This window comes from Canis lupus, chromosome 34, assembly GCF_011100685.1.
Source record: "Canis lupus familiaris isolate Mischka breed German Shepherd chromosome 34, alternate assembly UU_Cfam_GSD_1.0, whole genome shotgun sequence".
NCBI classification, from domain to species: Eukaryota; Metazoa; Chordata; class Mammalia; order Carnivora; family Canidae; genus Canis; species Canis lupus.
Window position 1 is genome coordinate 33,042,343 of NC_049255.1, and position 114,304 is coordinate 33,156,646.

Genomic DNA, 114,304 nt, shown 5'->3' on the forward strand with positions numbered 1-114,304 from the left:
GATTTCTCCACCCAGTTGTACCTTAATGAACACACTGGGTGGATTACAGCTGCAATCTATAGATTTTGCATGTCCCTATCTTAAGCACCTAAATTCACTTCCTCCCACTATTTCCTACCCGTAAATGCCCTTGAGTATGGCTGGTCAATGAATGAATGAATGAATGAATAAATAAATAAATAAATAAATAAATAAATAAATAAATAAATAAATAAATAAATAAATGGCACTGCCTAATAGTCAATGATACAACTGCACTCATACAAGCTTTGTGGGGTCACCCAGGCTCCATTCAATTTCACTACTAGCCTTAGCTGGGCTAGGGGGAAGAAAACATCAGAATCAGGGTAATTTAACTACTCTAGGGTGGTATGTTTCTGTCTATGTCAATACACATCCCAGGAAGTAGTTGGTCTGAGAGGTAAACAGTGGCAGAAGAGATTCTTCTTTGGGGACAGAAACCCATGACAAGGGTCTGCTCAAGGTGACGATTCTATTTTGCTTGGGCCAATGTTTCTTTTTATGGGGTGAAAGAAGACAAGTACAGACTTCTGTCGCAACCATTGTCCCAGGACATGTCAGCAGGAAACATTCAAACCCAAATATACCAAAAACACACCAGTAGAATTCAAATTCTTCGAGTGTTTTAAGTTTTCCACCTGATTCGCTTTTAACAGCAAGCTCAACTCCAGAATAAATCATTACATTATCCAAGGAAAAAGTATCCACTCATTACTTAAAACAGACAAATGATTCCTGCCAATAATGAATTGGTGTCTCAAATAAATAATTTATAACCATCAGGTTACCCAATGTTTTCTGGAAACCACTTTATGGAGAATATTTGGGTCCCAAAAAGATTTTACACAATACTCTCATATCATCCTTAAATGTTGGTAATGCACCAGCTTTTTTTTTCTTTTGTAATAGTAACTAACACCTATAAACAGCTTCCTCATTCGTGCATGGCTCTGAACACTTCTCATGCATATACTCATTCAATCCTCCCAACAATCTTCTGAGATAGATACACATCTCACCATCCCTATTTACAGATAAAGTGTGATACAGAAATGTTTATTAACCTGCCCATGACTACCTGCCCAATAGGTAGCAACCTGTCATACCCTCACTTACCAAACCTTTACAATAGAGTAAGTAGGCCTTTATTTGAAAGCTTTTGAGGAAAAGTGCTAGGTCTTTCTTGTTTTCCTTTTTCCAACAATTCATGCCCTACTTTATGTATTACAAGCAATCAAGAGTGGATATAATGAATATTTTAATCAATAGTAATGTTCAGATAAATGAAAGACCAATATTCTACAAAGATGTGCCTGGGGCATAGGAAATGTTCAATAAATATTTATTGATTCTTTCCGATAATGTGTATGGAGACTATGCCAACATTTTCTGCATATAGTATTAATAGTTATTTCCTAATTCTTTAGTCTGATAAAATTTAATAACATACTTCCCAAATACACTTGTTTGTTGGTTTAAGCACATGAATACCAAAAATATATTCTGAGCCACTTTCTTAAACTCTTCATTTTTTCTTTCCAATGGTTAAGACATTCTACTGGACTGTCCCTCAAAATCCCTGTCTATCCAGATCCTCAGAACGTGACCTTATTTGGAAATAGGGTCTTTGCAGAAGTGACAAATCGTACTAGACTAGACTGGGCCTCCAATCCAACAGCACATGCCTTTATAAGAAGCTGATGTGACAACATAGAGACTTACAGGGAAAACACCATGTGATGCCAGAGACACATAGGAAAGTGCTACAGCTGCAAGCTAAGGAGCACCAAGGATTTCTGGCAAGCACCAGAGGCCAGGAGGGAGGCCTGGAACAAACTCTCCCTCCAAACCTCCCTCAGAACGGAAGGAATGAACCTTGCAGACACGTTGACTTTGGACTTCTAGCCTCTAAAACTGTGAGAAAATACATTTCCATGGTTCTAAGGCACCCAGCGTGTGCTAATTTGTTATGGCAGCTCCAGAAGCTAATGGAGACACTAATGCCAAGTTTTGGGATGCGTTCATTGTTAGGTAGAAATATGCTGACACCTTCCTTGGGCAGCCCCGGTGGCCCAGCGGTTTACCGCCAGCTTCAGCCCAGGGCGTGATCCTGGAGACCCGGAATCGAGTCCCCATCAGGCTCCCTGCATGGAGCCTGCTTCTCCCTCTGCCTGTGTCTCTGCCAATCTCTCTCTCTCTGTCTCTCATGAATAAATAAATAAAATCTTAAAAAAAAAAGAAGAAATTTGCTGACACCTCAATTATGTTGACATTAACCAGAAAAACTATTTTTTATAGTATCACTCTTTTCTATTGTAAACATATACGATCTTCATTTATCTAATAATCACTTTTCAAAGCAGTGTAAATCGCTTATTTAAGCTTCTGAATAAACTTAATCTCTGCCGGTTAATTATTTGATGCTATATGGTGATGTGAAACTAATACCATAGTTTCTCCATTAACAATAGACCATTTCTTTCCTGCCTGAAAGATAATGCTTTAGGTTTCTCATATTGTACAATTAATTGGATAGAACTTTTAGTGAAAGACAAGTCAGGCCTCCTCCCGTTATCTTTACGAAATGATGACCTTTCCTTCTTGGTTGTTCATAAAAATATACAATGGCTTTGGAAATAATCTCAAAAGCTCCAGTTAATCCATTCATTAAATAAATGTTAAATTGTTGAATAATGGATTTGGCAATTATTTGACTAAGTTCACAAAAGAAAAAATTGCTAAAGTCAGTTCTAACTGCACAAAGCCATTTGTGATTATACAAAAGCACTTGAACCATTTGTTTTATTTGCTCATCCATGTCCTCCCTTTTTACTCCAGGAATATTTTCAGTTTGGACTAAGAAGGACAAAGAAAAATGATTCATTTAGACTTTGCTTCTGATATCACTTGATAAGTACATTAAATACTGAAAACACAACTCAAATATACTTAAAAATAATGACACTATTAATAGGAACCTAGAACTACTACTTTTTGTTATTTTAGCTATTTCTTCACTTTCTAAGAAATACTACTGAAGAGGCTAAGTACATTTCCAAGCAACATGGAAAAATGTATGATTTTCAGTTGGCACAAAAGTAATATTTACAGTTGGAATTTTTTTCAAATTTTACATTTGGGACTTAAGTGTGTTTGAATCACCAGAAAAGCTTACTTGCTGTTGGCATCACCTATAAAGATAGACTGGAGCTCTATCTCTAGGGAAATAACAGAAAGACACAAGAGAAGACTATGAGATGAAGTTGGTAACTAGATCTTTATCCTAGCCATTGAAACGTAAAAGTTCATTAATTTTTCATATGTAAGGTAAAGGCATAATTATAATTTCTAAGTGGAAGAAAAGTATTAGGGAGGCAGTTTAATAATTGAGTGATTTCCCCTCAAATTGTGGGTTAGGGAATATACACAATACTGTATTACCTCTTTTTTTTTTTTTTTTTTTTAATTTTTTTTTTTAATTTTTATTTATTTGTGATAGTCACAGAGAGAGAGAGAGAATGAGGCAGAGACACAGGCAGAGGGAGAAGCAGGCTCCATGCACCGGGAGCCCGACGTGGGATTCGATCCCGGGTCTCCAGGATCGCGCCCTGGGCCAAAGGCAGGCGCCAAACCGCTGCGCCACCCAGGGTTCCCCTGTATTACCTCTTAATTCATCAATTCTCCATACAGATGAGGTTGCTGAGCCACCTCCTCATTAAACCAGATCATATGCTTATATCAGGTTCTCAGATACACGTAAAATTAATGCCGTCTCTTGAAGTCATCATAGAAGAGATTTACCAGCTAATGGCTAGGCCTATCCTAAAGGGTCTGCATTTCACAGTCAATGAGGACGCTGTCTAGGACCCAGACGGTTAAGCGGTTAAGCGTCTGCCCCTGCCCCACCCTGCCCCTCCCTGCCCCTGCCCCTCCCTGCTCCTGCCCTGTCTCTGCCTCTCCCCTCCCTGCCCCTCCCCGCCCCTCCCTGCCCCTGCCCTGTCCCTGCCCTGTCCCTGCCCCTCCCTGTCCCTGCCCTGTCCCTGACCCTCCCCTCCCTGCCCCTCCCTGCCCCTGCCCTGTCCCTGCCCCTCCCCTCCCTGCCCCTCCCTGTCCCTGCCCTGTCCCTGCCCCTCCCCTCCCTGCCCCTCCCTGCTCCTGCCCTGTCTCTGCCCCACCCCTCCCTGTCCCTGCCCTGTCCCTGCCCCTCCCTGTCCCTGCCCTACCCCTGTCCCTCCCTACCCCTGTCCCTCCCTGCCCCTGCCCTGCCTCTGCCCCAAATACCAGAAACAGAAGCTGAGCCCTGAAGGCAGCTGCCTTGGCTCGTCCCGTGGTACTAGTTTGCATCCTGCATGATTTCTATTTCCGTCTGTGGAGCAGATGTTTCCAGCCGCTGAGGTTTGGGGAAGGCCTCTGAGTCCGTGAGGACACCCCCCGGGCGGGCTAGGTCCCCCAGCTCCCCCAGCTCCCCCAGGTTCCCCAGGTCCCCCAGGTCCCCCAGGGCCTCCAGATCCCCCAGGGCCTCCAGCTCCCCCAGGTCCCCCAGGGCCTCCAGCTCCCCCAGGGCCTCCAGCTCCCCCAGGGCCTCCAGATCCCCCAGATCCCCCAGGTCCCCCAGGGCCGGGAGGGAGCCGAGGGCTCAGTGGGGCTGGTGCGGCCTCCCCTTCTCCGGGCTGCTCGGCACACGCTCCTCAGCCGGGATGACCCTGCCCCTCGGACACTACCTGCTGCCACCAGCAAATCCACAGCAGAGAGACTTCTCTGGTTCTTTAAAGGGAGGGTGTGCTGGGGCTGATCCGTCTGTCTCAAAACGACTCGGTCCTCTGTGGCCACAACAGTTGCCTGACCCCTTTCCCGCCTCCAGCCTAGACTGTCCTGAATCACTGGGCATTAAACTACATATACTGTTTTTAAGATACTTGAATATTTCATATAAGACCTAGTTAGCACGCACACCATTAAAGGAAAACAGTCGGGGGGACCTGGGTGTCTCGGTTAAGCGTCAAGCGTCGGCCTCTTGGTTTCTTCTCAGGTCATGATCTCAGGGTCGTGGGATGGAGCCCAGTGTTGGGCCCTGGGCTGGGGGGGGGGGGAGTCTGCTTGATATTCTCTCTCTCCCTCTGCTCCTCCCTGCCCCCTGCTTTCTCTCTCTCTCTCTCTCTCTCTTTTCCCCTCTCTCTCTAATCTTAAAAAGAAAGAAAACCACACTACAATCCAAGAAAGACAAATACCGTATGATTTGACTTGTGTGTAGAAGTTAAACAAAACAAAGGAAAAAAGAGACAAACCATAAAACTCTTATAGACTCTTATAGTCTCATATGGACTCTTAACTGTAGAGAACTCACTGATGGTTGGGGGGGGCGGGGGTGTTGAAATAGGGGATTAAGAGTACATTTATCACCATGAGGGGCGAGTCACGTGCAGAATTGTTGAATCACTATGTTGTGCACCTGAAACTAATACAGCACCTTATGTTAACGCCACTGGAATTAAAATAAACGTGATAAATAATATAAAAGACCAAACAAACAAAACTTGACTTTCAACATTAAAAAAAAAAAAAATGACCATAAGGTTAGGTTTAGTCTTGTGGCCTCTAAGCTAAGAAACAGTTTAGGGCTTGCATGGGGCTCTCTCTGAGTGAGTCTTAACTATAAGGGAGGGAAGAGGAACTTGGGAATTGAGTGCTTCAGATAAGGATTCAGTGGTTCCCAACCACAGCCCACAGGCTGTTGCAGTTGTTCCCATTTAATGAGTAAGCAGGTGGAGGCACACAAAAGTGGAGAAACTTGCCCAACTTGAGAAAGCTTGAGAATGATACAGCCAGGGACCAAATGCCTGTGTCTCCTGGCCGCGTGGCAGGAAGATGCACAGACACATGGCTATAGTGGCCCAGACTATTTTCACTGTGATTTTTCTCACCATTCGTGCCTCCTGATATCGAGATAACGAGTCATGACTAACCCTGCCATGAAATAGAATAAAACGGAAAAGGCATGAGCTGTTTCTTGAAACTTTTATGTCATTGATATAAACACATATTCTCTGCACCCTGTTTTGTGATACGAGATGTGTTTATTTCTTCCTATGATTTTACTCAGAAACTAATTAAACTGCCAAACTCCTCTCCTTTTGGGATTCTTTGTTATTCTATTAAAAAAACAAAACAAAACCACAGTTTATGGGTTTGAGAAACAGTGTTTTTTGAGGCAAAGCAATTGCATTATGAATGTTTTCTCCACGAGCAGAGATTAATAGAACTAGTGACTCATGCAATTCTCCACTGCGATGTTGTGACATTCCCCAGTGTGAATGGGGAAAAGGCAGCTATATCTCACTGTTAGAGTATTTTTGATTTACTTTATTTTTTTAATTTATTTTATTTAATTAATTTATTTTTTGATTTACTTTAGACTACTTCAGCATAGATAGTAGGGTGTGCTCATATACATGGATACGTGACGTGGGGGGCAGGGGCGGCTTGTTAACGTAGGCAGTTCCTGCTGCTGGTGCCCCAACTATGGAAACTTTTCCATATGGAAACATGTTCCGAAGATGGTTCTGAGATGGCTCATCTCTTGAAGGAATCCAACCCAGTGGCCTCCCAGTGCTGGCTGTACGTTAGAATCAGTGGAGGCTTTTAAAAAGAATTTAATAGTTACATTTTATTTTTAAAATTATGTAATAAGATCGACCTTCTCTTTTGTTGTACAGTTCTTTCTTTCTTTATTCATGAGAGACAGAGAGAGAGAAAGAGAGAGGCAGAGAGACAAGCAGGCTCCATGCAGGGAGCCCCATGCAGGACTCTATCCTGGGACTCCAGGATCATGCCCTGGGCCTAAGGCAGGAGCTAAACCGCTGAGCCACCCAGGTGTCCCCCTTGTGGTACAGTTCTGAGAGTGCTCATACGTCTGTAGATTTGTGTAACACTCTCACAGAATCCAGAAGAGTTTCTCCACCCAAAACTGCTCCACTGAGTGTCCAACCCCTTAGGATCACGCCTCCCTGCCACCCTACTCCCTGGTGATCATGACTCGTTGAGAGTTTTTTTTAAAAAAACAATGTTGGGCACCTGGGTGGCTCAGTTAGTTAAGCATCTGTCTTCAGTTCAGGTCATAATCCCAGGGTCCTGGGATCCAGCCTCCAATAGGGCTCCCTGCTTAGTGGGTAGCCTGCTTCTCCCTTTCCCTCTGCTCCTCCCTGCCTTATGTTCTCTCTCTGCCTCTCTCTCTCCCTCACTCTCTCTCAAATAAATAAATGAAATTAAAAATTAAAAATTAAAAAATTTTATTTAAAAAAAATTTTATTTTTAAAAAATCAAAATAAAAAAAATAAAATAAAGGGCGGCCTGAGTGGCTCAGCCGTTTAGCACCTGCCTTCAGCCCAAGGCATGATCCTGGAGACCCGGGATCGAGTCTCACATCAGGCTCCCTGCATGGAGCCTGCTCCTCCCTCTGCCTGTTTCTCTGCCTCTCTCTCTCTGCCTCTCATGAATAAATAAATAAAATCTTAAAAAAATAAAATAAAACAAAATAAAATAAAAAGACCAATGTCCAGGCTCTGCCGTCAGAATTTCTTGTTTGATTAGACCAGGGTCAGGACAGGGCTCTTTTAAAAAAGTTTCTCTGGTGGCTCTAATATGCATCCAGGGCTGGGAAACTGGTGGTCTCATACTCCAGAGACCACTACCACAAGATCTTTTACTCTCTTCACTTAAAGCAGCATTGTTTTGTTAGTACCATGGGTATTAAAGATGCTTTTTTTTTTTTCATTCTAGAAATGAATGAATTGTATTCAAAATAGGTGGGTGAGCTGTACAGGTACTGACCCCTCCCCCCAGCCCAAGAGAGGTCCGTGCACCTGGTAAACCTAGCGCCCATTGCAGGAAGACATGGGCCTCGTAAGCTTATCAGGCACAGGATCTGGCCAGAAATTTAGCTCCATCCTGTGCCTGGGATATTATAGGATTGGTCCTGAGCAACTCTTTCACACCTTTTGCCTGTCTAGAAGGCCTAAAGGATGGGGATCTGGGCCTTGATAAAGACTTCAGGGAAGCTTAATGTCTGTTCTGGTTACCTATAAATATTTGCTTTGCTGAGTTGGTCTGAGACTTGTTTTAATCATCAGAGGAGCCAGGGAGCATTTCTCTTGCCAAGCCTTATCTAGAAATCCCAGAATTTAAATTGTAATTTACCATCTGGTAGGGAGATGTTGGGGCAGGAACATTACTCTTTCCTTCTTTTAACTTAATCTAAATCTTAGCTGCACTTTAGAAACACCTGAGGATTTAAAATAAATCCTGAAGCCCAGACTACCCCCCAGTGCTGGTCATCCAGAGTGCCTGGAAGCGGAGCCCAGGTATTCCTCGTTCAGAAATTCTTCAGGTGTGAATCCAAGTTGAGTAACACTGTGTCAGAGGCTACTAATATCTGCCCCCAAATAATCTAATACTTTGAACAAATAAACCGGGTTCAATTTATTTAACTCAGTAAGTTGAACTTCACCTTCTGTCACCATTGCATCTAGATGTGGCTTCCAGCAAAGCAACTGGCTCGACACCCAGGTTTACCAGGCAGCTGTGTATCCTCTTCACCACTGGCATCTCTACTTTGAGTTATAAACACTCCTTAGAAGATGTATTGGTTATCTACTGCTGTGTAACCAATTACTCCGCAACCTAAAAGAATAAACATTTATTATCTCAGTTTGTGTGGTCCAGGAATCTGGGAACGACTTGTCTGGGTCGTTCTGGTTCAGGGTTTCCAATGAGGTTGCATTCAACTCGTAGTCTGATGGCTAGACTAGTGCTGGAAGCTCTGCTCCAAACTCACTCAGGCGGCTGTGGACAGGAGGCCTCAGTTTCTCACTGGTTGTTGGCTAGCCAGAGGCCTCAATTTCTTGCCACACAAATGTAAGTCTCAACATAAGGCTGGTACCTGGCTTCCAAGAGAGAACATAGAAGACGCTGCATTGTCTTTGTGACCTAATCTCTGAGTCACACACCATCACTTCCCTTCAATTTTATTTGTTAAAAGCCAGTGACTAAGTCTAACCCATACTCAAGGGAATGGAAACTAGATTCTACTTATTAAAGGGATGGCTGTTAAAGATTTTGTGGAAAAACCTTAAAACCACCACAGGAGGTAATTGGCCAGGGCTAAGGGAATGTAAAGATGTTCAAGTTGCCTTTATGGGGAAAAAAAAAAAGTCTAATTCCACCAGGATGCATAAACTTAACAGGAATCAGAACCCCTACAGAACCTGAAAAAGCATTTGGAGTGCAGATCACAAATCGGATTATCATTAATGTATTAATGGGCAGTTTTGGTAATTGCTTCCCATTTTTTAAGTCTTAAAAGGAGAAAGAACACACAGACCAAAAGAAGTCATCTCATCTTGCTCAAACCCATGTTTTCCAATGGATCAGTTCTTTAAAAGGCATGTACCTTATACAGAATTCCGTGTATGTGTTAACAGACAAACAGAAATGACATTTAATTTCAAGCTCCATTAGTAACATATAGGGAATGGTAAGAACAAGGTCGGCCAAGATGGTGAAGGACAAAAGTATTTCATTTCCAATTACTTAAAATAGTGTACAAATGCAGCAGCTGAGATAATGTTGAGTGCTTGCCAACTTAAAATAGAAGGGATTATAGGAAAGAAACAGAAGGGCTTGTGATATCTGAAGATCTCAAAATGCTCTATTTTCTATTGAAATAATCATTTTTGCAGCAAGCATTCAGATCATATATAACAGGTGTCTACAACCTGCAGGCCAAATCTAGCATGCTTTCTGTTTATGGAAAATTTTAGTGGAATACAGCCATACCAATTCCTTTATGCATTGTCTTTGGCTATCTTTACAGTACAGTGGCAGGGGCTCTATGCTCCACAAGGACTAAAAGATTCACTATCTGGCCCTTTAGAGAAAAAGTTTGCCAATCTTTGGTGTAGACTAAAGAAGGAGGATATATGAGTATTCTTGACTTCATTAAAATAATCCCAAAGCTTTCAACACAGATTCTCTGGGCCTTAAAGACAGATCCAAGCAAAAACAAGAAGATCAAGGGATTGGCAAAAAAACATGTCATTATTTATTAAAACTTGCTACCTTTAGGGCAATATGATGAAAAGTTAATGCCAAGTATTTCCTCTCATCCTAATCTTGTTCTTCTCTGTATCTATCTATCTATCTATCTATCTATCTATCTATCTATCTATCATCTATCTATCATCATCATCTATCATCTATCTTCTATCTATATAATGTACATCTGGAGTTTCCAGAAGTCATACTTCTTGTGACATGGAGAATATCCAGTTACAGCAGGAAGAAATGAAACTAATACAGAATACTATTTTAAAAAAGCATATATATATATATATGTGTGTGTGTGTGTGTGTGTGTATACATATATGTGTGTATATATATACATATATGTGTGTATATATACATATATATATATATATATATATATATATATATATGAAGTAATCAGTGTTCTTTAGGTTGTATGTGTTTGAAAAGAACCTCCAATTTGCCTAAGGGAATAAAGACGGAGGGAAATCAAAAGAAGTCAGAACCTGGGAATCTGAATACCATCCTCTTGATCATTCTGTCTCTCACCCTTTCCCACTTTCCTTCTTCCTCCCTTATATCCCAAGCCCCTCATTCTGTATTAGCTTCATTTCTTCCTGCTGCAACTGGGTGTTCCCCCTGTCATGAGGAGTATGACTCCTGGAAGCTCCAGATGTACGTTTCCTGCCATCATCAGAGCAGCCAGAGAGCATTTCTTTTATCAAGCCTCATAGAAATCCCAGATGGAGCACAACGATTGGTTTGGGGACCAAGTCTGTGGTTATAGGATTAGGCCTTTCTTCAAATGAAGAGCAGAAGGGGAATGGTATGCAGATGAAAGGCCAATCAGTGGATGAAACATGGCCTACTCCACCATAAAAACTGGCCCTCCCACAGCAGTCAGTCACAAGACCCAGGGACATTCTAAGAGAATATTTCATCTATTCCTTGGCTTGAGGGCGGTCGGGGGGGGGGGGGGCTCTTGTAAGTCTTAATTGATTAATGGATTCTAATTTGAAAACCTCTCTAGATTTCATAACTCCACCAATGTGTTTCTCAAGAAATTCTTTATTCTTCATGCTACAGTTGATGCTTCTAAGAAGAGAGACATACAATGTTACATCTTCTTTTGACCATATACCTTTCTCTGGTCAAATAATTCCAATTTCTTGGTTCCTCTTTAAGAGCCTATGGCTGAGGTTTTGCTCCTTTATCAAATTTTTGACTCCCACTAGATTTGTTTTTGCAGAATTTAAAGCACACCTTCTTAATATATGAAACTCAGAACGTGACACTGGATAGTGATCCATTCAACCCTGGCTTCATTTGGAATTAACATTGGAATCAGATTCTCTTGGGAAGGAACCCTAGCTCTGCCATTTATTCGTTGTATGATCTTGAAATACTTGATATTCTTAGATGAGAACTCTAAAATATTCATCTCATAAATATTTATTGAAGGTATCAGTATTTGGGTTGCAACAGTAAGTGAGAAAGTCTCCATCCTAACAGAACATATGTCAAGAGGACTATAGGTAAATTTATAGGCTGTTTTTATATACTGTGGTGAGTACTGCAATATGAAATATAGGATGTTCTAGAAGGACATAGAAAGGGTATGCAACCTAGACTGGGGTAGGGGTTGAGTGGGAGGTATACCCTTCCCAAAGGAAATGGTATCTAAGGGGAGACCTAACTCAATGAGTTAGGCAAAGAAGAGAGAGAAAAAGGATTAAACAGTCTTTCTGCAGAGAGTACATAGTACATTTACCATGATACAGGAAAGCATGATTTAAAGGAACTGAATATTAAGTATTAGTCAGGAATATTCAGATGGCAAGTGACAAATCCATTTCCAACTAGCTCAAATGAAAAAGTAGGATTTGCTTATTTATCAACCCATGGGTAGACTCGGCTGGCATCAAGGATGGTTAAGATATAAGGACCAAAAAAATGCCACAGGTCTTACCTCTGCCGGTGATTTTTGCTTGTCTTTGCGGGTTAAGTTTGTTCTCTACTTCTGTAGATTATTTTCTCCACACGACTGAGAACATGGACACCAGCTATCCTGCATTAACAAGCTTTGGCATTAGTTAAGGTGGCTTACAAGACATTAAGAGAGGAATGTATTTCACAAAGACGAGCCAGACTTATTATAATTCAGTATTAGAATGAAAATAACAAGGTTGAAGAGCTAAGATGGGGCCAGATCATGATTATGTAAGTTATATTTAAGAGTTCGTAATTTTTCTTATGTGGAATAGCAACTTATTAAATAACTTTATAATGGGGGAGTGTTAATGTTATCTTTAGAAAAATCACACTGGCACAGATTTTAGGGATTGGTGGGAAAGAGCAAATGAGAGAGGTTAAGGGACTGTTGTAATAGTCCAAGTAAAAAAAGGTAACAACAGCCAGAACCAGGATAGTAAAGATGGAAAAAAAAAAAAAAGGGTCAAATTTAAAGAAATCTTGGTAGCATCAGTAGGGAGTGAAGACAGAATCGAGGACAAGCTTTGTGTCTGTTTTGGGAAACTTAGTGAACTGAGATGCTGAACCTAGAAGTAGGTTTTAGGCAGGGAAAAAAGACAAATTCAGCTTTAAAAATTATAAATCTGAAGTGGAACAGGTCTTCAAAAGCCGGACTAAAGAAATGGATCAGGAAACATGGGTCTTAGACATGGATGGGGAGAGGGTTGTAGAGGAAAGACCTCCAGGACAAAAGCTGAAGGACACTAATATTTAAGGGCAGATAGAAGCAGAAAATCCTGGGGGGGGGGGGGGGGGGGGGAGGGGGCGGGGAAGAAAAGCTTGAGAAAAAGTAGCCAGGATGGTAAGCAGAAAACTAGGAAGAGACAGTCCAATAGAAGACAGAAGAGAATTCAAGAATATAAATTGACCTATTTTTTGGTTAACGGCTGTGCAACATGCCATAGCGTGGATGCACCACAGTGTAGGAATAAAAACAAAACAAAGAACTCAAGGCAGCTAAGCAATGTCAAATGCTCCAGGAGGGCAAAATTCTTCAGCTGTAAGATGGGGGATTCCATCAACCTTAAAGGATCGCCATAGGTATACAGTGGATCCTGTTTGCACAGTTTGCACACCTCCTGCATCATGAAGGCATTTGATGTCAATAATTTTCCTTTATGAAGTGAGTTGCTGTGAATTACCCGTGGCTCAGAAGATACTCTTACTCCAGGATCTTTTAAAATCACTCTTAGAAATATCTTGTCATTACATTGTACTAACATAGCTTTTTTGTGTTCTATTGTACTCATCCCTAATAAATGTGACCTTTCCTCCCCCTTCTGATTATGTCACTGGGACCAAATCCTTTGATTTATCAGCTGCACCAAAAGTCACAGATTAATTGGCAAGATAAATACAAGTGACATTTTGTTTCTGCTCATCTCATTAATGTAGCTCAACTTTGATTAGTTTTCTTCCAAACACTAGCTAGAATGGGACTATAACTTGGTGTCATACAGAGTACAATGGCTCGTGATGGTTGCTTTCCAAGGGAGGATTTAATAGTTTTTTTGTTTTGTGTGTGCTCACATGATAGTCTCTTACATTTTTGTACCTGGTTATCATTTCTTCCCCAAGAACTAGCACAAATAACAATTCTTAGCTCTTTCTTTAGGAAAAGGGGGAAAATAAAGTACCACTCCAATTAAAGAGAGAAGGAAAGTAGGAAAAGGTTGGGGAGGGCATTTTATAATTCATTCATATAGGCTGGTGCCTCCTAAAATGTTTCTCCTTATGAAAAACAACTGAAGAATAAGATCAGAAATAAGAAATCAAGGACTTTAAAAGATTTACCACTTGCTTTTTATAGCTTTATTGATGATTACCAAGTTTCAAGGTGGTTCAAATAATTAAATACTGCAACTGGGACATTAAAAATACAAACTAATTTACCAAAATAATTGTATTCTGAATATTATGTACAATATTATACATTTTACATTACATAAAGGGTTTTTATACATAAAGGTAAAATTTGATTCATGATTATTGAAAATCCAAAATACATTTGAACAAAACATTCCTATGCATACATACACAATCACTCCACCGGGATAATCAAAACCATACATGAGTGTGGTTATTAAAAACTAACATTACATTCATACAATGGTAGAAATTAAATTTGTCTTTACTAATTTGAGTGTATTACTATAAAAACCACACACATATGAATTATATAACCTAATTCTAGATATTTAAAAATCTTTATGTAAAAAGACAAATATGTCTTGATCTCAAAAGAAATTTTTTATTTTATTTTTTTTTTTAATTTTAGGGGACTTTTGTAGTCATTAAAATGCCATCCATGGGCATCACACAGGCCCGGGTCCCTGAAAATAGAAAAATCATGAGGGTCTATCATATATATCATCATGGGTACTTCATTGTATAGTTTTCAAAAAATAATCCTATTCAATTGTATCATCTGAAATGCCTTCATATTCATACTTGTCATCAAAGAGATTACATAATGAGGAACAGAGCTGATGGGGAAATACATATATTACTGTAGAGAACTAGATATTGAAACAAGGATATCACTAGATGATTTCAGTAGAACTGAATGGGTGTGCTCCCGAAGACCATACCACCCACACACACACACTAAATTAGTTACTAAACAAGGTGTCAGTCCTTCAAGAAGGTTAATACACTGCTGTGTCCCATCTTGTTTGAATACCGGAATATCAAAGTCCAGAACACTGTGGCGCGAGTTTAGGTACCATCTCCTTTTAAAATCCAATTCCTTTCCAGAACGGCTGTGATTTGAGGTAAAGCCAAACATTTTTCTAACTGATATGAAGAGTCTGAAAAACAACGTCTGTATAATCAAAATGCCCTTCCAGTTGTACGTCAGTCTGCAGTGGATCTTATTCCAGAGACAGAGGGACGAAGATTCCATCAGAACTATACGCAAGAACCTCAGAAAGGCAGCAGTTAATAAACTGACCATTCTCCTCAAAGGCTACACAGCGCTTTGCAATATTCCCTATTTGAAATCCTGTATTTTCTTCAAGGCTAACAACCGAACACCTGGAAACTAGAAGATAGAAAAGGAACAAGCTGAAATATACAAAATCGGTGCCCTTTCCAACATCACATGATCTATGAAAATGAGATTCAAAGGCTAAGGTTTGCTTTATTGTTTTTCTTCTCCTTTGTGTTTAGCTTAAATATAAAAGAAGCTCTAAACCTAGGTTATCAAAATATATTCATATAAATGTATGAGCATTTCTAATACAAAAGTTAAAAAAAAGTCTAAATTTTTAATTTTTGTAATTAAATATCCTAGAGTTTCAGTAGGCAGATTTGTTTCTGAGCAGCTTGAAAATAATCCGTTGGCTGAGCACCGTCCGTGAGGTGGGGCACTGCTACATTTCCGCTCTTCGCTGTGATTTCTCTGCAGCCCCAACCCCATCTTCTTCTTCCTCCTCCTCCTCCTCATAGGGTTCCTCTCGGCCTTTGGGGCGGTTGTCATCTCGAACTTCTTGTTCTTCGCCATCGTTGTTTTTTTCATCAGCCTTAAAGATAAAAGGAAAAACAAAGAGATAGGGGATAGAGTGGGTGATATAAATAATTCCTTTTTTTAAAAAAATGTGAAGTTATTCATTTGTAGAGAAAGGAAATGAGTGCAGAAAAATGTTCAGATACGCAGCAGTGCTAGTCTTTCCTAATCCTCATACTGTCACAGTTTTCCTAATTCTAGGTTGGCCTGTTAAACCGCTAGCACGTGAAACGTACCCACTGGTATCTACCCAACTGGCCATACGTATCTCCTACACATGCACAAGCACGCAGTGGACATCTCTGTCCTGTACGTACGTTTTCCTCATTTTCCCCATAGGTCTCTTCAGCATTATGCTCCAATTCCCTTTTTTTCTCTTCAGTCAAATCTTCCTGAGCCTGAAAGAAACCAGAGATACTAGGTGACCCTTTTTATCATTTAATATATTATGATATGAACATATGATAATACGTTCTTATGCAAGAACATATTTTGATTTCTAAAATGTTCGTTAAAAGTAGCAGAAATGAGGAGTCTGGGTGGCTCAGCTGTTTGAGTGTCAGTCTGCCTTCAGCTGAGGTCATTATCCCAGGGTCCCGGGATCCAGCCCCATGTGGGTTCCCTGCTCAGCCAGGAGTCTGCTTCTCCCTCCCTCTGCCCCTCCTTTCCGCTTGTGCATGCACTCTCTTTCTCACTCTCTCAAATAAACAAACAGAATCCTAAAAAAATAAGTAGCAGAAACTAAAAATAAGCTTGAAAAAAAGACAAGTCTTTTTGAATCAGAGACCTGATTTGTCTATTAGCTATGGAGAGATGTGTAATACACCCCCTACAAAAAATCATTGCCACTGATTTAGAGCCTAGGACTTACGTGTCTGAATTTCTCATTTCTTTGAATAAGTGTTAATCCTGCAAGTATAGCACCTGAAGAAATTCAGCTTATAAAATTAAAAACTCCCCTTTTCCAAATGGAGGAACTCTAGAAGTCTCAAGGCTCTGATAGAAGTGAGTTCTAGGAAGGAAAGAACCGTCTCTCTTACACTCAATTGTCTTCCATGCCTAGATGCATACCTGGCACACTGCAGCTGCTTAATAAATATTGATGAATGTATGAGGCAATGAATGCATAAGTGAATGAACACAAAAAACATCTGCTCTGTTAAAGACACAGAAAACAGACACCCTTATTACATGCACATGATGTAGTAAAAAAAAAAAAAAAAAGGTGTACATCTAATCCTATAATTAAGAATATAAAGTTCTCTGGCTAACATATCTAGAACCCAGAACACAAGCATTTCAATTTCTTCTTGAAATAGTTACTAAACTGCCCCAAATCCCTACATCTCTTCATTGTTCTAAGTAGTTTTCTACTTAAGTAGAAATAGTTCTTTTAAAAAATATTTTATTTATTTATTCATGACAGAGAGAGAGAGAGGCAGAGACACAGGCAGAGGGAGAAGCAGGTTCCATGCAGGGAGCCCAACGTGGGACTCGATCCCAGGTCTCCAGGATCATGCCCTGGGCTGAAGAGTGCCCTAAACCACTGAGCCACCCGGGCTGCCCAAGTAGAAGTAGTTTTAAGTAGTTTTCCTTTATGTGTGCTATTACTGTTTTAAGTAGTTTTAAGTGCACTATTTCTATTTTAGCCATTACTATTATGTATCTGTCATGGGTCCCAACTATTTTTTTCAAAACACAGGTCAAAGAAAGCGTCCGAATATTTTTGCAGACTAGTCTCTATTTAATGGTTACATTCCACAAAAATACAAGGTAAAATATTTTCTAGCTTAACCATTCTGAAAACCATATGTATGCCAAAAGACTGGAGTCACTTGAATTTCAAAAAATTGCTGCCCATCCATTAAGCGTCATGTGGAGTCCTGGGACTACAAGAAAATCTAACCTGTCCTACGACAGGGGTGTAAGAGTAGGTCTTCCTGAACAACACAGAGAATTACCAAATTTGGTTGGTGGGGGAGGAGTGTTAAAAATCCCAGAAATGGGCAGGGGAAGGAAAGCACGCAGGTGTTACAATGCAAGAGGAACAAATCAGGGGCTGCCTCAAGGTGTCCAGCCCAGGTGTGACAGGAATGAAGCACAACCCACCGCACAAGCTTTGGCAGGAACCTGGCTTCTTATGAGCTGACAACGATGACCCTTCAAAGACGCCCTAGACAGAGCCCAGCTTTTACGAACTTCTTCTAATCAGCCCAGTGTCGGCCAGACTCACAGCCACTGAACTACAATGGCATCCAATAAATACATTCTGGGGACAGAGGCACAGGGCATTCTTTGTATTTACATGTCCCGGTGGCGGAGCTTAAGAGACAGACAGACCTGGATTAAAACCTTGGCTCCCAAATGCTGGCTGTATAAAAATAAGGTCACTTGTTTCTATTAGGAAAATTTGCAAGCAAGCACAAGCAAGGCAAGTAATTCACTGAACTCCTTACAGCCATCCACAAGGCTCAAAAGTTAGCTCAACGTTGCCACTCCCGCATGACCTATCAATCAGTATTCTTTATGTTTTTGATGACCTATTATTTAAAAATTTGGCATTGCCAAAAAGAGTTATGGGTGCTTAAAAGTGACTGAAATGCTCAAATATATATATATATATATATATTAAGTGACTGCTTGAAAGCCCTGAGTGCTCATTTTCTCCAACTATAATTGGAAATAGCTCAATCTGAACACTCATGGGAGAGCGCGTACAAGGTTATTTGGCTACGTTCAGTGGCACTGGCAGCCTGTGGATGTCTGCCTACAGCATGGACATCTGGACGTCCTGTAATTTCACCCCTACCCACCTCACCATGTCTCTCTAAAAACAAGGTCGTTTTCTTATATAATCGTAATGCCATTGTCACCTGATAAATAATCCCATGGTACCATCTAAAGTCTAGCTCCTACTTAGCATTTTCCTGATTATCTTCAAAATGTCTATTGACAGCTGGTTTAGCCTAATCATTATCCAAACAAAGGCCATGCCTAACATCAGTTCCGCCCTGGCAAGATGCACTCCCTCCCTAGGAGAAAATGCTGATGGAAGGCATTTTTGCCTTAATGCTATTGACTTGTTTTGCTATAGAATGACCCACACTCTGGACTCACCAGCTTCTTTAAAGTTATGACTTAACTCATTCCTCTAGACCTCACATTTCTTACAAAAGGAAGTTAAAGACTTACATGAATTCAATTTGCAAAGCAAGAATTTTTCAAAGGTGATGCTGCAGATTTATTTTTTCATCACACCAAAAGGCACGTAACACTCGTCCCACTTTTCTTGAGACTGAAGTCGGACAGCGCACTCAGAAGGCAACTGCCTCATCCGGATGCTCCATGATAAAATTCCCTGACCTCCATTCACCTAGTGATATCATCCATTGATGACTGGCTCCTAAGTCACTTGTTTTAATTAGGGGTTACAGAAATGGTGACTCTCTAATTTCACCATTCCTTCTGCATTCACTAACTTCTACAAAGAACTTGCCCGTATCCATTACTTAGTTACTGTGCTTGTTATACTAAAGTACAGTAGCCTCTAAAATCAGACGTGGGGGGCGGGGGGGGGGGGCTCCAATCATGGTTCCAACAATAACAAGCTGGTGAGTTCCAAAAACTTAGCCAACCTCTCCGAGGCTCAAATTCCTCATCTGTAAAATAAAAAGGTTTGATAAAACCAGTGATTTTTAAGTTTCTGTCAGGGGGAGGGAGGGCGGGGGGTCATGGGCCCTTTTAAGACTTTGGGAAGAAATGCAAATGTATGTACATAGGCACAAATACACATCATTTTACACAGTAGTTTCAGGAGATTCAGACTCCCCTGAGTCTACCTGTGGCCACCTGTCCGAGGAATGCTTCTCCAAACAGTGTGTTCCTGGAATAATTCCTAGGTTCCTCCACAGGTAAGATCAAAATCTTCAAGGGTAAGGTCTGAGCCAGGAATTTGTGCCTTTCACACACACTCTCCAAGGTGACTCTTAGCCACAGCTAATAGTGAGAGCTACTAGCTTGAGTGACAATGACTAGGGGATTAAGAACATTTCTGGCTAGAGATGAACACCCTTGCATAAATTCCTTCTTTTATTCCCTGGAGATCTATTTATAGAAAATTTGGGTTGTTTACCAGCTGTCAATAGAATCTGAGGTAAGAAGCCCTCTGTAAGTTACTCTTTAGAGAGAACCACAAATAAAGATTTTGTGATTTTCAAATTTATTGATAAATACAAGATATATTCTTCATGTTTGGGACAAAAGTAATGCAAATTCATCTCACAAGGCACTACTGAAAAGGAACAAAATGATACGGCATTTCTAATTTTCAAAGATACTTAGACTTAAAAAGAGAAGCCAAAGGTTACTCCTTTCTAATGGAGACACACCAATTAGGTCTTCCACATTCGACCCTCCTTAGCATCTTGATAAAGCTGATGCAAACATCTTGTCAGAGATTTACATCACTACTCCTCATTACTCATTTTGAATTCACTGAAATCTAGTGTCTGGGGCATTTTAGAAATGGTCCCTATATGATGCAGCAAAGTTTAACTGTCAAAATAAGACAGATCTACTGAGGCCAAAATGGGCTTTGGTGTTACACATCAAAGATGCCATAGGATGAGACACCACGGACCAGAAGGCTGAACTTGAAGCAGTCCAGAATTCTGGGGTCCAAACACGGGGATGGAATGTGACAAAGGAAAGGCCTTCAGCACCAGTGGCTCTCGTGAGGGACACCACTGCTGGCTGAGTCAGGGGTCACGGGTCACGTGTGCGCTGCCTGGCCGGCTCTGTGCCATGGGCACCCACAGGCTCCCAGTCCCACTGAATGTACCAAATAACCTAGTGCGCGCTCTCCCACGAGTGTTCAGATGGACCTATTTCCAATTATATTTGGAGAAAATGAGCACTCAGGGTTTTCAAGTGGTCATGTAGCGTATATATATTTTTGAGCATTTCAATCACTTTTAAGCACCCATAACTCTTTTTGGAAATGCCATAATTTGTCTTGTTTACTCATGAGCAGATAAAAAGTCTAGAAAGTAAGCAACATAGGGATGGGATCCCCACATGAATGTCCCAAACAAGAAGCCACGAACGCTTGTTCATAACCATCATTTTTCTGTCTTAGAAGGGTAATGCTATGGCACCAAGATTAAAAAAAAAAAAAATGTGGGGATAGTGCAAATTTCCAAATGGCACACTCGTCTTGGGTCCTATTCTCTGAGCTCAAGTCACAAGTGTGATGGGCTATACCTCTGAGCAGGGAGGGCCCTGGCAAGACGCACTCCCTCCCTAGGAGCAAATGCTGATGGAAGGCAGGTGACACGGGATGGACGGGAGGGGGACCGTACCTCCCTGTGGTCTGCTGGGGCAGCTAGAAGACTCTGAGGCTCAGTGAAGATAAGGACGCATATGACATGGTGGTGCATGGTCTTCAGAGCATCCCACAAATGTCTCACGTGCATCACTTACAAACAACATGAAATGGGTTTGCACATATTGCCTTCCTCTCTTTCTCATTTTGCTGCAGTCTGGTGAGAACTGCATCTCTATTGTTAGTCCTTAAATGGTATTTGGGAACCACTCTTCTCCCTTTTCCAGGGAAGAACTGGGAATAATGGGAAAAGGTGGGAAGATCCAACAGCTGACCATCTCAGGAACTGCCTGAGGAAGGCAACACAGCCTGTGCAAGGGCCTCTGGGGATGGGGAGGGGAAAGGCAGGCTGAGAGCACCCCTACATGGGAGGGTGCACAAACTTGAGCCTATATAAGAGCAAGAGAGGGTCAGAAAGTGGGGCCGAGACACCAAACAGGAATTCAGAGCAGGGAACCAGAGAAGGAGAAGCAGGATCTGGGGCCCAGTGCAGGGAGAGTAAAGGGCTCTGGTGGGTTCAGCCCACATGAGGGACAAAGAGCAGTGGTCCTCACGTCGACCTGTCACCACTCTCCACCCCTCATGTCTCTTTCTTTTTTCCCCTATCCTTGATCCCTCTCGGATACAGGAGTGCTCTCTTCACCTTAATTGACATCATATGAAGGTAAAAAAGTAACCAGTAAATACTGATTAAAATTTTATGTTTACCCTTCTGCATTTTTAAAAAGAAGCCAAGGTGAACCTCCTCTCTTTTAATCCCTCCCAGATTCCTGGCATCTGACCCAATGAAACAGAATAATATTTGTCCAGACATCCTGTTACAAGAGAAGTCCAGACAAATACCTTTTTCTTGCCAAATGCCTTAATATTCAAGACTGCTAATTTTTCTAACTCTCTCTTGTGACAACATAGCTCAGGCTCTTGATAGGGATGAACAGTAGGATGAGAACAGAGAAAGAACAGAAAGTCCAAACCAGTTAGAGTGCGTGTGACTAGAGCTATGTGTCGCCAATGGCTGTAAAGAGCACCATCCTTTTCTATTTTTCCAGGATAAGTGCAAATTTTAGCATTAGGTCTGCGAAGTGGACAACAAATACGGCAAAAATAAAAAAGCAGGGCTGGTTGGGGGAACTGTGCACACGAGTGTAGTGGCGCATGTATTCTGAGCGGGATCCCCAGGGGTGGTGGGGGGATTGGTCTAGGCTGCCACTTGTCCATCTATTCATGCAGTTCCCCTTCGGGCCAAAGCCCCACAAAGGCAAGAAGCCTGGCTGAGAAACCCCTCTGAACTAGAGTTTGAATTTAGTGGACCATTTACTGGGCCGGAGAGAGACGAAACATGGGGCGTTGGCCTCTTTCATAGCAGGTCCCCAGGTACGGAGCTTCGGTGATCCATAGAGTAGAGCACTGTGACTCACCAGCCACAACCAACTGCACCCATCCATCACTTGCACAGATGTGCCACCCCGATAGGTGCTCTATAAAACTAACAATAATCTGCCAGAAGTTTCCAATGAAAAGGAAACCAAAATGAAATTTAAGAAATTCCATCCATGGGGCGCCTAGGTGGCACAGTCAATTAAAGCAGCTGACTCTGGATTGCGGCTCAGGTCCTGATCTCAGGGTGGTGAGACTGAGGCCTGTGTCAGGCTCTGTGCTCAGCATGGAGTCTGCTTGAGATTCTCGCTCCTTCTCCCTCTGCTCCTTCTCCCCACTTCCATGCACGTGTGCTGTCTCTAATAACATGAACTAAATAACATCTTAAAAAAAAAAAAGAAAGAAAGAAATTCCACCCAAATGCATTTTATTCAACTGAGCTCCTTACATATTTTTCCCTTTCTGTATTGTTAAATTTCATCATGACATGAAATTCTTAGGAGGGAAGCAGCAAAATGTAGAGACTCTAACAATTTTTTTGGAGGCTGCCAAGTGTACCCTGATGGACACTGTAGGGCACCCCTGTGAGACGGAATTATGGCAATGTCTACAGAGCAAGTTACAGGAGTTACACCAGACCCCCCCACAATAGGCAAAGCTTTGCTCTTCTCTCTCTTTTTTTTTTTTTTGCTCTTTTTTTTTTGCTCTTCTCTCTTTTATAAGGAACAGAAACAGGAGAAAATATTCTTACAAAGATCACACAGACCTAAGTCTACCGTTCCTAGAAGGCCGAATGTCTCTCTTAGTTCAAAATTTCTAGTGAGCACCAGAAGGAAGGAGTCTATGGCCCTGTTTTTGTTACCTCCTAACCAAATGTCTCTACTTCCACGGTCCATTTCCTCTTGAAAGCACCCTTTTCTCATCCTGCCTATGTTTTTCTGCAGGTGTCTACAGAGGCGTGTCAAAGCCGATGCCGCCGCTTAAGGTGAGTGCGATGCACCAAGCAGCCTGATCAGGGGCCTGCGTTTGGCCTCCCTACCTCCTCTTCTCCCTCTTCCTGGTACTGCTCATCAACATTATCCTCCTGCTGGTCTGGGTTTCCTGCCATCTGTTGAAACAAAAAGGGGAAGCTCAGGTTACTGAACACTGGAGATGAGTTTTACAATACGCTCAAAGGGAGGGCAGGCTTGCTGCCATAAAAAATGTACTTTTGATGCATCGGTGGCCAGGAAATGATGACTAATCCTTCCCAACACAAAACCTAGGAGGTGTGTCACCCTCTCTCTCTCTCAGTGTGGGCCTAACATTTCACACAATGGCTCAAAAACCAACCAAAGAGGCAAACCTTCCGTCAGTGTGTGTTCGGACTAACCCTGCATCCACCAAGCAGTTACTACTAAGATGCCCGGATTTAAACCCTCTGTAGTAGCATCTGCTTACCACTAAATGCTCCTCCATTTCTCCGTTCTCTTGCTTTTGACTGCTTTGCTTTGGTTCTTCATTTTCATCTGGCAAATTTTCTTCTCTCACTTGCTCAGCTTCCTCAAATTCATCTTCGCCTTGATTATTGGGGTCATCTGCTGGGTTTATATCCTCTACAGCTGCCCTCTGCAAAATTTTAATAAAAAGCAACCACTACTTCGACATCCAGGATCAAATTTAATGTCACTGGAAAGACCACACACTGGCGGAAAATGAAATCGTCCTTCACCAGACTGTTCAGATCTATCCCTGCCAAGACTGGCAAGTACACATCCCACTGTCAGAAGAGAAAACCTTGGCTTTGTTTGTCAGAGGCTGACGGAATCAGAACAAACAGCGCCTGCTGTCTGCAAGCGATTCTAAAACGGTCCCCCAAATTCGATCACGAGAAATGTGAGCATGACAAACGGACAGCGAGAGAAGTAGTTAATAAAAGCTAAGGGGATCCCTGGGTGGCGCAGCGGTTTAGCGCCTGCCTTTGGCCCAGGGTGCGATCCTGGAGACCCGGGATCGAATCCCACGTTGGGCTCCCGGTGCATGGAGCCTGCTTCTCCCTCTGCCTATGTGCTCTCCCTCTGCCTATGTCTCTCTCTCTCTCTCTGTGACTATCATTAAAAAAAAAAAAAAAAGCTAAAAGACCAAGTAGGAGAAATCATTAAGATGAGGGATGGAGATGGGCAAACTGTAACTCCTTTCGTGAGTATGTTGATTTTGATACAGACACAAGCAATGTTTCACGTGTTAAGTGGGTGGACAGTAGGCAAAGAGCGAGGAGGCCCCACCACAGAGGACCCAAGAAAGCGGCTGTGGAGGAGACAAGGGGCTAAGCCAAATGCAAGCACTCAGTTTCTAGCATGGAACAAATTTCTGTACGACACACACCACCATGAAAGAGAGACACTGCAGCAGCCAGAGACAGGAGGAAACACACAAACACACACACACACACACACACAAACGAGCTAACCCAGTCTTCAGCAACGTATCTTGAAAAACCTCTCCCCCGCCCGCCGTCCCGCACAGCAGCTCTCGGGTTTGCTGTTCCACAAATGCCCTTCACGATATCAACCTGAGAATCATCTCTATTTTCCTCCACTCAAACTCCCAGAGCACCTCTCAAAATAATGCATGTCCTCATAAAGATTCAGATTTTAAAGCCCGAGCTGGGCAGAAACGGTAATGCTTGCGGGAGCTTCTTGATCACTCCAGGGTCACCAACAGGACACTTAACCGAAGTGGCAAATGCTGCCCAGAGAGGAGGCCTCAGAGTGAGATTTGGTCTCTGTCGGTGTTCTCCGGACAACACGATTCTACTCCAATCCAATTCACCTCGGAGCCTTGAACGTGGTCAAGAGCTCAGCGCGCGGTCTCGCTGACTTATTGTGCGCACACCCCCGGTTGTACACTTCTTGCAAGTGCAGATGACACTCTTCTTGGGAATATAGAGTGACAAAGCATCACCTTCACACGACGCCAATCACTCCACAATCTCTTGTTGTAAAGATTTCTTTTTGTGCATTATCGATAGTGCGTGTGAAAGCATGGGGAAAACGTAACACATTCTCTTCAGGAAAAAAAGTACCCAAAGCTTTTGCAAGGGCCCACAAAACGTACACACCAAGTACGTTTGGGTCCAACCCTAACCAAGTAATAAATAAAGTTGAATAGGCAAGGTTGTTCCATCCAAATCAAACGGACGACCAGTTATAACTCAGTGAAGCCAGACAAAATTTTTTTAATTATATAAAAAAATTGAAAATAGATGAGACAGAGAGACAATTAGACTAACACTTTCTAATTAAAAGAAGGAATGGGAGGAAGGCCACCAGTGTGTTCTCCAGAGCCTGTCAACCGCTGACGGGAGAGTCAAGGGTTATAGTCAAGTAGCCAAAGGTACACGGCAGGCCCCAGAGGCCAGGTGCCTGGAACAGGCGTCCTTTTGCTGCCCCTCCATCCCTCTCAGACAGGCACACCTGCTCCCCTGCCGCTGTGACTACAGACTCTCGTCCTGTCACAGTCTCTAGCTGTGTCCTGCTCTCTGGAGCACCTGCTCTTTCCTGAGCGAACTGTCACAAGCGCGGCTCCAGTGACCACAGAAGGACTGTGCTTTGCCACAGCCTCGCACACGTAGAAAAGTCACCCGGGGACTTGAGGTGGCTATCAGGAAGCTTTCCCAATGACTGTCACAGAGCCATATGGATCCCTCTTTCCATACAAGCAAGACCCATATGACAGCATCGACTGAATTTCACAAGCACAGTAGTTGACTTACTAGCACAAGAGGACAGTAAGTTGTAAAACGCATCTACACACATGCACGAGAACACACTCACTGGACACTTGCTTGCCTGGTCGGGGTCCTCTCCCAGGAAACACAAAGAACATTCCCCGTTAGTAGGTCTCTACCAATTTATATTCTAATTCTGCTACAGCCCCATGGTACTTGAGCAGTTTTGTCTTTTTTTTTTTTTTTTTCATTTCTCAAGCTACACGTCCTTACCGATGTTATTAATTAAAATGGTCCCTGCCTGCTGGGAGATGACAGTCACACGACACACACAGTGCTCCAGCGCGCTGGTCAATGGGCCCCTAATGGTCAGCTTCCTTCCTCCAGTTCTCTAACTCCCACACTTGCTCTTTTTTTTTTTTTAAATCTTTCAGAATGACTGCATATTTCGAGCCTCTCAATATTGCTTTTCTCAGTCTTACTTTTACTAATATAGAAGTTGGCAGAGGGAAACTCCTCCTACGTTTTCCCGGAACAACTTCTGGGCCGGTCTCCTCACACAAGCACCCTCGGTTTACAGTTAGCGACACTGCTTATGCCATCACACAAGCCACCTTCCTTCTGCGCCGACATAACAGACACATCTGCAGCCGGAGCTGGAGCCAGAGGCTTGGTGTCGGGCAAACCTTTGAGTTTCCTTCCCGCCTTGGGGGCTTCCAAGTGTGGTGACCAAGAGAGGGGACACTTACATCTGCCTCAGACTCCGGATCGGCTTCGTGGGGCCCGTGATCTTGAGGCTCACGTCCATTCTCTGGGTCGTCCTCTGCTTCATCTTGGTGATGGTTGTCCCTCTCATAGGCTAGCAAATCGAAGGGATGACATCAGTGCAGGTGAACCGGACGGGACTGTGCCCCTTCAGTCCCAGAAAAGCCCCCAGTGGGCTTTCCTCCAGACCACTTCACCCAATCTCTCCTCCAGAGAGGCTAGTTCACTGCAAAGCATACATCTCAGCTTTTCTGAATAAAACTATGTTCCCTTCCCCAGACTGTGTGTCTCAGGAGATAGCGTGGGTAAGCGATGCCATGCTTACCTTCTAAAACAAATATTTATGAGGGCAGCTGCATCCCCCCCTCCTTGTGATGCAAACGATAACCAGAACTTCCTCACTACAGGAAAGCCCAGTCCACTGGATGCTGCTGCTATTATCAGCTGATTTGGGGTACCATGAGAGGAAACAGCAGGGAACCAGAAGAAGATGGTAACGTCTCAGGAGACGGAAGAAAGAACAACCCCATCTGTGGAGCTCAAAGCCAATCTAGCCCATCCTGTGTGGTCCGATATGGCAACGATGAGGGCGGCCACCACAAAGATGCATCTCGCACACACATTTACTTGCTGCTTAAAGCAAAACGTAATTTTTTTTTCCGGGGGAAAAAAAAATTTCCATAAAGGGAATTTAGATAAGAGCGTACAAAGCGAAGAACAAACAACTTTTTAAGTAAGTTGTGAGAGGAAAGGTTAAGTATATAGAGAGTATTTAGCTTACAGAAAATAGGGATGCAAGGTAACTTACCATCAGGTTTCAAGTGCACCAAGGGATTCATTAAATAAATAAGAGAGCAAACTGTTCTCCCGTCTTACTGATAATGGAACAAAAAAGCTTAAAGTGCCGTACAGGGGGACATAAGGAAAACGATTCCTTGACTATAAGGGCTATAAAATATCAGAAGAGGCTATGCAGAGAGTTTGGGTAATCACCTTCTTTTAGGCTCTTTTAAAAAAAGGATACCTGTCTGAGTGTTAGAGTTGCCAGAGAGGCTACTTTCTAGTTGTTACACAGCAAGTGATATTTGATAAATTACACAGGAGCCGCTCACCACCAGTGAAAGCTACTATTGCCTTAATTTGAAAAACTTTTAAAGGCAATGATCCAAAGGCTTTCAAGGTAAGGTGAAAATGGAGCCATTTCCCAGAGTACAGCAGCCCGGGGATAATGTGTCAGAAATAACAGTTCCGTATACAAAAAGCCTAAACGACAGGAAAAACATCAGAAAGGAAATACATGATCTCGAATAGTCTGGGCCACCAACGAGCACCGTTCCGGAGGACTGGCAAACACCTAACACCGACAACAAAAAAAGACACGCAGCACACAGACCTCCCTTGTGTGTACTCACACGTGCCCACTGCACTGGGTTGATAATCTGTATTACCAAGTAATCCAATTAACATATGCATCATCTAAGAAGTCTCACCACCTCCTTCCTCTTCTTGGATGCCCTGGTCCTCCGCGCCCTGGACGATATCATGATCCATAGCATCGTAGCGAGCTTGCTGCCTGTAACGGCACAAACATGATCAGTCCAGTGACAAATTAAGGAGCACAACTGGCCATAAGTCAGTTATATTTAACGGTAGTAATAAATGCATTTTTCCCCGTTTTCTTAAAGAGTCAGATTTTTTTTTTTTTTACACCTTTTGCTATCAGGCTTCGTAAGGATTCCAGATACGATTTCAAAGGATGCCTTGAAAGAGTGAAGACACCTTTGAAGTGATGAAGTAAAACACAGTCATCACCAAACCTGCTAGGTTATTTTGAGAGCTACACTAAGCTTAGAGACCTAACATTTTTAATCGGGGGGGGGGGGGGGGGGGGGAGGGACATTTATTTTAAAATGTTTAAAAAAACATTTGTTTTAAAAATGAAACATCTGGACGTTTAACTTTCAAGTCGTCGTCCTGCCCCAGCCAGGGGAGCCCCTCAGGCTCACAGGTAACACACACACAAAGCTACTGCCATCTGCTGATGGGATCAAGGGGGGGGGGGTGTGCCCAGGTCATGATCCCAGGGTCCCGGGTTCGAGTCCCCCGTGTTGGGCTCCCAGCTCAGGGCGGAGTCTGCGTGCAGAGTCTGCTTCTCCCCCTCCCCTGTCCCTCCTGTGTCCCCTCTCTCGCTCACTCTGTCTCTCTATTAATAAGATCTTCAGAAATTAAAAATAAGTAAGGAGGACACGGGGCGGGGCCAGGAGGCTACCGGAGCTGCTCGGGGGGCCGCGGCCGCCCGTCCTCGGGGCCCGCCTGCCTCTGCCGGGCCGCCCCGGCCAGGAGCTGCTGCTGCCGCTGCCTCCACGCGTGGCCCTGCAGCCTCTGCTGGCGCCCGGCCTCCTGCTGCTCCCTCGGCCGCTGCTCCAGCTGCTCCTCGGACGCCGGTCGGAGTCTGGTGGCCGGCCCGGCCGAAGGACGCACCTGGGGGACAACGAGCTGCAGCTGAGCAAGGCATCGGGACCTCTGGGGCGCCTCCGCCTCGTTTCTCACGACAGGCTCAGGAGGCAGGGCCGGCGGAGCGAACCCCTGGAGTCAGGTGAGTAGATGCAAAGGCCCCGGGCGCCTGCCTCCCACCCTCGATCGCCCGGAGTGGCCGGCGTCCCGGCAGGTGTTCAGTGTGCTCCCTCTCACGAGGAAGGGGACACAACAGAAGAACGCCGTTTTGGACCGTAATTAAGTGTTATGTTCGCAAGGCTCTGCCGTAAGCGGGCGCTTGGGGACCTTCACGTTAACTGGGGCAGTGCTTCCAGGAAGAGTTGAAGATGCAAGGATGCCAATTAATACTAGGAGTGCATAACCAATCTCAGGCTACCCTGAGCCAGAAAGAAAAAAGAGAAAAGAGAAAAGAAAAATAAATAAATGAAAGAAGAAAAGATAAAAGGAAAAGGAAAAGGAAAGAAAAAAGAAAGCCAATTTCAGATATTTGTGGAGAGACAAAGACCAAATTCTTCAGGACGCCAGGGTGGTGGGTGGCTTAGCACTTGAGCATCTGCCTTCAGCTCAAGGCGTGATCCTGAGGTCCTGGGATCGAGTCCCACATCGGGCTCCCTGCATGGAGCCTGCTTCGCCCTCTGCCTGTGTCTGTCTCTCTGTGTGTCTCATGAATAAATAAAATCTTAAAAAAAAAAAAGTCTTCAAAGAAAAAGAGAATGCATGAGAACAAAGTACCTTCCAATGAAAGGAAGAACTGATGCAGGAATCCTTAAACTCTGCTCCCCACTGGGCTACCCACCACTCTCTCCTGCCCACCCTCTCTCCCAACCAACACAAGCACAAGCAATTTTCACCAAAGGAAAGAAGGTGCAGGGGTGAGGGAAATCAAACCGACGGGGGAATTACTTTTGAAGAAAGCTATGAGGGACACAAGGCTGGGAGAGGCTTCTCCATGCGAAGTGCGCAACAATGTGGAAGTACAACAGAGGCCTTTGCATCTACTCAGCCCAGAGCCTCAACCAGCTTGAAGTCTTAGAGTCTGAGGCCACACAAAGCTTCAGAGTCATAAATAAAAGGTGATCAGCATCTATGGAAAGGCCAAGTAGCCCACGGCTAGGTATCGGCTTAGAGACAGCAGAAGAGAGACAGCCCTCTGCGTTCAGTGTTGCTTCCAGTTCTTTTAAAGTATGATGTCTCATAAAAATGGATTTTCTAAAGGGAAAAAGCCTTACTTCTGTGAGAAGGCAGGCTCTGTAGGGGGAGCCAGAGCAGGGACTGGTTAAACATACTCACCCAGTGGGGCATTCTTAAGTGCTAAGATCAGCCTTTTGACAACCTAATAACCACCTTGAAGATGAATGTGCAAAAGCCAACCTACCATTTGATAGTAAATGAACAGGGAGAGGGAGGCTTTTGAGTCTAGAAAATGAGACCCTTCTCGGCCTCAAGATGCTGGTGGGACTTGAGCACGTTCTGGGAAGTGCCCAGTCAGGCGCTCATGCCTCCTCCTACTGCTCAAGGAAGGGAGCGTGATGCTCCCTTGTGATGTGCTGCTCGCAAAGAAAATACACACACCGACAATAGCCTTCTCCTCCCACCGGGCATCTTCCTGAGCCACGTGAGCAGCTAAGCCACGAACATTACAATAGAAAGCTTAAGCATGTGCATTCAACGTTTAGTGAAGTCCCTCAATTTTTATTTGAGAGACTGTCAGATATGGGGAGGCTTTTTCAGTGTTTACAAGCAAAGCCACGTTCCCTATCCCAGCTGACAAAACATCATCCTGGTGGACAGGAAGTGGATGACCTCTTACCTCAGCCGGAGCGTGACCCCCTAGAAGGTTGGCTTCTTCTCTGGCTTCATGCTGTTCCTTCCATTCCCGATGCTGTTCCTTCCATTCCCGATCCTGCTCCTCTGGAGATGGATCGTGTTCCTCCTCCAGATGCTCAGCCTGCCCGACCTGCTCCATCGCTTCCTCTTCCAGGGCCTTTCTGTGCTCCTCTTCCACCTGCCGCTCCTCGGGTTCTCGGGGTTCCGCGTCGTGCTGGTTCAGATCTGCTGGAGCCTGAAAGTCTGCCTCCTTCTGGGTGGGAGGGTAAAGTTTTGATTCTTCTGTTCTCCTGGGAACTGCTTCATGTGTCTGCCACGCATCACTATTTCGAGACACCTAGGCCAAGCACATCACTGGAAATGACACTCTTCCATTTTGAAAACAGTGACATAATCTCTATGGGGTTACAACATAAGCAAAACCCTGGCGTCTAGAAGTAGAGAGTCCTCACTGAAAAGTATGGCTGCAGTGGAGTCACTTAACGCTTCTCACTATGTAATCTCACTTATAAAAGAGAGAGAACATAAGCAAAATTTCATCTCAGAAACAATACGGTTAAGTAGTTCAAAAGTAAAGCCTGCACGTGACCACATCTCAGCAGACCCTTCCCTCAAAAGCAATCTAACTCCTGTTTCTCCTTTAAAACAAAAGGGAAAAAATCCCTCAGCCTTCAAGTAATGCAGTGTCTATGTCACCTGCTTCAATGTAAATTCTGTTTTCAATAAGGATTTGAAAGAGTGGGACACCTGGCTGGCTCAGTTGGAAGAAGGTGTGACTCCTGACCTCAGGGTTGTGAGTTCGAGCCCCATGGAGGTGTGTAAAGATCACTTAAATGAATAAAACTTTAAAAAAATATATAATTTGAAAAGAGAAGGACAAGATCAAGTTGAAGATGAATTGGGTTTATTTTTTATTAACTAATAAAAAAAATTGCCATTACTAATAGATGCCCATGGTAGCTGCAAATAGTGCTCATTAAACCAAATATAAGAAAATATTTTTTTTATGTACTAAATAGCATTTCCTCGTAGATCAGAGGAAATATTTTGTATTTTGTATCGCTAATACAGAAAAGTCAACATAAAAAAAGGCATATCTTTTTACAGAGGACTCCTCTTCTAAAATTGGTTGATTTAAATGGATTTTCCTGGATTTAAAGTTTCAGAGATTTCCATGTGATCTTCATTACTTAGAAAAGAGGGGCAAAGAAGAGATGATACAATATCATAAGAAAATATATCACTCCTCCCCTCGTCCAATCTTCTTTGGTCAGACTGTTCTTCCAAATTGAAATAAACGTGAAGCCCTCTTCTTAAATTAGCAAAACTATAACTGAGAAACTGGATTGATTAATTGAATGAATGAATGAATGAGTGAAATGAATGGAGGAAGAAAGTCCTCTCTCAGACATCTGAGGACAACTTCTGGAGATATGTCTTACCAATGTCCTCACATACCTGGCACGTTTGACCTAATACTGCCCTGGCTTTATACGAAATATTTCTCTAAGGGGCCCTAAGTGCTTTCAGATACGTGCCAATTATCTCCACAGCCATTCCCATGAGAAAGGTGACAGCAGAGAACTACCAACCCCACCTCCCAGATGAAAAAACTGAAGGTCTAAGGCATTAAAAGATAAATTAATCCAGTAAACTGGTAGTGAGACCAGGAGAGAGAACAGAACCAATTCCCAGGCCAGGGATCTGGTCATGTCTTCTTAATAGTAGCAGACAAGGGTCCAGAAGGACACAGAAGGTCCCGTCTGTAAAGGAATGAAGGCTTCCATGAGGTCCTCTCACAGCAACTGAATGATTCCCATAAGATGGTAACTCAGGACACAGCTCTCAAACATTCACTGTTAAAAACAACTTCCTTGGGGAGACACATAGACATATTTGCCATTTTTTATGCATGTGATTAAAACAACAATATGTGAGAATTAAAGATAAGGATGACCCTACTTTGGATGTCCCTCTTATAAGATAGTCTTCGGCAAAACCTCAATTTTTATGAAAAGCAGAAATTAAAAAAAAAAAAAGGGTGGATTAAGAGACTAGCACTCATACCTTTGATGGCTTTATAAAGACCTCTTAAATACAACGTTTGGCTTGTTCTGTGTGGACCTAGCAGTGCATCAAGTTCGACTGTATCAGCAACTTCAACACGAGTGGGCTGTCAACACCCTCATGATCATTCAGTCTTCTCACTCCACCCCCCCAAAAAGCCAAACGACAAGAACAACAAAAAGAGGTTAAAAAAAAGCTTCAGACACAACAGCTTCTTCAAACCAATAAACCCACCTGAATAAACAAAGCCAGTATTTCCTTCCCAGAAAACACTATAGCAGGAGTTCTCAAAGCATCCTCCCCAGACCAGCTGAATCAGTTACAAATGCAAATCGTCAGGCCTCATCCCAAAATAACTGAACTGGAAATTCTGGGCTAGGGCCCAACTATCTGCGTTAAAACAGCTCTGCCGGGGGCTCCGATATACGTGCAAATTTGAGAACCACTGTTGCACAGGAAGAGGTGGCAATATATAGAGCCGTTCACCTGGTGACAGCATGACGGGGAAGTGACCCGACCGTGGAAGAGCAGTTGGCGCCTCTTACCTCCCGTGGCTCTCCGGCTGTGTTCTCCCTGGCTGTGTTGTCGCCTCGTGGAGAATGTGTCACCTGGGTCACATTCGGCTGCTCTGCTGGTTCTGGCTTTCGAAGGCTTGGAATCCGATTCAGAGTATCTTTCAACTGTTTATACTCTGCAACTTGCGTCTGTGTATACATTGCACAACCGGATGCCAATTGTACAATGTGAGGAGGGAAAGAGACATGATCGTTCATGGATGGACATTAGGGTTCACTGGAAGCCTAGGCTAAGATATTTTACGTACGTACAAATTAGGAAAAATATGCAGATTATTTCCATGCATTAGCTATTCTTACTTGGACATGCTTACCCATTTTTAAGCACATGCAAATGAGAATTAGACATCAAGGGAACAGAGAAAAAATATCTAAGACAGATGTTAGTTTCTCATGCTATGTTAAACAGTCAGAATTCTTATAAATAACTTTGTGGTATAAATACCATTATTCACAAGGCAGTTTGCAACCAGTGTTATAGCATTAAAAAAAATCTGTTTAAAAATTCACACAATTATATAAATACAAGCGCAGATATCTTTTACCAAATTGGTCTGAGTAATGTTTTCCAGTGAAAAGGAATCCGAAGTTTAAAATAAGTAAATATATATATAAATCGCTCAGGCCACCCCCTTACTCCCCACCCCCTCCATCAACCTGTACTCAAATAGGGTCCCTCACTCTCCAGAAGGCTTCTGGTATTGTGCTCTGCAGATTTAGGAAGGCAACAGCGTAGGCATGAAATGAGCCTAGATTTTTATTCCTCGTTGTGAACCTTCCCTCTTCTAAGGTGATAAAGGTACTCATGTAAGTATTAAATACAATATACTCATATGGGCGTATCTGTGTATATGTGGTGCAGTGTGTATGTGTGTGTGTGTGTGCACAATATTTTTCATACCAGGAGCTAGAAAGGCAGGGAAAAAAAATCAAATACCTTAACTAAGAAAATCAATAGACACTGCTCATACTTAGCTCATCATATGCACCAACACTGTTGTCCTAAAACAGAGATTCTATGTGTGTAAACACACACCTACATAGACACACACACAAAAACCACAGAACTCTTTTCTGGACAAGTTTCCCAGACAGTGCGCACAACAGAGCAGCTGAGTGGAGGCTGGAATCCAGCTGGCGCTCCCGCTGCCCCAGCCGTGCACCCTGGCATAGCGAGTGCTCTTCCACCCTGACGAAGAGGGGCCTTTTTAAATTCTTTTTCCAACTCACACAAAGGTGAAGAAGTTTTCTTATGAAATCTGTCTCAGGGGAGCGCTTCCTTATAATTCGTACAAAGGTATGCCACATGGCTAACAGTGAGTGGCCCTTATCCCAGAGATCTATCAAAACACTTGCATACCAATTTTAGAGGGTCAAAGGCAATCTTTAAAAAAAGACATCTGTCCACATAGTGACACTTTTCGTAAATATTTCTTCTTTCTCCTCCTCCGAGATACATATTTGAAAGCAGTTATGCTGCAGCTCTCAAACATTAGTGTGCATTGAGAATCATGAAGGATCGTGTTAAAAATGCAATCTCCGGGGCCCCCATCCTAGGAACTATGACTCGGTAGGTCTGGGACAAGGCCCAGCTAACTTGATGCAGGGAAGTCTCCAAAAACACCAGCTTATGAGTTACCCGTGACCGTGATGTCAAGAGGACCTAAGCTCTAACCTCAGTTCTGGTCGCTGATCTTAGGCCAGCTATTTTCCCTTTGACTTCCTTGCATTTGGTTATAAAAAAGGGCACAATGTTATAAAGTAGACTGTGAACATTAAATAAAATCCTGTATGAAAAGTTCTTATGATGATCCCAGACACACTGTAAACTCAAATTCTATTTTGTTCTTGCTTTCCCCCACTCGGCTACATTTAAAAATTGGGCTGTTGCTTAGTCTGAGATTTGTGGCCATCACAGCACACAGAATATTCAAATCGGTTTGTCACAATGTTTGCATGAAAAACGGCCTCAAATAAAGTAATACTTGGTAAAAATTGTATAAAGAAGGTTTTAAGTGAAACAATCTCCTAAAGTCCATTTAATTTGTACACGTGTAAAATAATACCACACAGCTATCGCTTCATAGGGAGATATTATATCCAATGACTACCTTGAAAACAAGTCCCACAAACAGATGCTACAGCCTGTGAGATGGGTCAGGGCCCAGCATGTTATGCTTTTCATAATTTTATAAAGACAAAAAATAATACACGGTCTCCTGATTAAGGACAGATAGCTGGTTTTCCTCTTAAATCTTTCCACAGTAGAAAAGTGCAAACCCAGTGGCTAAGCTAGCCATTCCTATTTACTTGCATCTCCTAGAAAGCTGTAAAACACAGTATGGTATCGCTTTCATAAGCTCTCCGACACCTGTATTCGTGCGCTTGCACATTCAGTGCATAAGCACGGAGGGCCTGCTCTGTGCCAGGGGCTGTTCTAGGCTTTGAACAAACAGAATTTATGACTCCTGTTTTTCCTTCTCCATTGACATGAGGTCTCTTATTTTCCATAATTTGACCAAGAACACCTAAGGCTGGTCATAAAAGGAGCGTGCGTAGGCTGGAATATGGGAGCGAAGGAGGGGGGAATGGAAGAAAAAGTCTGACAGTCATGTAGTTGGGAGCTAGCATCATAAAATCCTGTAGATCCTAGAAGAAGAGTCACCACAGGTCAGAGAGTGGCAAAAGACCATACAGATGGGACCATCTCTGGGATTTAAACAAGCATTAGCCCATTGCGTGTAGGATAGAAGTGGTCACAGGTACCACACTACCGGTGCAAAACCTCATCAAAGGACTGATTTCATATTCTCTTGATTGAATTTCGAAAGCATGCATGATCCTCAGGATCAGGAGAGCTGTGTGTCCGAAGGAACTCACTCAAGATTGGCTTGTCAGAGACCACATGCATAAAGGAATTCGGAAATGTTAAGCAGATTGTGACAAGAACCCACAGAGGCGGCTACCCTTCTAACCTGTGCAGCCGCTAGTGCACTCTTGTGGTCTTCCAAAGTCACTACAAGCTGTTCATGCTCCGAGAGTAAATTCTTATGCTGTTGCTACACAAAAAAGAATGTTACATGTTGAGATTTAGCATTCCCAGACAGATTCTTCTTCCGCTGCTGACAGTGGTATGAACACCCAAAGGCAGCTTGCTTGTCTGCTTGTCTGCTGTTCTGGTGACACTTGCTACGTTTAAGAAATCGTCGGAGAGAGAGGACGATTTGCTGAAACCGAAAATGCGCTACACCTAAGTATCACAATCCTTTACAATGAGATCAAAACCAAAGGAATGAATATTTCATTATTAATAAACCTTGGCAAATAAAATGCTTATTACAAGGCAACCACCTAGCCAAAGAATCGTTTTGCTACTAATGAAAACGTTTGGATTTTTCAGACCATCTTTTAGCTTACAGGGCAGAAGTGGTCAAAGTACTGGGCACATTCTAGTTTATGCAAAGCCCAGAATAACAGTGTGGATTTGTAATGCAGGTCACTTAAGGGCTGACTAGTCAAGCCATTCTACAGAGTAAAGCAGGCCAATGCCAAGCAAACGCTCCGTCTTGTTTTACCTTGACGTCTTGAAGCTGTGTGTGCATGTCTTGGTGTGCTTTCCTTAGTTGTCTGTTTTCTTCTCTCAAATTGTACACGGTTTCTATTTGCGGAAAAAAAAAAATCATGCATAAAGCCTTAGGATTTTTTTTTTTTTTGGCTTTGGATCCCATTATTTTCATATCTAGAACTTCACATAACTATTTTTAGGATTTGTTTTGAACTCCGTACAGTATGCCCAATCAACGACAACTGTATCACTTTGGGATGTGGCATGGATTCAGCTTGATATTCCAATACAATCTGGTTCGGGAGTTTAAATACTTTTAAGGAAGCTACACAGTGTGGAAGTTAAGAATTTCTAATTAGTCAGGAGTTGAAAATGAAGGACTTCTGTCAATAAGCAGGTCCTCAGGAACAAAGTGTAATGGGCATGGATGCTATAAGATTTGAGTCTCTCCACAAATTAAAAAGAAAGTTTCAAAGAGTACAAATCCTTTTTCTCACAGAACCAATAATCTCCACAGACCCCATCAAGTACTTCAAGTACAAAGACAACTCAAGAAATGAAGAGACAGAGAGAAACTCCACTTACCTGTTTAAAAATTCTAAGTATATTTTCTTATTTCTTATATATTTCTTATTTTCTTTCCTGCCTGATGCAAATTCCCCCTCCAACAGCGACAGGACAGTTTTTTCCAGGGCAACAATGTGAGACTATAGCTGCCCAAGGGAAGTCCTATAATCTCTCCCACCTCAAGCCCACTGCTCAAGGAACAGCCTCAGTGACGTAAAGACGCCAGGCCCACCTCTCTTACCCTCTTGGTGATTTTCTCACTTTTGCTGTTTCTGGACACTGGATGTTATAAACTGGCAGCCCCAGGGCTGAATCCAACTCATTTTCTCTTTTTTTTTTTTTTTTTTTTTTGGCCCTTGCAGTCTTGCAGTGTGGGCCTATGCAGAGTGTTCCACATTTGAACCATTTAGAAATCAAGGATCTGGGTCTACTAAGACCTGGCAACACGAGGCCAATTCTCACGTGACAATACTCAGCAGAGGTTGAATGGTGGCAGGGAACATTCTAATTCATTTTGCAACGGGAGACACCTCTGAAAGTGAAAGGGGATGCTGTTAACGACACTGCTGGGACAGGAGGTCTGAGTCTACACTGCGCTGGGCAAACAATCCCTGAGTGGACGTCACCCCCTGCAGACAAAATCCTAATCCTCCAGCGCGGCACTCAGCACTGAGAAAAGTGTCCGTCACCATCTCTTACCATATTTTCTGCCCACTTTTACTCCTTTAGGGTCCCCGCCTCGCCCCTGAACTCTGGATTGCTGACTGGGTGTAGGGGAGAGGTCAAGAACAGGTAGGAAAGGTTTCGACTCGAAGGTCAAAATACCACTGGGAATCAAGGGGGAATACCATGGGGACTGTCAGCGTGCTATTGGCTGGATGAGGCTTTAGGACACACACACACACACACACACACACACACACACACACACACAGAGACAGGTGCACTCAATACCCAAACTGCTAGCTTCTAAAGGAGTTTTCCATCATAAACTCAATGGTGGTTGCTTCTGTGCCTTAAATGTATTGCCCTTGAGTAAGTTCTTTAACTTTATGAAGGTTTCAATTTCCTCATTTGTTAAATTAGGCTAAACACAATGCCCAGCTTACAGGCTGTTATGAGAATTAAATAAAATAACCGCACGAAGAGCTTCACCTGGTCCTGGCACATGGTAAACATTAGCTGAGTGTCAGCTATTATTATAACAGGGAAGGAAAAGAATAATTATCTAAGCTTATAGGCTACTGGCTCATCTCCCTAGGGAGTCTAAACTCTCTCCTGGCATCACACTGAACTTTACCAGAGACTACCTGGATTATACGCCTGAGTTGCCACTACTGACCTGCCTCCATCGCAATATGCTTTAACTTACTGTCCGCAGCTTTTATCAAAGGATCATAATTGAACGGAAGTGCTGACGGAGGAACTGCTCATAAAAGTGCCATCAAAGGCATTGTCACACCCTATTGTTTAAGGCCTCTCAGAAACTTCTCCCAAAAACTAACTGATACTGGAAATACTGTTCTCTCTCCCCCCTTCTCTCTCCCTCTCTCTGTTTCTCCCTCCCTTGCCCCACCCACAGGGTAGGTACACTCTCTTTCTGATAAGAGGCCCATAACTTACTGCATTTCCCTTTCTGTCCTGGCTGCCAGGAAATTTAGGCCAGGTTACGAGGCTTAAATTCTCTTAGTACGCAGAACTCACGTACAGGTGTCCTCCTCTTTTCCACGGTTCTGATTTATAACCTCTACATATAATTTGTTAAAATTTTACTCTAAATTGCCCTTTGTTTCAAAGAAAATAATACCAAGTAGACGTAAGAAGACACGCTTTATATTACCTTTGTGAGGACTTTTCTCTGTTATCTTCATGATCTCCACCATGTGCCCATACCACCAACAAGCCAACCGACGGCCCTGCGTGTCCTGCGTGTCTATAGCTCGTGGGTATTATCGGCTGACACCTGGCCCAGATCTCTCAGGACCATGTTAACCCTCTGCAATCCACCTCAATGGCTACTTAACTCTCATGTGCCTTTTTGTTATAACTTATTATTTTGAAATACTTATAGACATAACAATGCAAAAAAAAATGTACAGAGAGGTCTAAAGTACCTATCAGATTCCTTCCCTCTATGACGGTATCTTATATAAAATAAAAATAGAGTTTGGCACAGTATAACTAACTGGACCACAGACGTTCCTTGGATTTCACCATTGTTTTCACGAGCACCATGTGACTTTTTAAACCAACTGTCGCACTTCAAACTTATTAAGCACCTGGATAATTGATTGCAGAATATTTCCCTTTTTTCCAGACTTTACATACACTCAGAGTGATACATTTGTTTCAGAATACCATGAAAATACCTCATGCTGACAGTGATCATGTATCAGAAACTGTCCTAGGTGCTTTACATAAAACCCTGCGAGGTTGGTAACTTTTTTTGAATATCCCAGTTTGACAGATGATGACGATGAGGCCCGTGGTGATCATACAACTTGCCCATGGTCGTAGAACCAGTAATTGAAGAGGCCAAGTCTCGCCAGGGCAGTCTGACTCTAGATCCTGAGCTTTTCCAAGCTACTACTAGCGATCAACAGGTAGATTTCTTGGCCCCTTGGAGACTAGGAAATGCACGGGGCAATTTTGATCGTTGCACTGAATGTGAAGCATTGATGGCATTTTGTGGGTAGAGGTCAGAGATACTAAATATCCTACAGCACACATAAAAATGGCCCTGCCCGATGTGGCCAGTGTACCCCATCGAGAAACACCAAGTACTCTATCCTGTTTCTCTAAACAAACCCAAAGAGATAAGGATCAATGTGACATGTTACAAAGAAATACGTGCCTATAAATAGCCACATGATAAATGTGAACCAATCACCATGCAAAAAAAAAAAAAAAAAAAAAAACACAAAAACCAAAATTCTACTTTACTGAAACATTACAGGAGTAGTTATTTCCATGTAAACTAGCTAATCAGACTCGCAAATACCTTTTAGCTTAGAAAGTTCTTGTTCTTTCTCCTGCTGTAGCTGCAGGTATTTCTGCTTATGGTCATTAAATGTCCTACTGAAGTCTTCTCCTTGTCTGCGGTGCTCTTCCTCCAAGTCGCTGTGCTGCTTCTTCAGCTCTTCGTGTTGACTCTGCGAAGATGAGAACCTGAGCAGAGATGCACATTCTCGAAATGACACCCCAGCTGACAGCGCCTCAATCTCTCCCCCCACCCCCCCCACCCCCCCAACCCCCGGCCCACCGACAGATGAAGTGGGAGGCTTTGTCTTCCTCAGGCTTGCTGTTAATTTGGGCAGCTCCCCCTCCATTTCCCTCACATTTCAAATCAAGTGTTGGGTATCCTGGCCAAAAATAATCTTCTCCTCAATTTCCAACGTCGGTAAAGACAACAAGAAGTTAGAAGTCAGCAAGGAGAGAAGGGGAGGGGAAGGATCCGGGGCAACTCCCTGGACTCACACTGCTGTGGAGACAGGGTAAAGCTAATGGAAAAACTATCCTTCTATGGATATTCCAGGCTTCCTCTTTCAATCTAATGTTTTCCCAGCAACATTTTTTATTTCCCTTCTTTAAATTTCAGCCCTCTGGGTAACCCAGTTTAAAGAAAAAGAAAAAGAAAAAAAAAAAACAGATTTCCTTCCCTTTGGGGGAAATAATAGATTGTTTATAGAATGATTATTTGCCCTACTTCTGGGTCAGAACACCATGCTGTGATCACAGTTTAGATAAATCCCACGGTCTCCAAATGCTTAAATGTGAAAGGACAGTGTGCCTTAATCCACACACAGCTTTCTGGATAGTAGGAAAGGTTCTGGCTTCAATAAAAAGCACTTGCTCTCCTGATATGGGAGGAAAGACCACGCCAAACCAAAAGTGAGGCGGAGGAGGAAGGGAGGCTGGAGGCCTAGAGATCAGGGCATGGTTTCCCCGCTGTGCAGAACACTGGATGGCATCCACTCCTCTCTTCTAGCTTGACAGAAATAATGAATCTCTCCCCTCCACTCACTCTCTCTCTTTCTAAGTCTTCTTGACACACAATAATGAGTTTTACCCCAGAACCAAGGAAGGAGAATCTTTAAATATAAATTGTGTTCCTGGGGTAGGTGAAAGGACACATTAAGTATCGGTAACATGAAGGAGGCGTTTCATTGTCTGCTGCCTCTGGTGCACCGGGGATCACAGAAACGTCTAAGGAAGACCACTGTGAGACATGAAACAAGCAGACACAAACAAAAAAAGCCTTAAAGGATAAAGAGAAGAATAAAATTTTAAATGAGGTGACCAGACAGACTGATTTACAAGAAAATGTATTAATAAGCTGACCGTGATTTTTGCAACTGGGGTGATTAGAGGAGGGGACACGTCACAATTCTACATCGTGTTTACTGCAAATGTGACTTTAATGTTCCACGTTACCACACAAATCAATCTTCTGTAAAAGCTTTCCCTGATCACTTAAGTTACTCAGTTAATTCTTTCATTCATTCATGAGGAACAACGTTAAATGACTCACTTTCAACATCTGATGCTGCACGTTCAACGCACTGTATCTACTATTGGAATCTTGCTGCAAATTGAAAAGAAAATAGTTAACACGATGATAACGATTCTGGCTCTCTTGCTAAACTAGCTTAAAGCACTTAACAGAAGAATTCCATTTGTTTCACTCATAGAAGCTATGATGAATGCCCTGCTCGAACCAGGATGTCTCCAGGGCCGGCTCTTTATTTAACGGCAGGAATGAAGTTTTAACATTCCTGGAAGTTTGCTAGACTTTAGTTAAAGAAAAAGCAAGGCATGGCTTCATAAACGAGCAGCTTGGCAGGGCCCTGGAAATGATTTATGTCCCCTCTCAAGTTGCGAAGAACCAGGGCTCAGAGGCACAAGGCACTTGTCCCGAGACACAGTCACCGCGCGCAGCTAACACCCTGTGCCAGGGGCTCCGGGGGGCTGTGGCGATGAACCAGCGAAGGCCAGGCCAGGCCTCACAGGCTTTGCAAGGCTTAAGGAAGGGGAGAGAGAAGGCGCTTTCCTTCCCGGGGCTTCGGGGGTACGGCATTCTCCATCTATCACTCCACCCAAATGAGAATCTATTTCACAGACTGAAGAAACTGAGAAAGGATAAGCAATAAGCGGAGGGCAAGCATTTCCTTTAGAAGTCGAGCCAGGACTGAAACTTGAGTCTGGGCCATGTTCCATGCAGTGGGTTCGTCTGTGTCCCAGCAGGACACGGTTACACACGGACCCCCCACATTTCCATTGTCCGCCACGCCCCCCGCTCTATCCCACCTCCAGCCCAAGGACACCCTCAACCCTTTAGAGTTGGGGTTTTTTTTCCCCCATTTTTTTTTTTTTTTTTACAATTCCTAAAATGAACTGCAATTTTGCTCCATCGCTTTATTTTACTGCTTTACTCTTTTACTTGACAGAGAAACTGTGTTACGAAATGCACAACAGAAAGCACACAGTTTTAGTTGGGGCTTTTAAAAGCAAGTACGAGTTGAAAGCGGACAGCCTCCCAGCTATGCAAGGAACGGACCCTTCTCGATTTTAATACCCCCAAGATGCCAATGGTTCATCCAACCAATGCTTATATGATTTTCTTAGAGTAAGAGAAAAAGTTGCTTTGGTCTCCAGTTAATTTGGACTGTGCAAGTGACAGTAATGTTGTGGGATTCTTTTAGCAGCAAAAAATAAATAAATTACACACACACACACACACACACACACTCCAGCCCTATAGTCCTATGATCAACATAGTAAAAGATTTTGCCACTATTATTTCCCTCTCTTTTTCATAAAATAATTAAGAAAAAACCCCCAACTTACCCTTCCTTTATTTAGTGTTTCTTGTGCTTCTAACTTATAAACAAGAAAATCTAGAAAATAAAAAAAAATGGAGAAAATGGGGTGTAATTAACTCATTATGGAATTTTTAAACATCTAAAAGAATAAAAGCACATTTTGTACACACTTGTGGGAAATATTTTAGGTTTAAAAACAATCGGCTTGGTAGCCTACTTTGTTTTGCCTCTCAATGCTTTAGAAAGACTAGGAAAAAAACTATTAGATAATTTTCAGCTTTATTTTAAAGCTGTACATCTTGAATAAATAATGTATACATTATAACCAATTAGTTAGAAGTGAATTTATAACATGCACTCTGTGATTAACTCTCCTTGAAATTAAGGAGGAAAAAAAAATGAGGCACATCTGAAGACAGAGATGATTTACTGCTGTCCACTAGATGGCACGCTAAAATCATTCAGGACTTGAAAAGAGAAATCAAGCCACAGAACCCATCTCTAATGCTCTTAAGGCTTTATTATCCACTAGATGGCTCTATAAAATCACTCTGCATTTAAAGACAAGGAAAATCCAAATCCTATCAAAGCATTTTAATGATGCTAAACTCCTCTTCTTCATACAGGCTTAAACCGAGGGTCAGTAAAACATCCTAACCCATCCTGCCCTCCCACACTCCCTCCCTCCATCCCACGCCAACATAATGAGACAAAATACCTAACTTATATTTCCTCACAGGATTTCACAATACACGAGCAAATAAATCAAACGAAGAATGTGGATGATTTCCAATCACGAGCTGTATAGAGCCTATGCTTTATAGAAAAATTCTGTTAAAAGTCAATGGGTTGCCCAATGCCTGTGCTAGACGCTAATTTTCCAAATTGAACCAATCAGCTGTGCCAACAAAAGCCTTCACAAGATAAAAACAAGTGTGTAACTTAAAAGACACCCTGCAGAGGAAAACAAAAGAGACACCATAAGATGTGATCAATGTGTTATGTTGCAAACATAGATAAATGTCTGTATGCCTGTGTATGTGTATGAATGTATAAAATGTGTCATATTCCGGGCAACACATGCTGTTGCTTCTCGGATATCTATGGCCAGAATTTTCGGGGATGAGTGACATATGTGTGTAATATTCAGAGTTAAAGCTGTTTATTTCTGATATAATATGTGTAACCAATGCTATGAACTGCCTCAAGGTGGCAGTGAATGAAAGATTCGGGATCCAATCTTAAGCAGGAATTACCGTATTGTTCAATGCGTAACATACTGCTTGACTTTCTCTGTCTACTTATAAAACTGACTCAGGGCTGATCTGAGAAAGTTCTTAACAACAACAAAGAAATAGTAAAGCAAGCACGCGATGTTTCAAAGAGGAGTATGATAAAAACACAGAACACAAACTGCATTTCATATTTACCTTCCTTTGCTTTTTTATGTTCAAGTCTTTCCTTTTGCAAGGATTTCTCTAATCTTGATCTGTGTTCATACACAACTGAAAGAAAAAAGTTAAAATTTGTCGGCAAAGAATTAGAAACTCTAAAGTAAAGATAACATCAAATTTTCCAAACAGAGGGAGGAAAACACTTTGGGGTCTTCACGATTGAAATAAAAATGTATACATGTTTAAGTTCCACGTTCTGGGTTAAAAAAAAAAAAAAAAAAGTCACAACAGACCTAATTCTGAGCTGACTTCTGCACAGTCCGCACCTTTGAAAACAATACTCTGAAAGAGGCTTCCTTCCACCTTCTTTTTCCAGCTCCTTCTCCTGCTTCTCAAATACGAGCATCTGTCGAATACGAGGCTCCACGTCTTCTCCTGGGCCAATGTGTCCACTGTCTGGACCTCTCCCACCATGTGCCCCACAGCTCTATTTCTAGCTCCCACCTCTCTTAGTTTGCTGGAGACTCCGGGGCTTTTCCACCTAGCTACCCCCTAAGTGCTGCCAAGTCCACGGGATCTGAACCTGAACGAAGGCCGCACCCCCACTGGCATGAAAGAGACCGTGCGTCTCCCCTACATCAAGGAAAACACAGTGAGGGAGCCACAGAAGCCAAGAGGGGAGGGACCCTACAGAGAACCTACAGACGTCAGCTTCACATCTGCAGGAAGCCAACAGCAAAGTGAGGTCAGGCTGGAAGACGCCCCTGGACTTGGCCTGTCCCCACCTGCCCTGTCTACTCTGAAGAGCCAGCGATGCCGGGGGAAGAGAGAGGTAGTCTGGATGTCCTAGAGGGAAAACAGGGACGAGGAGCTCAGCAGAACTCTTCCCCACCTCGGCCTTCACATCTACAGCAAACAAGAGCTGGAGGAGTGGGAAAAGCTTTACTTTGGAACGAATAAAATAATTAAATGGCTATTTTATTTCTATAATAAAATGTATGCAGATGGACTAAACCAGACATAATACTTACTAGGCCGAGACTGTGTTTGTGGATACAAGTTATTAATACTTTTTTTTTTTTTTTTTAAATCTGAGATGTCAAGAAGCATCCAGGTCTGTGCTAAGATTTCATTCCAGGACTGAAAACCCAACCTCACAGAGTGGTTTGTACAGGCCAAGAAGGGTGAGGGGGGGAATGGCAAAAACTGAATTTCTGGTGTTTGCTTTGAATCCTCTGTTTGTGCAGCATTATGGTCACATATGACCTCAATCCCGTGCCAAACTAAGCCAAACCTGTCATTTGGTTCATCTACCAGCGTCTGGCTTCCCTTGGCTACCCTAAGACACAACTGAATCACCCATCGCTGACTCGCCAGATACAACACATACAACTGCCTGACACTACTGGCCATCCCAAAGCGCCGAGGTCACAGCAACTCCACCCACCCACCCCCACGCCTGCTCTAACTCCTTGTCACTTGAAGGGACGCCCTGTCCCTCCTGCCCTTTCTCCAGTGTCACAGCTGCCAGTTGCCAGCCACTACTGTCCTCCTCCCAGGGTGCCTGCCATCTCCTGGGAGAAGTCCATCTGCCAGTGTCCAAACCCTCGGGCTTCTCCCTACCCTGCATGTCTCATCTTGTCATCCCAGAGAAACCTTCCACTCTCCGGGCTCCCTCTACCACTACCACAACCCCTATCTCTACTCACACCTCTAACATCTCTGGGCACAACTCTCAGAATGCCTACTACCACCCAAACTGGCTTGGTGTCATCCCCTGGCAGGTGTATGCCTCAATCTCAACTTCCTCGTCCTCCCCAGCCTCTTACAAGTCATCGCAGCAATCCCTGCCTTGGTCTTTTTTTCCACCAGTGTTCTGTTTTCTTTGCCAGATGACCCCTTCCCCCCAGTGCTATGGTTATAAAGGATCTAATACAACTTTGCACGTACTGAGCCCCTATGTATCTGGAAGCACATTATGAGTAGGAATGCGAAATGAATCGCCATGAGCCTTGGCCATAAGCAGCTCAAGTGTAACACAGTGGACAGGGGAGGTGAATTTTAAATAATTAGAGCTAAATACACTTAGCACAATAAAAGCATATTTAAGCCCAAGGAAAGTCAAGGAAGAGCCCTGGATGGGAGAGGGGTGAGGGAAGACTTCTCAGAGGTGGTCATCTCTTGGCTGGCTTTGAGAAGGAAGAGCAATTCGATAGAAAAGTGTGCCACGGGAGACAGGCACCTCTGGAAGACATCACAGGGACGAAGGCACGGGGGTATGAAATTGAGCTAAACGTAGCTGTACTCTAAGCTTGCTTGTAAGTCCATTGTTAAAAAATCACATTTTTCCCCCCAAATAAGTCTCTATGGCAGATAAGTCCATCTGCCAGTGTCCAAACCCTACTAAAACCAAGAAGTTCCTTGAATGGGTACTAACAGTATCATCTGGAATGATGTTTGGAACAAGGCAAGGGAAGAAAAGATTAGCACTACAGAACCTCACTAAGCCAAGCCCTAAACTGCAGGCTCATGGACTTTGAGAATTTCAATCAGGTGGGAAACATTTACAGGGGAACAAGTCCGTGACGGTGCTATCATGACATCCCAGAGGCAAGAACAGGATGCCCCAGGCACACCTGAGCTCCCCAGTGGGAAGGAAATATCCTGCCTCTCCTCTAATCCACTGGCCAAAGTTCCCAGGTCTGGGTAGAGTCGTGGGAACACAAACGTGCCCGGTACCCTGGAACTGTGGTGCACTAGCTGGATATGGGGTAGATGATTTCAGCAAGCGTGTGCACCACTTCCAAAGGAAACAACAGGAAGAACTGTCAAGGTCTTTTTCCAATGGAACTGCAGTGGCAGAGGGTGTGGGGAGGTCTTGAGGTTGGGGGGCTGCCAAGGAGGTCAGGACCACTAGAGGGAAACAATTCCAGCCTAGAAACACCCGTGAGGGGGCTCCTGGGTGGCTCAGTGGCTGAGCATTGGCCTTCAGCTCAGGTCGTGACCCCGGGGTCCTGGGATCAAGTCCCACATCAGGCTCCTTGCATGGAGCCTGCTTCTCCCTCTGCCTTTCTCTCTGTGTCTCTCATGAATAAATAAATAAAATCTTAAAAAAAAAAAAAAAAGAAAGAAAGAAACATCCGTGATTTTAAAAGACAGCAGCAGAGCCAACAAGACAAATTCGAGAGGACGGCTCACCACCTCAAACTCCCAAGTATCAGACCTTACTGTGGAATAGAGGGGAAGTAACGGCAGGGGAAAGCTGCACTTACGAATCACAATCCTGCACAATCCTCTACTGCAGCAACCACTGGCAATCACTTTGCAAACTTGCTGTGGCAAAGGAGTCTTGTATGGGACTTGGTAAGTGGGTAACGATGGTCTTTGCCCTGGGAAGCAGGGTTATGTCATCTCCCGGTAGAGTGGAGGGCCCACTGGATTGCAGCAGGCAGAGAGGGAGTCTAGGGGATGGAGTGAGAGGGTGGGAGGCTGTGCTCCACTCCCTCGGTCTCTTCCCCGCGACGCAGTCAGGTAGGTGATGTGCCAACAGCTGGCCCAAAGTGCCCATTTATCATACTGAGTCACACAACCGTCTCTTGACAGTCTGACACTCAGTGGGAATTTACACGTTCCACATCCTATTAGCAGTGTTGTCTCAAGAGCCAGAGAATCCTAGGACACTCCGTTACAAACTTTCATAAATACCCTAAACAGATGCTACACAACGTCCACGAAGCCAGGACGCGTTCGTGGATCACAGTCAAAATTCAAAGGCCGTGAGACACCTGAGCTATTCAAGGATGAATAAAATGGCATCGCTCATCAATAACAAGATCTGAGGCATGAAGAATGTGGTTTTGCAAAGGAAGTAAAAAAATAAAATAAAAAATTAAAAAAATTAAAAAAAAAAAAAGATGTGATAAACAGGAACAGAGGATGTACGTACACACCAGGAGGTGATTGTACTATTGATATTATCCAACTCAGAACTGGCCAAGCCCTTATTACATGGCACTCGCTTCTAACCCCAACGTAAAGTAACTTAAGAGTGCAGAAATGGGAAAATAACAAAAATAAGTAAATAGAATAAATGTAAACAATTTTTAAAAATAGCAAAAAAAAAATGCAGCAATGGTTGCAGGCTGAGGAGGAGGCGAGAGGCGGGGAGAAGTGGGGTTCCTTCCCCGAGTTCCAAGAAGGGAAAACCATGACAAGGGGAGCCTTAAAAGATCTATAAGGGAAAGGGAATGGGTCGGTGAAAATTTACCCTCGGGATTGCAAATTCTAGAAAGAATGGGCGAGGGAAAGAGGCAGGTGGCAGCCTAATGGTTGAGAGCAGGATTCAAACCCCGGATCCGTGCCTTCTGGGGCGAGCTGCTGAACCTGCGCTTCGGCTTCCTCACCTGCTGTGGGTGAATAAGGGGAGCATCCACCTGTGAGCGGGTGTCGGGGTTACATGAGTGGGTCACTTGCGCCAAGTGCGCAGAACATGAGCTGGCACAGAGGAAATGCTGGGGCACCCCAAGATACTCACTCTCCTCCCTGTGGGGCTTAAGATTGCCAGGGAAGCAATCAGAGGATTCCCTGAGCCCTTTCAACCCTACAGTTAAATTCTAATAATAATAAAGTAATTACAGATATAGATATATGATTATGCATAGAGGGAGGGGGGACTCAGAAAGGCAATAAAATATTAATCTCAGTTCCCTTTTACTTAAAAGGAATCTTTCCCTTAAAAAAAAAAAAAAAAAAAAGATCAGTCCAACGGCTCCAAACTTCAGAAGCCTTTAAAAAAAAAATAATAAAATGCACACACACACATACACCCACACTGCCCTTAATTCTTTTAACATGCATTCTCCCGGCTTTGGAGCTAGTGATTTATCTAGAGAGGTTTACTGTTTCACTTAGGAGGAGGATCGCTAATCAATCCTTGTCACCTATCTCTATTTTTCTATTTATACTCTAAAGTCAAGGGCATCAGTCAAGATGAACTAATACCGCTAGAGGTACATAATGATTCAATCTGGGCATTCAGGATTTTTTTTTTTTTTTTTTTTTTTTTGCATTCAGGATTTTTAATGCAGAATTAACAGTGCAATGGGGGTAGGATTTGAATCACAAGAACCCATGAGAAAGAGATGAAAATGCATAATACTCATCATCTCCCCTGCGTCCTGAAAGGGAGTTTAATATTTTCCATGCAGTGGAGAACGGAAAGAGGTTTTACTCCTCCTTCAAGAGTTTAAAATCATGCCAGCTTCCTACAGCAATTTTCCATCTCAACTCTGACTTGCTCTGAAAGCCACAAGAGAAATTAGCTGTATACATCCACTATGGGCAAAACACAAATCCATGGCATTTCAGGGCAAACTGCTCCAATTCAGAATTTGAAAGCAACACTCCAAAATTAGACATAAAACACTGCTAAGTGTTTTAACACCTTAAGCCAAGAGAGGGCAATGTTTCTTTGGCAGAAGCCACAGCTCATAAAATTTTGCTTTCTGTCCTGACGATAACGTAAGGTTTTATCTTTATAAAAAAAAAAAAAAATTGTATGAAAGTCACACAATTCAGCTTGTGAAAACATTAAGAATTGCAAGTATCTTTATCGCTTTAGAGCTGATAAAAATGAAAATGAACAAATCTGTGCTTTTGACTATTTGGTTGAAGGTTTGTTTTTTGGGTTTTTCTTTTAAAGATTTTATTTATTTTAGAGAGAGACAGAGAGAAGGCAGGGGGAGGTGCACAGGGAAAGAGAGAGGGAGATTCAAGAAGTTGCTGTGCTGACTACAGAGCCGGACCTGAAGCTTGATCTCATCACCCTGAGATCACGATCAGCTTGATCACTGAAATCAAGAATCAGCCACTTAACCCACTGAGACACCCAGGCGCCCTGGTGGTTGAAGATCTTCAAGTAGGAGGCAAGAGGGATGACAAAGAGGAAGATAAACTGAAATCACCTTAGTTCCCAGAACATAATACTTTTGAAGATTTGTTTTGTCTTTGTTTTTAGGCCTAGAATAGCAGATATTGTGGTTCTCAGCCACCAGATGTGGGATGGAGGACAGTCGCCCCCTCTTCTGTAGAACAATGACTCAGGAATTAACACGAAGACAGAGTTTTCCAATTCCCTTTCCTTCCTTCCTTCATAATTCTACCTCCTAAGGAGTCTGAGGAAGAATAGAGGAGATCTTGGAAAACAACGCACATACAACAAGGAAGCAAAAGAACAAGGTGGTGGTGACATTTTGAAGATCTCACTGGATCCCCCCCTCCAGCCCCTGGGAGTAGACAAGGGACACCCTGTGGCTATCGTCAGTGGTCAGAGTCTCAGCCCAGCTCTTTCCCTGGTGTCTCCCCGACTCCTGCACCATCTTCAGAAGGTCGCTACGACCTCTCACAGGTAACTCCTCAAAAGTTAGGCCCAGGTTGGACTTCTCGCTCATCCTAGTTTTACGTCTTCCAGCACAGTTTAACCTTTCCAGTCAGCTTGACAATTTATGGTTGAATTCAATTATTAATTAACCTTTCCCTGCGGTTAGCTCCCTTTACTAAATTACATATTCACATTCCAGGCCTGCGGCGCAGAACCTTGCAGTGGCTTCCCATCATGCTCCGAGTGACACCCAACCCCCTCCGCAAGGCTTCGCCAGGCTGTTGGTCCCGCTGCAGCCTGCCCTTCCTCGAACAGCCCAGGCACCCTCTCCCCCCAGCACCTTGCACCGCCTCTTCCTGCTGCCGCCACTGCTCCTTCTCCAGGCACTTGCACAACAGACCCCCTTATTTCTTGCAGACCTTTACTAAAAAGATACCTTCCCCCCAAGTCCTTTCCCAGACAATCTATTGAAAATTGCAACCTGCTCCCCACTCTCAACACTTCTAATCTCCATTCCTACTTTATTTTTCTCCTTAGGGCATAACACCCTACCAAAAAAAAAATTATATATATATATACATACACGTGTCTGTTATTTGTCTTATTTATTGCTTTTCTATATATATTTATATATATATTCTATATATTTTTAATATATATACTTATATATATATTAACACACACACACATATATCTTCTTATTTGTCTTTGTCTTATTTATTGCTTTTCTATCCCACTAGAATATAAGTTTTGTCAGGGCAAGAATATCTGGTTTGCCTTATTTCCCTTCTGTACCCCTGGTACGTTGGATTGTCAACATTCGATAGATAATGAATGAATAAATGAATGAATGAATGAATGAACGAACTATAGGTGCCTTGAAGGCTGGGATTTGCTAGCTCCTTAATCCTCCTCTTCAATATCCCAAACCTTCATTACTACTTCAGTCCTGATACTCTAGTTCCTAATATCTGGTGGTATTCAATAGCTGTTAAATGAATGGGTGCATTTAGAAGATATTTCATACTTTTGCTCATTTGCCTGCCATCCTTTATGGCTGGGCACTTTTAAGCTAAATTTCCACATTTGTTGGCTCATTAGTACTTGCCTATTGCAGAGAAGAGAGAGGTAACAGAAAAAGAGATTAAATATAAATTTATCTGTTGATGTGCAGGCTCATAAGATTAGCATTAGTTAACTCCCAGCTCTGGAATACAGACGCTTTCAGGATGCTGAGAGAAAAAAGGACAGTCTGATTAGGTATTTTTCTACTGCATAGCAATTAAAGTTTTTTTGTTTTTGTTTTTGTTTTGTTTTGCTGCACAATAAAGTTCCTATAATAGCTCACACAAGTGTCTATTTTTAAGTTTGCTAATGCATACAGTTTATGAAGTCATTTAAATGGAAATTTTAACCATGATTTCAATGGTGCTTAACTGCCTTTTTTATTTTGGATAAAACTATACCCAGGCTTTCCCTCATGACACTCTGAGATTTGGCTTTCTCAAATAAGTATTACATTAGCTGACTTAAGATATATTTCTTCATAGAGGAGTCTTCTTTCAAGTGGTGAGCTACTAATCATCATTCTTATTATTAGATGAAATCTACTCACTCCTCATGAAAGGATTCTTCTCTTAGCTGCTTAGAGCTATTCTATTATAGCCCGGCAGTGTTCCTTCCAGGCATCTTGAAAAACACAAAAGTGTAGGATTGACTCTTATAAAAAGCTTATAATCAATAAATTTGGGCTGTGAGGAGAGGTAAAGTCAGGTAAAACAGTAAGAAGACAATTAGCAATCACCAAAGGTTACGTGAGCTGACATCATGTATCTGCTGAGCCAACAGATTTTTAAACAGAACCTCTTTGCAAGCGGAGAGGAAAAATATCCTCCTGCCCCATGAAATGCTACACCTTACAAAGCAAAAATTATATATATATATATATATACATAATATGTATATATATGTGCATATATATTAAAAAATATATACATATATTTGCATATATATGGGGAACTTAAGAACTTACAGTAATAGAAGCAAAATTATTCTAAAATTAGATGTATATAAATAGGCTCTATACAGTAATATTCTTATTTAGCAGTCAGATATTAGCAGGACAGCATCATAGTGTTTCAGGACACAATGCAGGAGAGAAAGAGAAAGAGGGGAAGAGGCTTCTGGTCACCCCCAATTGACTCAAGGATGTAGAACACCCTTTAGATGAGCTAAAATATGCAAAAGCACATTGGTTTTATAATAGGACTATGCATTTATGCATATACTTTTCAAAATTGATGTGCTTGAACCAACCATAAGACATTTCATTTTCCTAGGTGATCTGATTTATTCATGGGAACCTGTCTCTGAGGATAGTACCACTAACCCCAGCAAGGAGGGAACAAACACTCAGGTATCTACCCGGAGAGGTTTTTAACTTTGCATAAGCCTGTATCCCAAAGAATAGCCCCAAGAGCAGTAGGCTGAGCCAGCCTATAACACACTTCTTCAAATCAACCCAGCAGCACACAAGCAACCCCAGCTTCATCCAAACTCCCAATATCACATTTTCACTTCAAGATGTGAAAATATACAATATAGCTTGGAGAAGTTTTTCCTAAAATTCTGGCTTCTACAGAGATATTATTTAAGGTTACATCTCTAACGCATCCTGAATACTTCAGTGAACAAATCAAACAAGTATTCAGTGAACACTTACTATGTGCCAGGCACTGGTCCTGATATCCTTGGGCATACGTTATGAGCACAACAGTAAAAAAAAAAAAAAAATTTAAAAATGTCTCCAGGGAGTTCATATTCTGGGAGATATATAAATGATTCGGAACTAATGAGTGTCATGGGGTGGGGGGCAGGGAGAGCAGGGTAAAGGAACTAGAGGTATGGGAAGGATGGGTCACATCTCTAAATCGGGTAGTCAAGGCAGGACTCACTGAGAAGAAGACATCTGAGCCAAGACTTGAAAAAAGTGCAAGAGTTACTACTACAGACACGTAGAGGAAAATGTTCTGGAGAGAAGGAATGGGCAACGCAAAAACTCTACAGGGCAAGCATACTTCGGGACGTTCTAAGAAATGTAGAAAAGCCACTGTAGCTGAGTAGCTGGGAGATCAAAGGGCAAAAGTGGGGAAGGGGACAGGGTGGGATGGGCCTCATAGGACCTAGTGAAGAAGACTCTAGCTTTTACTCCAAAATCCTCTGGAGAGTTTGAGCAGGAGTACAGGGTTCAGATGATTTAGATCTTAAAATAATGATCACTCTGACCGCATAGGTGCAAGATGCCAGCAGGGAAAGAGGTTATTAGCAGGCTTCTGCAATAATCTAGGCATGAGGTGATGGTGGAATAGGACCGATGTGCAGGCTGTGGCAGGTTCTGCATTTATACTGAGGCTAACACCAGTGCATGCCATCAGCTGAGATGGGCAGGCCACTAGTGCAAGAGGTCTGTGAGGAAGATTTATGGGATAAGCAATTTGTTGGTTATGGAGTGATTCACTCAGCCTACAGGAGTCAATTAGATTCCTACAGGTAACATCTGGTGTGGATGTTTAAAGATGACAATGGAGGAAAGAACGCAGAAAGATACAGTGGAGACAGAATGTGCAAGAGCACTGAGGCAAAAACAAGAAATCTGCTTATGGTATTCTTCAAACTGAGTAAGAATAACCTTGTTAATAGCACAGATTCCTGGGGCCCAGCCTGCACCTACTGAATCAGAATTTCCAGGGACGATGCCTGATAATTGGAATACTCAGCAAGTGCGCACCACCTGCCTCCCCTGCTGTGTGCTTTCACAGGGGAGTTCTTTTTTTGTTTGTTTGTTTAAAGATTTATTTATTTATTCATGAGAAACACAGAGAGAGGAAGAGACACGGACAGAGGGAGAAGCAGGCTCCATGCAGGGAGCCCAACAGGGGACTCGATCCAGGATCTCCAGGATCACACCCTGGGCTGAAGGTGGCGCTAAGCCGCCCAGCCACTGGGGCTGCCCTCACAGGGGAGTTCTGGAAACATTGTTTAGCATAGGGATGATAGGAAAGTAGGCGGCAGCGTGGGGAGAGAATGGGTGAGACAGGGCTGCGATGGACTTGGCCTGCAAGGTTGCCAGAAAATAAGTTTATGGGTGGTGCAGAAGATAGAGAATCCAAGATAGCATAGAGGTTGATGGATTCATCAGTTAGGAGGTCATTGCAATAACCTGGAACAAAATAGTATGAAGAGTAAAACTTCATATTGCCCAAATAGAAGATGATCTCCAGTTATGCAAATAGGACAATCCAATAATAATAAAAAAAAGCTGATTATTTTACCACCTGGAATATACAACATTTTAGAGCAGTGGAAAGGAGTAGGAGGTGAAAAAGAATACAAACCGACACTTAAATTAAATGTACGAAAAAGTGGCCAACTAACTTAATCATCAGGGAAATCAAATTAAAATCAGGTAATACCACTATCCTCCCAACAAAATGGTGAAAACTCTCAAAGACAGACAATACCAAAGGTTGGCACGACGTCGCTGACGGATGTGAGTCAGTACAACCACTTCAGAAAACTGCCTGGCAGCGTCCGCCAGGGCTGACGAATGCAGACCTCGTGGCCAATGAATCCCACACCTCGGCATGCACCCAACCCAATATTTTAATTTATTTACCATTTACCTCACATAGGAGGGTCTTAAGAACAGCACTATTCATAGTAGTCCCAAGATGAAAAACAACAGGATCATGGGGCACAGGAGAATGAGGAGGCGCGGTTGTTCAGGAACCTGTTGGCGTCACCCAGCGGGGCGAAGGAGCGGACTGCGAGAACAGGCGAGTTCCACACACGAAAGGAAAGCAGCCAGACGGCAGGACGGTGCTTCCTAAGTCAGGCTACTCACAAGCAGCTCAAAGCCAGGCGAGAGCTGACGGCGGTGACAGGAGACGGGAGGCCGCGGAGGCGCGCAGGGCCTGGGAGAGCGCGAGACAGCCTTTCTGGGTGCCGGAGACGCCGGCTTTGTGCAAATCCACTGAGTTCTCTACTTAAAGCTTCCTCTACTTTGCTGACTGTGTACTGGTTTAGGTGAAAGGTGAAGGGTGTTTGTTCAGTGACAGGAATAGTGAAATGGAAAACACAGCTAGATGTGTCCCCCTCCCACCCGCCATCCACATCTCTCCCAACACCATGATTCAAACTCTTCAGGCGGGTTTTAGAATTTAGAATTTTAGTCCTCGGAGGTTCCTGAAGCATCCCCGTCTCCCCTGAGAGGCAACAACTGGGGACGCTCTGTCTGCTGCTACTGCCAGAACCGTCCTAAGCTGCACACATCTGTAAAAGCAAGGAGATCCCTCCTCACCCCAGTGAGAATGGGGGAAATGAACAAGACAGGAAACAACACATGTTGGAGAGGATGTGGAGAAAGGGGAACCCTCCTGCACTGTCGGTGGGAATGTGAACTGGTGCAGCCACTCTGGAAAACTGTGTGGAGGTTCCTCAAAGAGGTAAAAATAGACCTGCCCTACGACCCAGCAATTGCACTGTTGGGGATTTACCCCAAAGATACAGATGCAGTGAAACGCTGGGACACCTGCACCCCGGTATCTCTAGCAGCCATGTCCACAATAGCCCAACTGTGGAAGGAGCCTCGGTGTCCATCGACAGATGATGGATAAAGAAGCTGTGGTCTATGTATACAATGGAATATTCCTCAGCCATTAGAAAGGACAAATACCCACCATGTGCTTCAACGTGGATGGAACTGGAGGGTATTATGCTGAGTGATGCAAGTCAACTGGAGAAGAACCAACATTATATGGTCTCATTCGTTTGGGGAATATAAATAATAGTGAAAGGGAATAAAGAGAAAGGAGAGAAAATGAGTGAAAATATCAATGAGGTTGACAAAACATGAGACCCCTAACTCTGGGAAATGAACAAGGGGTAGTGGAAAGGGAGGTGGGTGGGGGTGGGGGTGACTGGGTGATGGGTACTGAGGGGGGCACTTGGCGGGATAAGCACGGGGTGTTATGCTAGATGTTGGCAAATTAAACTCCAATAAAAAAAAAAAAAAAGCAAGGAGGGCCAGTGGTTTCAGTCATCCTGTAGGTGAATATTCATGCTTTCTGTATTGTTGACTCGAGTGTACTGGGGTGCTTTTGGCGGGGGCTCGTGGTAAAGAGGCTTGTTTATAAAAACATTTTGCATTTGCAACTGGAGGAGGACACATTCCTGGGAATAAATACACCATTCTAAGTGTTATTTCGTTCTTAAAAAAAAAAAAAAATTGGTCAGGTGCCTTCCATAAATATCTAACCACATCAAACGAGGTCATTTTGGGCTAATGTGTCTTCCTCACACAGTGCTCTGCTGTTTAAAATAAAGCAGTTGGGAAAGCACCCAGAAATAGCAGAGGCTTTGTGCTGACTCCAATACAACAAGACTCCCTCTTTTTCTGAGGGGTAATTTTGCAGAATGAAGGGAACCTTGCCTTATAATATCCAAGGGTATGCAATCATCACTGACAGAGGGAGAGGAATGCCCAGAAGCAAAATATATTTAAGGAAATCAAATCAAAATGCCTGAGTGATGGATTCAAAGTGCACCATGCGAGTGAATCCAGGGATGGTGCAAATATTTTTGACTGAGGCTACCGTGTGCAAGACGGATCCAGGATCAAGGAGGCCTGGGGCGAGGCAAACCATGTCCCCCACGGTGGACAGGTTTAATGTTTGATAGGGATGTCCAGATGGCACAGAGGACCTTAAAGATAATCCAAGAGGGACGCCCGGGTGGCTCAGTGGTTGAGCATCTGCCCTCGGCTCAGGGCGTGACCCCAGGGTCCTGGGATCGAGTCCCGCGTGGGGCTCCCCGCAGGGAGTCTGCTTCTCCCTCTGCTTGTGTCTCTGCCCCAATCTCTGTGTCTCTCATGAATGAATGAATGAATGAATAGTAATCTAACCAGCACTCACGTTGCTGGCAGCTGGAAGGTCCTTGCTGGGAAGGGCCACCATCTCTTACAGGCCTAAGACCAACACAAGGACCCCTCCGGGGCAAACCTCAGCCTATTCCCCACAGCCACTCTTACTCCTCCTGACATAGCTCTCTGTCCACCACCACCAACCTGCCTGACTGCTTATGGTTACAACTGTGGGAACTTACAAAAAGAGAGACAGAGACAGAGACAGAGACAGAGACAGAGACAGACTGTGGGAACAAAATCAGCACTGACTGTCTGAAAGCTACTTCACCAGTTTCGCTGGAACTCTTAATGATAGTCTGAATTCTCTTTTCACTTTTGGCCATTCATTTTCAAGCTTTCCTTTGGGATAAAAATATACTTAAGTATATTTCTTTATACCTCCTGCTACAGAAAATGAATATTTTCCTAGCGGTCTCAGAAGAACACATGTGACTCCAAACAGGAATATCTTCTGCACGGAGATGTCGGGCACCACCAGATGCGGCAGGGGGTGACAGCTTAGTCACTGATCCCTGCACCCGATGTAAGAAGAGTCCTTCAGCCACTAGGCTGGCCTCACTGGGTGAGACCCTCAATTTCAGATGAAGGTGTTATCCCTTCTTCATCCTTTAGGAAAGGGCATGGTGCTTACGAGGAGCTGTGGACTCGAGGGGGGCAGTGAGAGATTTCTGACGACCATACGATGCAAGAAGGATACAGAGGGTTTTGCGGGGGCATATTCTGGTGAGTAGCCCTTGCGATACTTCCATTACGCTGGTCTGGGTCCTGTAAGGAAGGTCATGGGTCACATGACACCCAACCCTCAAGATCAGCATCTGCCTTCACCGTGATCCCTGGAGGCCCAAGGCACAGCTCTACCCACAGTCTTCTTATCTTTTTATATACAGACTTGCCACTCCTCCTGCACGTGGATTCCTCCTGAGAAAGTTGGTCTCCTTGCTGTTTGCACACTAGCCTTGGTCTGGTACAAAGTGGGCACCTGCTGAATGTTTATCAAGCGACCGAACTAAGGCAGACAAATGAATGCCAGGATCAAAGGTTGCACGTAATGTTAATAATGTACCCTTCACATCAACTATTCTATAAAATGCATGTACGTAAAGCTTTAATGATTACATGTCAAGGTAGATTTCCAAGAGTCTCATTTTTAGATACTTTAAATTTGATACAGCTGACCTGCACCAAAAGAAGCCTGGGAATTCATTGGCACCCTCTAAAGCTTCTCTATCAAAAGCAGAGATGATATATCTATATTGTTTAAATTAACAAAGTACACGGGGACTTTTGAAAACACAGAAAAATCAATAAATAGTCCTGATCTGTAGAAAGGAGCATGACTGGATGCTGAAAGAAAAAAAAGAAAAAGAAAAGAAAAGAAAAGAAAAAATCTTTTCAAACTCATTCCATAGTTTGAATTCAGATTAAATCCATTGAAAATAACTTAAATAGGACTGAGATGAATTCTCCTGAAAGAAAAAAGCAAGCAAGAAAAAAGAGACAGGCTGACAAATGGAATCAGATGGAGACAAGAGATAGTTTTAAAAGGATTTTTCAAATAATTTAGGGAAAATAACAGTAGCCTGAGCCAAGTTTCCTGAGTTCCATGCTGCCTGACACTAACCAGTTCTGTGCTCACGATCGAGATACTTCACCTAAGTCTGTTTCTTCAGCAATAAAATGTAGTTGGACAGTTGAGTGGTTATTGCTAAAATTCTAACCATGCATATCTGCAGTAATTACTAGGAGAAGAGTGGGGACATTGACAGTACATAAATCATTTCAAATTGGTATTGTGTATTTTCAATATATGATATTTAAGAATGAAAGGACCCAGAGTTTAGCAGAATGCTGAGAAAGGCTCTGATTTTTTTTTTAAGATTTATTTATTTATGATAGACAGAGAGAGAGAGAGAGAGAGAGGCAGAGACACAGGCAGAGGGAGAAGCAGGCTCCATGCCAGGAGCCCGACGCGGGACTTGATCCCAGGACTCCAGGATTGCGCCCTGGGCCAAAGGCAGGCACCAAACCACTGAACCACCCAGGGATCCCCTGATTTTTTTTTTTTTTTAAGGAAAAAGCTTTTGACAGAAGGATATTATTTCAGATTTATCTCCCATGATTTTCAAAAGTTGAAAACTTTCATACAAGCTAAGACCCTTTGCCATCCTTAAGGTTGTCCTATAGTGGGGTTCTCCTTTTCTATAGGTTTGGCTCTGAGAAATACAACACGTTAACCTTTTTTGACACTGAATGAGTAATAAAAGCAGCAAAGTACATAAAATATAACTGCTACCCTAATCGCAAATGGATCTGTGAAGTGTGCTTGCTCAGTTTTCCTCTGCCTAACATATGTTTCAATTTGCTCTCCCCATACCAACTTTATAAATTCCCATAATTCTTATACACATTGGGACATAATCAGGCATATCTGGTGGACAGCCTGGACACAGAGATGAGAGATGCAAGTGCTAGGTGTTCCTTTGGAGGAAGCAGATTTCTGCTCATGCCTACTTGCATGTATCTGCAGGCAACATGTGATGGTAGAAGGGGCCAAAGGCTAGACGTCCAGAGATTTGGGCTTAATTTTTAATCTGATAAGTATTTATTTAATGCCATATATTTTATCATTTGTAAAGTGAGAGGGCTTACCAACTGATTACTAAAAGCCTCTCCTACATCTAAAATTCTGATGCTCTGATGTGGTTTAGCAGGCAAGGGCACAGAATCAGAACTGTGGCATGACCTGGATAAATGTTTAAGATCTTAGAGCATAATGGTGATGTACAGAAAGCATGCTGGCCTGACTACAACACAGGGACCCAGCAGGGCAATAAAGGGAGATGAGAAGGGGTAACACCTTTTTGGCTGAAGGGCTTAAGGCCCTTTTCTCTTGCAAAGTATCTGAAAATGATTAAAATTATTTTGACAGCTGCAAGTAATTGGGAGGTAGGTGAAAACAGGAAGTTCAGGCATAGAATAACCCCACTAGTTCCAGATTCAACCAATTCAATATTTATAGTAATTTGGACCTAAGTAACTGACATTTATTATTATACTGCATAGTTTTTTCACGCAGCAGAGAACAAAACTAATTATAACCATAGCCTTTAAAATAAGATCCATTAGCATATGAGACACATCGCCTCTGATTTTTATGTTATTTCTCCATTGACAAAGTGTAAATCAGAATTTCTCAGGAAGAGCAAAGTTATTTCACTAAAGATCTCAGTTCTATTCTTTATAATCTTGTAAATAAACCTGTCTCTAAGAGGTTAAAAATATTTGTAGGTGAGTGTCCATTTAATCAAGGATTCATTCGAAACCTACTTTCATAGCAATCATAATAAATTATGTTTTTATAGTCTTTACAGCTTATATACAAAGAGCTTTTACAACCAATTCATGTGTAATTTGTGAGGGAACAAGGTGCTAATTAGAAATTACTTCCATCTATTCATTAGAAGATACAGTGACCTTTCTTTAGCCATTGGTTCATCTTACATTTTGTAGCATTTAAAAGTGCATTTACTTAAAAGGCATTGAACTTTTTGGTGATTTAGTATGGTCTTGTTCCATTATTCAGGATTCCTTAAGAGTTACTTCATTAGAAAAGGAATCCACTTACTATGGCAATTTTGTGAGCGTCATTCAAGAGGCCGGGAGAAAGAAAAGAGACTATTTAAATTTACCTTAAAATTGTTGATACAACATAGCCCCCCCCCCCCATAAAGCTGTGTGAATAGAAGTATACAGATAAAAGAAAAAAAATTGTAATTACCACTGAGTACGAATTACCATAGAAAAATTAGGACAATTTTTAGTTAATATTCATGCTTGGTTCTCTCGTCTCTGCTTTAGAATCTTGAGAACACACTCGGTAAATTTTTTGTTTGACATTTTAAAGAATCCACTTCTGAGCACTACTTTCAATGAAGATAATTGTGTGCCTACTTTATTACCTACTCAGTGGTGGTATAAAAACTACAGTACTTACAAGTAGCCAATCCCTTCGGCACCACAAATTTACCAATTAAGAATTCTAGTCCTTGATCCAACGCAATGAACCTAGGAATACACATATTGAGCTGTTATCTAAGCAAATACATAATTAGTAGTATGTGCAGGCAAACAAAAAAAAATAGAATTAAATAGTTATCAGCTTTTCCTCCAAGGCTACCAAACGCACAGACACACACGTGACACAGCAAAATCAAAACCAAAACAAAACCACCTCTGATCTTAAATGGAGTGGCCAGTGTACTGACCATATTCAGTAAATCATCCCCGGACTAACTACACTAGAGATATAATGCAGCCATTCAAGAAATAAGAAAAAGGCCAGGGCTCACAAAAAAAAAAAAAAAAAGGCCTTTTAAGGCAGAAAGGACAATTTACATTATCAATATGGAAATGTACATGAATTTACATTATCAATATGGAAATGTACATGATATTTATATGAGGTGCAGAAAATGAGTATTTTCATCATCTTGTCTCTAGAGTTCCATGAATCTGAAAAAAAAACAGAGATGAAATCTTGACGGGCATGTCAATATTTTCTGGCCTGCTATTTCACCAGGGATATATAAAAATAATTTTGTAATTCCTTAACTATAGAGCTAAGAAATAAAGGATGCTATGAGCTAAATTTCTACTCCAAATTTTCCTCACAAAGTCAATGATCAGGAATTAATCTATGTTAAGATATATTGATAACTTATGGATGCATTTTTCTGGTGAGGCTTAAATTCCCTGCTGTCATACAAAACACTTGAAAGTAAACCAACAAAAAATTACTGTAATGAAATTGCTCATTCAACATTGAGTAAAAAAATAAGGCAGAAAAAAAAAATCTCTTAAAATCTGGCTTCTGAATGGTCCTATTTGTTAGAGCATTTTTCCCCCTGAATTTCCCCCTGAATTCTGAAAGGGATATGTGATTTACTATTTACATATCAACTTCTTGTAGAACAAAAACATGGGGGAGGGGGGTTAGATTTTTTTATTTATTTGAGAAAGAGAGAGAGCAGAGCAGGAGGGGCAGAGGGAGAGAGAATCCGAAGCAGCCTTGCGCTGAGGGCGGAGCCCACGTGGGACTTGATCTCAGGACCCTGAGCTGAAACCAAGAGGTGGGCACTTAACCAACTGCATCATCTAGGCATCCCAGAACAAAAAACTTTTAAAAATAATTTATCTTTTTCTGTATGCCAATTAAGATACAGCAATGTTAAGGACATATTTTTTTAAAAGCATAAAGGAAAGCTTTATTTCTGCTCCTTTTGTCCATTTTTTCTTATTTCTCTAAAACTTAAAATAGAAATAAGAATACATAAAGCAAAACACGAACTTAAGCATTTAAAAAAAAGAAAATAAATAAAAAATAAAAATACAAAAAAGAATTGCACATCCATTTGCTTTTGATTCTGTAAATAAAGACTAAACACTGAAGTTTTATGAGATTGCTCTGGTTATTGAGATTATCAATTACTTTTTCCTTTTGCCTCTTAAAAATTTTCTTTACTTTCCAAATTTCCACACAAACATAAACTACTCTTTCAAGTCCATATTCTATCAATTCTGTTGATGCTCATTTCACCATAACTGAGTGGATTTTTTTTTTTTTCTGGACTCAAGTTCTAGAAAAAAGGGAAAGATCAAAATCCATTGATTAAGTCAGTTCATGGCTACGCTCATTTAAATTGAATCTTCTTTATATCTAATCTACGTTGGAAATTGATGTTTCCAATGATGATCATTTGTACCAATTAAGTAAAGCAATCAGGATAGTTTGGAATGCTTTTCTATAATGTAACTTGAAACAAAAAGGCTCTCCTTTCATTGATTTCCCTTCTTTTTTCTAGAAAAACAAACAAACTTGGCATAGACCTTTCAATATGAACTCAAATTGAACAGAATGCTTCAAATACAGAGACCAGAAACCATATGGGTGGAGAATGTAAGAAGTTTTCTATTTAACATTGACAACGAAATTCACCAGAATATTCCATTTCCTGACTATTTCACTTAATTGAGTTTTGCTGCTTTGATGTTCAAAGTCTCTGAGTAAAATGAATTAACGATTGAAACAGCAGCCTTTCAAAATCATTCCAAAATATGCTTCCTGAGAAAACTAAAAATGCCTGTTAAAAGCATCATGTCTTAATGGGAATCTTAAAAGGGTGTCATTACAGCTTTAGGCCATCTCTGTTTTCACTTTTCAAGTTGGTGCTACATAAAACCTTTGATATAATGTAGCAAATTTTGAACTATGAAGCCTCTGCCACTACCAACTCATCATGGGTAAGGCAAATACTTTGTTTTGCTAGTAATTATAATTTATCAACTAATCAAAATGCTGGACTTTTGCAGTATGTCTACCACGTACTAGGCACAAGACAGATGCTTTCATCAGACTGCTAGCTCCAGAAAAAAAGCAGTGTAGTCCCTATTACTGAATAGGCAATGAAACAGGCCAAGTGCTAGGTAACCTGCCAAAGGTCATCCAAGTCTTTAGTTACAGAGTCCAAATTGGAACCCAGGTCTATATTCACTCCAAATTTTGGGAAAGTGCATAGTTTCCTCAACTTCCTGAGTTGGGTGTTCAATACTGTGGCTTCATTAAAGTCTCTGATGTGGTCTTCAAATGTCATCAAATGCAGATTCTAATGTAAACTCTAAAATCACAATATGAAATGCAAAATGAGTTATTTTTAATATTATCCTCCAATAATACAATTAATCCATACTATCTATTTTTCAACTCACAGAAACCACCTTCATTTTCATTAAGGTTATTTAAGAAATATATAAAAAAAAAAAAAAGAATGAGAAGGCATATAGCTTTAAAACCTGAAAGCGAATGCTTCCTCAATGTAATAAGGTAGTACCTTTCTACTTTTCTGATTAAAGATTAAATCCATATCCTGAATAAACTGAAATCAAGGAGTTCCCTCAACCTCTTTACATTTAGAAAATTTACTCTTCTTAGTGAGTGGAGGTTTTCTATCCTGAATTGCTAAACCTAAGCAATTTTTTTTTTGTTTTTTGTTTTTGGTTTTTTTTTTTTTCTAAGCAATTTTTTAAGACCAATCTTTTTTTTAAGATTTTATCTATTTATTCGTGAGAGACACAGAGTGAGAGGCAGAGACAGGCAGAGGGAGAAGCAGACTCCCTGAGGTAGCCCGATGTGGGGCTCAATCCCAGGACCCCAGAACCCATGACCAGATGCTCAACTACTGAGCCACCGAGGCACCCCTTTTTCTATTTTTTTTTTTTAATCGATGGTGAGTCTATCTTTCCTTCCATCCTATAGGCCTGGCCCCTGCACATCTGCCACATGCTGCTTGCAGCAGACACCCGAGCTAGAGAAGAGGTGATGGCCAGTGGCACAGACCCAAGCATGACCTAATGAAACTTTAGAGCTCACATCATCAGTGTTTCTCAGCATTGGTCTGGAGGAAAGGGGGGTTGTGCTAAGTCAGAAGTAAAACTGCATTTGGAATCAGCAGATTTGCATTCAAATTCCCACCACTGATTACTTTTGTCATTCTGGACACATAACCTTTTTGAACCTCATTCCTCTAATCCATAATGTAGGTACAGGGACCTAATTCAGTGTGTGGCACATAAGAGGTCCTTTGAAACAAGAAAAAGGGTGAATCTCAGCAGTTTTCTCAGGGCTTGGAGGTAAATGAATACAAAAAGTGCAACACTAGGCAAGAACACCCTGAAGTGAAGAAGCTGGCCATGGTGAGAAGTTCTTGATGGTCGGTGGAAGCCAGTCTAAGGAGAAAGCAAGGAAACATGGAAGCAAGAGGCGGCCCAGTTGAAATGAGATTCTCTGGGACACACCAGACGATCCAGTAGGCCAAGGAGATGACCCACTTTTGCTCGACGACTAGAAGAGAATGCTGATTTCACTGATTTTGCTCCTGAATGAGTCACAAGGGTGGGTAAACTGAGAAAACATGTGAGGGAGTAGAAAAATGTAAGTAATTACAAGGATGCCCCAGAACTTACTCTAATTAAAAAATTCCTTGCTCTGGAAGTGCCGTTAACTTTGAGTGTGTGTACAGTGAGTGATTCATCCTCCCATGAAACCCCCACGTCCTTAATTCTTCTCAAAAGCTGTGATGCCTCCGAGTTCCACTGCTGTAAATCCCAGGGAGGGAGTGAAATACCACATAGCAGGTAACAAATCTCTGGTGGATACCTAAAGAGCATGTTCACTTTTATGGCCAGTCTTGGGGACTGGGTTTTCTCTAGAGTCATGTCCTAGGTACCACTCTGCAGTGAAACTCAACGTTGGATCACTCCCTGAGTTACGCTGCCAACCTCAGGGAACAGAGGTGAGCTGCAGGACTGGGCTTCCTTCCTGGCCCAGCCTCCACTGCCAGAGATACACTGGGACATCCCTGTCAAAGTGCTCACGCCTTATGGGTGATGCTGGCACTAAGCACTAGGTGATGTCGTGTGAAGCCCCTTCAACCTGGTGGGGAATAACCAGCAAAGGAGGAAAGCAGGGAGCAGATGGCCAGGTAACATTCTAGGGCCTTGCTGTATTCATTTACTCTTCAAACTCCCACCGTGAGGAAGAACTGACTTTTCTTCTTTTTCTTACATGACTCAGAAGGATCCAGGCACTTATTTAAGGATGTAAAACTAAAATGTGGTGGACCTATGTGTCGGTCTGACTTTAAAGCCAACTTTGATGATGCTGCGTGAGACAGAAAGTTTAATGGGAAACCCAAGGTAAAATAACCCCCTGTCTATCAAAGGGGGGTACTCAAATAGGTGAGAACTAGAAAGATGTAAAAATGGGCCACAAACGGTTAAACTAAAAACAAAACCTCCCCGAAAACTTCATTACTTGAAAAGCAAATTTTTAAGAGCCTTCTTTATTCTTCTTACATATAATTCTTTCAAGCTTGGGTATTGGGCTTTCAAGTCCACAGCAATTAGGTGAAGCAACCTGAAGATGAGGGAGGCAGAGGGGCTACAGTGAATAAGCTAAGAAGAAAGAAGAAACCTATAAAAAAATCATCACTACTCCGAGAACTAATTCCGACAGTACATTGGCCTGGAGCTATTTGATGGACTGGTACACTGCTCCACATATGACCACATATAATAATAAAACACAATTCCATACGTTTTCAGTCATTTCAGCAAAGCGATTTTTTAAAAAATATATAACTAATCCACCATTTCTATTTAATTCTATTTCCTGATTTTGTTGTTTAGAACATACGGTTTCTTTCCTTCTTACATTCTGAGCGTGCTAAGAGGAACACAGTATTACAGCACAAAATCACTGTACTGACCCTAAGACATCTAGAGGGCACCCCGCTGTGCAGCCTCCTCCAAGGGCCATCGTCCCCCTGGCCCTGTACTCCCCTCTCTTCTGGTTTACCTGTTGCCATGTGACCCACACTGCATCTGCCCTTCTCTTGTGGGGGCAGGGACTGTGTCTTACCTGTGTGTGTAACTTCAGACTATCTAGCAGAGTGCCTCCTACATAAGGTAAACTCAGCGAATATTAAACTAATGAAATTTATGCACAATATACTCAATTTTAGAATATAGAGAGGCACATAGAAAGTTTCTTACAGAATGGTCACCATAAAACTTCTAGGCCTTCGGGGGCAACCAGGTGGCTCAGTAGGTTAAGCACCTGCCTTGGGCTCAGGTCATGATCTCAGGGTCCTAGGATAGAGCCCCGTATCAGGCTCCCTGCTCAGCAGAGAATCTGCTTGTCCCTCGGCCCCACCCCTGACTGGGGTGGCCCTTGCTCTCTAATAAATGAATAAATCTTAAAAAAAAAAAAAAAAAAAAAAAACTTCTAGGGCTTGAAAAGGCAAACCCACTTTTCATTTATCAAATAACTATTACATTTCAGGCATTGTTGTAAGCTCAAGGATTAAAACAGTGGACATGAAATACCAGTTTCCTGAACTCAAGGTCCTATATAATCTCACAGAGGAAGACAGATAACTTCGAGATACAACATTTCAGCGAGTCATCGGTACAAATAAGAAAATCATGGAGTGAGGCACCTGGGTGGCTCAGTCGGTTAAGTGTCCGCCTTCAGCTCAGGTCATGATTCTGAAGTCCTAGGACTGAAGCCTGTGTCAGGCTCCCTGCTCAGTGGAGAGTCAGCTTCTCCCTCTCCCTCTGTGTCCCCTACCCTAGCTCATGTTCATGTTATCTTTCTCTCTCAAATAAAACCAAGAAAAGAAAAAAGAAAGAAAGAAAGAAAGAAAGAAAGGAAGGAAGGAAAGGAAGGAAGGAAGGAAGGAAGGAAGGAAGGAAGGAAAAAGAAAAGAAAGAAAAGAAAAAAAAGAAAAGAAAAGAAGAAAATAAGAAAGAAAGAAAGAAAGAAAGAAAGAAAGAAAGAAAGAAAGAAAGAAAGAAAGAAAGGAAGGAAAAGAAAATATCATAGAGGATAATGGGATACAGTACTTAGAAGAACTATTACCATTTTTCTGCTTATATGGGGTATGACCCTATATCAAGGAATAGATGTAGTTACAAAGTCTAGAGATTGTTCAGAGGTTAAATATATATATATATGAAAGGTACAGGCTTCTTGAAAGTAACCAGTGAAATCTCAATGGGAGGCAGGGCTACAGTAGTTGCCAGCCTTTCAGATTGTTCCCTGTGATCCCACCTCCTGGTGCTCTAACCCTGTGTACTCCCTTCTAACACTGTAGTAGGTTGGTCTGTGTGACCAATCGCATCCAGCACAAGAGATGTTATTTCACTTCCAAGATTAGTTTATGAAAGCCTCCGCCTTCCATGTTGGACTCTTCCTCTCTTAGATCCCTCACCCTGTGGGATGCCAGCTGCCAGGTCACGAGGTCATTCAGGCAATCTATGGACTCCCGTATGGAAGGGTATTCCACAGTGAGGAACTGAAGCCTACCAACAACCATGTAAATGAACTTGGAAGCAGACCCTCCCCTCGATGAATTTTAGATGACTGAAGCCCAGCCAGCACTTGGTTACAGGCTCATGAGAGACGCGGAGCCAGAACCATCCAGCAAAACTGCTCCCAGATTCATGAACAGTGTGAAATGGTTAATGTGTATAGACTTGTCGCTTGAAGATGCTAAATTTGCAGGTAATTTGTTATACAGCAATAGGTAACACAGCTACCCTTCTAGTAGTACAAATTGAGCCGAGGCCTGAATAAAGAGGAGCTAGTGAAGGCTAGATCTCAGAGACGAATATTCCAGACAGAAAGCAGCAAGTATAAAGACTCTTAAGAATTAGAATGTGTGCTTGCAGTGTCACTTAAAATAGCTAGAAGGCCCATGTGGCTGGAATCTTGTTAGTAAAGTAAAATAAAGTAGTAAAAGAGGAGGTGAATTTTCCTTCAGAGAGAAATAGAAGATAACATTACCCAATTTATATTTCACAAAGAATAACCTTTATAAACTACTGGACCACCATGTGGGAGGTAAGGGTGGAGGCAAGAAAACCAGGTGGAGGCCTACTACAATTAGTCCAGTCAAGAGATGATGGTCAGCCTAGGATGTTAGTCTACTTGAAATATAACTCAAAATTCAAGAAATAGTTTTATATATAAAGAGAGAGAAAGATTTTATTTATCCATTTAAAAGATTTTATTCATTTTATTTATTCATTTTTTTCATTCAAAAAAAAGGGGGGGAGGAGAAAATTTTAACTTAAAAGAAACAGATGTTTTGGGTCACCTGGGTGGCCCAGTTGATTGTGTCTGACTCTTGGTTTTGGCTCAGGTAGTGATCTCAGGGTCACAGGATCGAGTCCTGCCAGGGCTCTGTGCTTAGTGGGGACTCTGCTTGACATTCTTTCCCTCTCCCTCTGCCCCTCCCCCCTCCTTTATATGAATAAGCTTCTAAATTATTTGAGAGAGAGCAAGAGCAGGGAGGGGCAAACAGAGAGGGAGAAAGAATCTGCAGCAGACTCCGCACTGTGCACAGAGCCCAACTCGGGGATGGATCCCACCATCACCGAGATCATGACCTGAGCTGAAACCAAGAGTCGGATGTTCAACTGACTGAGCCACCCAGACACCCCAAAATTTGGAATATGTATTGTGAAACGCACAATCAACACAACTATATGAAAAACGTATCCATGTAGATAACACCACGCAGTAGGTTTCTGAGGCACCTGGGTAAAACCAGAACAGCCCTAGAAAGAAGGGAAATGAGATATGACCTACTTGAATATAACTTAAAATTCAAGAAATAGTTTTAGGTGAGGTAGTTAAAAACTAATCTTTTGTAGTTAAAATTCAATGAGGAATGGAAATAAAGATTTTTCCCTTATAAAAGAATTAATAAGCAGGGAAGCCCGGGTGGCTCAGAGGTTTAGCGCAGCCTTGGGCCCAGGGCCTGAACCTGGAGTCCCGGGATCGAGTCCCACATCGGGCTCCCTGCATGGAGCCTGCTTCTCCCTCTGCCTGTGTCTCTGCCTCTCTCTCTCTCTCTCTCTCTCTCTCTGTCTCTCATGAATAAATACATAAAATCTTAAAAAAAAAAAAAGAATTAAGCAGACAATAAAAATGTTCTTTTCAGCATCTATTCTGATTTGTGCCATTAGACTGTTAAAAAAAAAAAAAAAAGGTTGTTTAGACTTAGGCAATCAACTAGTGAGGTTAAAAAAAATAAAATAAAATAAAATAAAACAGAGACGAGGAAGACCAAAAATAAAGCCAGATTTTCCTTCCACATCAACGTATTTCCAAAGTATTTCCAACGTATTTCCTTTAGGTTAGAGAATACTTACACTAGGAACATGCAGACTTCTCACTGGTTTCACAGAGCTTTAGAGCTTCACTTATTAAAGCTTAACAAGAATCTACATGTTCCTACTCTGCAAATTTTCTGAGCAGGCAATGTTCACAAAAAGTACATTAATGAACTTGTCGGAAAAAAAACCTTGCCTCTCTTACTGCTGCCTGCTGCTTCTATGTGCACAAAAAGCATGTCAGGACATCTCACAGGAAATATCCATTTCCAAATCAAGACCATATTTGTATACCTAGGGACCAGCTTTCAGCTTCCCATTTTTACTACAGAATTCTGATGTTCTTAAAGCTGAAATAAATTTAAAAAAAATCAAGCTTGAAAAATAAAAAATCTAAAGACATTGCTATTTAAAGAAATAGCTCTTGGGATTAGCTTACTGAAGAATGTCAATATAATAAGTAATTACACACACATATATACGATCTTATACACACACAATCTCACATTAAATGGAAATAATGAGCAACTTTTTTTTTTTTTTAAGAGAAATTGAGAGAGCCAGCAGAGTGGGGAGGGGCAGGGAGGGGAAGAGCAGAGGGAGAAAGAGAATCTTAAGCAGCATAGAGCCTGACACAGGGCTCCTCAGGGGGCTCCACACAAGGCTCCAGGCTTCATCTCATGACCCTGAGATATGATCTGAGTCAAAATCAAGAGTCGCATACTTAACCTACTTGAGCCACCTGGGTGCCCCATAAATGTGAAACTTTTTAAAAGAAATGTTTAAAATCAGGTAAGTTCTTTAAAAAAACAGAAAGACAAACTGACCAAAAGAACATCTGTATGTATGAATTTTCCATAGTTTTCCCCCCAAGGCTTTGGGTATAAACATATGTAGTTACCATAGTAGGTGCTAGACCTTTTAAATAAATACTAATTGCATATTTTTTTCATTTAATTTTGTTTTCACAAAAGAAACTCAGTAAATATGCAAAAAAAAAATTTAAGTACTATATATGTTCATAAGAAGTGCACAAAAACTTAAAATCCTAAATTCTATTCACGGGTGCATGTTCTAAATTGCTTTAGTTTTTTTTTTCTTTTTAATCCACATAAATTAACATATAAAAATAATTCTATGTTTTATTACATCTGCTTTTGCTGCTAAAATCATTATATTAAGTGTTGAAATGCTTTGGTAGAGAAGTTCTACTTTGTCAGTGAAAGAGCAGAGTGATAAAAAAAATCCAACAGAAAAGGCTTTAGCTTTACTGGATACTTCATTTACATTCTCTCTCTTGATGGCAGCACCTGTATAATCAAATTTATGTCCCCCAAGAAAGCCTGTGGCCAGTAAGTGCTTCAGGAAAAGTCTGCTGCTTAAAAGAACATACTTACTTATTGCATTTTTAGAATTGATGGGAAGTGCTTGTTCGTTATTAACTTAAGAAACCTGTCCAAGAGACACACAAAAATAACTAACAATATGTTATTTAATGTTACTCTTCTGAAAAGTTTGTATCAAATCACTGCAAAATGATTCTTCAAATAAAAGCAGCTTTCTTCCTTTATCTCACATTGTACCAATTTTGAAACTGACTTATGGTGTAGATGGAACCATTATGCTACATCCTTCATCCCTTATTACTGCACTATAACCACACCCCACTGCTCACTGCTACAGGGAGAGGATGTCCTGCACCCCAACCCACTAATGTTGGGATTGACCATGTAACTTGTTTGGCCAATGGGAATTGCACAAAAATAACAGCGCACCAGCTCCAAGCCCGGGCTTTGAGAGGCATTGTGGGTTAACACTCACTCTCTTGTGCTCTTGTAATCCACTGAGAAGGGAACCCCCAGGTAGATGGAATCTTTTCAGCACAGGTTGTAGAAAGGAGGCATTCAGAGTCTACTTGAAACAAACCAAAAACCTGTTGCCCAGGCCTAGGTTCAGGCATGTCGGGCCCAGCCAAGCCCAGTCCCCAATGGCCAAACCACAGCCAAATTGCAGAACTTGAACATGAATATGTTTGTTATTGTAAGTCACTGAGATTTTGAAATCCACACAAAACAAAAACTAGTGTACTGACTCTCGGTATCGTTATATGGTGACTCGTGTAACATTAGTTGCATGGAACCACACCTCCTTGATCTACCTATCCTAAACTAATAGTCATTTTCTTCAGCTACCTTCCATTTCAGAAAGTCAGATATTTTTCAAATAAAGGAATTTTTAAAAATTGTCATACAAAGACATCTGTTCTAGAACTAAAGTATAATTTCCAGAAATAAACTATAATATACTGAAGAAACAATATTTTAACACATCCAAGTTATAATTTTGTGATCTCAGAGGTTTCTATAATTTACCAGTCTTCCAAGTGAACTGAACATAAAGGGCTTCCCTGAATGTCTGATATACTCTAGAACTTTTTGTCTGTTTTTGCTTTGTTTTGCTTCGTTTGAGCAATTTCTGAAAAGCTTCCCATCAAAACCTCACAAGAAAAAAAAATAAATAAAAAAAAAATAAAAAATAAAAATAAAAAATAAAATAAAAAAAAAAAACCTCACAAGTGTGAACTAACTTGTGTTGGGAGGAGAAGCCAGGACGAATTAGCAAAAGTTTCCAAGAAAGTTTTAATATGCGCAATTTTATTACTTATGAGTACTAATAGTATCAGGGCCTGCCTGAAACTAGAAGGGAATCATTTGTTAATTCTTGAGTTAGGAGGATATCTTTTCATGTTCCTACATGATTTAGAAATCTATTGTTTTAGAAAGTGGGGTAGATTTTTCTTTACACAGATATTTTATTAATTTTTTCTGTCATAATTTGAATGAAGATAAAGTATAATCTAACAGAAGTTCAGTTATGTTATAAAAGTAACATTAATGAGATTTTCATGGATCAATTCCAAGAATGTTATTGCCCTTTCTGTCATTTATATTTAGTAAGGCAAGGCTATACTGTGAAAACTATGTACTAAAAGATGGTAAGTAGGAGTCACTATAGGTAATTCTTATTTTCATTATTATTCACTTAACCTATCATCTTAGAATTTAAAAATTACAAAATTTTAGCTTAGAGGAATCCTAAGGCTAGTTCAACTACCCACCAGGTCTCTGAGCTAACTCCATACCATTCCTCCAGAGTGCTCAGTTATACCTTGGCCCATTGCAGTGAGAGGCAGTGTTTCCAAACTAGTGGGACTGCCAATATGTTTCAGGAAATTAATTTAGCAAAAGGCAGTAATTGGGCGTGCTGTAATTTCTACTTTTTAAATAAATTACTTCTAAATGACCCCTTTACACAACACAAATGGGAAAAAAAAAATGTACCAAAATGAGCATGAATGATGGTTTACATGAGAATAGATAACGCCAATTCACATCCAGGCAGTCCTATGGTCAGCTTATACTTGGCTGAACAATGATACCACTGCTTGTGTCTCGAACATTAAATTATAGTTGCTCTTACTTGGGTCATATTTTAAAGTCTGTACCGATAATAGGCCAGCCCTTGTAGACAGGATCCTAAGAATATTAAATTAGCACTAGTAGAGGGGCAATAATCATGATTTTGCAAATGCACTCAAAATTGTCCTTAAGTGGCATTATCTAACTCAAAATAGTCATCAAGCACATCAAGAAGCTGCTAGTCCTAAAAAGGCAAAAGAACCAGAGCCTTCACAGCAGCAGGAATTGGTATTACCCAACTGTCCATCAACAGAAGAATGAATAAATTCTAATGGCATAGTAACAGAAATGAGCAATCTGTAACTACAAGTAACTGCTTGGATGAAGCTCACAAATAACATTAAACAAAAGAAGCCAGACACAAGAGAACATATTGTTTGGTTTCACTTATGGTACAAGAACAGGCAAATTAATCCATGGGGATTATCCACAGAGGGAGGGGCAGTTAGTGACTTGAAAGGGGCTCAACAAAACTAGGGGCTGCTGATATTGTCATGTGTCTTGATCTGGTTGCTGGTTACACAAGCATGCTTGTGAATGTTCCTGAAGCTGTATGCTTACAATATGCGCACTTTTATGTATATAAGTGACACTTCATAATTCAATAACTAAAATGTCAAAAAAAAAAAAGTGTTAGGTTTGATTAAGCAATCCACAAGCCCAATGTTCTATGTGCAGAGTATTTGATTCTTTCTTACCATGCTGAATATAAGAACTCAATATAATAGGTCTACAAGTAATTTTGGCTAATTTTAATGTTACAATAGGTAACTAATTTTAGACTACATTTTAATATACATCTGTGCCAAAATCAAATACAATGTTATTTTGAATGCATTAAACATTGTTCTCATTAAAAAAAAAAAAAAAAAAAAAAAAAACCTTTTCTAACACAATAATTCAGAAAAAGTTGAATGGTCAGTGTCACTAACAATAGAAAATAATTAAAAATAGTCTTTATGTGTCATGAATATTAATTTTATTATCTTTTGGATTAGCTTTATTATAAAATTGTTGATGATATACAGAGCTGAATTTTCCTTCACATAAAATAACTTCTGTATCACGTACCATGTAAAAATGATGAAAAACACATTTCTGTAGGAAATGAAAAAGATTTTGAGAATTAGAAGGAAAAAAAAAGGATACTACTTTAGTAAAGGAGAAAAAATAGGACTAGAACGGTGGATATCTACTGACAAATTCCAGACCTGCCACGAGCAATCTATGTGAACTCAGTCAAATCAGCACTGTCCAACAGAAACACACTGTGAGTCACATCTGTAATTTTTAAATTTCTAGTCACCATATTTTAAAAAGAAGTATTTATGTGCACTGTAATATACCATAATATTTAATGCAACATAGCACTTCACTGAAATGTAGTGCCACCAAAATAATAAAGTCATTTTCCAGAAAAATATTTCACAACGCTTCTGTTTTATGACTTTTTTTTAAATCTTACTTACTAATTTAGAAAAAGAAAGTAAGTGAGCATGAGCACGGGAAGGGGCAGAGGCAAGAGAATCTCAAGCACACTCCCTGCTGAGCACAGAGCCTGACTCAGGGCTCCATTCACCACCCTGAGATCATGACCTGAGCAGAAATCAGGAGCCCAGTGCTTAACCGACTGAGCCACCCCACACCCCCCCCTCCACCGGCTCCCCAACAATGCTTTGGTTTTAACTTTTAAATTTAAATTAGTTAAAATGTGGAATTCAGTTCCTTAGTCACACCAGCTGCATTTTATTTTATTTATTTACTTTTATTTATTATTTATTTTTTTTTTTACCAGCTGCATTTTAATGCTTCTGCCACACATGACCAGGGGCTACCATATCGGAAGGTACAGTTGTCAGGTCATTCCATCTCTTGAAGTTTCACTTTTTTCATCGATAAACTAAAGAAGTTATTATTCGAGATACAGAATTCCCAGTGAGAATCTCTGCCAACTGAAGCCCACATGCTCCAATCAATATGTGGGCCAATCCCCAAATCGAACTTCAATAGAAACAAATGAAAAAAAAAAAAAATGTGGGTCATTCACCATGCAGGAATGTAGACCAGTGTCAAGGAATCTTTGGACTTTTCAAATAAAGTCAGAAATCTGGATGTTTACATGAAATATCTTTCTTTTTCCATGTAGACAACTACCGTGAAATTTTTCAGAGCACGGTGTGGGCCAAACCAAAACATATCCATATGCTACTCTTTGCAACCTGGGTTCTATAAACATTCTTCCCTGCTCTACCAATCTATGATTTATTTAGGAGTGACTTGACATCTACATCTGGAAGCTAAAAAGCACAGCTGGAGAATCAGTTGAATGGTGAGATTCAAAGCCCTCCTGTGAAGTCAAGGTGAAGCTACAGATGCTTTCAGGAGGTGACAGCCTCTGGTCAAAGTCAGCAGGATCCCAGTGTAAGCTTAAGCTCTGTCTATATCCCAGAATGTAGAGGAGTCTTAAAAAAAAAAAAGATTTATGATGATGATGATGATGATGATGACGATGATAAGGGACAGCCTAAGACTCCAAATTTAAATCATTGGCAATGTGCCAGGGACAGATGGAAAGGATAATGAAGCCAAGTTCATCACTCTTCTTGCCCTGGGACCCAGTACCTGTGATGCCTGCTTAGATCCTCCAGGACATGTAAGGTCTCAAAACAGAAAAAGGTAAACTTGCCTCTGACCATGAGAAGCTGCAGAGGTGAAGCAGGGAAGTAGCAGTTTGAGCAGCTATTGCTCAACACAAGTTGAGCTACACAAGCTATTGGTACCTTGTGTGGACAAAAAGATGGGGGTGGGGGGTGAGGCTGGACCTTAAGAGTTCAGATGTAAGAATGAACCCTGGGAAGAACCTGACAACCAAGGAACACACAGGCCTAGGCTCAAGGCATAGGAATGCTTGCTTATCATTCAAAGGAACCTGTAGGACAAGAAATTAATCAGCACTACTGAAAACTCTCACATCTAGAACAAAGATAATTCTCAACTTTCAAGTCTCTTGAGATGGAACAGACATTGGGGGGACCAGATGAAGTGGTGCCGTAAGTTATTAAGTCACATCTCCTAGCATGACCTCATGGGCCTCCAATCAATAGCATCCACCTCCCAGAAGACCTCTGTCCCCAATTTTGTCCTTAAAATCCCTCACATGCAAACAATCAGGGAGTTCCAGGCTTTTGAGCATTAGCTCCCGAATGCCCTGGGTGTTGCCACCCCAATAAACAGCCTATCTTTCTTCACTGCAAAAACCCCCATGTCAGTTCATAGCAGTTTGCTCTGTAGCAGGTGGACAAATGCTCATTGGTTTGGTTACAGTGGCAGGTAGACACCTCAAGTCCAGGTGAGTCACCATCTGGGGATATTCTTAATTTCTTAGAATCTAAAAGGGACAGAGTTCCCTCTGAAGAGAGAAAGTCAAAAACTCTGTTCTGTGAATATTGTTAAGGCCTCGTTTTGGTTTCCAGGGTGAGGGGACCTTGGAAACCTTGGATAACTAAGAGCCCTGAGTTAAGAGTCAAGCAATCTGAACATTAATCCCAAGTGTGTCGCCGTCTTGCTGTGTGACTTCTGCTTCCTCAAATTCAAAATGGTAATAATTTAGCATATTGCTTTTCTCTATATCCTGCTTCCAGGACCAAATGATATCATGAATGTAAATTTGGAAGGTATAAATTCCTCATGTAATTACAAGGCATTTTTTATTATTTACTAAGCAATTACTAGTGGATTCTAGGAATGTAGTTTATGAAGTGCCTTTTAAGTCTCTATTCAGGAATCTCAAATTTGAGAAAGGTGGGGTAGGTTAGGGCTTTTGGGAAATAGCAGTGAGCACAGACTACCCCATTACAAATTCAGCCACTTTCTAGAGGATTCATGGGGTAGGACCAAAGGAGGTCAAATTCCAAGATGGACTTAAAAAGACCTCAGAGGAAGGAATGTGCCCTAAAGCATAACCTTTTTTAGGTCACTGCTGCTTTGAGGATCTGATAAAAGCTAAGGCTTCTGTCTTGGAAAAAGGCACCTATAAGGAACTGACATATATCTTCAGGAAGTTCATGGACCCCCATGGACCCCAAATTGAAAATGCCACCCTTAAAGAAGAGAAGGTCACAGATGAGACGCACAATGTGGCCTTAGGAATGAGTTGTTGCTGCGTAGGAGGCAGTTTTGAGAACAGCTGGAGGCCAACAATAAAACAAAGTAGTATTTCTTTAAAGGCTCAGCCTCTACTCAAAGTATTGCTACCATGGGACCCTCTGATGAAGACTTCTTGGGGTATGCACTCCCAGAAGGATCATTCTAGCTAAATAGGTTAGTAGCTACTGCTTCCTTGGACAGTTTAACAACGGAGTGCATCCCCTACCTTAATCCAAATGGATACTAATCAACCAATGGAGCAAAAGATAATCAGAGGAAAAAAACCAGTATGCAACCTCTAAGTCTCCCTCAGAACCACACTGCACATGTTAATAGTACATCGTAGAACATGTAGAGAATAGGTCACATTTTGGTTTGGGGGACTATGAACAAAGACTGATGAAGGTTAGTTGGAAGAAAGGCAGGGAGGGACAAGCTCCTCCCCCCCAACTCCCTCTCTAAGAGGAAACCACCCTTAAAAGGATTTTATCCTACCCTGGAAGGAGCCCTCCATCCTTTCGCATGTGATAGATGGATGACAAAAACCCGATTGGGTGACAGGTTCATGGAGACTTAATCAGATTAAAACAGTCCATCAACAACCCCATAAAAGCCCCTAGACTTAGAAACTCCGATGGCAACCCTCTTTGGTCCCCACCCTCTTCAGGAGCTTTGTACTATCACTCAGTAAACTCAATAAACGTGGCTTTGGTGTCCATCACTCTCTCTGGTCTACCTCTTCATTATTCACAGTGGCATGACCAGGCACTTCGGGCACTAAAGGAACAGAAATCCTGTAACAATGACCACATATCACAAGGGACTTAACTGGATGAATGCGAATATCACAAAGGAAGAGATGGCCACAGCGACCCAGAGTATGGGCGAGTACCACGGCAGCAATCTGGCACCCACATAGGTAGCAGTGGGGCAGGAAGAGAATCACCGATACTGCAGAAATTCAACAGCAACGTTTCATTGACAAAGAAGAGACCTCTTCTTCATTCTTGAATGGAATATGGTCTCAAACACATTTTGACAAGATATTCCCTATCCACGTCCCAATTCTATCTCTTATGGCACTACATTTAGGAAGGTATAACAAAGTTAAATGGAAAACAGAAATATTTGAGGTGCTTGGGTGGCTCCGTTGGTTAAGCAACCGACCCTTGATCACAGCTCAGGTATTGATCTCAGGGTCCTAGGAAATATTTATCTCGTATTTCTAATTACTACAGTATATTAAGAAGGGGGAGGTCAAACCATGAATTTGGAATAATAATTGTTTAGAAAATATTTAGTGATTTGTTCGTAATATATGCTCTTATGATCTATTTTAATTAATAGTATGAAAGAATCCTCTTACATTGCAAACTTTTAAACTTGATTTTCAAAGTAGAGACCAAAGAACAAGTTGAAATCACCAGTCACGTAATTAAATATCCTCGATACAAAGAAAGAATATTATCTTTCTAAAACCAGCAAAACCCATCCTCCCGAAATTTATCTTCTAACAAGATCTTCATCAAGGACAGCAGTCTATAAAATCAGAAGGAATAATCAGAAGTAAAAATATTATATGGGATCCCTGGGTGGTGCAGCGGTTTGGCGCTTGCCTTTGGCCCAGGGCACGATCCTGGAGACCCAGGATCGAATCCCACGTTGGGCTCCCGGTGCATGGAGCCTGCTTCTCCCTCTGCCTAGGTCTCTGCCTCTCTCTCTCTCTCTGTGTGACTATCATAAATAAATAAAAATTTAAAAAAAATATATATATATATGAACAAATACGTTACACTGCCTTCCTATGGACTTGCCAAAGAAATACAGTCAATTGTATGAATGAGAGCTCTTCACATATTGTCAACGGATTCTGAAACTCCTCAAGGACATGATACTTTCCGCTGTGGGAATTCCCTTGTTGGTGTGGTGGTTGGGTTTATATTTCAGAGAGTTACCTGGAACTCTTTTCATTTCAATCTTCACAGGTCAAATGGTTTAAATACCAGATAATTTCTCTCTCAACTGCCATGATTTCAAATGGCACTTCTTGCTAATTTGCTTTAAATTAAATAATAAATCACATTAAAATATGTAGTAATGCAGTTTTACAAAAGTATTATGTTGGATTACCCAAGAAAATCATTTAGAACAGTACCTGCTATAGAGCTAGTGCTCAACGTCAGTGTGTGATGACCTTAGTAATGATACTGCCAACAATGACAATAATGACATTATTACCTCCACTTGGTGGCAGGCAGCTACCAAGATGACCCCAATGACCCCCACCTTCTGTTACTCACATACTCACAAACCCTTTCCCTTGAGCATGGACTGAACGTGGTGATTCAATTCTTTTTTTTTTTTTTTTTTTTTTTTAATGATAGTCACACACAGAGAGAGAGAGAGAGAGAGGCAGAGACACAGGCAGAGGGAGAAGCAGGCTCCATGCACCGGGAGGCCGACGTGGGATTCGATCCCGGGTCTCCAGGACCGCGCCCTGGGCCAAAGGCAGGCGCCAAACCGCTGCGCCACCCAGGGATCCCCTGGTGATTCAATTCTAATGAACAGAACATGGCAGATGTGATGGGTTATCACTTTCAAGACTGAGGTTATTAAAATACTTTCACTTTCATCTTAGGTTCTTGCACACTCTCTCTTTAGGTGTGCCTTGGATCTCTTGCCCTGAGAGATACCAGCTATCTTTTTTTTTTTTTTAAGTCCCAGGGTGGAACTGTAGGAAGTCCTAGGGAAAGGCCCAGATGAATGAGATTAAAAGCAGATCTTCTGAGGCCTGCCAACAACCACATTAGTGAATTCTGAAGCAGATCATCCAATCCCAGGCAAGTTTTGAGATCACTACAATCCTGGACAGTAGCTTGATTGCAACACCATGAGAGATCTTGGGGGGAAAAAAAATCACCCAGCTAAAACCAGAATCCTTTCCCACAGTAACTGTGAAATCACGTCTGTGTTCTACACCAATTCAGCTTGGGGATAATTTGCTATGCAACAGGATAACCAATAGAGATTTTGGAGTAGGGTGTAGCCATCACCAAAATGTGAAAGGTGAACAGCTTTCGAACTGTGTAAGTAATGGACCCTAAGAAGAGTGTGAGTCGGGATCCCTGGGTGGCGCAGCAGTTTAGCACCTGACTTTGGCCCAGGGCGCGATCCTGGAGACCCGGGATCGAATCCCACGTCAGGCTCCCTGCATGGAGCCTGCTTCTCCCTCTGCCTGTGTCTCTGTCTCTCTCTCTCTCTCTCTCTTTCTCTGTGTGACTATCATGAATCAATAAATAAAATCTTAAAAAAAAAAAAAAAGAAGAAGAGTGTGAGTCAACATGCAAAGTGCTTCAAACAAATATGTATATTGTTGACAGAATTTTGGACTTTGAAGAGATTGCTAGGAAGGGCATGCATGAAAATGAGGAAAATTTTATTGGAAACTGGAAATTACATAGTGGCAGGGGTTTAACAATACCCACGCTTTCATGGAGTTACATGACCTGCACTCACTTGGAGTTCTATGAGAAGTAAAAAATGTGCTGAATGAACTGGGTAATTTAGCTGAGAAGATTTCCCAGCAAAGTGCTGAAGATGCTATCCAGTTTCTTCTTGCTGATTATAGTAAACTCTGAGAAGGTAAATTGAGGGAAGGACTATTAAACAAAAAGGAGCCAGGACTTGACGGTTTTGAAAGTTCTCAGAGTTTCTGGATAGCAAACGATGCTGAAATTAAGAAACAGTTTCTTAATTTCAATTAAGAAACATCAATTTCAGGGAACTGTCAAAGAAAACATGGCCTAAAGATGAGACAGAGGATGTGGCTCCTTGCTAAGACCTTGGAAATGTGGCTCTTTTTTTCTTTTTTGGGAGAGAGAGCATGCATGCATGGGCACATGTGCAAGCAGGGGGAGGGGCAGAGGGAGAAGGAGAAAGAGAATCCCAAGCAGGCTGCATGCCCAACATGGAGCCTGACGTGGGGCTCAATATCAGGACCCTGAGATCATGACCTGAGCTGAAATCAAGAGTTGGAGGCTTAACCGACTGAGCCATCTAGGTGCCCCAGAAATGTGCCTCTTAAAGAGCTGTGGGACCAACGTGTCTCCTAAAAGTTTAAGGGTATGACACAGAGATCCTGTCAACAGGCCTTTGGAAAGTGAAAGAGCACTGCATATCCCTTGTCTCAGCAGAAGCCCCAGGAAGAGATGGATTTCGCTCCAAGAAATATGTGGGTGTGGTTTTTGTCTAATAGATAAACCCCAACATGTTTCACAGGAGACTGACAAAAGTTTTGAGATTTTATCAGCAGAAACTCTGCCAGTTTAGAAAGAAAGGAACAGAGATTGTATAAGTGAAAAGCCATTCATCCCCCAAATTCTACTGGCAGGAAGCAGGCTGAGAAAACCCAGCTGCAAAACACATGCTACCTTTCATGAAAAAGGAAAGATGAGTCAGAGGGTAGAGCCAATCACCCAAGGAGCACAATCAAGAGCCAGGGAGAATTATCTCCAGCTCTGAAATCCTAGTCAAAGAATGTCTGCCTTGTTGGATTTCAGAATTGCTATGGACCAGTGGCCCCTACATACCATGCATCTTACCCTTTTTTGAACAAGAAGACGTAGGTATCTTAGGCCTGTCTCATTGCTGTATGTTAGCTGTACTGAGGTCAGATATCTTGCCTTTTTAGTTTCACAGATATACGGATGATGAGGAACTGTACTCAAGGAGTCTCACCCACAGCCAGATGAAACCTGATGACCTCTGGATTTAGAGCTGATGCTCACCTACATAGTAAAGACATGTTATTTTTCATCTTCTAATGAGAGTGATGCTTGACATCAGTGCAAATTAACAGGTTTTATAGCATCAAACCTTTAAAAAAGGATAAAAAATCCTTTTAAGAATCAACATGTGTTAATAGGTGGAAAGATTACAGATTTAATCTCACTAATGTAAAACTTAATGAACTATTCTACACTAACCAAGTTAAGTGAAAAAGTAATTAGCAGCTGCCCAACTTTAATGTTTAGAATATCCATTATAAAGCATCAGAGCTATTGTTGAGATCATACAAGGCATGCAAAAGCTCTCTTAAACATCTTGATTTGCATTTTTTGTTGCTGTTTATAACAAAAATTCCCCTTAAAGAAGGGGTTTAAATGATATGTGAAATAGGAAATAAAATGTTCCACTCTCCTGAAATGATTATATATTTTTCTTAAACTCGCTCTCAACGAAAAGGAAATAGTGTCATTCAAATGTGCTATGATGCCTTATCTTTCAGAATGACAGCCCATCTTTTACTTTTCCATTCACAATCTATCATATTTGTGACATTTTATATATGAAAAATAGTTAAGGCAATATTTTTTAAAATGTCATACTGTTTTAAAGGGCAATTTATTTCATGCCCACATCCCTCCAGGCCATGAGCCTATTTAGTGAGGTTTATTAGTGAAGGGTGATGACTGGCATGTCCTCTGAATAAGCACTCGCTGGCCAATAAAAACAAAGAACACAAATATGCCATTCAGAAATACACAGCATTGTTTAAAAATAGCAACACCCATTGCTGCTGGAATTAAGAAGAGGGTGCTGGTCTCAAGGGACAGCAGAGCACAGCAGAGGAACGCTATGTTGTACTGGAAGTCAGGATATGTGGGCTTGAGATACACAATACATGATTCACCTGCTTCAGGATTGTTTCTTTGGCTGTCAAATTCAACATCTGTATCGGATTCAATCAGTTAATGCATTCCTGCACCCAGACATGCAGGTACTCAAACACCAGTTCTTACTTTATGCATGCAAAACCTACACAGGTTGCCAGATTTCACTTTTTCCCCTAACATAGACTTCTAAAAAAAAAAATCAAAACTACCTGTACACCACTATCTTGTAAATGAAAAACATGACTGACATGGCATTAATGGATAGTGACCGTAAATTTTAAATGCAATAAAACAACAATCAATTATTAAATTCTAGCAATCAAACTGTTGGCTGCCCTTATTCATCTCTGAGAAAAACAAATGAGTAACTAAATCTAGAAGAGAGATTCGAGCAACAAACTGAGAGTTTCGCCTTGACTTGTCAAGAAAACACCAAAAGAGAATTCAAAAGGGCTTAAGGTTTTTATTATGTGATTCAGCATTATTTAATACAGCATCTGACACCACCTAAAATCAACTCCGTATCAACCAAAATTACCTTTTGTAATAGCAGTAAATGTCCTACACTCTGGAAATGCTGCATCAAATAATCACTACTATTACTTCTGATTCTGAATTTTATCTTGACTCTTCATACAACCCACCTAACCTACTTTCTCAAAACCATCAATATTCTCCTGAGACACTCTAAAATAATTTTGAGGGCAATGGAGCACTGTGGAAAGAACAGGGCCGGGAAGTTGCATTACGGTTCTAGGCTCAGTTTCATTAGATTTGACCTTGACACTAGCAAGTTAATTAACCCCTCTGAGCCTCAGATAGCTCACTCACATTAGCATGCTCTTGTCACTGTTAAAAAGAGAAAATGCATTAATGCGCTTAGCACAGCACCTGAACTTGGTAGACTCAACAAATGTTACGTATTTAAAATCATTTAATTTCTTCAAATAAATTTTCAAAAGTCTATCAAAACACATTCACTTTAAATAACAGTGGCTTGAAAGGAAAACACAGTTTGCCACTTTTCTTTTATAATAAAGTTATATTTTATACAACTTTTACTTCCAAAGCTACAAAATCCACAAAGCACTGACTGGCAAAAGTAGCAAAAACATTTTGTCCTCAATGATAAATAAAAACACTTACTGGTCAAAATGGAAAAGCAGCAACTCTAAGTCGCTACCATGTAAAGTGTACTCAGGCCTTTTCTTTCCCCCCAAGGAAGCGTTAATACAATAGAAAAGAGTGAGGGTGTCTTAAATCAAATAAAAGTTTCAGCCAAGTTGGGCGCTTAGCTCTGAAAAGAGCCACAATTAGGCCACAACTAATAACACCAATCCCTGCTTTGATGCAGTAAACAGTGAGCAAAATAAAAAGCAGCCCAATGCCCATGCAGCAAACAGAGGTCATGGCCACCTAATAAGTGCAGTAGTGGTGCGCTCCAGGATCCGTGCTAGTCATTTTGGGGTATTATTTATAATCTACACAAGTGTGCAAAACAGACAGTGTTGTCCCCAATTCGACCTGAAGAAACCCAAGTCCAGAGGTGTTACATGCCTGTTCAAGGTCTCTGCCTGTGAGCACCAGAGCTGTGTTCAAACAGTACTTGATGCCAAAGCCAATCGCCCTTCACTAGTCCCTGTTTCTCTTTCAACACAAACGTGTGAGCAAAGAATATTCCTTGATGCTTTTGAAAAGTCAGCAACTAGTAGCAGTCCCCCGTTCTCTCTCCCTCCCTTCTAGTTTCTCTCAAATCTGTTGCATATCAGTTCCCCAACTCCAAGTCACTCGCCCCTTAGGTGGCTGAAACCTGTCTTGTGCCCCAGCCCTATAAGACACTGTCCTTGGAAAAAAAAAAAAAAAAAAAGACACTGTCCTTGGAGAGGCAGAAGAGGATGAAGTCAAGGTAAGGCTTCCAATTTGCCTGGGACTTAAACCAAAGGCTCACAAATAATGAAATTCTCTTACATGGTCAACCGATATGGGCCTGTTCCAATTTACAGGGATGACTAAGGCAGACACAGTGTGTGGAACCATATAAATACGTGCAAGTCATATATATTTAACAGAAGGCTTAATGGAGTCAGATTTTCACTAAGTACCTAGAAGCTTCCGTTACTATACTATAGGCAGGGAATGCCTTTTAAGGTAGGGTTTTACATATAAATAAAAACTACTGAACTTAAAGAGCATTTACTTCTGTTCTATTTTTTAAATGAAAGTGTTCATCCAATGGACAGTATCTAGTCGATGTGTATAAAGCCTAACTTTGGGATCCCTGGGTGGTGCAGTGGTTTGGCTCCTGCCTTTGGCCCAGGGCGCGATCCTGGAGACCCGGGATCGAATCCCATATCAGGCTCCTGGTGCATGGAGCCTGCTTCTCCCTCTGCCTGTGTCTCTGCCTCTCTCTCCTTCTCTCTCTCTCTCTGTGACTATCATAAATAAATAAATTTTAAAAATAAAATAAAATAAAGCCTAACTTTGCGCTTGAAAGTGAGTGTACCTACCCTCGGACAGCCCACACTCGTGGGTCTTAAAACCACTGTGTCCGGGGAGCCACCCAGTTGTACATCAAGTCCAAACAGTCCAAAATGTAAGCTTATACCCCTAAGCATTGTACGCCAGCTAATGCGATGGATCCTCATGACAACCTATTAGAAGCATTATTATTCTGATTGTTACACATGATGAAAGTGGATCACAGGGAAGTAACGTGTCCAAGATCACACAGCTGATAAAAAATAAGACAGCGAGACTCGAAACCCAAGTGCTCTGACTCCTCAGCCTGTATCCACTACACTTCACTGCCCACCGTATGTGTGTAAGCACATTCCTACGCAGATGGAAATACCACACGGGTATAGACCTACACTCTCCGGAGGGCCTACTCGATGCCAGGCGCCAGGCACTGGAGATGAAGGAATAAAGAAAGCCGGGCCCTGAGCTGAAGGGGACCTTTATTCTTTTTAAAGCAGATTCAGGGTAGGCTGAAAACAAAGAAGTCACCAGTTCCAATGTGTATGGTCATGCTCAGGCCAGCGTGCCATCCTGTGTTAGGGGAACACAATGCAAGGGACAACTAACTTAAGTCACAGTAGGAACCTCAGAAGCACCAAACAGTTTTTACTTTTTTTTTTAAAGATCTTATTTATTTGACAAAACACATGCACGCTCAAGGGCAAGGGGAGGAGCAGAGAGAGCAGCAGACTCTCCACTGAGCAGGGAGCTCTGTATGGGGCTCGATCCCAGGATCACGAGCTGAAGGCAGATGCTTAACCGACTGAGCCACCCCACCGCCCACTTTTTTTTTTTTTTTTTTTTTACTTCGAATACCTGTAATACCCTTCTCTGGAACAGGAGCATAGGAAACATAATATAAACCTTTTCTTAATGGTTTCTGGCCATCACTGGGAAGACCAACAGCACTGCAATACTGTGATACAGTGCTTCCGGAATGAGGGGTTATTTGCCCCTAGTTTTAAAAAATATAAACAGTTCTATCTCGATTCCAGATCCTATTACACAAGGTTATTGCCTACCACTAGGGGTTACACCCTTCTCTTATCTGATCTGATACAGATCAGAGTTAATCGGTAACCCTACTTTAATTTTTTAAGTTTAAATTGTCAGTGAAGGTCCCTTCTCCAGAGGAAAGTACTCGGGTCTGTGTCGTCCACCTGTTTCCTTTGATGTTCAATCAGGTACAACCAAAGGAGGTAGCTGATTAGGAAAACAAATCTTGTGAAGTTCAAAACTTACACCCATGACAAACCTGGGAAGAGAAAGTCATGAAATATTATCTCACCTCAAACTGGGACCCTGATGATAACAACAGGTCACCTTTCATGAGAGGTATCTACTATGTGCCAGGTATGCGCTGGGAGCTTATTAGGAATTCATCGTTTTATCTTCACGTTAACCCTATGAAATAGGTCATTCTAATCTCCGTTGTATAAATTAAGAAAAATGAGGGCCAAGTTCACGCAGAAAGTTGCAGGACTAGAATTTGAATCACATGCTCAGGGTAAAAGCAACAACAACAAACCCCTCAGATGTCTTTGCAGCCAAGCAAGTAAATGTGTGAAACGGCTTCGTTTTTAGGGTGACAGGGCTGTAGTTCTCAACCTTGGCCACATATTGCAGTCACCTGGGGAGGACACCATCACCCACAGGTTGTGACTTCACTGGTTTGGGAGCTGCCGGTGGGATTCCAATGGGCAGTCAGCGCTAAGAACCACCGCGTATGGACACAGAGACTGGGGCATGGCCCACCTGAAAGCAGTTTTTAAAAAATTTAAGAGGTTACGTAAACATTGTGCCGGTCAAAGGTTGTTAACTACTGCCTCTGCCACCAAGATGTAACCTCTGCCCCCACTGGCTCAGGATAATTAATGTGCAGTAGAAGTGGGAGCTGGATAAGTAAATAGATATCCTGGCTGGCAGACACAGACGTTTGTTTTTACTGGAGAAAAGGTTGCCTAGCCTTGGAGCTTTCCCCAGGTTACCCCTCACCGTCTCCTATTTATGGATCGGGTCTTTACTGCAAAATGCATTTGGAGTCAGACATAACCTACTTTCAAAATAATTTCTGGAGTACAACCCATTCTTAAACTGAAGATGACCTAAATATGCTCACTTAACAAATGTATACCTTCAGATGAAAGGGCTAAACCACTTAAAACATTTCAAGAGTCATAGATATACACACACACACATATATATTTTGAAGAGGGCCACTCATAATTAACTCTGATCTTAATCCAAGCCAGGTCAAGAGATCTCACTTAACTAAACAAGTCCTAAGAATGGAGAGCCTAATGCCCTCAAAACAAATCTATGCAGGTGGTACAACACAGCACTGCTGAGGCAAATGTCATTTGTCATTGGAAGAGGGAAGCAAAGGCTGCATGCCATCAGAAAATCTTCATTAAATGGCCTGCAGATGTAAAATCCAAAATAAAAGCTAAAGGAGTCAATCGTGAATCCATGAAAGAAAGAAGAAAGAAAGAAAAGAAAAAGAAAGAAAGAAAGAGAGAGAGAGAGAGAGAGAAAGAAAGAAAGAAAGAAAGAAAGAAAGAAAGAAAGAAAGAAAGAAAGAAAGAAAGAAAGAAAGAAAGAAGAAACTGTAGCCTGCTTAGGGAACCACTCTTCATGCATGACCATATTGTTGCAGCACCAAAATTCAAGAGGAAATGGCAAAATACATTAAGAAACAGACTTTAAGGCCACTCAAACTAGCTACATTTTCTTTTCCTCTCCTGCTACAAAACAAATGTTGTGTATTTTAATGGCCTCGTATTACCACTTAGCACCACCAAAAAGAAGGCAAATAAAAGGAGAAAAGAAATTGAGATTGATTTTCAAAATGACATACTGCAAATACAGGCCATGACTCAGAAATCAGGGCCTCATCAATCAGTTCCAGCATTGTCTGCTGAGGAAATGCTCTACTCGGGCCGAATATTTTGTTGTTATTTTGTTTTTGTTTTTTCAAAAAGCAGAGACGGGGAAAAAGCCTGAGGAAGCAGACAAAAGTGCGTAAGATTAATTTTCACATCAATTAATTTTCACTGTTCAGGTAACCGTTTGTTGACTGAACAAATACATATTGATGCCCTCCTGAGTGTCAGGCACTGTGCAGTGCTGAGGATGTATGAACTTGACGGTGAACTTGACGGTGTCTATTTGCATGGGTCACCTAAACCAAGAGACCAAAGCACCAACCTCCTATAATCCACCACACACACCCCTTCCAGCCACAGGGTAAAAATCCAGTCTTGCCCTTGTAGTAGCGGAAGGCAAATTTTCCCCTTTGTCTAACTGCACTGAACTTCACAGGGAAACCACTCATGTCTTCTAAGTAAATAATACATAAATATCCAGATTCCGCATCCCAACAAGAAGTCATGGGTAAATTTCGACAAGTTTAAAGAAAAAAAAATTTTTCCCCCTAAGTCTGTATCAAAACAGGTTTTCCTTTTGAACCAAACCCAGCTCCACATATTTTCACTGCCTGTGGCTGTGCAGCTTCAGTAAGCTAAAAATACTTCCCTTTCTTCTAAGTTGGGAAGAGAAAATAAGACCAAGCAAATCAGCCGCATGTCATTTTCTCTCATTTTAATTTTTTTTTTTTTTTTACTAGAAAACACTCAAAATAGCCGAAGCAACGAAAAGGCATCTGTTTTCTATTTGTACACGCATACACGGACACCAACATCCATCCAGCTCGTCTCTTCCCAGTAATAGGAAATACGCTTTATTTGCATTATCAGCAAAGACTGTCAACATTTCACTACTCACAGCTTTCGGTCATTATATTTGTGGTTGCGGGGCGGGGGGGGGGGGGGGGGCGCCTAAGTGTTGAAAACCAGACACAAGTACAAGCTTTCGAAAAATACGTATATAGGATGACTGCGCTCCTAAGACCACATGGTGCTTGCTTTGCAGTCCAAGCGTCATTGAGGTCTCCGAAATGTACATTCAGGGAGATTCTAGAACAGAAGGATGGGAACTTTGCATCTTCTCGAGGGTCTTGCTCAAGTTGTGTTCATTGCATCCCACCAAATGAAAAAACTGTTTCTCCCCTTGGACTTCTGCAGGCTCACTGGAAAACACACACACGCACACGCCCCTACGTCTGTGACAAACGAAAAGTTACTCAAGGAAGAGAAACTCTGCACCCCCACCGCCACCCCCACCAGCCCCCAAAGCAAACTGCAGGACGGTGACCCGGTAGCCGTGGGTGCACTTCTCCAACTCTCCCAACATCCCTAAAGCCACCCTATTAAGTTAACGCAAACTGGCAGCGCCGGGCTCCGTGCGCCTGGGCCGTTAGTCTGGGCAGCCAGGTCCTGGCTAAATCTCACTTCAGAGAAAGAAAAAAGAAAAAAGAAAGCACAGCTGGGGGGGTCCCTGCCGAGCAGCCCCGTTTCTCGAGCTCCGGGCCGAGCCGGGTGCAGAGCGCACCGCCCGCGCCGGGACCGCGCGCCCCCGGGCCGCGCAGGCGGACGCGGCAGGACGGGCGCCCGCGGCGGGACCGACCTCGGAGGCCGCGGCCGGGGGAGCTGGGAGGCGCGGGTGTCACGTCCCCGGACCCCGGGGCCCCGCCGGCCGTACCTTGCAGCTGGGCGGACAGGGACTCCTGGTGCTGCTGGTACTTGAGCGCCACCGCCTCGGCTTTGCGCAGCTGCGTCTGCAGCTCGTAGTAGAGCATCGCGCCGTAGAGGAAGCCGAACACCACGGTGAGCAGCAGCAGCGTCTGGAAGATCCGCTTCTGCTTGCGGGAGCACATCCCGTTCCCCATAGTCCCGCCGCCGCCCCGCGGCCGCCCGCCGCCGCCCCTTCCCCCGCTGCGCCCCGAGCGAGCGTCTCAGCAGCCGCCGCCGCCGCCGCCGGAGGAGGAGGAGGGGGAGGGGGAGGGGGAGGAGGGGGGGGGAGGAGGCGGCCGGACGCGGCATGGGGAGGGGACGCGACACACAAAGCGGGGCCCGGGGGGAGCGCACACCCGTCCACGCCGCCCGGGCCGCGGCCGCCAAACTTCCGCGGGGCAGGCTGCGGGCGGGGGCGCGGGCCGAGGCGCGGGCGGGGGCGCGGGGGGCGCGGGCGGGGGCGCGGGGGGCCGCCCTGCGCATACTTCCGAGCGGGCCGCGGCCGCGCCGGTCCCCAGGCGCCGCCTGCCTTGTGTGCTTGGGTATTTTTTTTTTTTTCCCCTTTTCCTCCTCCTCCTCCCCACTTTTCGGCTCGGCTGCCCCCGGCGGCGCTCGGAGTCCCGCCCCGGCCGCTCCCGCCGCGCGGCTCTGCCGCCACCCAGAGGAGGGGGCGCGCCCAACAAAGGCCCCGGCCCGGGCGGCGGGGGAGGGGCGGGGCGGGGCGGGGCGGGGCGGGGGCCGGGGCCACGGCGGCCGCCGCCTCCCGCCCAACTTACGTGTCACCCGCGGCCCCGCCAGCCCGGCCGCCGGGACTCCGGGAGGAAGTCCCCCTCGGGCTCCCCGCTCATTGGGCCCGCCCGAGCCGCCGCGCCCTCCCTTCGGGCCCCATTGGACGCCCGCCTTGTCCGTCCGACCCGGCGCCGCGCCTCCCCTCCGTCCGCGGGGGCCCGCGAGGGGCGCGGGGGGGACACGCGGGGAGGTCGGGGCGCCCGGGGCCGGCCTGCGGCTGGGAGAGGTGCGGGGAGCGCACTGCGCGGGGTGCAGGACCCCCCGGGACGCCCGTGGGGACGGGGCAGGGGGGCCACGGGGGGAGGTCGAGGCGCCCGGGGCCGGCCTGCTGCTGGGAGAGGTGCGGGGAGCGCACTGCGCGGGGTGCAGGACCCCCCGGGACGCCCGTGGGGACGGGGCAGGGGGGGAAGGGGGCCACGCGGGGAGGTCGGGGCGCCCGGGCCGGCCTGCGTCTGGGAGAGGTGCGGGGAGCGCACTGCGTGGGCTGCAGGACCCCCCCGGGACGCCCGTGGGGACGGGGCAGGGGGGCCACGCGGGGAGGTCGGGGCGCCCGGGCCGGCCTGCGGCTGGGAGAGGTGCGGGGAGCGCACTGCGCGGGGTGCAGGACCCCCCGGGACGCCCGTGGGGACGGGGCAGGGGGGCCACGCGGGGAGGTCGGGGCGCCCGGGGCCGGCCTACGGCTGGGAGAGGTGCGGGGAGCGCACGTGCGCGGGTGCAAGCGCGGGCGGGTCCGGGACCCGGGACGCCCGTGGGGACCCGGCAGTGGGTGCAGGTGGGAGGGGAAGGGGGGCGGTGGGAGCAGCCGCCCGCGCCCTCCCGGGCTCCCCGGGGTCCTTGCCCGCGGCGGGCGCGGGTCGGGAGACTGAGGCACGCTGACACGCTGCGCTGCCGCTCGGCTGCCCGCGGGGCTGGGGAGACCGTGGGGACACCAGCTTCCTTTGGCCGAGGGGAACGGAGTGATCTCATGTGCCCCCACACACACCCATTCCCCCGGGGGCGGGGGGGGGCTCCTAACCGAAGAACTTAGAAAACTAATCTCCAAAATCAGTATTGCCTACGTTTTGTCTCATGCATCTGGCAGCTTGGTGCAAAAATACATGAGTAACGTTGCTAGATCACACAGGGAGGGGTTCCCTACGTGAGGCAAAGTAAGACGCGAGAACCACAAACCTCTTCAAAGAAAATCAAAGTCTAAGAAAACCGTGCTTTTGTTCTTGCACGCGTCCCTGGGGGGGGGGGGGGGGGGGGGGGAGGCCGGCGTGGATGATGAGATTCTGTTTCTGCTCTTGAGCTGACTTCGAAGAAGGTAAATTGTTTTCTCAAATGGCTCGGTGGCGCCTTGGGATTTGTTTCGCACTGCGTGGTTTTTAGGAGGCTCTAACCAGGTTTCAGTTATCACCGTCAATAATGGACAGTGAGGGTGGACCTGCGTGGCCAAGTTAGACTTAAAGATGGTCCCTGGTGTAGAACTTTTTTAGGGAGACTCTGAAATTAGAGAATGCCCCAACCGTAAAATAAACCCCATTACCTTGGCCCAGCTAGCCTATGACATTTATACTGCCATGAAAACTTAAGTTTGCCTGGCGTGTGCTTTTCCCTAATACGTAATAACTCACGATATAACAATGATTATATAACCGTAATCCTGTTGTTCAAGATGCTTTCGTTTATAAATATGCTCTCTCACTTATCACACCCAGGTTAAGTATTAGCTTTACGTTTTGGTAAAGAAATGAAGGTTTCTTGAAGGGGCTGTGATAGCTCTAGGACCTACAACGTGCAGAAATTTAGGAGTTCAGCAGGATTAGATCCAGGTGACAGTCCTGCTGATTTTATCTCTTCTCCTAATGGAAGCCAAGTTCTTACTCTTTTTAAACAAGTGACATTAACAAACTGTTGTATCTGGCCTGTTAAAATGAGACCCTAGCTTAAAAAGAGAATGATTTAGGGGATCCCTGGGTGGCTCAGCGGTTTAGTGCCTGCCTTCAGCCCAGGGCGTGATCCTGGAGTCCTGGGATCAAGTCCCCTCATTGGGCTCCCTGCAGGGAGCCTGCTTCTCCCTCTGCCTGTGTCTCTGCCTGTGTGTGTGTGTGTGTGTCTGTGTCTTTCATGAATAAATAAATAAAATCTTTAAAAAAAGAATGATTTAAGGAAGTTGTAAGATTTGGTTCTGTCGTATAGATCGTCTATAGCCTTACTTGTGATGCAGTCTACCACTGTTTAAATTTCCCTCTTTCAGTTTTACTCTTAGAAATCCAGACTGGATAATTGCTGCACTCTTGTTAAAATTCCTCATAACTAAAAAAAGTCCCTAACGTCATCAGTGTACAATCTGCTAAATAAACTCTCCAAAAATACTAGCAGAACCACTCTGGAGGAAATGGAAGTTTTATAGCAACCATCCTGGCCCAATACTAGAGGAGAAAATTAACTGAAAAAAGAAGGAAGGAAAGGAAGGGAGGGTGGGGAAAGAAAGACAAAGGGAAAAGAGAAAGGAAGGAAGAAAGAAATTGTACAGAGGATTGGGAAATTATTACTCATGTTACATAGTGTGCAGTATTTAGTTGCAGTTCAGAATCTTTGGAAAATTCTTACGCTTCTGGAATACATGATTACTCTGTTTAAACCTCTGATTCCTTTGCATCTGATTTCAGACTCCAAAAGTATTCTTTGCCTAAAGCTGCTGGCTGACTACAGAATATAATAAATGTAGGCCATAAAACACAACTCAATATTTTAGTCATAAAATTTGAAAGAGAACAAAAATTATTACCTGGACTTATCCATTATTTCAAATTCAGGAAGGGTAAGTAGAAGTACATAAAATCACTAATGGCAGTGTCTTTATAAAATTACTTTCCAAGGTGAAGTATGCTGCTAGTTTCTTAAAAATATCAGTATAAAGCTTTTGAGAGGCCAACATTGGGGAAGCTATCCAGGGCCTATAAATTGAATTTACATAACATTGCCTTTGGGTAGAACTTGTAATAGATGAGCTATTTCTACTGGTCTTGCGAGGTCCACTGTTAGTTCTATTTTATTTTTATTTATCATTTTTAAAATAGTATTATATAATTATATTTCCATATGTCATATATTTAGCAATATATATATATGTAATTTAAGAATAATATATCCTGAGGTATTTCACCAGTTTAATGTTTTATTTCTGAGGCAGGGAGAAATTAACTTAAAGATTCAAAGTCTAACATTTGAGAAGGACTAAGGTAACATTTGGGAACCTTAGCATTCTTTCCAGTTTTATTAAATTTGTCATTTTAATAAAATGTGTTCATTTTCAAAATAGGGGAAGGCGAGAAAAATATAGTCGGGGGATACAGCCTGTATATAATTTGTGAAAATAGATGATCCCTCCTAGAGTTAAGTAGTTTCCGTTGTGAGTGGAATTTTTCAGTTAAATCTCTTTACTATAAATTGAATTCAATAGTTTGCAAGAGATATCAACATCTAAGAAAAAGTGATGAACATTAAATAATTTTTTGAAAAACTTTATAACTGTAGTAATGGGGACGTCTGGGTGGCTCAGTGGTTGAGGTCTCCCTTTGGCATAGGTCATGATCCCCGGGTCCTGGGATCGAGTCCCACGTCAGGCTCCCTGCAGGGAGCCTGCTTCTCCCTCTGCCTCTGTCTCTGCTTCTCTCTCTCTGTCTCTCGTGAATAAATAAAATCTTAAAAATAAAATAAATAATAAAATAATAATAATAAAATCTTTTATTAAACCTGTGTGGTAATGGATGTTACCTAGAATTATTGTGGTGATCATTTTGCAGTAAGTATTTATTTTGAATCATAATGTCATACACTTAAACTAATCCATGAAAAAAAAAACTAATCCAGTGTTATATGTCAATTATATCTCGATAAAAAAATAAAATTGTAAATGGCGTTTCAGTATTAGTAAAGCACAGCTTTGGCCTTTTCATGTAAATATTTCTGGAATCAGGGATCCCTGGGTGGCACAGCGGTTTGGCGCCTGTCTTTGGCCCAGGGCGCGATCCTGGAGACCCGGGATCGAATCCCATGTCGGGCTCCCGGTGCATGGAGCCTGCTTCTCCCTCTGCCTGTGTCTCTGCCTTTCTCTCTCTCTCTCCCTGTGTGACTATCATAAATAAATAAAAATTTAAAAAAATAAAATAAAATAAATAAATAAATAAATATTTCTGGAATCAACTATCCTTTTTCCTCTGTAGGAATCTATGCTCCCCATCTCTGTCTCTTTACCACTTTACCATTTGCTACACCTAATTAACACACAGGCTTCCTGCTTGCCACTTTAGGGCCACTCTGTTTTGAGAGATAAAGGGAGCTACATTCAAGGTTTTCTGCTTTTTTGAGGACTCTGTGAGAGATGTTTTGAAACTCCTTTTCCACAAAATGTTGCTAATGACCTGGTAGTAATTGGTAGCAGATTAACAGAGTTATGAAAATTACTTAGGAGGCCCTAAATGTGCAGGTGTGTAGCTGAACAAGAACTACCTACCATTTCAAGGGTCTTTAACGTCCTTCTTAAGTAGCACAACTTTGCATACCATAAACTTCCAAATTCTAAGGTGGTGGCACAAGAAATTATTTACGTGTGTTGCTTAATACTTATCATTGCTACATGTCACTTTTAGAAAAGAGTTCCCCAGAATGTTAGAATAAATGGAAAAAGACCGTATGTGAGACTCAAGTGAAGTGGATTTCCCACATCTTCCATTGGCTCTTTCAGGCCACTTTTCACCAGTTCACTGTCTTTGGCAACTCAGACTTCAGACAGACAGACTGTGGGAAGATCAATAGCCAAATGAAACATTACATTTTTAATGCCCCCCCCCCCGCACAAATGTATAGGTTGTTGGATTCCTTTGCATAAAAGACATGCTTGGTTTATCCATGACCATTTTATAGAATTGGTTTTAAAATTTAGCATTATGTGGTAGGTACGTGTAGTAATTTCTTAGTTGTCATGAGACATGGCTGATCATATTTATGATGTATCTAATGCTAAATTCTGGGTCAGAAATTCAACATTCAATTCCAGAACTTTTCCGAAGGGAAATCCTATTCTGCTCCATAAATATGTGTTATGCTCTAGTTTCAGGAATATTTTGAGTCAAAACAAAAGGACAATCAATGGTTTTACTTAAAAATTAAGAAGAGCAAACTTAAAAAAAAAAGAAGATTATGAGAGTCAAGTTACCTCAGCATTAAGTTCAGCTCACGTTAAAATTGTGAAATAAAAACACGTTATCTTTCCTCACTCTGCTCCTTCTCATTCTGTTCTGTAGTGCAACTCTTCACATCCTGGCACCCAACATCCTAGTAATCCCCTATTGTTTCCCAGGATCTTTTTTTTTTTTTTTTAAGATTTTATTTATTTATTCATGAGAGACACAGAGAGAGAGGCAGAGACAGGCAGAGAGAGACGCAAGCTTCCCTATAGGGAGCCCGATATGGGACTTGATCCCGGGACTCCAGGATCACTCCCAGAACCAAAGGCAGGTACTCAACCACTGAGCCAACTAGGCGTCCCATTTCCCAGGATCTTTGTCTACTACTGTGTCCTCCACTCCCTACCACCCATCCGCATACATTGTCCTTCCCTTCTTGAAGACAGAGGACGAATCTAAAATAATTTTCCTCAAAACACCTATTCCTGTTCTTCATATAATCACTCAAAGGAAAGCAAGTAGGACAATATTAAAGGGTGGATTACCTTATTGCTCTCAAGAATTTTGTGAGAAAATACATTAAACCAAAGGACTGAGCTCTAATGGCATAATCCTAGACAGGCTGGTGGGCAGATGAGTCATAATTATGGGTTAAAGAGTTTCACTTTTTGCTACTTACTTCCTGATTCTCCTGCCTAGTTGTAAAGGGGCTCAGGAACAAAAGGTGACACAAGATGCCTACTGCCAGGTTACAAATCCCACGTAAGTTACAAACTATCTCTGAAGTCAGAGATATAAGGTCAGTCACTGTTAGGACCTTAATTCTCTCATCTGTAAAATGGGAGGGATGATCATATCTGTGCTGCCTAGCTTCAGAGAGAATAAACCCATCATTTCCAAGAAAGAAGATAAACTTTAGACTTCAATTTAGATAAAATTGAATGTTGTAGTGATACTTGTCAACCTAAATTTGTACACTTGTGGAAAAACTACAGTTGATTAAAAATAAAAACAAAAGACATCAGCTACCCAGTTTAAAATGATAATTTTCCAATCACAATTATTAACTGAGCTTCTTTCATAGTCGAGAAGGAATGAATTATGACCTTAAAACAAAGGTCTTTCCTTGTAATCCACTTATTCAAGCCAGATTTCTAATTCTTGGGTTATAATTTACAGACTAATGTTTTCATTATGCTTTATCTCAACAATTCTCTTAAGTAGTTATTGTGTGCAAGGCACAATGCGGGGAGGGAAGTGGGGGGTGGAGGATATAATGCTGAGTGAACCATAGACCCTTTCTGTGAACAGTTTACGAGTATGGCCCTTGTTGATTTAAAGGGTAAATCAGGGGCACCTGGGTGGCTCAGTCGGTAAAGCATCTGCCTTCGGCTCAGGTCATGATCCCAGGGTCCTGGGATCAAGCACCTATTGGGTTCCCCACTCAGCGGGGTGTCTGCTTCTCCCCCTGTTCTTGCTCTCTCTCTCTCTCACTCTCTCAACTAAATTAATTAATTAAATATTTTTTTAAGAAATGGCTAAATTGAAGTTCTGGTTGGAAATTAAATAACCCAAGGAGAGATCAGAGCAAGAGAGCAAGAGACGTCATGATGTAATCATGATAGTTCTAGAGAAGGAGGCCTGTTGGACAAGACAATGGGATAGGTTAATCAGTAGAGTGAGCTCAAGCTGGGAAAAAGGAAAGCGATGCCCAGACTCCTTAAAACATATAAACGTTACTTCATTTTTATTCTCTTTTGATGAAGGACAAGGCCTTTGCTCTGTGTGCGGGCCTGTTGTTGGTTGGAGCTCTGCTTAGTCTCTTAAGCCAAACAACATCGTTCAGATTCCAGTTTCGGCTTCACTGAGTGGGGCAAGACCTTCAGGATGTTTGTTTGGTAAGGTCATTCAATGTAAATATGTCTAGATTTGAAGGCGGTTTTATCTTGGTTTTGTTTTTCATCTAACCTGACTGCAATTTTTCTTTCAGATACCAGCCACCATGGAGCTTTTCCAAATCACTCATCTTAATTTTCATAGAAACAACTCTTTTATTTTTTCACTCTCATATTTCATTAGTTTACGTAACAGTTGATTAAATTACATAATTAAAATAGCAAGTGGAATTGCATAAACAGCTTTTAGAACAAACCACTAGTCTGTAGGAGGCATTCTGTTCAGTAGACAGACAAGCCAAGCAGAGATTAAGGGATGTGCCAGGAGTCTTCAGCCCAGAAGTGCACAGGGGAGAGACCAACTAACAGAGTGGAAAGCCTCCCATCATCCAGTGAGTTGGCGAAGTGAAGTCTAGGGCTTCTCCCATACATTGAGGTGACTAGTGAGGTAAAAGGAGGAATTGGTGATCAAGAAAAGGTATGTGAGAGAAATAATAGGGCCACCAGTGGTGTTAAGAAGAGAACTTTGAGCATTGTTGGTAGAACTACCAAGAGGATGTTGAGATGAAGCCTACAAGGAGGATGGAACTGTTGTGGGGTGGGTTGGGGTAGAAGATGACAGTGGGTTGGGGATAAATGGGTGACAGATAAATAAGGGAAGAGGAGTGGTAGGGTGCACTCTGCTTTTGATGGTTTGCCCACAAAGGAAGATAGATTGGGTGGAGCTTGAGGAAACAATGCGGTTGAGAGAAAGTTTGCTATGGGGCCTTTTGTTTTGGGGTTAGTACACACAAGAATTTTTTCAAGGAGCTAGTAGAGAGGGATAGGTCAAAGATTTGAAATGCCACATTAAATATATTGGAATGTATGGAACGTTATTTCTTAAGGCAATGCCCTATTATAGTTCATTTTTCATTTTAGAGGCTCAATAAATTATGGAATGAATGGTCTTCAGAGTCACTAAGAGGAAGAAAATTGAAAAGATTGCCTGGCTAATTGAAAAAGAAATTTGTTTGAGGGCCTCAGGTGGTATGTACTTGTGTTAATTTACTCTGATTAAATGTGAATGTCCCCCCAAAATGGGCACAATCGTATGATAATATCCCAAATAGAGAATCTGTTAAACAGTATGTATCTATTTAAGAAGAAAAACAAACTCTGCTTTGAATAACAATAATTGGTCCATTTAAAACCTTTTATGTACAACTGTTATATATGTTTACTAAGCAGTTTATGACATTTACAAATGTTTCATAACATTAAGTGCAAACAGGAGAATGTGAAATTGTATAAATAATATTACTGTAATCCTGTTAAATTACTTACAAAAATAATTTGTTATATATTACTACTTTTAAGGAATTAGATGGAAAGGGAAAAAAAGGTGGATATTTTCAATAACTCATGAAAATCTATTCTCTTCAGGATAATGATGCTTTCCGCTCATTTGCTGGTTTTAACATTGTTGAACATATCCCTGATCATAAGATCTGTTTTTCCATAAGGAGTGAGTTGATATCACACCATGAAAAAGGAGAGTAAAATACCCAGCCCTGAGAGACCATTTTCCACGTCTTCCCTCTCTCTCTCTTCCACCATCAGTAATGAATTAAGTCAGCTGTCACTGCGTGACTTTGGGACAGAGAAACTAAAGTAAAAGCAAAACCATGAAAAACTGGTTTTTTGCTCCTTTTCCTGCTTCTATTCTTGCTGGGACCTACACCCCCACCTTATATAAGCCTTATAAAACAGATAGTGGCCATTGCTGCTAGAAACATCGGGGTGCAGGTGTCCCGGCGTTTCATTGCATTTGTCTCTTTGGGGAAAATCCCCAACAGTGCAATTGCTGGGTCGTAGGGCAGGTATATTTTTAACTGTTTGAGGAACCTCCACACAGTTTTCCAGAGTGGCTGCACCAGTTCACATTCCCACCAACAGTGTAAGAGGGTTCCCTTTTCTCCGCATCCTCTCATTCATTTGGGGAATATAAATAATAGTGAAAGGGAAAATAAGGGAAGGGAGAAGAAATGTGTGGGAAATATCAGAAAGGGAGACAGAACGTAAAGACTGCTAACTCTGGGAAACGAACTAGGGGTGGTAGAAGGGGAGGAGGGCGGGGGGTGGGAGTGAATGGGTGACGGGCACTGGGTGTTATTCTGTATGTTAGTAAATTGAACACCAATAAAAAAAAAAAAAAAAAAAAAAAAAAATAAAAATATATATAAATAAATAAATAAATAAATAAATAAATAAAAAAAAAAAAAAAAAAAAAAAAAAAAAAAAAAAAAAAAAAAACAGATAGTGTATGTCCTCTTTTTAAAGGTCAAGAAGGTAATGATTTTTTGGAGTCTTCCAGCACAATCAATAACACCTAAGTTGTGACTAGGTGGGGTCTTCATGAAAGTTTTCTAAGACCGCTGACTCATCAGGACCCTTGGCTCCGGGGCATAAGTGACTATTATGAAGAGCACCTAAACACTTGGCTTTGTTCCTGGATCCTGAGAAGACACTACACTGGACCACAATTCTCAATAAAAACCCCACGCCCCACACAAAGTCAAAATTCACTCTTTCTTCCTTTCTGAGGTTCCCAGATGCTCTGTCTGTATCTATACTCTCTCTCTGAATCTATGATAAACTCTGTTCTCACTTCCTCTCAGCCCACATTTGATTTCTGTCCTGCACCTGAAGTCAAGGATCCTCTTGGCTTGTCCAGTGGGACCCCTGTAGGTCCTCGGACCTAGCCAGCCTGTATCAACCTCAGATGTGACTTCAGTGTCCCTCTCAACATCAGCCCGTGCCAACAGTGTACAGCACTACGCCTAGTATCTAGTAAACACTGAACACATTTTAATGGAGTGAGCGAATAAACTTAGCATACAATGGAATCTATTTCTATTCTCTGGTGAAAATCAAAAGAAATAACAAGGGAATTTACAAGATAAATGAAAGAGATAGAAAAGAAAAAATTCTGGGGAAAAATATAGAATAAAATTTATCTGATTTTAAAAGTAGTGCAATTTCTAAGTAGGGAAGTGTTACAAGAAATCAGAAATGAAAATAATTAAATACATTGGATTACTTGAAATTCAAAATTGTTGCATCTCAAACAATACTAAAAAGGTTAAAAAGCAGACATTTACAGAATATTATTTGCATAGATTGAATAGATTGCATAAATTACATAGATTCAACTTCATATAATTGTATACATATTGTTAAAACACTAAGATAATTAAAAAATTGCAAAGTTCATAAGCATATAATAGTCCATAAACAGTTCGTAAACAGGTAAACAGACAGTAAATATGTGAGAAAGTATTCAATCTCAGTAATCAAAGAAATGAAAACAATACTAATAATCTCATAACTAAAAAAAAAAAGCAAGATTTTTTTTTAAGTTTAAGATTGGCTTCATGTGATCAAAAATATTTCAAACAAAAATATGCTGCAAAGGAAGCTGTGAATTGATACATTTTCTGGAAGGCAAAACGGCGATTCAGATCAAGGACCATAAAATATTCATACCTTTTTTTCAATAATCTGTCTTCTAGGAATCTAACCATAGAAAGTAGTCTAGAACTCAAGAATACATTTTTACATGCAAAGATAATTATCACAAGGAGTGCCTGGCTGGCTCAGATGGTAGATCATGCAACTCGGACCTCAGGGTTGTGGGTTTAAGCCCCATGTTGGATATAGAGATTACTTAAATAAATAAGCTTAAAACAACAACAAAACAGATAATTATCACAAAATCTGTTATTATAAAAAAAAAAGTAGAAACAACCTAAATGCTGAACTATTGGGAAATAGTTAAATAAACTATAGTATAAATGATATATAAAGAATAGAATATTGTGATATAATAATTTATAAGAAATATACATTTGATCATTCAGATGACCAAAATACATTTCTCAGATATATTTGGTCTCCATCCACATTCCCTGAAAATGCTTCAGAGCCATAAAGGTGAAATAGATGTCTTGTTAAGAATGAAGGTGACTTTTGGACCCCACCCAAGGTCAAGGTCAAGGACTAGGTGCCAGGAGGACCAAACATGTGAATAAAGGACTGAAACTCAGTCCCATCCCCCAGTGTCAGGGAGAGGGGCTGGAGATTAAATCAGGCTATGAGCAATGACTTAGGCGATTATGACTTTGTAAAGGAAGCTGCCAGGAAAAACGTAAGAACGCAGCTTTTTGGTCCTTTATTTCAGAGATCTTCCTGGTTGGTGAACAGGTGAAGCTCTGTGGAGAGTGACGTGCCTAGAATGGGCATGGAAGCTCCCTGCCCTATGGATCTCTTCCTTTAGCTGTTGATTTGTATCTTTTATCATATCCCTTAATAAACTGGTAAACAGGTGTTTTCCTGAGTTCTGTGAGCTGCTCTAGCAAAGTCATCCAATTTAAAGGGGAGGTTGTTGGAACCTCCAATTTGTAATAGGTTGGTCAGAAGCGTAAGTAACAGCCTGGGGCTTGAGACAAGTGTCCGAAGGGGTTAGGAGTGGGGGTGCAGTCTTGTAGAGCTGAGCCCTTCAACCTGTGGAATCTGATGCTCTCTCCAGGTAGATAGGATCAGACTTGAGTTGAATTCTCCAACTGCCTGCTGGTGTGCAAGAATTCATTGGCGTTGTGGGTGAGAGAAACACAACCCCATGTTGGAATTGGGTCCAGATTCTCTAATAGAAATATTAGACATTAAAACCAGCTGTTTAGCTTAGAATCCTCAGAAAAGGACCCCGAATAAAACTTTCATGTAAGGTTTTTAGGTTATTAGGAAGGTTATTAGGAAGAATTCCCATGAAAAATCAGGATAGCAGGAAGGGATGGCAAATGAGAGGTCCCAAAGTAACTTTTGCTCACTCAGAAGAGCTCTGGAAAAAGTGTAGATCATACCTCAGAGTTGATCCCATAAGGAGCAAGAGAGCTGGCATATCTGTATTTCTGCTCCATGGATTCATTAACTAAGGGTTTGGTTTAGGGGTATAAAATCCCAGATATTTCCCCATCCTCTGTGCAAACAGCAAAGTGGCCACAGCAGCCCGAGTCCCAGATACTGGCTACCACAGGAGTGAAATCACACTAGAAGCTTAGATGCAGGAAAATGGCAAAAGTTCCCCCCAGATATGCATGCGGCGCTGACATATCTGCTAAACATATCTGCTAAAAGAGGGGTATTTGTAAAGAGTACCCAAGATATGATGAATGCTAAATTATGAAAAAAAATAAAAACAAGGTAGAAAATACTGCATAAGGGATCCAGATTTGCACCGCAGCCTTGAAATAACTAAAAAATGAACAAAATATATGACACAGTGGTTCAGACAGAAGACATGGGGCAAGAGTGATCCTAGAAAGAGAGGAAACAAAAGAGGTCAACCTAAGAATGACTGCTCTAACTACTGCCTGACGAGAAGGCTGCCATACAGAGAAGGAGGAGCCCAATGGAGCATGGCCATCGCCCCAACAGAAGACAACCCCAGGAGACTAAGAGACGTTTTGTGTTAGGGAAAGTTGGTAGAAGGTACACGACAATTTGTGCAATTTTTCTGTAGGTCTAAAATTACTTCAAAATAAAAAGTCTTAAAAATCCAAAAAAGGGAAAAAACAAACCATGAGAATGCTAATCAAAATAAAGATGGGGTGGCTATATTAATAATAGAGAAAGTAGATTTTATTTTACTTTTTAATTTTTTTAGAGAAAGTAGATTTTCGAGAAAAAATATGATCAAGAAGAAAGTTAAAAAAAAAGAATAAAGTTGATCATTTCAGAATGATAAAGGAGTCCATTTATCAATACGACCTAATAATCCTGAATGATTATGTGCCTAATGGTAGGCCTTCTAAATGCACGAAGCAAAAAGTAATAGAACAAAGAGAAGTAGACCAGTCCACAAGTACAGTTGGAGTCTTCAACTCTTTTCTTCTGGGACTTGATAAAAGGAGTAGCTAGAAAATCTGTAAGGATTTAAAAGACCAGAACAATGTTATTGACTAACAAGACCTAATTGACATTTATAGAACATTCCACTCGACAACAGAATCACATCCTTTTTAAGTGCTTATGGACCATTTACCAATATGGACCACATTCTGAGATATAAATGAGTCTCAGTGCATTTACGCCACCCCACACACATTTCTTTTTGTTGTGGAGTGCTGTTGGTGGGTCAGATAACATCCAGTGCATCATGGGTAGCTTCTTTTTTTTTTTTTTTTTTTTTTTTTTTTTTTTTTTTTTTTATCATGGGTAGCTTCTGCTGGTTTCTGCTAACAGGTGGGGAGAAAAAGCATCTGCCAAATCAATAGCCATATATCTGATATCAGGTGATGTGTTAATTTGCTCAAGCAGTTGGAACCCATAGTTGGTATAGCAGCTACAGTTAGTTACCACCTGGATAAAGCTTACAAAATCTACCACTATGCTCCAATACCTATCCGTCTCTAGCAGAGACCAAGTAGGTGAGTTGAATGGGATTGTCATGGGATTGCCATGCCTGCGTCCTTTAAGTCCTCGGTATTGGCACAAATCTCTGCAGTCCCTTCATGAACGCAATTTTGCTTTGTTTTACTATTTTCCTAGTTAGAGGCAGTTCCAGGGGTTCCCACTTGGCCCTTCCCACCATAATAGTTCTCCCTCCACAGGTCAAGAAGCCAATATGGGGAGTCCACCTGCTATAATTATATCTATTCCAATTATGCATCCCAGAACTGGAAAAATAGCCACAGGATGGGTTCAAGGACCTGCAGGCCCACTGTGAGAGGTTACCTAGGCCAAAATCCCCAGACTACGTGACGTCCATAAGCCCTTCTTCCAATGGTGGATCACAGTGATATTTCGGGGCTTCTAGAATTAGTATGTCAGTTCAGAGCCAGTGTTCAGTAGTGCTAAAAGTTTTCATTATTTTCTTTCCTCATTGCAGAGCTGTATGTCCTTTGGGTGAAGGCTTGGGAAGATTATCAGTTTTTGGCAGTGTACAGGGGCTCTGTCTCAAGGGGACTCAGTGTCTTCTCTCTTCAAGGGGTTCTGGGTCTAAAAGCCAGTCAAGTCCAGGGATTGGCTGAGAAGCCATGACTCTATTTTTTATGATTTAGCTTAGACTTCTGTCCACTTGACCTAAAACATTTCTGTTATGATAGATCAAGTAAGAGTTTAGCAGGCTTCCTATCTATCTCACTTCTTGGAACACCATGATCGACCAGCCAATGCCATGGTTTTGTGCAAGTCAGACCATTCTGATGGCTGCTTAAGTGCTATCCATTATGGTAACCAGGCCCACCTTGCCTTTGGTGGTTGAGTGCTACCACTTGGCCCTTACTACCCAGGATCCAATCACTCTGATTGCATTTCAGTTTCCTGATTCAGTGCCTATAGTCCGCACTGTAAGGACTGGCCTACATAGAAGAGTGTCAAATCCACTAATTTGACAAATCTACATTCCAAATTCCTAAGCATTTAAATCTCTTCCTCTGCATTTAAGCAAAGGAGGTCAAGTGTTTCTAGTTTGCTCATAGTAGGCCACCTTCTGGTCCAGGTTTCATCCCATCAACCAAAACTGTTAGAAACCTTTTCCAACTCCCTGAGCTCCAACGTTAAATCCAGATCTCTGCTTAGTTAACCCCATATTGATAATAATGACCTGATCCAATTTTGCTTCTTCCATCATTACCCCATGCCCTCAGTATCCATTCCCATACATATTTTCCACATTTTAGTCTGTATAAGTTAGAAAAGTCACTTCCTTCTTTGGAAGTGTAGCACACCACCTCATAGGTCACATTTTGAACCTCACCCTTAGGAGCCTTCTGGAATTTGAGTCTAGGTGTAGGCCCAGAAGCAAAGAGGGGTAGTAGAGTTGGGTCCTAAGGAGAATCAGTTTTGTACTGCATAGTGTTAGAGTTTCCTCAGGCAATGCAGAGTTAAATCCCTCCAACGGAGATTAAGGGGGAGTTGAAGAGGCCAATACCACTGGGGGTAAGGAGGCCACTTCCACCAGGAAAGAAAACTAGCCAGAATTTAGAGGTTCAATGTCCCCAGTCTCATCAGGCAATTCCAACAGGTCCCCATTCCAATTGACAAGATTCTATTCTTTGCCAAGCAATGCCATCATTTGGATAGTAGACACCCTGTAGAGCTGGGAGTTCAGCTAGTGTGGTAATTCAGCCACAGCAGGATGAAATTCTGTGTTTGGTTTTCAACAATCTCAGCCCTGAGGCTACAGGAGATAAGGGTCTCCTTTAGGGCACACACAAAAATGTTTAGGTCATTTATGTGACACTTGAACTGAGATTTCATAACCCCGAGCTCATCCTTTCTTTTATCACTTTGTCCACCAACATGAGGAGCAACCAACCAACCTCATTAAATTCTCTAGATTTCCAAAAATGTCTGAAATTATCATATATGCAGTTACGAAGCTCTTTACTTCTTACAAGTTGTTGATTAGAATATCTAATGAAGATATCTTGCATATCTCTGTTGCTAGATCTTGCCAGGGACTATCAGTACTCTCTTCACTACTGGAAATAGGGTCGTTTCCATCTTTCAATCTAATGAGATTAGAGAGCCAATGTTAGAAACCTCTGAACTAATTGAGGAAACTCATCCTTAAAATTGTGGTCCTCTAGATCCACTGTTGGTACCAAAATCTGAACCAGTCAGGGTTCTCCAGAGAAGTGAAACCAAAAGTATATTTGTATATTTTTCTATATTAAGAGATGTACTACAAAGAATTGTCTCATGCGATTAGGGAGACAGAAGTTCAAGATCTGCAGTTGGCAAGCTCAAGACCCAGAAGAACTGATGGTAAATTTCCAGTCTTAGGCCAAAGGCCTGAGAACCAGGAGAGAAGTTGATGAACGTCTCAAGCTGAGTTTGAGTCCAAGGTAGAAGACTGAGGTTTCAGCTTGAAGACATGAAGTGTAAGAATACTTTTTTTATTTTTTTAAGACTTCTTTCTTACTCAGCCTTTTATTCTATTTAGGCCTTTCATGGATTAGATATGGGGACGGCAATCTGTTTTATTAAGTCCACCAAGTTAGATGTTAACCTCATCCAGAAACACCCTCACAGACACAACCAGAAATGTTTAGTCAAATATCTGCATACCCTGTGGCCCAATCATGTTGACACATAAAATTAACTGTCACGTACAGGTTAGAGAAGAATCAAGGACACCTCTATGTTCTGTCATAGTACCTTGCCTGAGTGGTGGTTCCATAAAATCAAAAGAGAATATGGAAGGAAGAATGGACCTGAGGTACTGGTAAGAAGTTCAGTGCTGGACCTGTTTTGTGGAACATCTTTGGAACATCCAATTGTAACCATATGGCTTTCGGTCTGGATTGGAGATGTAGACCTGACAGCCATCAGTATATAAGCTTTAGAAGGAATGAATGAACTTTCTCAGATAAAATGTGTATACCGAGAAAGAGTAGAGTGTGAAGGATGGAACCCGGGAGGACTATTAACATGAAAGGACAAGAAAAAGTCAAAGGCAGAAAGGCAGCATATTTCAGACACAATGAAATCAGAAATCTAAGTCAGGAGATTCAAGAATGGAGGAAAGGAAAACTATTATCCACTGTAGAGAGGTCAAAGATGGTAAATACTGAAAACTACCCGATAGAAATCACAAATAGGAAGTTTGTGTTATCTTCAGGGAGAAAAGTTGCGGAAGTGGGATGGACTGAGAAGTGACCGAGTGCAAAGGAGGCAGAGACATGAAGTGTACACTTGCTCCACTGGCAGCCTGGACTGATGGAAAGTGAGATGACCCAGGATGGTTAAGGAATGTTTTTCTAAATGCTGAAGGGAAACTCGGTGATGGGAAAAGCAGAGATAGGGAATAAGGTCCTTGAAGAATGGGATCCAGAAAAGAATGGGATCCAAAGCACATGAAAAGTCTGATTTTGTCCCGCTGGTGTCACCGCCCATTTATGCTTTTCTAGTCCAAGTAAATAAAGGGGGAGTTGTCACTAGAATATTACACTGCGCTCTGTCATAGGCAATGCATCGCAATTTCTATATGTTAGACGTGATTTTTTATGTAAGCTCAGGACATTGTTTAATTTCATTATTTCAAGAAGTGTATTTGAAATTACTGTAAAAAGCTATAAAGCTGCCAGCAGTAAAGTCAATGGGAGTGATCTGAAAGAAATGTAATTTTTTTTAAGAAATGTAATTTTTGTCTTTTATTCTTTACCTAAATAATAATAATAATAATAATAATAATAATAATATAATAATGTCCCAGGGCACATATTTCTTTTATAAGAGATTCATAAAATCCCTCTTTCTTGCCTTTCCTTCTTTTTCCTTAAAAACCAATACCAAGCCAAAGCCAAACCAAACTCCCAAATCTCTCATTTGCATACGGTCCACTTCCTCTGCCCTACTCTAATGATCTTTTAATTGTTCACTATTTGCTAATTTCTGCTCCTCAATTTGTAGCCTAAATTTCATTCACTTAAAACACTGATTGCAACTTCACTATTCTATTCAAAATCCTTCAATGGCTTCCCTAATCTCTCCCTTGCATTAAACACAGAACGAACTCTATATTGCTTAGCCTGGAATTTGAGGCACTCCATAATCTAGTCCCCAGTTTTCAACCTTCTCTTTAAGTTCTACTTAACACCTACCTATGTTCTACCAATGTCAGATTGATGTGTTCTTTGTTTCTTGAAAGTCATCCAGATGGGCCATGTTAAAAAAAAAAAAAAAAAAGAGTCAATTTGAAGATCTAATTGACTTTATTAATTGATTCATGTATCAGGAGTCATTCCATCTAGCAAGTAGAGTTACTCTGAGGAATTGTACAAATTGGAAGGTTTTTATAGGAAGGAGGGTGGGGCAAGAAGTTATTAGCAAAAGAAAAGAAAGGGTTGTTCCAGGCAAGGTCACCTTCCCTTACAGAGAAGGGCAAGGGGATTTACTAGGTGGATTACCTCATCTTCCTTTGGGGGATAGAGAGGGCCCATGTAGCCGATTACCTCATTGGTGCTGACCACAAAATTCTAAATTGACTGGTTTAAAATTCTACTCCTAGAGAAGTTGAAATTGCAATTAAGTCCTCGTTCACAGTCCGGGGGGCAAATGACTTCACCTCAGGTTTGTGGGTTTCTTTTTAATAGCCAGTGTTATAAGGGTTGTGCACTGCACAACCTCAAGAGGCTGCAATGTCATCGGTCTAGGGCTGTGTAGCCCACAACCTGCATAAATGGAGATGTTGGCCCCTATTTCACAGTTGAAATATTATTCCAACTTTATGGAATTGAACCTAATTTTATCCTGACCTGCAGTTTGATTTCCCTTTCAATTCTTCTTTCAACCTACATATAGTGGAAACTAGAACTAGATAAAACTCAAACTTAGAGACCCAGTATCCAAAATCTGCTTTAAGTTGACTTAAGTATAACCATTTTTACCTCATTCTAGACATGAATTATCCATTATAAGTGAGGTGTTGTCTACAATTATGTCTCTATAAATAGATTGTCTACCTCCAGACCATTTAATTTTCTTTCCTTCCACCCTAATTTCTTCCCACCCTCTTCCAACAATTCAAAGACAATCCATTTTTCGTTGAACAAAACAGTTTTCACAATCTGTAAAACCTTCAAAGATTACTCTATTCCACAATCATCCTGTCTTTCCTGAGTTGTTATTTTTATTATTAAGATTTTATTTATTTGATTTATTCTCTTTCTAGAGAGAGAGACGGAGAGTGGATGCATGAATGGGGAGAATCAGAGGGAGAGAGAGAATCTTCAAGCAGACTCAATGCTCAGTGTGGAGCCCTCATAGGGCTCAATCTCACAACCCCAATATCATGACCTGAGCTGAAACCAGAGTCGGATGCTTAGTCAAATGAGCCACCCGGGTGCCCCTCTGAGTTATTACTAAAGTTATCATTTGCACTGCTATTTTAACACTTGGTTAATATGATGTCTTATATTCACTTATTTGTCATGCATCAGATTTTTTTTAACCACTAGCCAGACTGGATTTCCTCAATGGTTGAGTTTGGCTTCTATATCATTTGCGTCCATTGAGCATAATACACAGTTATATACTATGTGCTTGTTGACTTGATATTTTCACTAAAATTTAAAAATGGTAAGGCTAGCCCTTATGCTAGTCTGTATATTCTTTGCAAGTTGATTTGTAATTTTTTAGTGTAATTTTATAGTGGTTTTTTTTTTTTCTCCTGTCCGGCGTGCTTTCTTATCATTGGTCTTTGAGTTCCGTTAGGAAACGATGCTTTCATGCTTTATCTGGTGTAACTTTATGAAACCCAGGAAGAGCCAATAGTTCTCTTCCCTGGGGTATGTGACCCGAGGTTGTATGCGCCTTTCTCGAAAACCACGTGGAAAATATCTCCTTGAAAAATGAAGACAAAGAGATATAGAAAAAGCAGAGAGTTGAGGAGAGATAACAGTAATGACATTCTTTGAGCCCCTCAATCCTTTTATACTTGAAGTCAGCTGCATCCCTGGATTGGCCATTTATAGGAGTCAATACATTCCCCTTTTAGAAACTAACCCAGTGTGAATTAGGTTTCTGTTATTTTGCCACTGAAAGTGACCTGCTGCATATATATGTAGTATCATCTGATTATTGTGTATATGTAAAGCACCGTGTTAGGTATTGTGAGTGACACTCCTATAAGAAATTAACTCCTGTTCTGCCTTTAAGGTACTTTACAATATAGTAAGAGAGATAAGATGGATACAGATAACAATACAACACCGTATGTGACGGATGGCACATGGGAAGTACAAAGGACTACAGAAGTTCAGATAAAGGACCAATCTCTTATTTGGAAGGATCACAGAGGCTTCACAGAGAAGATGGCATTAGAAATGGCCCAAGATCACTGCAAGGCTTTCTTAAGGAATGATGAAATGTCTAATAATGTGAGAGTATAGGTTTGTATAGCGAGGGTAAGAAACTAAATTGGAAAGACAAATTGGGGTCAAGGAGTGGACAAATTTAAAAATGCTGAGGCAATGAATATGAGCTTCAATAGGAAAAGGGGAGCCATGACTGGATTTTGAACAGGCTCAAAGTATTGTAAAATACACCAAGTATTCAAAAAAGAAACACGAAGTCCGTCTACAATGCAGGAAGTCAGGAAAGGAGGCTTTGATGGAATGAATGGTAAGCTTTGCAAATCTCTTTTTGTTCACAATGGTTTCTCAAATATCATTATCAGCATCTAGCAACAAAACGTATTTCTAGCACACTGTCTCCAAGCACACGGACAAGTTTTAATTAGTATGTCTCTCCCAGATATTTTAATTATTCATAGTATCTGTATTCTTCAAAGATTAACTCTTTGCCCGAATTATACAACAATCATTACTCTGACTGAGTTTAAATTATTTTTCGGTACTTTAAAGCATCTTTAGAACCTTTCTATTACCCACTTAATTCAAGAGTGGTGAGGATTACATTTACTTGAAATAGGCATAGACTTGAAGATAGAGAGCATTCTTTGGGTTGTATTGCTCAAGGTATTCTTGAAGAATAGATCATCCTATTCCTTTGTCCTTTATCTAGTTACACAAGGCTGTCTTCGCATTGCACACACATGCTTGGAGAGGAGCTCCGAAAAGTTCTCTTTCACCAAGTTGTGGGCAGAAAATGACATACTGTGCAGTGCAAGCCAAGTAAAGAAGCAAACTTCCCACAGAATCACGAGAGAGCCCCATCTGTAATTCTGGGTGTAGCTACAGTCGAGTGCCAATTCTTTGCTCTGGAGGAGTTAAATAGGACTCTTTCCCAGAACTTCTGAGAACAGTCACGTCGGGGCCCCAGGTAAAGGTCCTGATGCCAAGTATCTGACGACCACTGGCCTTCAACTCACAAGTCCTTCCCACCTGGCAGCTGCCTGGCTCGCCACAAGGCACTTAGGAGAGGCCGTGTGCCTCTTCGGTGAAGAAATGTCCTAATCCCAAAGACCACACTGCACTCTCATACTTTTGAGATTGGTAATGAATTAAATTACGTTGTGTTTACCCTACTGGTAGAGTCATAAAAACTCGTTATGCATTTTCAAAAGATTTCCACTTAAAATGTATCCAACTAAAACATTCTCTTGGAAAGAATAATTGTCTGATATCTGAAAGAAAAAAAAAATAGTTCCTTGGCAGGTGACCAGATACAAACCACCAGATAGGCATTTCTCTACTGAATTTATCCTGCAAGCAGAAAATCTCAACCAGTTTCACATTTGATCATCATCAGGGAGCCGTGTTATTTGATTTCAGTTAGCAGATGACATATGCTATGCTTCTGATCCTAGTCTTCTGTGTGAGTGACCAGAGGCAGGCTAGTTCACCCTGGAATAACCCGGAACTGGGGAGGGGAGGGGGAGCAGTAGAAGGTGTGAAATTTTAGAAGCAGGGGGGCTTGAGGGAGAAGGCTGTTTCTTTTCTTTCTTTCTTTCTTTTTAAGATTTTGTTTATTCATGAGAGACACAGAAAGAGGCAGAGACATAGGCAGAGGGAGAAGCGGGCTCCCTGCGGGGATCCTGATGTGGGATTTGATCCCAGGACCCCGGGATCATGCCCTGGGTCAAAGGCAGATGCCCAACCACTGAGCCACCCAGGTGCCCAGGAGAAGATTGTTTCTCTGGGCCGCACTTACAGAGAATAGTGGCTTTATTGTTGCTCGCTGTGCCTAAAGGGCTTCTTCCTT

At 42.1% G+C, this 114,304-nt stretch overlaps 1 protein-coding gene and 1 long non-coding RNA gene across 6 annotated transcripts; one reads left to right on the forward strand and one right to left on the reverse strand.

The window, feature by feature from the left end:
* Positions 1–13,912: 13,912 nt before the first annotated feature.
* GOLIM4 (golgi integral membrane protein 4) lies at positions 13,913–91,956 on the reverse strand. 4 transcript variants are annotated; one of them, XM_038583817.1, is made up of 16 exons: positions 91,703–91,956; positions 45,224–45,298; positions 43,819–43,868; positions 42,503–42,556; positions 40,973–41,123; positions 37,415–37,497; positions 36,815–36,898; positions 33,810–33,968; positions 31,181–31,534; positions 29,144–29,355; positions 28,368–28,447; positions 26,859–26,968; positions 23,841–24,008; positions 23,440–23,508; positions 15,958–16,038; positions 13,913–15,656 (listed from the first exon to the last, which is right to left on the reverse strand). In XM_038583817.1, the coding sequence occupies exons 1-16, from the start codon at positions 91,887–91,889 to the stop codon at positions 15,507–15,509; spliced, it is 2,067 nt and encodes a 688-aa protein (XP_038439745.1). In that variant the 5' UTR covers positions 91,890–91,956; the 3' UTR covers positions 13,913–15,506. The 4 variants fall into 4 exon arrangements, with proteins under 4 accessions (XP_038439745.1, XP_038439744.1, XP_038439747.1 ...); XM_038583816.1 differs by having other exon boundaries at positions 28,365–28,447; positions 91,703–91,955; XM_038583819.1 differs by lacking the exon at positions 36,815–36,898.
* A 6,076-nt stretch (positions 91,957–98,032) lies between these two features.
* LOC111093926 lies at positions 98,033–101,385 on the forward strand. Of its 2 annotated transcripts, none has more exons than XR_005383592.1 (4): positions 98,033–99,595; positions 99,688–100,070; positions 100,514–100,621; positions 101,018–101,385. It is a non-coding gene; the product is annotated as an uncharacterized LOC111093926 (long non-coding RNA). The 2 variants fall into 2 exon arrangements; XR_005383591.1 differs by having other exon boundaries at positions 101,098–101,385.
* The last annotated feature ends 12,919 nt before the right edge of the window (positions 101,386–114,304 follow it).

Bases quoted from the DNA above. Each gene is read 5' to 3' on its own strand.
- GOLIM4 (XM_038583816.1), bottom strand. From the start codon at position 91,889: ATGGGGAACGGGATGTGCTCCCGCAAGCAGAAGCGGATCTTCCAGACG. The intron at 33,969-36,814 runs GTTAGAAGGGTA...ATGTATACACAG, and splicing joins GTGCACTAGCGGCTGCACAG to ACGCAAGTTGCAGAGTATAA. The intron at 26,969-28,364 runs GTGAGACTTCTT...TCGATTTGCTAG, and splicing joins CCAAGAAGAGGAAGGAGGTG to CCTATGAGAGGGACAACCAT.